This window comes from Pyrgilauda ruficollis, unplaced genomic scaffold, assembly GCF_017590135.1.
Source record: "Pyrgilauda ruficollis isolate IOZ18807 unplaced genomic scaffold, ASM1759013v1 scaffold40, whole genome shotgun sequence".
NCBI classification, from domain to species: domain Eukaryota; kingdom Metazoa; phylum Chordata; class Aves; order Passeriformes; family Passeridae; genus Pyrgilauda; species Pyrgilauda ruficollis.
In genome coordinates, this window is record NW_024525490.1 from 1,379,601 (window position 1) to 1,523,779 (window position 144,179).

The 144,179-nt window shown below is 37.8% G+C and overlaps 1 protein-coding gene across 2 annotated transcripts; it reads left to right on the plus strand.

Annotated features, from left to right (window-relative positions):
• Positions 1–22,514: 22,514 nt before the first annotated feature.
• MYOM2 (myomesin 2) lies at positions 22,515–97,996 on the plus strand. Of its 2 annotated transcripts, XM_041477471.1 has the most exons (39): positions 22,548–22,627; positions 25,161–25,302; positions 27,599–27,676; positions 29,947–30,079; positions 31,095–31,214; positions 32,852–32,990; positions 33,166–33,323; positions 34,120–34,212; positions 43,479–43,567; positions 43,652–43,702; positions 43,981–44,145; positions 49,103–49,264; positions 51,186–51,327; positions 52,932–53,131; positions 53,885–53,938; positions 56,545–56,672; positions 59,591–59,774; positions 62,980–63,154; positions 64,479–64,600; positions 66,718–66,905; positions 69,447–69,573; positions 72,628–72,806; positions 72,975–73,089; positions 73,645–73,801; positions 73,894–74,000; positions 75,702–75,746; positions 76,219–76,355; positions 81,073–81,217; positions 81,338–81,397; positions 82,803–82,870; positions 86,544–86,657; positions 87,984–88,071; positions 91,140–91,178; positions 91,889–91,994; positions 93,517–93,680; positions 94,009–94,045; positions 94,168–94,190; positions 95,017–95,072; positions 96,920–97,996. In XM_041477471.1, exons 4-39 carry the CDS (start codon positions 29,973–29,975, stop codon positions 97,244–97,246), a joined length of 4,371 nt encoding a protein of 1,456 aa, XP_041333405.1. In that variant the 5' UTR covers positions 22,548–22,627; positions 25,161–25,302; positions 27,599–27,676; positions 29,947–29,972; the 3' UTR covers positions 97,247–97,996. The 2 variants fall into 2 exon arrangements, with proteins under 2 accessions (XP_041333404.1, XP_041333405.1); XM_041477470.1 differs by lacking the exon at positions 25,161–25,302 and having other exon boundaries at positions 22,515–22,627.
• The last annotated feature ends 46,183 nt before the right edge of the window (positions 97,997–144,179 follow it).

Genomic DNA, 144,179 nt, shown 5'->3' on the forward strand with positions numbered 1-144,179 from the left:
GGAGGGGGGCTGGGAGCTGGGCTCTGCTCGTCCTGGTTCTGCTTCCTCATGGATTCATTCAGCTGCCTGGAGAGCTGCTCCCAGCTGTCCCCACCACAGCAGCAGCAGTGGCAGGGGAGGCTGAGGGGAGCAGGCAGGGAGAGGGAGGAGGTTGTAGAAGAGAGGCATTGCCTGTGTGGGCTTGTTCACCTGCACAGGAAAACAGAAACTCATGGTCCTTGTTACAGCTCTACATCGTGTTTACAGGATGGAGGACATCTCTGGTGCCAGGCATAATGGCTCCATGTTGTTTTCACTCTCTGGGCTATATTTGAAGCAGATCAGCTTTTATAATCATGCCTAGAGCACCCAGTTCTGCAGAAGGCTGCAGCTCTCTGTGGCATCGGGAACCCCTGACAGCCTCAATCCGTCCCCATCACCTCCATCTCTCCTACATTTCTTCATGGCAAATTCACAACCCTTATTTAAGCCCATACTGGACAGTGGTGTTCTTCCTAGGAGAACTCTGATGCTTCCTACCCCTTTAGCTGGGTAACTTGTCCAGACTCAGGATTTATGCAGAGGTAACATGGACATCTGTGAAGCAGAAGTCAGCTGATTGTGGAAAAGGTAACACTGTAATTAAGAAGACAATTTTTCTGCTGGGATAAGGTGCAGTTCACTTAGGGAGTCTTTATGGCAGAGCTAACTAGGAACGATGGTATGAGCAAAACTTTCAGAGTTTAAGTCACCAAAATGCTTGGATATGCCAGTACTGCAGATTATTTTTTAAAAATCCTGAAGGAGTCACTAATACCTAACTCCAATGTTTACTCTCCAAAATAGACTGTGGAGTTATTTCCCTTGTACAGGCCATCAGATGTTTTATTATTTCATGCCATATGCAGCAGTTTGCTCAGAAAAGACTGAGAAAGGCATTTAGAAACACTTCTAGACTGTTGGTTGCATGAACAGGGCAGAGAAAAGGGATGAAGCTGTTCATCCCTCATATACAATAAAGCACTGACAATTGCCTCTGATACACAGGATTAATCTCTCTCCCTGCATTTTGTGCAGTTCCTGACCCCAAAGGAGGTTCTGAGAGGTCTGTCTGAATTGTTAGTGTGATAGGCCTAGTTGGTGGACTGGGAAATAATGCAAATGTGGAGCTGTATGACAGTATTGTACATTTTCAGTTGTGCCCAAGGAGGCATTTATGTTCCCAGGGCATGTGGACTCATCCTCTGATGCAGTGGAGATGAGTAAGTTTTGTGTGCCTGGAAAAGATCTGATGTTGATGAATTAGTTTAATGGAATCATTAAGATTGGAAAAGAACCTTAAGATCATCACAGTGATAGATATATTTATGGGGGGCGGGCAGAGAGCACAAAACTGGGTTTGTCACAAATCTTGTCTCTCTTTGGAAAAGGAGTACTCCGGTTCACTGGGATTTACTGTGCACATTCATACCTTGTATTGGCTGCCTAAAAAGACTGTTTTCAATGTGACACTGCCTCTGTTCCTTTAAAATCTGTGGCACTTGTTCTGCCATACAGTTTCTTAAAAGTGTTGTCACTAACATATCTCCTAGTGCCTTTTGTACTTTAAGAAGTTTAAAACCCCATTGTCCTAGACCCTTTAAACTGAAGAGTGTCTCATCTTTTTATGACAGTAAGATGATGCTGAGAGATTTAGGGCATGAGAGACAGCATATAAAAGTGTGCTGGACACTGCTGTTTGCTGCAGACAGATTCAGAGTCTGGTCCCTCTCTCAGTAGTTTATGCAGCAGAGTTTTAATGCAAAAGGCTCAAGAGCCCCAGGATCTGGAATAAAACCCAACATGATTGATTCTTGCTCAGCTGCAGGCCACAGGCACTGCAGGCAATGGTGTCTCTTGTCATCCCTCTGATCTAGAGTTTGCATTCCTCTCAGCAGAGAAGCCTGGTTGCTGCAGTGCATGTCTTGCTTAACAAGTGAAGTCAAAATGCAGCAGAAACACAGTGTGGTATACAGGATTAAGCTTATATTGAGCTTTGCTACGCTAGCTTTCCTTCAGCTGTAATTCCTACCATCTTCTCCACTGACTGCTGTGAGTTCCTGTGGCATCCCACATTGGGTCACTGGCATGGCAAAATGAGGCCATCACTGGAAACTTGGTGCAATGATTAGAGTGGCAGCTGTATCTGTTATTTTCTTACACAGCTCTCAGAGCTCTCCTCTGCTGTGTCCTCTCACAGCAGCTTCTCTTGCTGCGTCAGGTTTGCGGTGAGCGACACTGCTAATCTGCCAGGCTGGGCCCCTGCACACAGGATGCTTCCTCCTTGTTGACAGCTTGCCTAGGAGGGATTTTGTGCTGCAGACCTTGGAAAAAAATTAGAAAAAAAAAAAAAAGAGATAAATGTTGCCCTTCCTCCTTTGTCCGTGTGTGAAAATGAGCATTTGGGATTCTGCCTCTGCTGCCACACAAAAGAGCCTTTCTCTCTGCCTATCCCCAGACTGAGTTTCCTCACTGGTCCCACTGTTCTCTCTGGATACCATTCAAGACACAAGTTGCAGTAACTAAATGTCCTCTGCTGTTCAGAGGCGTCACTGCATCTTACATAAAAATTGTCTTTAAAACCTTAAACAATTCATCAAAGTGATCATTCTGTGTGACACTGAGGTTTTTTCTGCATTTGAATAGCTTTACCAATGCTTAAAGAGTATTGTATACTACCATACACAAATTATCTTTCTTCATAAATACATATAAAATATCCTTGAACATTAAGTAGAATAGCTGCTGTGTCAGCAGATGCTTGTGCTTAGCTTAACAGTTTGTGCCAGCATAGTCTTACTGCTGAAATGCTGTACCCAGGTGAGACAATGGAGAACAGGTCTTTTTTTACTGTAATTTGATCAAATGTCACCTGTGGGATTGAGTGAGATTATTCCACGTGGAAACTAAGCATATGTCCGTGCCACAGTGGTGCCATATTTGCAGACAGGCACAGAAAGAGAAATACTGCAGGGAGAAAATCTCATTTAATGACTTGTAGATATATTAAAAATGTGTATTTTCTTGATAACTTTGCTCCAACAGGTTAGAACTGAATGAAATGCCTTAGCTTTATGGTTTTTCCCTCTTTCACAAGGAAAGAAGCTTTGAAAATATATAGGTAATTGCAGAACAGTGTTGGAGAAACTGACTGCAATGCTGTAAAAGGAAGGCAGCACAAAGATGGCAAATAGTAAATCATAGAACTGAAGGTGCAGCAACAAGAAGATGCGAAGTCTCTTAACTAGAAAGTGAAGTATATCCAGAACTGTAACAAAAGGTGTGAATATTTTGGTAGATGCAGATCTTGCTTTTCCTCACTCAGGCTATGACTGAGCTATGCAGTTTTCAGGGAGACTCACCTGAGACTGCTTTGTGTGGTACATGATGGTCCAGGTGGGCAGCAAGTAACTCATATGCCCCGTTTGGCTTTTCAGGTGCCCAGAGTGAGCTCAGGCTGTTGATCTGAACATCTTATTCCTCTGAAAGATCTTGTTCTGGTGGTTTCAGGGAAGAAAACTCAAAATTCAGTTATTAATCTCCTGGACTTAATGAAGGGCTGGTTTTCTTCTTATCCCATTCCCAGACTATTTAGGCAACGTGATGCTTGAAATAAGCTTGATGGGGTTTTGGTTTTGCTTTGTTCTGGGTTTGGGGTTTTTTAAAATTTATTTTTTAATGCCATATAGTCTATTTAATCTCTTCTTTCTGGACAAGGTCCTGGACACTAGTCCTGGTGTAGCCATTTGGTCTGTGTCATGTTGCTCCTGGCCCTGTAGTAACAAATGTATCAGTTTCCTCCTGCTTCCTCCACAGATCCTACAGTTTGTGTCACCCACATGGAGCCTGAGTGTGTCTTTCCTCCCATATGCCACGGCTGGCAATAAAAATGAGCTTCATGAGAACAAGGAGGAGCGCTCTCCAGAAGTGCTTTATCACACAAAGTGTCTCAGTATGCATCTTTTTGTGGGGATGAAGTCATGCAGATATTGCAAAAAGCAAGGGCTCTGCAGTACAGGAAGAAAGCTGTGGGCTATTCCTAAGTGGAGTGAAAAAGAAAGGCATTCCCTTCACATCCTGAGCAAAAGTAATGAATGACACAAAATGCTTCTCTTGTGGATGTGGAATTAAATGTGAAATAGAGGTAGGGTACAGCTGTCCAGGTGACAGAATTCCATCAAGTCCCTTAGGATAGTATGAGAAAACAAAGGATATTGGGTTACCATGTGAGTTTGTCACACACCAAGGAGAAATTTGCCATTTAGCTAAAAGTCTGAACAGGAGCATTATTTGTAAAATGAGGATTAATTGCATAGGTGAGATTGGCTGAAATATTGCACCTACTTTCAGGCACTGTCCTCAACTGGAAATGTAGATTCAGTGGACGGAGTTCAGAGGGAAGCAACGTGCGTTTTGGGAAATGAAGGAAGTTTCAGAGCACTGGCTGTGTTCGATTTAGGAAAGGAAACTCTGAGTAGAGAACATGTAAAGTCTTTCATTATGTAAAAGAGCACTATCAATAATTGCTCTTTGTTTGTTTAGGAAATGCAGAAAGAAATCAATTAACTTTTGCTTACTCTCCTACTAGAAATATTCAGGCTGGATAATATGAAAAATTTGTTAAGGTAGTAATAGTCCCATTAATCTACCTAAAGTTGCAACACCTCCTTATTTTTTATTTGTTTATTACTAAAAATCTCAATACCTGAAATGTATTACTCTGTATTTTGTAAGTTCTAGAAGTGTCTTTAGGTCATACAGTACTATTAAGTAATTTCAATTTTAATTGGACAATGACGCCATGTTTCTAACAATATATGCTTCTAATTATCTTGAGAGCACAGTCTGAGAGCTTATGGGCTCACCCACTCACATGTAATCTCATGCTGAACTTTGGAGAGAGCTCAGCAGACTGTAGTCTAATAAAGCACAGGAGAAAAATAACTTGGAGACTGAAAAGCCCTCAAAGAGGATAACAAACATGGAAAATGGTTGATTGATTGACTGATTGATTGATTGATTAAATGCTTCATGAAAAGGATGTGAGGAGAAAGAACAATTGATAATGTCATGTGAGAAAGTGACCTTGGCAAAACAAGGCACGCAGGTGATGAAGGAATATCTGACACAGAGCTGTACTAGAGCCATGTGAAAGGGGGAGAGTGGGCAGACTTAAAGCAGTGGCAGATGAAGCGGAGGAGGCAGCAAAGAAAAGCTGCCACATACATGAGGATGGAAGCTGCCACATACATGCCCCTTCCTTATATTACTGGATGGGAGGAGAGTCTGTTTTGAAAGCGCCGTAAAGCAGAGAGATGGCATTCTTCAGTGTGCACACTGCACAGCGTGCTACTCTGCACAGCTCCTGAAGAAGGCTTAGCTGTCATCAGGAATGAGTGGCTCTTCCAGGCTTGCCTGTTCAGAAGCACTTTCCTATTTTTGTCACCACAAATATTCAGTTTTATCTGGACTTCATGTTCCTTCTCCTGAGCCAGCCTATGTGTGAATATAGACAAGTCTTGTCTGTTTTAGTTTCTTTGCTCCAGTTAAACCCTGAGTTTATACTTTAATGATTCCATTCCTTCATTTGAAATTTGTCACTTCTCTTATTGTATGCTGTTCTCCTCTGCTACAATTACAGACTTTCAAGAGGGTTAGTGACCCTGCCATAGTATGCCCACGCTGCTTCACCTCTATACTGCTCCTGTGGTACTTGCCTCTTCCCTGCCCTCACTCCAATACTGCTTAGCAGTTTTCATTCTCAGCAACTGCTCCATTTTTAAGTCTACCAGATTCTGGTATTGTCAGACATATAGATAGATAGGTAGATGTAGATACATACATACATATATATGTGTATATACTATTAAAATGAACAGGGTTATGGCTGTCATGGTTGATCCCTAGAACTACTGGCATCCCTAGGACTACTTTATACTGTGCCATAAAGCTATCTTACCTCCTAGTAGTGCAGGAGGACTGCCACCAAACCACCATGGGCAATGATGCTTTGCTCAGGCTGAATCCTGCCTGTACTCAGGAATTATCTGGGAAAGCACTATGTCTTATAGTCCAAAAGAGAAGAATTTAAATACTGTTAAAGTGTTGATGGCTGAATTACCATGCCTGGGAACCTCCTGTTAGCTTCACAGAACCATAGAATTACAGAATCACTGGGTGGGAAGAGACCTTCAAGATCATCAAGTCCAGCCCATGACCAAACACCTCAACCAAACCATGGCAAAGAGTGTCATGTCCAGTCTTTTTTAAACACATCCAGAGATGGTGAGTCCACCACCTCCCCAGGCAGCCAATTCCACTACTTTATCACTCCTTCTGTAAATAACTTTTTCCTCATATCCAACCTCTATTTCCCTTGGTGCAGCTTAAGCAGTACCCTCAGGTCTCTTTCTGCCTGGGCACTGTCCAGCCACTCTTTCCCCAGCCTGTAACATTGCAGGGGGTTGTTGTGGCCAAAATGCATTCTGTCTTCCACGCACACTAAGAACTTCCTGGACTGCCTATTTTTTTCTGTATTAAGCTCTCAGCAGCTGTCTGGTAGGTTAAAGTCACGTAAAGGAACAAGGTGACCCTGAAACATTCTCCAGCTGCTTATAGAATAAGTTGTCCACCTGGTTGGTGGACAGTTGTGGTGGAAGTTGTCCTTCCTGGCTGAGTAGACAACAACAGACTCCCAGTAGGGTGTCAGCCTTGTTGATAATTCTCACCCATAGGCATTCAACTTTGTCATCATTAGTTTCAATATCAATGGCATCAAACGCCTCCCTAATATAAAGGGCCACCTTTCCACCTCTTCTCCCTATCCTGTCTCTCCTGAAGAGCTTGTAGCCATCCAGTGCAGCACTCCAGCCATGAGAGTCATCCCACCACGTTTCTGTGATGGCAACTACATCACAATTCTGCTGCTGCACCATGGCCTCCAGCTCTTCTTGTTTGTTACCCATGCTGTGTGCATTAGTGTACATGCACTTCAGCTGGGCAGGCTTACCACGCTTGGGCCTGCTTCCAGCCAGCCCAGCTGCATCTCCTTCCCCCTTCAAACCTAGTTTAAAGCCCTCTCAATGAGTTCTGCCAGATCATGAGCTAAAATCCTTTTGTCCTTAACAGAGAGATGGAGCCCATCCAGTTCCAGCAGGCCAGGAGCCAACAGTATTGCCCCATGATCAAAGAACCCAAAATTCTGCTGATGACACCAACCCTTGAGCCACTTGTTGATAATGTAGGCTCTCCTATTCCTTTCACTGTTTTCTCTGCCACCAAGAGGACTGAGCAGAGCACTGCCTGAGCTCCTGCCCTGTCAACCACTTGACCCAGTGCCCTAAAGTCCCTTTTAATTGCCCTGACACTTCTCTTTTCAATCTCATTGCTGCCAGCCTGGAGTATCAGCAGAGGGTAATAATCAGAGGGGTGAGTCAGCCCAGGAAGTCTCTCACTGATATCCCATACCTGGGCCCCAGGGAGGCAGCAGAGCTCTCTGTGGGGTGGGTCCAGTGTTCCCCTCAGAAGAGAGTCACATATGGGGCCCTCTGTTCCCCTCAGAAGGGAGTCACCCTCTATGACTATCCTTCTTTTCTTTTTAATGTTAGAGGTGATGATCCGTCTGACAGATGAAGCTTGATGAGTAGTCAGTGTGTTCTACCTTCAGAAGTTGCCTTTAGAGAAGGCTGCCCTCCAGGGTCTGATCCAGGCAAACATAAACAGGATAACAACTCAGGAAGCCTCAGCTTGGCTGTTATCCATTTTGGCATGAACAAGTCTAGGTTGTCTTCACAGGGCTGGGGGCTGGTGCCCATCACTGCACTTGCTGCTGTGCAGCAATGATATACAAAAATAAAAAATAAAATTACTTTGCAAATCTGAGGAATCGGAGAAAAAAGCTCATGTTCTTACTGCATGTGCTGTTAAACACAAGGCTAAGAAGAATGTCTCCTCTGAGAAGTAGATGCAGGAGCTGGTTTTGCACACCTCTAAGATCTCTGCCACTTTGGCACCTATGTCTGAACTACTTATCCTAGGAGGACAAATTTTACTTTGGAATGGGATGGATTGCATTTGTGGAGAGGCTTTCTCCACTGACAGTATAGACAGTCCATGGTAATGAGTTCAGGCACATCTGCAGGGGGGATAAGCTATATAATAGCAGTCTGCACTCACATTATAGGACAGTTGCATTCAAGGTGGTAAATCATCAGCTGAGAATCAGCTTTGAATGGATTAAATGAGAAACAGTTGTTCATGGAAGTGAATAAAAATCACAATATTGTCTTGGATCAGTGGTTATGTCTCTGGGTCTGAAGTGCAGAGACTTTTGTTTCGTGACCCCTTTTTTCACTAAATATGCAAAGATCAACATTTTCTGCAGATCTGTGAAGCAGAATCTGAGCAGGGAAGCTTATGCATTTTTGTGAGAGGCTGAGTTCCCAGCAGACCAAGATAGAGCTGAAATGTCTCTGAGGACTGTAGCTTGTTGGAAATATATTTTCGTAAGGGATGGTGGCATTGCTGTTGTCTGGACCAATAGGGAGGAAACACATGCTGCTACTTGTTACAGGTGATTTTGTGTTTGTCCTCCCCTGCGACTAGGTGTAGCCATAATTCTGTGTAGTCAGATCCAGTTATGTGAAAAATCTTCTGGATTTTATTGGTGAAATATAGGGACCTTCCCCCCCGCCTTTTAATAATGGTGGATTTAGGTAGAATTTGTGTGGTAGAGGGTCTGTGCTTTCCCTCTGGTATAAGTGCTAGTAGAATTTAAGTACCCTTCTGCCCTTATTATAATAATTCTCCTCTGGAAATGTTGCTTCTCAGAGTCTGGCGTTGTGAGCTGAGAACTTCTTGCCTTGGGGCCCCATCTAGTGGGTAGTGGCTTCTACTGAGCAGCAATAAGGACAACTTTATTTGTGCTGCTGAGAAATGAAAAGCAGGAAAATGAGCTGATACAAAAATTCCCTACAGAGTTTAATAATCACAAATGAAATTATTATTTGTTCATTCTGGCCCTGCTGTAATTTTTTTTTAAATTTCTCTCTACAAAGACAATGTTACTTTGCATTTTGTGCCAAGGGATTTTCATAACATAATGGAGACATACCCTAATCGTGGGGAATAAAAAAAAAAGAAAAGTAGAAAAGAAAAGATAAGAGGAGAGGACAGAAGAGAAATCATCAATTCCTTCTCTGTAGTCCTGCATTTCTTTTATTAATGGAATGGCTGTATTATTTCACTGAGTGTGCTGCAACCATTGGTAAGTGACATGAGGATTTGAGTATTACTCTGTGAAGTTATCCATAAGCTAAGAGGCTTCTTACGTAAACTTGAAGATAGAAAAAAATTCCAGCCACACAAAAAAGTCTGTCAGAGCCAAACATTTAAAATCTGTATTTTGTCTTGTCAGAAGTGCTCATATGCCAGATGCTACAAGGGTAACCATGTTCAGACAGGACCTGTTTGTTATATGTATTTATTAGGAAAAGCAAATGTCTTGATAAATGAAAAAAGGTTTTATGGCTATGTCCAAGTTACTTTTACAAATGACATTTTTCTAGTTCATCTGTCAAATGAATTTAGTGAGCCAAATTTGGGTTTCAATTGCAGTTAAGTTATTCAGAGTAGCCCAAGGGAGCAAGATGAGTAGCTAGACAAAATATGTGGCCACAGCTGTCTAATATTTTGCCTTTTAAAAATAAAAAGAAAAAGAAAGAAGGAAATAGCTAACCTATCTGGTAAGAGCAAAGCCATTTTCTCTGGCAAATGTATTTTACAGAACTAGCTGTTTTGAAGACAGTGTCTGTAATATAGCTAGTAGTCTTTCAATTTAAGATGAACCCAAATAAAAGCACTTTCTGAAGTGTTTTTGTGCTATCTGTATCTTCAGAGATCATCATAAGGGACAGAGATTGGGTACTCCTGCATTTGTGTAACAGAGTTATTTTGCAAAAAAGTTATTTTATAAAGGTTAGGCTGATTGTTTTTATTAAGCTGCTTAGTGGGGTTATTTTAAAACTATGAATGAAATTCCCAAGGTAGAAATATCAGAAGATAAATGAGAGTCTGGCTAAAATAAAAAGACCATGTTTGAGAAAGAAGCCTTTTCATAATTGCACTCTTGACCTTGAACATCCCTTTGTCTCAGTTATTCTTTCTTAGACTATTTTTTTTTCTTTTTAAATTCAGCATGTGTGTGGAAAAGACAAATGGAGTTGCTTTCCATGCCTTGAAAATCTGACTCTTTGGTTTGCTATTTATAAAGGATGGAGAATTTCCAAATACGATATGTGAGTGTGTTTTAGTACGAAATAGTGATTTTTATTGGTTTTCAGCCTCTTTCTTTTGTTCTTTAGCTTGTATTGGCAGCATCCTTTTAATAACACATTTACGTTTACCTATTTTGTTAGCCTAGGTTAGTTTTATGCTGTCTCAGGAGTCATGTGGATAGTGGGAAAGATCTTTGTGTAAATTTATCTCTGTGCAAATCCTGGAGAAGCTCCAAATTAATTTTTTTTCCTTCACTGTGTTTCTCAGCCTGTAAGGACTAAAATAGTTTCCAAAATAAATGATCCTGGAAAAAATTACTTTCAGAATAAATGATCTGAAGCACAGTGCTGGAGTTACAGCAGCTGGAATGGTCTCGTAAGTCCCATTACACTGAACAAAAATTGACCTAGCTCAGCTCCCCAGGAAAGGCATGAAGGTCTGACAGAGGTGAATGCTGATACGATTTTTAGGAAATAGATCTTATTTGTGAGAGAAACTTTGTATCACAAATATATATATTCCACTCTAGACTAGATAGCAAATGCCTTTTTAACTCTGATTTCTGAATTTCAGAAAAAGTCCTTGAACTGAAACAGTACTGATACTAATGATAAATGAATGTTCTTCTGTTGCCTGCATTGAGTGTCACATCCCAGGTTTATTCTGTATGGTCTCCTAGGTGAGCTATTTCCAGATGAAATATTCAAATTTTAAAGAGATTGGGCGCAGTGTCAAAAATAGCCATTCGGAGAGGGAAAATTCAGTCCCTTTTCATTCCATGTGGAAGTCAATACCAAAGAGGAGGAGTTGCAGCAGAGGAGCAGAGCCCCAGACCCCCCTAACCAGTAGAGGGAGGAGGGGATGGGCAGATGCAGGGCAGAGTGCTAAACCTGGAGCTGCACGGCCAGGGGCTGTGGCTGTCTCCAGCTCAGAGGGCAGGCTGTCTCTGAGGAGACCTTTGGAAAATGGTTTAAAAGTTTTTTCATTCTGACCTCGGTCTCAGGCTTGGTGAGCCACTGGCAATAGCAGCTACAAGGCTGGTGGGAGCAGCCTCACATCCAGACACTCCCCTGGCCTGTGGCTGCCCTCTCATCTGTTCTTCAAGCTCCATGGTATGGGTTGGGCCCTCCACCCATGGCTGATCTGCTGTCCCAATGCCAAAGGGAAGACAGAAGCGTATCTTAAGAATTCATAAACGATGTAAGTACACCTTCATTGTGGCCTGAAAGTTCTCCTTGGACCTGAGAAGCCTTTGCTAGCAATTCAATATCCACAGATGTACTTATCTGTTGAATGTAAGCTAATATTTCATATACTATAAATACGACATTCAATATGAAGTTTGATATTTATCATTACATTACAGCATAAAATTTAAATAATTTGCAATATTGAAATCACTGATGCCTATTTGAAACTGGAGTTTGTGAGTCATAATGTGTTGCAGAAGTTAAATGAAGCTTTAAAATAAAATCCAGCATCTGAATGGACCAGTTGGCTAAAGGCAAATACTATATCATGGAAACCTTGCTCTGTTATTTTGGGTTCCTTACTCACCAAATGCTACATTCTGTGGTATAAGGAAGGCAGTAGACATTTCCTGATGAAAGCAGTTTCACTGATGGCCAACACAATGTAATGTATTTGAAAAAAAGTCAGAGGTGTGGAGGAGACTTTCACCAACTTTCCCTCCCAAATGTAACTTGGAATTAATAAGAGCCTCCTCCTGCCCTGCCCTTGGCCACATCTCAGTTCCCCAAGGCCAATCTACAGTTTATCACATTCCTGAGCATCACTAGAAAGAACCTGCTTCTGTCTTCTTTACACACTCCCTTTAGGTATTCATACACATTCATAAAATCCCCTGACATTTCTGTTCTCCAGGATAAGCAGCCAAGATTCCTCATCCTCTCCCTGTATATCAGTTGCTCTAATCCCTTAATCATCGTCATGCTATGTCAGTGAAAACACTTACGTATGCAAATTTTAATAATGCACATAACAATTATTCCAAGTATGGTAAATGAAACACTAGTTGGTAGTCTTGTAAATGGTGGCCAGAATTATCAAATCATGAAACTCCCTTGAATGTTTTAAAGAAATCTGAGGAGATTCTGGATATTATTAATTTTAAAGAACTCTTACAGGCAGCTGTCTTTGTTTAGCTGCTATTCAAATTATTTCCTGGAGGAGGTTGTTGATCTTTGGTGTTGATCTTTAGCTATAACGTATCTGTCTAGAAAGATGTCATCGTACATCGTACAAGAGGAACCAATTCTTCAGATCTCTGTCATACACAATGATTTATCTTTCCTCCTTACTTGGCTGCTGTTTTCTATTATTTTCTTTCAACAGATTACATTCACCAAGCAAGTGTTCATTAGCTTCTGGAATATAGATCAATACTTTGGCCTTTTCCTCCTTAACATCCCTGGTGCATATTTCATAAGTTTTGTCTTAACATAAGAATGACTTTTTTATACCAGCCCTAGAGGTACATTTGGTGTCCTTGCCCTGTCTACAGCAAATATTAAGTCCCTAGGAAAGATTTAAAGAACAAAGCAAATGCATGTGTTGTGCTGTTCCCCAGAGCAATTTACATCCTCTTACCCAATTTTAGGTCAAGTCCTCTATGGGAAGAATATGGCACCTCTGCAGCTATGAATTCAGAAGGGCTGGATGTGGAGGGCTGCTTTCAGGACCAGAATTAACCTACCAGGTTCCAAGTGGCTGTGAGTTCTATCAGCAGGAGGTTTGACTGGCTGTAGAGAGACCCATCAGAAGACTAATGGATGTCATTATTAGTTATATGTGTAAGTTATGTGTTACTCTGCTTGTTGCACGTTTGAGTGGTGAGAGATAGTGGCATTGTCTTCCTGGTCACTGTCTCATCTTCTGGGCTGGCACTAATGATGGGACATGTGGAAATCTCCCTTTTCTTTCTTTTTGAGAATTATTAAGGGAGGTATGGGGAGGTGGGAGGAGGTGGAATAGCAAACAATAATAATGAATAAGGCACACAGCAAATCAGAAGTCAAACTGTTGAGATAGCTGCTCTATAGGTAATAACCTGAGAACTGAGCTTTAGTGGACTATTTCTATGTGGCTGTCATGAGGCACAATTGTTTCCCAGGGTATGTGGCACATCAGGAAATTCCTGTCATACATCCATTAGAAAGGGAGTAACACTGCACATACATTTCCTTCTGCTGTTAGGGAGATTATATGTGTAGTCATCTGTTCTTTTTTCAGTGCTGTATTTTTTTTTCCAGCTGAAAAATGAAGGCAGTATTTCTGTTCCTCATGTATCATATATGAGTTTAAAGTGTGTTATTGATCAACAGTGCACAGAAAACCAGCCATCATATTTTGTTGCCCATCTGAACTCACCAAGTCCAGAACAGAGCTCTTATCTTCCCTTACATAGGCCTCTGTTTACTCTCTTCTTTCATGACTCCTGCAAAGACATGATCTTCCAAGCTGTTGGGAAGTGTCTTCAGCAGCAGCTATCACAATCAGCTTTATCCTCTTTACATCTTTATATTAATTAAACCTGGGATTAAGCAGGAAAAAAAGCTCTACAAAGGATATTTATCTTTTTATAGACACAAAGCTGAAGCTCAAGTCAAAGCTTTTATATTACAGTTAAGTAAGGCAATGCAGGTTGCTTAATTATCATTTCCCAGAAAACTTCTGAAAATATCATAATCCTAAGGTGTCCTTTTGGTAAGGTTCCTTTTCCTACACACTTCTTTCTGGAATATTATTTTTTTGTAACAGAATCACAGAATCAGAGAATGGGTCATGTGGAAGGGACCACAGTAGATCCTGTGGTCCAACCTCCCTGCTCAAGTAAGGCCATCCTAGAACACACGGCACAGAATTGTGCCCAAATGGTTCTTGAATATCTCCAGGGAAGAAGACTCCACAACCTCTCTGGGCAATTTGTTCCAGTGCTCAGTCACCTGCACAGTTAAGGAGTTCATGCGGAGTTCATGTTCATGTGGAACTTCCTGTGCATCAGTTTCTGCCTCTTGTCGTATTGCGGGGCACCACTGACCAGAGCCTGGAAACACCCTCTGACACCCTCCCTTCAGATACCTATAGCTATCTCAGTCATCTCTTCTCAAGGCTGAACAGTCCCAGCTCCCTCACCCTTTCCTTGTACAAGATGTTCCAGACACTTAATCATTTTCATAGCCCTCTGCTGGACCTGCTCCAGGGGCTGCATGGTTCTCTTGTCCTGAGGAGCCCAGAACTGGACAGAGCACTCCAGACGTGGCCTCACCGGGGCTGAGCACAGCGACAGGATCACCCCTGTGACCGGCTGGCAATGCTCTTCCTAATACACCCAGTCTTCTTGGCCAGAAAGACACACTGCTGGAAAGTTCATACTGCTTCTTTGACATGAATTATTGCATGGAAGGTAAACATACGGTAAACATAAGAGTTGGAGAAAAGTGTGAGCAATAAGTAAGGATTAATTCCTGGGTACATCCAAATTAGGACCTACTTCCTTTTATAGTACAAGTACTTCAGCCAGCTGGTGCTTTAACCCTATGTTTTATCAATTGTGTGGTGTCCAGTCAAGAGTTCCCATGCACTAGAAATTCCAGGCAGCTGATTTGGGTTCCTTTGTCAAATAAAGAACAGCAATCTATCAGTCACTGAACTTACTGGGGTTCTAGGCAACCTCAATGGTTTCTGTGATGTTGTGATGTTGCTGTTGTTGCCCTGTCATAAATACCCAGACATCTTGACGACCACACTCAGCTCAAGATTTTTTCATCTCCTGTGCTGCTGCAGTATTTGTGTCACTTGGGAAACACTGCCAGTGGATGGGATTGGGTACAAGTGTAATCAGAAAGGCCACCGAGGCAGGGAAGGAGGACAGCTGTCCTAAGCATTCAGAGCTTTACATTCTGTGCCGTTCTGATGTGACGTAAGCCTCAAGATATTTATTAAGCTGGATGAAAGCCTGCTTTGGTCTTGCAGCTCTCTGAATCTGCCTAGCATTTATTTAGGATATGTTACAGTAGATACCAGATGCTGGTGGTACCTAATGCTGCCTAATTGCAGTAGAAAATCAGAGTAAAAGAGACAGGTGGTGCAAAAAAACTCTACTGCCATCTCAAGCTATCTGTGTATCTGGAACACATATCTATCTCAGATTAAAGTTAAGAATAAAAGAAAAATTGTTTGATTCAGATATCAGTAAGGTAGAAATCAAAATATAGGTACTTATATCTGCAATTTTTTCAATCAGTATTGTAAACATTACCTTGTGATTTAAAAACAGTTGCAGAGGAATACTCAGCAGGCCAGTATGTGAAATAAGACCTAGTCTGGATGAATGATGAAAAAAAGAGAACAAATTAAGAATAACTTTTCTAAGTTTTGTTTTAATGTGAACAGTGTTTGAGTGGGGAATTCTAAAGTTTTTATTTGGGTAAAAGCACCCTTTGAAATGAAATGAGTCTTTGACTCTATGTGAAATGAATCAAGGACAATAGTGGATGACTGATTTAGACAACTTAATGGCAAAGAGTGAGAAGCTTAAATACTCAGTGAAATGGCATGGACAAAGAGTTTAGCAAAACCTGCCCATTAGGAATACTCACTGCTGAGCAGGAGGAGCAGCAGCAGTAATGGAGAGAACTGGTGACCTCCAAAGGTGGCTTGGCCTGAAGCACCATTATATGAACCATGGACAGAAACAGTAGTTGCACATTGGGATGGAATAATCCAGTAGGTCTCTTCAGTATGAAGATGTAATGAAGTCCTGCTTCATTTTTTATCCACTATGGCATTGGTCTTGAAGACCTGGAGAAGCAGCTACTGAGCAGTTGGAGAAGAGTCAGTGTGGTTCATTAACACTCCTGCTAAACAGTGGTTTCTTTATTTGTTCTTACTAAAAACATGAAAATCTATCAAAGTTGTAAATTTGGGGCCTGCCTGAGACCATCAGTCTTAGCACACTTCTTGTTATATCTACCTATGGTAAGCTCATTCTTTTGCTTATAGCAACTACAGAATCAAAGATATCCAGCAATAGTGAGAAACAGGAATTAAGGGGTCCAGCTGACATAACTCCTTAAGAAAATTGTTCCTGATCTGCATTTGCAATAGTTCTTGCCCATTTACAGGGAAATGTTGTCAGATCTTCATTCTTTGGAGCTGTTGGGGATTTAAGTAATTTAGTTCTGAAATAAAAAAATTATCATTTTTGTAATGAGAGTTACCAAGGAATACAGTAAAAGTTTATTATTCTAAAGTACAGTAATGATCATATATGTCAGGCAGTATATTGTGTGGCATGGGACATCACAGCTATGCGCTTTCAGTGACATGAACTGGTGGAGATGCCATAAAAAGTTCAATTACCTTGAATAGAAGGATATGCCTGAACTTGATACCGTTTGAGGCTTTGATGTCAGCTTCATGTTGGACTCATAATGCAGGTGCTGCTGTGTGATCTGTATGTATTCCTTTCCTTCTCCTTTTCCTCTGTGAAACAGGAGCAGATAATTTCTCAAACATTATCTGTTTGAGAAATATGTGAGGATATGTGGAGTGTGAGAAGATTTTACCTGGAGATGTTGAGATGGGGTAAGAGGAGATCCTGAGTGCTGGACCAGAGGTGTGAGAGTTGGTAGACCTGCATAAAGTGATGAAGAAATGTTTAGGGGAAGAAATCAGAGGAGCAAACAGAGGATCACCCAGAAAAGGCTATCAAGGGGCTGATTGCATATAAAGTACACCTATCTGAATGAGCACTGTGCCTGATCACCACAGTCTGTTCTGTCTTATTTCAAACCTTGCTTAACTATCTCACTCTTCATCTATGTTTGCGAGTACTGCATGGACTGACTGCCAGTTACTGGGGGGACTGGCTGCCAGCTATTGGTGTCAGACTGGGGGTTTTCGGTACCCTTATACTCTACAAATAGCTATCTGGGGGCACCCATGGGTGTGGGGTGCCTGAAACATCAGCCATCATGAGAGTGTGCATCTGTTTGCAGCAAGCACTGACACAGACAGAGAGTAGGCAACCAGACAGCAAATGTGTGTGTGCTTGTGAACCTGGAGGGTGTCATGTCTGTGCCTTCACCAGTGACCATCAGCTTCTGCCAGCTCAAGAGAAGGGGAAAGAACTATAGTCAGTTCCAGTCAGAGATACAAACTCAAACACAGAGGTTATGAACATTAGAAAACTTTCCCCCCTGTCTCCACTCCCCACTGTGAGAGAACCCAAGAGCTGGCCCTGGTTGCCCAGAGAGGTTTTGTATTCTTGTCATGGTCTAATCCCAGCCAGCAGCCAAACCCCACACAGCTGCTTGCTCACTCCCACCAGCAGGATCAGGGAGAGAACTGGAAGGGTAAACATACTCCTGGGTTGAGATAAAGACAGTTTACCCGGAAAAGCAAAAGCTGCACACACAGGCACAGCAAACCAAGGAATTCACTGCTTCCCAAGGGCAGGCAGTTGTTAAGCCATCTCCAGGACAGCAGGGCCCCATCACACTCAGCAGTTACTTGGGAAGACAAATGTCAACACTCCAAATGTCCCCCCCTTCTCCCTTCTTCCTTCTTACCTCCATTTTATATACTGAGCATGATGTTTTATAGTCTGGAATATTCCTTTGGTCAGTTTAGGTCACCTGTCCTGGCTGTGACCTCCCATGCACCCCCAGCTCCCTCACTAGCATGACAGCATGAAAAGCAGAAAGGCCTTGGCTCAGTGTAAACCCTGCTCATCAATAACAAAAATGTCTATTATCAACCCTATGTTCAGAAAAAATCCAAATCACAGCTCTATATCAGCCACTGGGAAGAAAATTAATTTTACCACAGCCAAAACCACAAGTTTTCATCTATGGAAATATTAAAAATCTGGATGTGGTCCTGCACAAGCAGCTCCAAGTAGCCTTGTTGGAGAAATGGGCTGGATAAGATGACCTTCAGGGGTCCCTTCCAACCTCAAACATTCTCTGATTCTGTGCCTCAGTTGTCTGTGCTTTTCTGACGTGAATCCTGTATGTAAATGCTGTTATGAGAAGTAACCCCCACAGCTGACAACTACTGAAACCTGAGGACATTAAAACAGGCTTTGAATGGTGCTGCTTAATGGTAGATTTTGGAGGGCAGCTGCCTTGCCTTCATTTCCAAGTGTGGCAAAATCTCTGGGTCACACCACTGCAGTGTTAATCCCTGTCTCTGTCTTCTTACAGCCTGTGGTTCTCTCTAGATTTAATGTGCTGGTGGTCATCCCGGGGTTAGTTGATAAAGATAACTGTTGCAGCAGCAGGTATCTGCCAAGTGTGTTTTGTGACACTGGAATAAATATACCAGGATAAGACAGACATCTTTATGGTCCTTGTCTTTGTACAGGTGTCATTGTAAAGGTAAATGAAGAGATGCCATTGAGCTGATATTAAATCAAGAAGGGTATGAATCTGAGCTTTCCTGAGTCAGTAAAACCTTAGCACTGACTCTGATGGGCTTTATAGTGGCTTCTTGGACAGCAGGGGGACACATTACTGTTTAGGTATCTTAAAAAATAATTGATTTGCTGTAACTCAGTGAGTTGTAGCTCAGTGGTGTGTTTGTCTTAGATATAAATGAGGATACTCACTAAGAGATTCATTTTGCCTTATGTTGAAGGGAAAAAATCCCCGCATTTTGTATGCTCAGGTATTTTAGTGTTTGTTCAAAGACTTATGCTAAAATTGTTTGATGTTCTGGATTCAGTTCAGTCTAGTGCAGATGAATTGCTGATTGAAAATCCTTGTCTTGCTGTTTAAAACATATTACATCTAATGTTTTGTAATGGGGTTTTGTAGCTGTTGTTTTGTTTTCCTTCAGCTGCCATTGTCCTCTCTCCTGGGAGTTGTACACCCTTCCCTTAGTTGGAAGTGTATTTTCCTCCTCCTCCTCCAAATTACTTGACTGTTCTCTGGTCTCATCTCCACACAGCATAGTCTCATTTTGGTGAAGAGTAGTTTAAGCTTTTGACAGTTTTCAGCTGCATGAAACCAGCCTTAAAATATTTGCAAGTTGGGCATTGAAATAGAAAATCAGGAAGTTCTAGTAGAATAAGAGAAAATGCATCAGGAAAAAACTAGAAAATAAGCAGAAAAGAGGAGGTAGAGAGAGAAGTGCTTAGGCTTCTTAGAAGTCAGTATGGGTTTGTTCTCTCCCCACTTAAAGAAGAAGCAAGGTGTATTTCCTTTGGAGATTTGTGCTCCACTGCACATTTACAGTGCTGTTAGCAGTCAAGTGCATCTGTTACTGCTCTCTTGCTACCTCATCCTCATGAGCAGGTGCAATTCCTCCAAAATTGTTTTGAGTTCATTCTTTCAGGTGCTGGTACTCTCCTCTGACTTTTGGGTTCGTATGAGGAGCCCATAACTGATAATCCTGAATTTCTGACCAAAGTCACCAAAAGAGGAAAGAACATGATTTATTTGTTATGTGGTTGAATTTGCATACACTCTTTTGTCTTTCATTTGTAATACCAAGGGAGATGCTGGGACTTGGGTAACTGTGAAGAGAGACTGCTCTAAGATCACCAGTGCACAGTATCCATTGTTCCATGGCTTTAGAAACCTCACCACAGGGCTGAGTGAATAATTAGGACTGCTGCAGAGATGATGAACCTCATTGCTAGTTACCAATCTTTTAATCTATGTGAAGCTATAAATATGCAACAAGCATTTGAAGAAATCAGCACTTAACATATCAGCTGGGCTTCAGAAGCTGCCATACAAAGATGCATTAGGCTTTCTCAGAACTGGAGAGAGATAAAAGCACAAGGCCACTATTAAGGCACCCTTATAGGCTAAAAACATACCTCTTCTAACACTATTACATTTCATTTCATTACTGTTTTGATGTTTAATCCAATGGCTAAAATGCTAACTCTTCTTTTTTCCCGAGCTCCATTTCAGTTCTTTGTCTTTCCCTTTGCTGAAGTAGCTGAGACGTTACTTAGGCCTGTATCAGTTAAGCAGCCCACATCAAGGGGCTGGCAGAAAATAAAGAAGTAATTCTAAAATACCAAATTCACAGAAGGATTTTAGCACATGCTAAGTTTACAATGCTTGAGTAATCCTTTTGATACCCTGTTAAACCTCTGCTTTAGAAAAGTTCTTAGGGAAGATCTTAATTTGGGAAGTGGAAGGATCAGGAGAAGGCACCTTCTGTGTTAGGGGGGCAGTAGGAATATAATGTAAATTATTTCATAGTTAAAATGCTAGACCATTTTTTGTGCTTTGCTGACTAAATTTCACCAGCAGTGAATAACACAATATTGCAGTTTTCTCTTCTGTCTTATTTTGTAATGTCTGTGAAGAGAAGAAGAATGTATTTATTGTCTTTCCTGGAAGCAGCCTGGGACTGGCCCTCCTACCTTGCTTGTTCTTGCCTTTGGCATTTTTCCCACAGTCCTTAGGATGCACTTCCATATTTTTGTCATCCAGCCACACCCTGAACAAAACTTAAAATAGAAAACTGCTCAAGTGTAAAGGCAGACAGAGCAGGCTGTAAATGCCTCCATTTCTGTAGAGATAATAAATATAGAATGAGAAACGAAAAGCAGAGTGTAGTGAGAACTTTAAAGTCTTCCTAAAAAATGACCTTTTACCTCCCACAGGAAAATTCAATAGGAGAGAAGAGATGGTGCTGGGTAAGTAAAGTGGGTTTGCTCTGGATTATTACATACTAATTACTTTGACAGCTGCTTCTGAAGCAACATCTACATTCAGGGCATATGCAGTCATTCCACTCTGTCTGTCTCTGTAGATCTAATTCTGTCAGACTGAGTTATAATTCAAGATCAATGGGAGGAAGGGAGAAGTCTGTTTCAAGCAAATGGTAGCCCTAGATGATACAACAGTAAGAAAGATCCTTACCAGAGCTATTTAGGAAACTTGGATGAACACTGCAGATGGGATAAGAATCAGTGATTTAAAGGCTTTTCCACCTCTTGCTCTGCTTCCCTACCTGGATACATAAGAAGAATATATGACTTAAAAAGAATATTGTTCATGTATCAAAGTGTCACATACCAAGCAGTGGAATAGATTGTCATGTAGTGACTTTGACAATGACTGGATTTCTATATAAGTAAATTGAAAATAGATCTTGTTATTTCAAATAATTTTAAGATCAATTAATTCCCTACCATTTGTATGTTGCTGACTCACTGATTATTTGAGTCATTATGGGCTAAGTCATGAGGTGTGGTTATGTCTGCCACATAGCCAGGTTTTCTCAGGCATGTTGTCCTATTTCCAGACAGAATAAGGGGAAGGTGATTAATTATTCATGCTTGTCACAAAGCCTTGTGAGAGGTCCTACCCTTCCTTCCCTTCCCCCGCACGGATGCAATCCCTGTGGGGCTGTCTACCACCAGAGTGGGGCAGAGTGACTGATCCCAAGCCTACCAGCTCTGCAGGACCAGTGCTGCTACCCCCTGCCATCTGGACATGTCAGAGCCACCACAGTGGTTCCTTGTAGCTTCTGGACAGAAACCTAGGAGCCCTACGGGCAGCAAGCATCCGTTTTAGTTAGCAATAATCAGGAACCATCAGGGACCACCAAGGTCTCACAGAGCTGACTGCTTTGGCTGTATTTTTTCCCCTGCATGCTTGTGTCTCTATGCATATTAAATTCTTCCTACTTTACCTATAAGACATAGAAGTATCTTTCTCAGATTGACTAGTGATGTAATAGAGATGGAAATAATAGGGGTTTTATACAACTGGTATGCCTTCATATGTTGCAGACATTCTCACATCAGAGAGCTCTTAAGGAAGCAATAGGGAAGCTCATTTTACAGCCTGAAGCACCAAGGGGATCTCATGTCTTTACTAATAATATTCTGGAGTTCATGTCTCCTCACTGGGTCTTCTAAGTTACCGATTATTTTAAAACTTCAAACTTTTCTAAATAAAAAATTTAAGCTGTTTTCTGGCATTCAATTGCTTCCCATGTGCTTGGTGTTGCTGGGGAAAGAAATACCACTTTTAACATAAGCAACTGCTTTTTTAAGGAATAAGGTTTGTCTTTTATTAAAATTCAGTATTAAACTCCATATAGGCTAATGCTTTTCTTTTGCCTTTATATCACTCCCTTATTATGTATCAGGCTGACCCCAGTTTTGGGAGAATCACTTGGTTAGTTCTAAATATAGCACTGCATCTGCTCTTAAATAGGAGAGAAGGGGCAGTAGCCTTTAGAGAGGAGAATTATTTGTTTTCCTTGGGCAGTGTTTGCTAAGCTGGGAAAGGCTGGTCTTCCTCTCTGCTTTACAGTTTTTCTATACCCCTAGGTAAGTCAATTTTCTATCCATGTTTTTCTTGTACAGAACAAATGAGAGTGCTTGTAGGAGGAGGTTGGGTGCTTTCCTGTAAAAAAAAAAAAAACTCTCCTCAGGGAAAACAAGCAATAAGTAGGACACAAATTGATTCATGAAAAGCAAAACAAACAAACAAACTAACAAAAGTAAGATTGTTTTGTCCTGTCCATAGTCACCTTGATTTTATTGTATATTACATTCCCTCTGTTTCTTTCTGCATATAAAGAACTACATTGTGTGAACTACGTTCTTGTGTGCTTATGCTGTATGATTTTTTCTGAAGTCTGTGTGTAAATAATTAAGCATAAAATCCTATAGTAGCTGGCAAAACTATTTGGCCTGCTCAAGAATGGGATGTAGGTAGTAAAAAAAAATCTTATTTTATTTTATTTTGTGTCTGCCATGCTTTCAAGTACATGTTTCCAGAGGATGTTTCTGGTGTCTGTATTGCTCTAAGCTAAGTGGTATCTTCTGGGCCACATGAAAATTCCAGCTAAATAGCACTGATAGAGTCCTGGGAAACTGAGTTCATGCTCTTGAAATTATGCCTGTGTGTTGATAATGCCTATGAGCCAATAAAAGTACCATAATGAAGGATAATGAATGTTGGGATGGTGGAAAATGATTTTTACCATCTCACTGTCCAATGTTCTTAGTGTCCAGTTGAAGGTATAGAATACATTTGCCAAGTGAAGGGAAGTCTTCAAACTTTATCAGAACATATTTGAACATTTGGAATGTTAGGGTGGCAAGGATCCAAGTCAATGTGGACAAATTTAGCCTCATGTAATTCCCAGTCTTGTATGATGATGAATTTACATCCACATTAGTACCCTGTCTGGGATATATACTGCTCAGCTTCTATTAGAGATATGGAAAGAAATTCAGTTTGGAAGCTCCATTCCTCTCCTTCATGAGAGTCACAGAAAATGCAAAATTAAATTATCTTAGGACTCACTAAAATACAGGATCTGGTGCTTCCCTCCACAGCAATTAGCTTGCTGGAGGGAAGGGTACCCCTGCACTATGCCTGCTGCTCCCCTACACAGAGTCAAGGTCCCTATCGAGGGTTGTGGATATGACTCTGACCACCCATTATATATTTCAAATTACCTCCACACTAACTGTTCTGGCTAGAGAGTGAACCAAGCCATTCAGGGACTATTACAAACTCAAGGTGTTCAATCTAACTAATCATAGATATGCTACAGCCAAATTATTGCATTAAACTGCTGAATCTACCTGTATGTAATTGAAAACAGTATCATTTGATGTTGGGAAATGTTGAAAGTCTACTTATTCAGAACATATGAAATTAATAAAAATGATAGATAGATCTGTGATGGCTGGCACTGTCAGCTGCTTGAAAATGTTGCTTTGCTGGGTACTCAGATAAGTAGAAATAGAGGAGAGAACTCTTTTATCTTTTTTTTTTTCTTTTTTGTTATTATGTTTAATAACAAAAGTAATACATGAATTTTGGGGGAATATTTGAATCTGTTTAAACCAATTGGTGAAATGAGGAAAACACTATTTCCATTAAAAGGAGGTGAGATCAGTAAAACATAAGACCTAATATGATGTAGCTAAAGAAATCAAAAAGAAAAACACAAAAAGTGTTCAAGCTCGCTGAATGATGTCTGGAATTCAGCAGAGTACGCAAGTGGGAATTCCATATATATTTTTTTTCTTTTTTTTCTCTTTTTTTTTTTTTAATGATGAGCAGTTTTGTTCTATTGTCAAAAAAGCTAAAACTGAATTCTTATGTGGACTGAACAAGACCTTCAATGGAAGGCCTGAAACATCATAAAATGACAGTATATTTGAGTCGATTTTTTCATTCACACAACACAATTTTCTATTATGATCTAAATATACACATGTGTACAGAGAAAAAAGACTAGAGAGACATATTAGAAATTTTGTCAAATCTTTTTTTTAATCAAATTAGTTTCTTATCAAAATGGAAAAGAATTAACCAGATCTTCTACATACCATTCTGTTTAGACTGCAGTGTCTAGAGCTGCATAATGACTCATGATGGTTTTACAAGATTTCCACCAAAGTCAGTTTATGGGAGAAAATGATAATATGTTATTAAGTCCGCACTCTCTACAGCATGGATATAACCATCTGGAAAGGACTGCATATTTTTTGAATCAATATGGTAATTTTTTATACTGGTAATTAGGAGTAATTAATAGAAGGGTTTTTTTTTTTATCTTTCGTTATGGTATGTAGGTGATATGGATTTAAATATATTTTATCAGTTATATATCAAGGGCTTTTATGCACCATAAAAGTATAAGCTAGCAGCTTCCCGAAAACATTTAACTTCGAACAATGTGGAGAACAGCTAGCAGAACAAGAGGGACAGGTAGAGAAAAAAATGTCTAAGTTGTGGGAAAAAAAGGACAAGCCCACAAATCAGTGCAAATGGTCAAAGAAATTTCTGTCTATGTGAGGACAGGCAAGAACTTGTGAGTAATATTTGGCACTTCTGCAGATGGCCAGGAACAGAGATGAGCACAGAAGTGCATGTTGAATGGTATAGCACTGTCAGGTCAGGCTGAGAAAATACATGCTGTACAGCGCATTGCTCGTGACACGAGCCTTCTGAACCTGGGAGTGCAAGTTGCCTATCTATGGTGAGCGCAGCCATGTTCTTCTTCCCAAGGCATTTGTCAAGCCATCCATCAATTTAGTTAGTTGTATGCCTGCTCTCTGAGGCAATGTAAATGATCATGCTACAATTTACTGCTTGTCCTTTAAATCTTAAATTGACTCACTTATCAGACTAACAATGTTTATATCAGACCCTTGGCTTCTCTGCTCAAGAATGTGGCCCCTTGTCACGTGGTCCTAGATTATGGCTTTCTATTCAGATCAGTATTACTGTGTCACAAAACTATGCATATCCTGACCTGGCAGCTTGGCCTTTTACTCACGGTCAAGTAAAAATTGTTATATACATGCTACAAAGCATGAAGAAAGGTATGTTTCTGTAAACTGACTTGAGCAGACTAATTCACCTGTGGTTGATGTCATTAATCCTTAAGGACATTTTGGCTGAGGTAATATTTTGCTTTGTGTTTAATAATCTTCTGAGTGGTTTATACAGCACATAGATTAGTGCACTTTAGGTCATTTTGATGTCCCCAGCATTTACAGTCATAGAAACAAATAGGAATAATAATAATAATAATAATAATAATAATAATAATAATAAAGGAGTACAATGATGCTACATTGCACTAACAATATAAAGGTCACATGAGATACCAAATGTTTTAAGATCATCTTTTTCCTGTAATTCTAGTTTTTTTTCTTGAAATCCAGGGTCATTAATAGGATGTGCATGGATGTAATTCAAGGATTGTTTGTGACACACAGGCCATGTATTTCAGCAATGCCTCCAAAATTCTTGCAGTAGAACTTGGTAAATAAGACTTGAGATTTGCTTTTTAATTTGTTATAATCATTCAGATAATTAATTTGTCTTTCTCTAGACTTTTGCTTTGTTGTTGTTGTTGTTATTGGGCTCTCAATTTTCCACTGGGATTTCCCCCCCCAGTTTCTTTGCCAGACCACTTCCTTCATCTCACTTTTGAGTCAGTTTTACCAATTCACTTCCCAATATAATTAGGCCTCCAGACACTGTCATTAATAAAATTTTGGTTCATCTAAATCTATAAATTCACTGGGGTTAAGCTGTCATCAGCATATCATGTTCTCTAACTGTTTTAGTGGTAGATTGTCTAAATATTACAATATATTTCAAAAATCTCATATAAATGCGTATCAGTGGAAAACTGGTAAAACAGTCAACATATGGTTCCTAGGAATACAGTATAAACTTCTTTTATCAGGAGCTCAATACCCTATATGCTGTTTTGACAGTGGGACTTTGATTTTGCTCTTCTTGTACTTGTCTTTGCAGCACTATTAAGTATTAAATACATACTCTGCAAATGTAGTTGTAATTAACTGATGATTATTATTACATTTGGAATTGTTGCCAGGCAGCTCCCCTCTGTGTTAACAGAAGGCAAAGTGAGTCTGGCTGCTAAAAAGCTCTGTTAATTTCTTATATGAAGGCTGTGAGTGGACGGCTACCCTTGTTTCTATACTAAAGGTGTTTGGGTAAATGTGAAAAATATATGAACCAAAATTTGAGGACTCCTGGTGCTGACAAATATAAGAAAATACACTAATTAAAATTTAAGTTTTACATTTAGTTAAAAAGGCTGGACTGTAAATGACAATGGTGTTTTCTCCTCTCTCAAAAATGAAAATAACTTTTATGTATCCAGATAAATGGGCATTACTCTGCAGTCCTTATAAAGTGGATCTCAGTGTGAATTATATATGTAGCAACATTTACCTTGCATGTTGATAAATTCACAGAATTATTTAACTTGGCCACATGTGAACATGAGTAGCACTTAACAGTGGAGTGAGCTTAACCTGTGTTTGTCCTTTGCACCTTCATTTAGGCAAAAAGGCTAATCAAAAATAGAAAAAAGGGAAAATGATACCATTATTTGTTCAATTAACATATGAACTAATGTGGAATCCAATGTCATATACACAATAGTCACACAGTTAGACAGCAGGAAGAAAACCAGTGTTCAATGTCTGCAGGTGTAGAGTCACATGATGTACAGATATCAAAACAAGGAGAAGCCAAGACTGCTCCAGAGTTGGATCTGTGCAACTCTGCTCATGAAACCAAGACATTGTGTCATATGATGGGTTAATAGGTCTGTGAGGGCTCCATGTCAGCTCCAGCATTGTATGAGCTGTCTTACTGAGCCAGCATCTCTGTGAGGTGCTGAACTAACTTGGGTCATGCTAACATTCTTATTTCTCTGTAAATGTGGCAATACAGTTCTTTAATGCCCCACAGTAATGTTGTAAACCTGTTTAATTTTTGTTTTGCAGTGTCCTGTGCTTTTTCCTAAAGCTCTCATTACAGAACCTGTGACTTGTCATTCTCATATCTTGAAAAAGACTGAAAAGGTAACTCTAAGTTATGCAGAAGCTGCAGCTATGAGGTTATAAATTGTAAAAATCTCTTTAGATCTCTAACATTTTAAAATAAGATGTGACTTCTATTAAATATATACCTACTGTTTGCTCCTTACTTTTTCTTGGAAAAGCAAAAGTAGCTGATATGAGAATATCATAATTTTCTGACTCTGCCTTTGACTATCTGCAAGTAACAATCAGACACAGTTACAGATTTTTACTCTACTTAACCAATGACTACTAGCATTTCCTTTTTTTTGATAAATACTATATGCTGGAAATATGGTCTACATTAACTGTCATTTTTAACCTGTAAATGTTTTATCTAAATGAGTTTATAAGATTTATTTTCAAATCCCTTTGAGTTTTTATTTGATATACATCATAAAGCTGCTTATTTATGTGACTTTTTGTTACAAGTTTGGATTTTTGGTGCGGGTCTGAGTCAGGTTCTTCTTGCATGGTCTACATCCAGGCAGGGCCAGGCTGTGGGGAGCTGGAGACTGGTTCTGCTATGTCATTTTTGGGGCAGAAACTGATGGCCCTGGGGACTGACATAGGGTCCTGGGCTGTAGGCAGGGTAGGAGGAACTCTGGAGGAAGCTGGGCTGGGACAGTCAGGTCCATTGCTGTCCGCAGGACCCTGACACACTCCTAACGTGTTCCCTGGGTGAGCTGGTGTTGCTTCACTTGCCATGGGTGCCCTGAGGTGGATCCCAGGCTGTGCCTCAGCCTGTGCCCTGGGTGCTTGTCACCGTCATATTTTCTGGAAAAATCCCTTCACCAGGATTTCTCTCCTGGGAAGCTGAGAAGCCTCAGAGAAAAAGGAAAGCAATATTATCTCATTTGCTTCTCCTGTGTTTTGCTGCTTTGGAATGTGGTTGGAGATTGTTTATCCAACAGGTGATTGTTTCATTGGTTTCATGTGAATTGTTTGTGACTTATTGGCCAACTGGGGCCAAGCTGTGTCAGACTGGAGAGAATCTTCTGTCTGTATCCTTTCTGTATTCTTTAGTATAGTTTAGTATAGTTTAGAATAGTATTCTTTAATATAATATGGATCATAAAATAATAAATTAGCCTTCTAAGAACATGGAGTCAGATTCATAATTTCCTTCCTTCATCTGGGAACCCCACAAATACAAGAGGTGCTGGCATGGAGCTGGCAGCCTGCACCCTACAGGAAGCATAACAGAAGGAATGCTCCCCTCAGCTTTTAGTAGGGTATTAGATGTTACTGCAGTAATTTACCTGAATAAGTCTTCATCTGCTTTATAGACTTATACTGGAACTTGCTTCTGTTGTCACTGAAGTGTAGGTGCCTTGTGGGGGAGGTTTTGGCTGTTAGTTGGAATCCCTCACCACTGTTTGGGACAAATGGCCCAGGAGTAGAGAACCCCATACCCCACTGAGACTGCAGTCACACAAGCTGGCTCCTACTCACAATACGGCTCATGATATTCCCCACTTTTGCAAGAAGTTGTCGTCATACTTCTAATAAGCACAAAGGGATGTAGGCACCTCCATGTTCTTTTAATCATGTAACTGGTAGTCTGCTTAACTCTAACTCAGTGGGAAACGTGCTCTTGTCCCCCACACTGCTTCTAGGGGCACCCTGAATGTTTCTTAGAATCTTCTATCCAAATATTGATCAAAAACTATGCCATGCTTTGGAGAAAGTCCACAAGAAGGAAACCAGAATGACTGATAGTCCAGAAAAAATAACCCATGAGGGAAGATTTCATGAGCCAGCTTTGTTGAGTTTAAAGAAGAAAGCAGGAAAGAAAAGTAAAGAAAATCTTCAACAGGCTGCTACAAAAGTGAGCGAACACTGTCTATTTGTTGTCATGGTGAATTGAACAAAACATAGTGAGCATAAATTGCCAAAGTGGAAAAAGTGAAAGGTTTGAAGAGCAGAGAGCTAGAAATGTCTAATAACGGCCAAAAAACTGTCAAATTTCCATCCCTGGAAATTTCTCTGGAGGCGTTAAATGACATCTGCAAAGAAGGAGAAAAATGATCTGGTGAAATATCTTTTCGGCTATCATCCGTGATTCCGAAGCTCACACTGCACAGCTGATAAGATACAGCCTGAGGTACCCACGTGTGTGATTGATGGCTCTATTTGTCACAAATTGGTGCAATTTTATACATTTGGACATATTCACACACATGTCTACATATCAAAAAATATCAAACCAAAGAGTCTGAAATATATGGCTAAATATGTGCTAAATATATGGCTAACTTCACTCTCTGCAGGAATTACTGGCTGTCACAGAGGAAGGATGTCTTCAGTAGCAGTGCCATTTTACCAGAGGAGGCACAAGCACTTTGACCAGTCCTACCGCAACATTCAGACAAGATATATACTTGAGGAATATGCAGCAAGAAAGTAAGTGATGTGTATTTGAGCACAGGCAGGTCTCTGTTTTGGGTACTCAGTTCTTAGAATCAAGATACTTACCTTTCCCTTCCACCCCCAAAAAAATGTGATTTATACAGAATGGTAGTTTTCTACTTCCTTCCATTGGCATGCTCCTTGTCTGTAGTCTGTCCAGCAGCATAACTAAACTTCCTAGCAGAATTGCAAGATACCTAGACAGACCTTTTAGCTTAGGATCTGTCCTGTTTGGTACATCTAAACTGAAAATTCTTCCTTTTAGGCTAAAATTGAAACTGACTTAAGAAAAATTGACATGAAATTTATTGTAAGTCATAGAAACAACTTTTTACCCATTCTTCTGTACGACATAATGATATTCCTTCTCCTGAAGTTAGCTATAACTAATTATAATTTTTGTGATTAAATTCCTTTTTAAACTTAAATGAAAGCTTAATGCTTCTCATTTGAAATCTCAGAGTTTTAACCATAAAATACACATTCTTTTTATCTCAAAGCCTGAAACTTTGTATTGTGGTTGCTTCAGAGTCACCGTTCTCCCTACTTAGTAATTAACATGCCTACCTAGCTGTCTAGCTGGTCCAGTTTCCCTTAAGAAAGAGGAAAGTTGCAGAAAGATCTGTGAAATATAGAAAAGCAGGAATACTTTGAAACAGACAATGCTATGGGGAATCTTTATGATTTATGTATTAGACAGTCTGGTACCCTTGGGGTTCACCGAAATGCTATCATCACACCTGAATGATTGAAGACTGAAATAAATATAAATTTAATAAAATGAAATAAAAATGCCTAATGATCCCAGTGACAGATGATGGGCATTAAGCCCTGGAAGGACAAGTGACAATCACCACTTAGTGCTGTCAGTGAGAATGCAAAGGTTTCTCACTGAACAGTGCTCAGTCATGGTGTTCAGCTCATTGAGCTCAAAGTAATTTCTCTGACATTTGTGAGTTCATGTTTTACCTGAATTGCTGGGTTATAACAATCTCTTTTATATTTGAAGGGCTGCTTCCAGGCAGGCTGCTTATTATGAATCCTCTGGCTTGGGCAAAACCACATGTAGACTCTGTGCCAGGAGGGCACGCACCTTGGCGCATGAAGCAATGCAGGAATCCAGGAAAAGGTAAAGCTCTGTTGGTCCACTCTGACCTGTGTAGTGGCTCTGGTCCCAACTCTTTTGCCAGGGCTCTTTTCAGAGTTGACAAGACTGGAGGCTTCTCTGTCACTGTTCTTCACTAATCTATTTTGGCTGGAACACTAAATGACTGAGTGTCACTTTCAGTCTCATATTTCAACCCAGAGTTGTTCCCCTGGTCCCCACTCTCACCCTTGAAAACAGCTTTAAACCAAAAATAAATTAGAATCCACCTGGTACCCAGAACTCATTTTGAACAGAGCTACTCTACTATTCCCAAATTTCTAATTTGGATCAATTCAAATGTTTTAAATTCTTTCTTCAATATCAAAAGCGTTTACTGTCATGTCTCAGTTACTGCCTTGATAAGATGTCCCAGAGTAACCATGATGATGACAACATTACCCTTAGTGAATTTCACTGTTTCTGCTCTGCTTTGCTCTACAGTTACTCCACCAAAGACATACAGGATTTACATTACAAGGAATTCTGCCGTGTTTGTAGAAAATATGTTGTGCAAATCATACACATCCATATGGTTCTTGTACTTGGATTGGTTTGAAATATATAACTTCAGAACAGAAATCTCTAGGAAAATCAAATGATTTTGTATACTTTAATTTAAGTTTTAAAAACAGTTTTAAAATTCAGCAATATAAAAAAATGGCAAGACATGGCTGGTATTTAAAATACATTGAAATAGTAGGTACAAATAATTTTTTTTAAGTAGCAGACAAATAATATCTTCATTCACTGAATTTTGTGGAAGTTTTCTTATTTGGGTTATGTTTTCAGAGTCTGCCATATCTTGACTATATTGACAGACATGTTAGAAATACCTGATATTCAGTACCTTCTTTTGTCCTGCGAAAGAAAAGAGAATCAGCATGTTTACTGAATCAGCATGAATGAAGAAAACTGAGCCAGCTCCGCTTAAGAACATTTATGAGTTGGGGTACTTTTAGGAATTCTGAAAAATATGTGGAATTAGGTTTTCAGGGAACAACTCACAATTTTTTCCCAAACTTTATATTTTTCCTGGTAGTTTCTATAATACTTCCTGCTCCTCCTTGTCAAGGGACAGCTTTTTTTTTTGCATGCAACTGTCCATCAAATCCTTGTGAACTCCTTGGTCTGTATCTTTCAGGTGAGGTCAGATGATAGAGCCCATGGAGCTACAAGAGCTCCCAGGTTCTAAAGCTTCTAAAGCTAAGGGTATGTAAGCTAGGCACAACTTTAAAAGGTTGTGAACAGGCACAGAACTTGCCTTCACTCCTCTGCCTTCTTGTGTCCATGGGAAGGAAAATCAGGGGCCAGAAGGAGGCTAGGCAGGTTCTTGATCTTGATTACCAGAGAACTGTGGGGGACCATGTCAATGTGCCCATAGCAGAATTCAAGACTTAAGACGTGTGGCCTCACAAATACAGGGGGAAAGAATATCAAGAAATGATTTTGCATACTCAGGATATGCAGATAGATGCTAAGAATGCTTCCTAACCTAAATTTTACATCTTACTGATATGTTTTCACTGATATGTTTTCACAGCCCTTGGTGCCCTGATGTGTATGAGTGACAAACTTAAAGCTTCACAGTGGTTACCTGAATTTTTTTTCTTGTCCCACAGGAGTCATGAGCAAAAGTCTCATGTAAGTGATGAGAAAAGAATCCGTTTTGCCAGTGAGTTGTCTGCTTTGGAAAAAGAGATTCACACTGCCAGGCACCGTGCTCGAGAACATCTGGATAGACTTGCTGTGCAAAGAATGGTACCTGCTGAATCTTTTTGCTCCTATGCAAAAATAATTAAAGATGTACTGAAGTTTAGGCCTGTGCTTCAAATATAAGTAGTGATTAAACATCTGTTTGTGAATTTAAGGTTGGATCTCCTAGCCTATTTGAGTCTGGTGCCAGATGCTTCTTTTCTTTTCCCATGTTTAATAGGTAGAAGAAAATATGGCTTTGGAAAGACATATCATTGAAGAAAGAATAAGTCGAGCCCCTGAAATTCTAGTGCGCCTGAGGTCTCACACCATCTGGGAAAAGATGTCTGTGAGCCTTTGCTTTACTGTGCAAGGATTTCCAACGCCTGTTGTACAATGGTAAGAGACTGGCCTTTCCTAGCCCTCTAAAAATGTTGTTAAGCTTTTTTCATTTGAAAGTTATGCCATAACTGATAAGTGTCATGTATATAATGGCTTTGTTAAATCCCCTTTATAATCCTCCTAGATGTGCTGGATTGTAGCAGTTGATACTGCATGGAAGGAGTGGGAGGAAAACTTGCTGAGTGGCCCCATGCAATGTGAGATACAAACTCAAGCACTTCAGAAGGCAGACACTGGAAAGCATTCCAGTCTTTCTGGCCATTGAATTTCCTGAACACAAAGTAGCAAGTGGCAAAATACACAGAACTCACAGTATCTGTGGACACTGAGGAGGACATAAAGGTCCTTTCAGCTGCCCTTCTCTCTGAACAGGTGCTGTCCTGTATATATGAAAGCCTCAGGCTGGACTGTAAAGACCTAGCATGAGGCATAATTCTGCTGCTGCTCTCCTTTTCCTGTGCTGAGGTGTTTTACTGTGGTGCAAGATAAAGTTTGCTTCCCATCTTGTGTCAGGGTTAGTGGATTTGAAAGTTCAAAGCCCCATGCCATCTTCTCTTTACTTCTTTTCCTCGTCTTCTAGATTGAGTGCACATCTCTTTCCACTTCCTTGCTGCTGTGATAGTCCTGCTTTACCTTCATGGCCCAATGTGTATCTACCCATACATACTGGAAAATACTCTGTGCAAGTAGAGAGAGTTCAGATCATAGCAAATGATATCTTGATCCAAAGATCTACCAGATTAAGGAATAGTTGCTGCTATTTATGAATTTTATTTTTTTCCTTGATTGTCAGGTACAAAAATGAGGAATTGATTTCTCCTGCAAGTGATCCAACAAAGTACAGAATTGAAAGCAAATATGGAGTACATGTGTTACATATAAACAGGTAAATCTTTCTGGGGAATAAACCAGCTTTTTTATACTCTATACAAACTATTTTATATAAAATAAAATAAAAAATTCACACAAAGGTTGAAAGAGAATTGTTAAATTCAACATGCTTTTCTGTTGGCACTCACTTTTAGGCTGGAGAAGGTTCACTGAGTACCTGAATATTAGATTATGAAAATGAAATTATAAATTAGATATTTGTATTCATTAACTTCAGCAGTCTATGAGATAAAAAGAAGAGGCAAGTAGCTGAAAAGTGGTAGTTCCTTTTTTTATTAGAATTATAGCTTCTCAGCATTTGAAGTGGAAAATTATATGTTCTTGTCATGATGAAGCTCTTTTGGTAAACAAAATTATAGTTGGGCAGGGCAGGGATACACAGCTATATTTGTTTTACTATTTGCTAGGTCCTGCTTGCTTTTTCATCTCCTTTTTTTTTTTTTTTCTTCCAGAAAGTAAGGAAGTGTAAATCACTTTTTCTAAAGGTTCTAATTAAATTAATTTTATTTTTTCAAAATGTTATCTTTGTAATATAGAACATGCTTGGGTATAACAGCTTCCCATAAACTAATGCCATGCTTTTGGAAACAATTGAAATGTTACATGTGACTTGGTGTATGCTTTTTAAAAAATATAAAAACCCAAATAAAAATGAAGAAATGGCTGCAATATTTAAATAGAAAATTAATATCTAGAGCAGAGATAGAAACCTCTTCTTTTAATTTCTCCAGAACATGAGCATCAGCTGTGCTGAAACAGCTGGAATATTTGTGGCTAACACTTGGCTGGCCAAACATTTAATCTTCTACCCTGTCTCCATCTGTCAGCAGTGGAAGCAGCCCTGAGCACAGCCTTGTGGCATTGGTACAGAAAATAAGTGCATCATTCCTTCTGCCTTTGGGAAAGACTGCTTGCCTTTGTCATCCTGCAGCCAAGTCCAGCCCAGCTCTCAACTTTTTCATAGCTCAGGATGGGAGAAACACATCCCTGTACAGAACCTGGCAGCAAGAATCGCCAGGTTGTTGCTTCCTAAGTTGCTTCAAAGGCACTCAGTCTTCTACCCCCAGGCCGTGCTTGCTAACTGCTCTCTGTACCCATGGAATCTGTCCATACCACTGCTCCTTCCTACCAAGATTACTTTTGAAGATAATAACAGGAGGTTAAAATATAAAAACAGCTTTTCGCTTTGCACTCCTCTCCCTTTTAGCAGAGAAATGGAAAACTCTCTCCTTTATCTGGATATTTGTGAGTGCCAGTCAGGAGATGAAACTTTGGTCACTTCCTGATGGCGAGTGACTGTGTTTATTTCCCGTGGTTAGCACTCCTGAGGAACTGCTTGGTGACTCCAGATGCCGGTTGTGTAGTAGTAGGTCCCCTTGTGACATTTCGGGAGTAAATAGCTTTTAGAAGAAATGAGAATCAGTGCTGATGCTGCTTTCTGAGCACCTGTAACCATGAGGCTGAAGGTAATAATGGCTTCCATCCCCTTGGTGATTTTTATTTCTTTTCTCTGCTGGTTATCAGCCATGTAGGCACAACCAGCTTTGGGAGTGTTCAGACCCAGCTGTATTTCAGGCAAGTTCAGACATACCACAGAGTCATTTATTGGCACCCACTCAGGTTTCCCCACCTCCTGTCTGCTAGTCCCAGACCTGTATGTACTCATGCAGACTCCCTCACAGTCAGCCAAGCTGCCATCTTCAGAAACTCTTGCTCCATTTCTCTTTCATTCTGTCTGCCAGTGTGGTCTTTTTGCCACCTAAAGATTCCTGGCTGCTCTGCCACAAATATCCCTTCTACACTTAAAATAATACTGGGAGATGGTTATGATTTATAGAGCTTATTAAATTAAAATTTCTAATTAGATTTATTTTTTATTGCTAACCCATTTTATTTCAAAACTTGCTCATCAGCTGTATTTTCTGTCCTAAAAACACAGGAAATGGACATGCAGGAAGTGGAAGAACATTTTCTTAGCGCATAATTAAGTGTATTTTGTATTGAAAGAAATAGATGTATAGATAATGGTCAAAATATATAAGTTATTAATGCTTTTATAGAAACATATCAATTAATTCTGTATCTTCCATTAATATCTTTGTGCACTTACATTTTGTATTTTATGAATAATTTGTTTCTCTGGGAGGTGGGGCCATCAGGAGTTCCTTCCCATCCACTTCTGTGCTCTTCTCAGCTGTTCATACTAAAGTGCTGAGCTGAATGTAATCTTATCCATAGCCGCTCAGAACAGCCTTGGAATTTCTTGGCTACTTTTCTAGCACTTCAGCGAAGCCCAGGGAGTGAACTTTTTCCTTCTGATGCAAGTGTGATATTTATTCCTGTGAGTATTCCCTGATCCCAGTGGAAACATTCTTGAGGCACCGAAACCTTATCGTCACCTTGTTGTCTTAAAGTAGTAACTGGACACAATTTCATCCCCCACTGTATGCTATTCTCCAGAACCCATAAGCCTATACAGTAACCAGATAATTTTAATTTCTCTGTCTCATATTTTTTATGATGCAATGTTCTCAATTAGCACATTTTCTGTGCGCATTCAGTGCTATCGTGATCATATGGTGTCTCTTTCTTGCTCCTTTTAAACTTCTTCAAATGGCAGTTTGAGCTCAAGATCTCCCTCGAGCAGTAAAGAAAAAGAGTTTGGAGTTTAATTCTGTTCTTTGCAGATCTCATAATGATTGCAGAAGTGATATGCACTGGGGTAGTGGCTCATCCCATCTTTCAACAAACATCTCATAGGTTATTAGGAGGAGACTGTGAGGAATCCTTGGAGGAAAGCTCCCGGTAGTTCAAATAAATCATACTTGTCTGAGAATGCGCAGGTTTGTTTAAAATGTATTTTTTATCTCACATAACTTAACTATGGATAGGCACATAGTACAAGAAAAGATTTCTGTATCAGTGGTAGTCAACATGAGGGTGGCCATTGCTTTATGATATAGCTGAAAAATATTTTCTGTCTTAGTGAATATCTTAGTGATTAACAGTTGTAACATTTTTAACTTCTTGTTTGCTAATACTTGTTCAGCGACAGAGTTGGGCTTTTTTGTTTCTTTGTTTACTCTGAAGACTTATTAAATGGATTACCTGGTTTTACCCCGCTGTGGCTGACTGTGTTGTACTCCCAGCTACGCTGGCCGGCGTGCAGAGGAGACAGCAGGCTGTTCCCCGGGGGCGTTCCTGACTCCCACCCCTCAGAGAGCGGGAGGGCGAGCTGAGCAGGGCGGGAGGAGCAGGGAAGGACGTTCGCCATTCCAGGGCGCTGTCAGTGTGGTGTGGCCACACAGATTCATACATATACAGGCTCTGACAGCATTTTGTCTTTTCTTAGGCCCTTCTCCCTTTCCTGTTTAATGCAGGCTAAGCCGCGGCAGAGGAGCAGCTGGGCGGCTGCCCCGGCAGCGGCGTGCGGCAGGGCCAGCAGAGTGCAGTGTGACTCCTGCGGCAGAGGCAGGGCCTGCCCGCAGCGCCGCCTGCGCCGCCTCAAAAGGGAAAGCTTGAACCTTCTTTTCTAGCTCTCATTTAACAAATGACCCTCTGCGGTCAGTAGAGTGCTGTTTTAGTTTGATTAGGCACAAAAGGCTTGAGATGATTCAATCTGGAGAGCTAGAGAGCGAGGCGTGCCCTTTCTCCGGGGAGGGGGGAGCAGAGCCGAGCAGAGGTGCTGACACAAAGGCAATGCTCCTCCGGCGGAGCCCGCCGCGCCTTTGAGCTGCGCCGGCTGGGTGGGTGGGTGCTGGAGGGCAGCTCCCCGCGTTCTGCAGGTATGCAGTATCAGTACAGGCGGCAAAATGGTGTGCTGCTCTCCTTTCCTTGCTGAAAGGGAAACGACAGCCCCCAAATCCGTGATCTTCTGACTTGTCAGTCACTGTCCCCTGTAAGCTGCTGTAGCTGGGGGCTTGAGGAAATGGCCACCTTATAACAGAGGTCCCTCTTCCCTAAACGTGAAATCCAACCAAGCAAAAAGAATCAGTCAGACTCATTCTGACTGGAGAATCAGGGCAGGAGATGGCAATTCTGCAGAGTATTTCCACGATTTGATGTCACATAACACTGAAAATTGTGTCATTTGAATTCAAAGGAGTAATTTTTAACTCTCTAATTTGCTATGTACTGCCTCGTGTTCTTTACATGCACTGAATTGTGTTCTAATTCAGGCAAAGATGCTATTTCACTCTTAACTCCTGTGTTTAAATGTACATTAGGCAGTTGGATGAACATATGCATTTTAAATAGATGTATGAGCCTGGGGAATATTCCCCACACAAGTATTAGCACTTCAGAATCTCATGTGGATTGAGAGCAATTTAATATTTGCAAAAAAGTATTAGTACCTTGGGACAGATACAGTTCTGCAGTCACATTTTATGCTATCTAAATGTACTCTATGCATATTTTATCTGACCTTTGTAAAGGCTGAAAAACACATTTTCCATCATAAAACAAGAATAACTGTTAGACCACACCTTGCCTCCCGGGTACTTCTAATGTAGTTTCTAACTGGTCTTGACTCAGTGCACTGTACAGTGCAATTTAGGAAATCTAAGATTTTTTTAGCAAGGAAATACAAGGAAGTAGATAAATTCCAGGATAATCCTCCATCTGAGCATTATCTGGCACAAAAGAAAAGTCAGAACATTATGTAACTTGCCATCCTGTCCAACTTTCTTCATAGTGAAGATGAAACAAAAGTGCTGTCTAGCTCCTAGCCACTAAAACCCTACATTTCCAGTATAAGATTTAAAGGAGTCTCAGTGAGTACTAGGCTATCTAAGATGGTTTATTTCTCTTCTGGAGAGTCAGAGGAGTGATCATAGCAAAGACATAGAAATTGCTTTCAAAGCAGTAAGCTACAGAAAATGTGTAGAGTTGTTATGACCTCAAATAGCAGAAGTGCCTGGCCTGTGGAATTGTGTGTTTGTAATAACTGTAAGACCTCATTGCTCTTCGTAAGAAACAAAGGATGCTGTAAGAATGTGGTCAGCTGTTTGGTCAGTTATTTCTTATGTTCCTCCTGAGAAAATTAATTATAACTCTCTCACTAACTTTTGTGAAATATTTGCTTTTAGATTCTGAGCTTCATTTGGCTAAAGATATGACCCTTTTGTGAATCTCCTGTCTGTTCTAGAGAAATTTAAGATAATATTCTGTTTTCCCTACTTTGGACACCATCACAAACAGAAAGAGCTCATCAAAAGATGTACTTTGCTGTTCCTTAAGAGAGCAAAACTATGGGGAGGGGATTGAGATGAGCACAGATATATATCCATTTGAAAAGTTAATCAGTTATCTGCCATTCTACTTCATTTTTGGGAGACAACTTTGCAGTTCTTACACCTTTAAATTTCTGACACTTTGAGTGGTTTAGCACAGTTTGGGACCCCAAGTTAGTCCACAATACATGTTTCTTTATTTTCTGGATTACTTTTAGGCCACCTGTTTTTTAACCATAAATCTCTCTTTAGATCCTAAGTCCTGTATAATTCTTACAGCTATTGGTTCCTATTTAACAATTTTATCTGGTGTTCTACTGGAAAATGAAGTCAACACTGAGAGCAGATGATGACTGGTTTAAAGTGAGATTTAATCAGAGTTAATTCAGTCAAGCAATGCTGATTTTTTATCTTTGTTGTCAGCACTTTATAGGAACAACAAAATGTTAGAGAGCAGTTAAGTTGGATTTAAGAGAAGTGAAGCAGCCTGAAGTAATGCTTTGTTTATGTGAGGAAATGGCCTAGTACAGCAGTGCTGGTGTAATGTTCATCACTCATTTATGAGCTGGGTGCTGTGTGCTGTCTAAATCATGTCCAGGCCAGGGAGGGATCAGGCCTGATCAGCACACACAGGGTGGCTCCCAGCACTACCCCTGCCTGGGGTAAGTGTGCACCATCCTTTGGGAGGGTCTAGCACATCCAGGAGAAACCTGGGCTTGCAGGTGGTAGGAAGACACTGTGCACCTCTGTAGGTCTTTGGGAGGATGTGGGTTGGGTCATGGCTTGAAGGGCAGGAAGCCTTTACAGGGCAGGTATCTGGGGACAAGGGCTGCAGGGCATGCTGTGACATACACTGACACCAGTGCCTAGGAAATGCACTCCTGGGCTCTGCCTGGCACGGCAAATTAAAGACATGCTTTACCACAGTGACCTCCTGGTGTGAGACAGACTAATTTTCCCACCCTTCAGGACAGGGCTGCCAGACATCCAGACTGCTTTCTGGAAAAGGTCCCTGTCTCCTGAGCTGTGTGTGGGAATCCTTTTGGTGAGCTGGAGCACACCAAGGCTTGGCAAGGGGTGTTCTAAAGCATCAACATTAGGGCAATTGAGACCCAGTTTCTGGGGATGAATGCTGTTTAATTTGATAATATGCAATATATGTTATTAAATGTACTACATACTATATTTACACTATTTACTGTATATATTATATATATATATAGATTCTTAAATTAGGGATATAGCAGAGTGACAAAGATTCCTTGAAGCTTCAGAACAGTTAAATCTGCAATGCCCCTTGTAAGAAATTTTTGAGCTTCTTCGTTTGTTGTTAACTTGTTATAGTAAGATACTGTACTAGACTGTGATAAATGCATGAACTATGCACATTTCAGTATAGAGGCATAACATGCCTCAGGAAATTGTCCTGAACTGCAGTTTTATATTGCTTTTTGGCATTTTATTACACAGGTGTGTTAAATAGTGTGAAACTGGGATAGTGAAAAAAAAAGTTCTGCTTTTAAAAATTCATTGCAAAGTGCTGTGAAGTCTGACATCTCTCAAACAAGTCCAGAATCAGTTAAGCTTTATATAGCTCTGGGAACAGGTATTGTAATTTCCTTAAAATCCTTCATGAAAACAAACTGTTAAATAACATCCAGCCCAGAGAATGATGATGAATGAGATTACATCCAGCTAGTGGCCAGTCAGAACTGGTGATCCCCAGTTCTCAGTGCTGGAGCAAGAACTGTTTGATACTGTCTTCAGTGATGTGGATGAGGGGAACAGGTGCAGCCGCAGTAGGTCTGCAGATGTCACCAAATTGGGTGGGAGTGCTTATCTGTTGGAGGGTAGGAAGGGTCTGCAGAGGGATCTGGACAGGCTGGATCAATGGGCTGAGGCCAACTGTGTGAGGTTCAACAGGGCAAAATGAAGAATCCTGCCCTTGGATCAAAGTAAACCTCAGGCAGGGCTACAAGATGGGCACAGACTGTCTGGAAAGCTGCCCGGAAAAGGACCTGGAGGTGCTGCTTGACAGCAGCTGAACGTGAGCCAGTGTGTGCCCAGGTGGCCAAGAAGGCCAATGGCATCCTGGCCTGTATCAGCAATAGTGTGGCCAGCAGGAGCAGGGCAGGGATTGTCCCAGTGTAGTCGACACTGCTGAGGCCACACCTGGAGTCCTGTGTTCAGTTCTGGGCCCCTCACTGCAAGAAAGACACTGAGGGGCTGCAGAATGCCCAGAGAAGGGTGATGGAGCTGGTAAAGGGTCTGGAGCAGAAGTCCTGTGAGGAGCAGCTGAGGGAAGTGGAGGTGTTTAGCCTGCAGAAAAAGAGGCTCAGAAGGGACCTTATTGCTCCTACAACTGCCTCAAAGGAGGTTGTAGCCAGGGGGGCCAGGCTCTTCTCCCAAGTAACAAGACAAGAGAAAATAGCCTCAATTGCACCAGGGGAAGTTTAGTTTAGATATTAGGAAAGATTTCTTCACTGGAAGGGTTGTCAAGCATTGGACCAGGCTGCCCAGAGAAGTGGTTGATTCACCATTCCTGGAAGTTTTCAAAAGTCGTGTAGCTCTGGCCCATGAAGTCATGGTTTAATGGTTTAACGTGGTGGTAGTGCTGGGTTGACAGTGGGACTGGATGATTTTAGAGGTCTTTTCTAACCTTAGCAATTCTATGATTTCAATTCTTTTAAGTTGTTTTTCAGTCTCACTGTGCCTGTCCAGACTCTACTAGGGTTTCCTACCCAGCTGCAGGCTTTTTGGTTGACTGTAGTCTTGTCTCAGGACTCACCCTTACATCTTTGATAATTAATTGTATGATAGACTTTGTAATTGATTTCTTGATTTTCTGAAATATGTGGCTGTAGGGTTGCCTCCAGGAGGAGCTGTTAGACCTGTAAATTTAGACAGATAAATTGCAATTTAATGGGACTTTCATTGTGTTGTACTTTAGCCATCACAGTACTGATAGTATCACTTTTATGATATGACACTGTCCAGAACATATGCAAGAAGTGAAAAATAGATGTCTGATGAGTCTGTAACAGCTGCTACGTACTCCAAAATTGGCATACTGTTTTGCAATTTCCATAAAACACCATTACATATTCCTTCTTCCACATCTGGGATATATGACCTCTTAGAGGACAAGTGCAATCAGAGTTTCATCACTTTTCAGTTGCCAAGAAGGCACAAATTTGCTCTTCTGAAAGGAAACTAAATGGATACAATATTGTATCTCATAATTGAAAACTTTTGGGTAGCCTCCATTAAATTTAATATTAAATGAACTATTCCTGATATACTCCATTTTAAATAAGAAAAGAACTGGGGAATCAAGATTTGTACCTATACCTTAACAACTGGTGGTATGGAACTTCAAGGAAGGATGTATTAAGTGAGACAATCTATCAGTGCTTTGCACCAGGTAACTATTTTTTGTTTTAGATTTGTTTATGCTGTCCTTGCATAATGATTTTTTTTTTTCTCAGTGAAAAATAAAACAAACCAAGCCATGTATGCACATAAACAATTTTGAGCAGTGTTCCTGATTTTTTATCATTTTCCTGGATTGAGATATAACAGTGTCTGCCAGATGGGAATAGCCATAGAAGGCACAATTTTAGCAAGCATGACATGTACTTTTATTCTATGTCTCTCTTCTAAAACATGGCAGAGAGGCAAGATGGATTAAAGAAGGTTACATACAGAAAGGGAATAACCAGACTGGCATTGTCCAGCTATCTCCTTTTGATCATGCTCTAAAGGTCATTTCCAGTTTGCTAAAGTTAATGCAGCCTGCACACTAAGCTGAGATAAAACTGCAGTTAAAAACAGTAGCAGCTTTCTGATTGTCTTTCATGGATGTCTTGCACTGTGTAGACAGCAAAGAGCTTTCTACACTTTCCCTACCAGTACAGAGCTTTATATACTTTCCTTATGGTTGACATAGTTTGGCTTGCAATATCAATCATGAAGAGAATTTTTATTTGCATGAAGGGACATCTGTTTTTCTCCTTCCCCTTTCCAGAGCTGACTTTGATGATTCTGCAACCTATTCAGCAGTTGCAACAAACGTCCATGGTCAGGCATCAACTAATTGTGCTGTGATTGTGCGAAGTAAGTCCTACTTTATATTTAAAAGAATAAATAAATAAATAAAATTCTCATGTAATTGAATGTTTCTTGTATGTTTATTCATAGGGTTCAGAGAGGAGGAAGAGCCTCACCCAGCTGCGATAATGCCCTTCCACTGTAAGCCATTTTCTTCTATTTGCTTAGATAGTTTATGTCCTCTTGTCAGGGCAATGTTTTACAGATGACAAAACTGGATACAACTTGATTCTTCTGACTTTGCTTTCTAAGCACTGAGTTACAGTAGGAGCTGTCCAGATGCTCTTGCTTTCCCAGTTGAATTTCTAGATCAGCATACAATATAACAGAAAACTCCATCTCCTGCTCAGATCAGACACTAATCTGTGCCAAGTACAATTTACTTGCACTCAAGAATGCTTTCATTTTCTCACACATAGTGCCCCTGTCATATGACGTTTGCTTCACCCACATTGATGTCCAGTTTCTGGAGAAGTTTGGAGTCACTTTTGCAACTGAAGGTGAAACACTGACCTTGAAGTGTTCTATGTTGATCACCCCAGAGTTGAAAAGACTACGACCTCGTGCTGAGTGGTATAGAGATGGTAAGTTATTACATTGAATAGAATCTACCTGGAAAATGCTGGTGAGACATTGAGGATACAGGTCAGGATTAGAGCATCATATTCTCAGAATTGAATTTGGAATAGAGAAAAAGAAATATCTCTAGAATTTATAGTCCTGCACTCTCAATTAAGTGACTTGGTCAACATTTTCTTGAGCACACATTAATAGCAGCAGAAGGTAACCTCCTATTGTGATAGTACAATAGTTAGAACATTTACTTGGAAGAGATCCAAAGTCAGTTCTTAGATTTCACGACTCGTATTTGAATACTGTGATCACTCAGCTGAAGGGTACTCACAGGGCAGTAAATTAAAGTTTGAAGTACTGAGGTATGGCTCTCCACTTTAGTCTTGCTCCAGCATTTATTGTGAATTTTATATTAAAATCACATCAATGTATAGTTAGGCAATACTTATAGAAGCCAGGCCTGATACACATATGTTTGCTCTGCTGTTTATGAGCCATATTAGTAGGTTTCTTATCTTGCCTCTTTTGTCTGTGAAAACGTATGTTATGCCAGGTGAAGCAGTCTTACCATGAAGCACTCAAAATAACATCACTAAACTTATCATATACTGGGGTGACTGGTGGTACATAAACCCTGAATGAGTGCTGTTTGTTCACTGCAGCAGAGAAGGGTTTGAAACATAAAACTATCTGGTTAGAGCTTAGGATAGCAGTCTGTTGTAGATATTTATTCCACCACTTTTCACCAACCACGATCTGTGTAGGACTCTAAACGTAATTATTCTACCTGAGGATTTAAGGAAAGCCTAGGTTATTTTTGAATGGTTAGACCTTTCCCCAAAGGGATCACATTTGAGAATGGTGGACTTCCACGACTGGTGTTTGGACTGGTCCCAAAAAAACTGGCAAAAATTTCCATGGTGGACAAAATGTGATGAATAAACTAAGAAATGACAGTAAGATTAATAAGGCAGTCAAGAAAATTCGAGATTACAAAAATCAGAAAAACAATTGTTTTGTTACTGCTTTTTATGCCTTTTGTTTCATGTGCATCATAGTTTTACATAGATTCACATCTGATTCTTCAGGGAACAAACTACTACTTAATTTTTCATTCCTATTTTTCTATCATTTTGGATATTTCCTTGTGATGAACTATTAGATGTCACTAAAGTAAAAAATATGAGATAATAAAAATGGCTTTTTCTGTTTGGTGAATAACCTAAAATCTAAGGCTGATCCTTTAATTCAGATTCTGTTCCCACTGAAGCATACAGGATTTTTGCTATATGCTTCAGTGGATTTTTAATAACTGTAAATAAACTCTCACTTCATTCTCAGATGAACCATCATTTTCAAGGGTACCCTTTACTTTGTCTCTTACTGGGCGCAGTTTCTCAAGGTGCCAAATCTCTCAAATTCTAAATTCGAAACTGCAGCTAAGAACTTCTAATTTTCAAGGAATGCAGAGTATTGTTCCACTTTTCATTGGACATCAAATTTTCTTGCACTATGAACCAAAGCTCATGACCCTTTCTCTTTGTTCTTTCATAATGATGAGATAATTCCTTCTTGATACATAACAATACTATGCTCTTTGTTTCTCCCCTTATTTAACTTGTGAAAACCTGAGATGAAAACTTGGTTTGTTTTAAGCCAATAGACTTTTTCTAGGGAGTCAGCTAGGTGTTCATCGCATCATTCTACTTCTGTTACGTGAAATAGGATGTTACAAACAAGCTTAGATTTTTCCTTCATTACAAGTGCGTGAATCACAATATTTCCAAGAGGTGTACAGGTGCAGAACTTTTTCCCAGACACAGCAGGAATTCATGCACTGCAAACCTTCATTATGTGCTACAGTTCCCTGTGTTGAGTCCCTTGAGAGCTGGAGGCAATGCATAAATATAAGCAATGAGAAATTAATAACTTGTCCAACATCATGTGCTTTAGACATTCTGGTTCTTTAGAGAGGTAATATTTAATTCTACTCTTGCATTAAGACTGTACTCTGTGGAATTATGAGTGGGTCTTGGGTCTTTGAGGAGACAGGGGCAGTTGTTGGTTGTTGTGAAGTTGTTTATTACATGAATACATCAGCCTCAAAGGTGATGAGTTGAGAGTATTAAAGTCCATGCTAAAAACTTTCTGGCATAGAGTCCCGATGTTCCCAGCAGAAGCAGCAGAAGCAGCAGCAGCTAGCAGAAGTTACTACCACCTCTTCTGCATCCCAGTACAGGGGGATTTTATTCATAAATCATCCAATCAGCTAAAAACACAATTTTAAAGCATTCTTCCTACACCTATCTGAGCTTAATTCTAATGTGCAAAGGTGGTGTTAGTTCTTACACAAAATCTACTCATATAGTTCTGTCTGTTCATGCAAATCTGTCCTATCTAGAAATGCAAGAAATATTCTGCTGTGTTTTCATTATGTCTGGAGCTTAGTTACTTTTGTGAAAGGTAACACTACTGAACTTTAAACTAGGCTTTAGGGCTTTTTACTAGCTAACAATCTCTTAAGGAACTTAAGATCTATTTCTACTTACTTAAAACTGAAACTTACACTCCTACTTCATGTTTGTGTGGCTTAATATATTCTAGTTTCTCTAAAGGTTCCAATTCAATCACTGCATTCCTTTCTCTCTATGAGTGGCTTCTATTTCCTTAATTCCAACAGTACTCTTTGTAAAATCTTTCAGTTTGTGTTAATCAAATAATAGCAACTAAAGCCCTGAGATGGGTATATATGATTTACTTATAATTATACACAGGAGAAGTATGTGTTTATCTAGCATAAATAAGCTTCACACTAGTGAGCCTTACTGAGGGTATCTAGTAGACTCCTAGGGGCGTATAAGTCAGCTGAATGAAATCCTCTGAATTGATTTAGGATTTCACAAACATGAATATGATGTCTCTTATTCATGGCCCACTTAGAACAACTTAGTATAGCGAAAGAACCACTCAAGATGCTGAAAGAACAAAATCAAAATAATGCTTCAGGAGTGTATATCTAATCTGGACATTACTTCAGCTGATAATAGGAATTTTCCGTTATTGATCTCTAAAGTAATAGAAACACTATAAAGCTTTATGGATCAGCATTCTGCAGCCATTTACACTGTAACCTAAATTGACTTCAGAAGGAAAAATCATGGAGTGAAGAATCCAGCTAAAATTTCAGCAGAACAAAAAATACATTATGAAAATAAATTTCAGTATATAGTAGTTCCCCACTCAGTATGATTTTTAATCAGAGCTATGTATTAAGAAAATTATCTAACATATTATAAACAGCATGTGAGGTTTGAGACACACTGCTTGTGAGGATTAGTCTTCTGCAAGTAATTTCTGGGAAAAATAACATAGCACAACAGGTGAATAGGCTGTGAAGGGTGAGAACTTGTGATATTATTGTGGTGGCAGGTTTATGAATACTTTTTCTATTAGAACTTTTAAATATGTTTTAAATATTTAAAGTCCAAACTTTTTTAATTGTCTTGCCTACAAAGTAATTCATCCGGACTGCATTAAAAAAGAGCAGGCTTCTGTTAATTTCTGGTGGATCTTTGTCCTTGTGTGGGGAAGAGAAGTTTTTCTGCTCTTGCAAACACAACTGCCTCCTCAATTTCTGCTATCAGGTACACATAAAGAATGAAAATAGGGGATTCTGGCCTTAGGAGCATTACAGACTTGCCTACAATTTCTGTGTATTCAAACTGTGGTGGCTACCAATCCACTGAAATTTTGAGTCTAAGTAAGTGACCAGCTTTTCAGAGATGCCAGTTAATCAATATTTTTATGCTTAGGATTTTCCACAGGGCTCATGCATTGGTTGAAGTTTCTAGGTGAAGATATTTTCTGATTTAATTTAAAGTACATCATGTCTCTACACAAAGTCTGAGTACCATTGTGGCAGGCATGACAGAAAGGGGACACTCAGGTTTTCTAGGTAAGGATCTCATGACTAAGGATCTCATGGGAAGGAATGAGATTGAATTTAATTTGTGTGCTTCTCATAAAACTACTACATGCTTAGCTGATTATGCAATTTACTGCTGTAAGATTTAGTAGTGTGTGTCTTCCACATGCTTTATTATCGGAAAGTGTGTCATGTTTTATACCTACTTATGAAACTCAGCTGGTAGGTGAGAACACTGATTCCTTTGCAAATGCTTGAGTGTTGGCTCCAAAATCTATTAAGCTGTAGAATAATGAACATTCATAGATATTCAGATCTTTTAAATACAGTTCTGCTGCATTGATTACAATAAATTTGTATGTGATTGGCCTTAGGGAGTTAAAAATCAAAAATAATCCAATCAGTTATTTAAAAGGATGATATGAGAAAGCCCCTTGCATAAAACATCTTGTTCACTCTTTTGCTCTGGTTTCACTAGGCAATCAGAATAATGTGCATTAATCATGGGTCACCACCTCTCACCTTTGAGAGGTTTAAATTTAATTTAATTCAATGCTCAACAGGCATGCCTTGAAAATTTAAGTTTGGTGTATATTTATAGCAGTTTTCAGATTAAACTGAAATTTATTTTTTTAAATTTGGAAGAAAAACTTGAGTAAACTGACATTTGACCTGAACAGGAAGCAAAACTTATTAAAAATGAAAAGAGGTCCCACCCTGCATTCATTACAGGGTATGGTAGGTTTTCTTGTCAATATTTCTAAATGTGAGTAACAGTTTTGTATTAAAAAGAATAGTGATAGGAATTTTGTTGGCACTGCATAGTGTATTACTAGACCTCATGTTCTCTAAATGTCAGTGCTCGAATAATTTTAGAGAGATGCAACTTACTCTCTGTAGAGTTTTCATGGCATCCAAAGCCATATCATTCTGAATAAAACTGGCATAATATTAGTCTGTGTCCCTGGTTTGGCAGGGAACTGCACTAGGATGCAGGTTGTTCTGGTAGCACAGTAACATGTCTGATGGGTCTTCTTTTCCAGATGTGCTGCTAAAGGACTCCAAGTGGACAAAGCTGTATTTTGGAGAAGGCCAGGCAGCTCTTTCCTTTACTCATCTGAACAAAGATGACGAAGGTTTATACACCCTGCGCATGGTTTCAAGAGGTGGAATCAGTGAATGCAGTGCATACCTGTTTGTAAGAGGTAAACTTTTAATCTAGTTCTTGAGGAGAAATTAAAAAACATTATACAGTTTAGTTTTATGAAAAAAATCCCATGTAATAACTGAAGTATGAAAGAAATTTATCCCTGTGGAATTTCATGGCAATTTATTTGTATATAGTGGCCTGTACTAAAAACCAGTCACCTTACATGAATGGGGAGCTTCAAGAGGACCATACTCCTGAGGACATTTTGTTTCCTGGAGAACCAGAGAAACCATGCTTGTGAAGAAACAACTTGTTTCTTTCTTTTTCATCTCCTTTCCTGATAGGAGATAAACATCTTTGCATACAATCAGTTCTCACTGCAATGGTTTTGGCTTTAGAGATTGGACACTGGGACTGAGCCTTGTTGGGCTTTCTTGTATCTTGTACCTGTCTCAGGGATACGTGCAGGAGAAAGCAAAAGAAATATTCCCACCACTATACCAGTCATAGTCATGTCATTAACCAGAGAAAAGAAACAAAGTAAGAAACTAGCTGACTGAAGAAATACAGTTTTCACAAGAGACATAGATAAAAGAAGGTAAATTTATTAAAATAGAATAAAGGTCAGAACTTTTCATCACATTTCCATGCACAGCTATCAGTGAAGTAAAAATGAACTTCTATATGTACCTGTGAGCAGAACTTAGTACTTAGTTTTATGTTTTTTTTCATTGAAAGATAAAAATATTTCTGGTTGAGCAGTTCTTTCACTCTCTTAAATACATTGGACAACATTCTTGATGTGGGGAAACTGGAACAGCCCCACTGAGGCCACTGTAGCTGTATTAATTTTAAACCTTGTTCTTCTTGGAAGCATATTGGAACATATGTGCCTTGTGGGAGTGTCATCCAGAGAGTTTGTGTGGGGTAGAGGGAGTGAATGTCTTTTTCAGAGGTTCGAAATCCAACTTCCTCACAGGACTAGTGCAAGGGCTTCATCAGCTTTGCAGTATGTCTTGAACAAGCCACTCTGGCATCCTAATCTCATTAGAAACAATTTACTAAAGCTATTTCTGTCCAGGTTACATTCCAAGAAAGACATTATTCAGGTGAAAAACACTCACCAATATACAAAAACTTTCTTAGAAGTTTTTGTTGCAGTGATGGGTAAATTTTAGGTATCTCTCTTGTCCATTTTGTACTCTCTTTAATCCCTGTGCATGTCCAGGACCCTGGCCTTGTGCTATGTCCTCTGGAGTCTCTAGTGTTTTCTGCTGGCCATTCTCTTGCCTTTGTTCATGTAGGCTGTGATCTGATACTGAGCCCAAACTACTTTACAACTGATTGGGATTAGACTCTTTAAATTTAGATTCTCTACAGGGTGTTTTTTTTTTTTTTTTTTTTTTGTTATAGAAATCTTCTTTTGGAGGAGAGAACTTTACCTGTTAAGATATTCTATTAGGAGTTGTGGGTCCAGGTTAGTCAATATCTCTCAAAATAAAGCCACAAAAGGGTATCTTAAAGGTGATATTTAAGACTATAAATAAAACATAGCATTATAAATGTTCCAGGAGTTTGCAAATTTTTCATTCTTTAGGATATTTTTTTCCTGATCTACATGTTTTTTACTGAGTACCTTGGTCTGATTGGTAACACATTGAGTCGCAGCTTTCAGTGTGACAGAGCATCAAAAACACATGGGTAGGTTAAGCTTTTAATTCTCATGAAAAATAAGATGTGTTTTGTTCTTAAAAAGCTTTTCTGTTCTCAAAAATATCCTTGAACATTTTATCTTTATAAAAATACAGACATTATGGTCCTGAATCATTATTGCAGTGAATTAGTACATCATGAAATGTTTGGGCTTCCATTCATATAAACAAGTAGCACAATGAACTGAAAGTCTTCCCTTTGACTTTTTGATGTATGTCAGAGGAGTTGGGGTCAAAACCAATTTATTTTAATTTGTGGTCCAGATGCTGATGCATTGATCGCAGGAGCACCAGGGGCACCAATGGATGTTAAATGCCATGATGCTAACAGAGACTATGTTATTGTTACCTGGAAACCACCGAATACAACCAGTGAGAGCCCTGTTATTGGATATTTTGTTGACAAGTATGTAACCATTAGCATTTATTTAATTTTGTTAATTGCCAGAAATATGTATATACTGAAGAGAAAAAAATACCATTATATCCTTTCAATGTGTGTGTTCTTTGGAGGTATTTTTTCAGATACTTGGCACTGGAACTCAGTTACACACTGTGTTAAATCACAAGATTTTTCCCTGGCAAACTTTTGGCCCAGATGATTTAGTACTTTCACAGGCAATTCTAGGCACAGTCTGGGAATTAGCAGGGGCTGGAGGCCATTCCAAGTAATATTTGCAGGCAGACACATTTTATCATACACTTAAAATGTTCAATAGTATGGATGTGGGCACATCAGAGAATGAGCCCTGACAGTATTTAATTTATAAAAGCTAGAATCCACAGGCATCTTGAATTAGATTTAGTCTCTTTAATCTCTATACTGCAAAAGCTGAAAGCTGGGAGTTATTACATTATCTTTTTATTTATTTCTTAAATGTAGTACATCAGGAGCTCAAGGCCTGGACTCCTGGGAGCTGGCAATTTAAATCAGACTGGCAGGCCTCTGTCCTTTTGTGAGCTTTGCACTTTGCTGGGGTTTCAGCTCAGTGCAGGCAGCTGGTGAGCAGGGGATCACTGTTTTTTATGTTTTGCTCTTCCACTGAAGTGAATACTTGCTCCTTGTAGCCAGAGCAGATAATCTGATCCTTAATGTCTGAAACTGTCAGTCAGCAAAGCCTTACTGAAATGATTTCATAATGTGTACTGCTCTGCACTTAAAAGCAATGTTTGCAGCTCATTGCTATTTGCTACCGTGTCATTTGGTGTAATTCAAAGATAACTGTCTGGGAATAGCTGGAAAAATGGAGGTTTATGAATGGTAGTCAGTATGAGGAAATTAACTTGAGACCTGGGGACTCTACCATCTATATCCAATTTATGCAGTACATAGATCATAGGAGTATTTCACCTATATTGTGTATAATCTAGTCAGATGTGCCATTTGACATGTTGCTTGCATCACTGCAGGGCCAAGGAGCCCTTGGTCATGACATGACTTTTTCTTGGTGCGGTCAGAGCAAAAGATAATCTTCTACACAAAAGTTTATATTAGTAGGACACAAACTATATATGTACACACAAAGCAGTCAGTATGAGAACCTCACTCTTCTTTTTGATGACTCTTATAGTCTGTGGCCCAGTCATTTTGGGAGGGAAGGGCACAAAGGAGTTTACTTGAAAATATGACAAAGAAGAAATGAAAATGATTAGGTGAATCTTGCAACTGCATCATGTTCTGTGGAGATGAATATTAAAATGAAACTGAATAATTTATTCTTTACATGGCAAGGAAGAGAACCAAACAGAAGGGAAGCAGATAGATTTGAAAAGGCCGAAAACCAGGGAAGAAAAATGATCTTTGCATTATGAAAAAAATATGAACAGAGTAGCAATTGGATCTCTGACCAGAGAAGAGTGTATAAAGTGTGTGACTTTCATTAATGAGATGTATGGTTTAGCTCCTCAGCCTAGTGAAGGTGACTTCTGTGGTTCTGACCTGGTGTGGGTAGCGTGGGGCATATTTATTGCGTAATGATACTGACAAATGCTGTCTTCTGCTATTCCAAGATGTGAAGTAGGTCTGGAAAACTGGATCCAGTGCAATGATGCTCCTGTAAAAGTCTGCAAGTACCCCGTGACTGGTCTTCAAGAGGGACGGTCTTACGTATTCCGTGTGAGAGCAGTGAACAGCGCTGGCATTAGCCGGCCCTCTCGAGCCTCGGAACCAGTTGCAGCGCTTGACCCCCTTGACCTGGAGAGAACACAAAGTAGGTTATTCAAGGCTTCTTTAAAAAAATAAAAAAAAAAAATAAGATCTGTTTACCCAGTTAACCTAAGGAGAAGAGTTTATTTCTTCCTTTGATTGAATATCTCACTACAGACTGCAAAGTAGCGTTATGAGAGCTTCTCCATGAATAGAGTATGCTGGCTTGCCCTGGGGAGTAGTTTTATTGATTTAGCCTTGTCCTAAACCCCTGTGCAGATTCTGTATATCATGTACTTGCACACCTTCTGTTTCATGTCTTCCTTTTGGTCAGAGGGGAATTAAAGTAATTATGAATACCTTAAAGCACTGCCCCAGTGTTGCCTGTGAAATCTGAGCTGGATATGCAGTTTCCTATGCAGCTGAAATATGCAGTTTCCTTTACATGTGTTTTATGTATGTGTGTATGCTTTATGATTAATTCCTATTAAAAAAATACAGTTCATGATACAATTGATTACTAATCTGCCTCAAAAGCAAATCCATCTACTGTAAAAATGACTCTTGCTTTTTAGCACATCTTTGAATAGTACTGTCTTATCATGCCCTGTTTTCTCATGAAAGTGAATAAACCAGTGTATGAATTCAAGTTGACTCTATATGGGGAAAGATTTAATAACAACATTACAGAAACAGAGGTATACAGGCTTTTGAACACGTGACAATTTGCAAGATTTGTAAATATACAAATCTTTCATAAATATACAAATCTCTCTCTAAACTAATTGAGAAACTAATTGAATATTTTGATTAACAGTTGTTCATGTGGATGAAGGGCGAAAGATTGTGATCAGTAAGGACGACCTTGAAGGTATGTAGCATTTCTGCAATTTCAGTCCATCTGCTTATACTCCAGGAATTTTGCATCATAATTAGAAACATAATTTGAAAAGAAATCCATCTAGTGATAAAATATCTATATTAAGAAATAAAGCCACATTATGACTTGCAAGGTTGAAAGAACACAAGTGAATAGTGAGGTCTAAAATGATGGAGAACACACTCTCAACATCAAAACTTTTATATGTCGAAAGCATTTTCTCACCTTTTTGCTTTTACTAGTGCTAAGCTGAGTTAAATGGCTGAACATTTTATTGCCTATTTGACTGGGCATTTGATTGCCTATATTTCCTCTATTTCTAGTTTTCTGGGAGCTAAGTATAGTTTTTTTTGACTGATTTTGACTATCTGAGCAAGTTATTTCAATTCTAATAAAAACTTACACAATCCATCTCAATTCTTTAATTAATACATCTACCTGAATACTGAGGTTATTATGTTTAAGATTTTAGACTAAGTAATGTTTTCCCTCAAGAGAATTGGAGAGATCCCTGGTGACTTTTGGAATAAAGTTTGAATTTTTTCTGGTTTTGATTGTTTCTCTGTGGAATGATTTGGGTTTTATACTTGAATAATGACCTTCTTTACACTTAAACTGTTAAAATTATTAACTGTAATGGGTCAAAATGAAAAAAAAAAAGTCTGTCTGCTCTTTTCCATGAAGCTTATTAGGTTGTAACTCCAAAAATAACTAGTAAAAGAGATATCACCTCAGAAAAAAATGTGGTTTGAAGGAGAATCAGGCATTAAATGGCTTTTCCAGTGCATGGACAGGACAGATGAAGTTTCTCTATTTTTATAATAGTAGCCTAAATAAATTGATATGAATATTTCAGGATCAGAGGCACATCACAATATCCGATTGTAATTGTCTTGTTTGGCTTCATAGATCATTTTTCTGCTCTCAGGATTGCCTTAGAATGATCAGGTCCAGTAAATGGCCACTTTGGAATAGTCATAAATAATGATATTTGGATTTCTGTCACATGAATGTGCATATTTAATAGAGTATGAATATTCAAATATCACTCTTTATGTAGATCACTACTTTAATCTCCAAGATTGAAGACTATTTCTGAAAGAAAAATCTCACAGATCACAAATTGTTTTCCTTTTTAGTGCAGGCTGATGTCCCATTCTGGCAACCATTCTGTACCACTATGTTATATCATTCCAAAGTATGGGAGCTTTTGTTTTTTCAAGAATGAAAGAAAATATGTTGAGATTTTGTTAGCTGAAATCACTTGGAAGCCTTTTATCTTAATGCTGTGAAGGATTATTGTAATTTTCTTAACTATATGTCACCAGTTTCGTATTAAACTCAGCTGATTCATGTGCCTTTCTGAAAGAAAAAATATGTTTGTAGGAAATCAAATATATAAAGTACTATGAAAAATAAATTTTCATTGGATATGTCAGTTTGCTTTAAAAAAGGTTTGGTTTTGATTTGGTAAATATATATGATTATAATATGTGTAAATTTTGAGTCTGGTTCATTCTGCAGATATGTATAATCATTTAAAATATCACTGCCATGATTTAGAGATTATTACTGAAATATTTTTCTCTTTCCTAAAGGCATACATTTAGGGGGTATATGCTCTTTTCTTAGCCTGAGCAGTGAAAAAAATTTACTTTCAAAGAACAAAGATTTTTTCTTTTTATATCACAAGCCATAAAGATAAATTTTTTAGGTGTCTGCTGAGTCACAATTTCTGACCTACTACCAAGCTGAAGCCTCTTCAGGGCTGTGTAGCTGTTCCTGTGTAGAGATCCATCACAGGTCCATCACAGGTCACTCTCCCATCTGGTGCTGTTTTACCCTATTGTAATTCCTTGGATAGCAGAACCAGCTTTTTCTCATGTTGCAGTCAGTGAGCAGGACCTTGAAAGGCTGAGCTGAATTATTCCCACCTGGCCCAGGGTAGGCAGGTTGGCTCTAACACTGCTGGTAACTCTGCAGAGTGAGTGGGGAGAGGGATTTGATCAGGCCACACTATGTGGTGGAGCCATCAGAGGGCTGGTGACATATTTTTCTGTCTCTGATTGATAGATTTTAGAAGTGCTTTAGACTATACAGCTGATAATACCATTATTTTATAGGCTATATTGCTAATAGGTTCTGCTCCTTTTCCTGCTTTCCTCTGTTTTAAAGCTTCTTTTCTGATTATACTTCCATTCCAGCTATTTTTTAAAATTCTAATTTCTCATAATAACTCTTTAGACCTCCATCTTTGATCAAAGAAATGTTTGCATATAGTGAGTAGGCTTTTTACTAGGAGATTGAAGTAATCCAAATGTGATCAAAGAAAACAGTGTGATAAATGCACAGAGTTTCAGGGAGCACATTTGACCTTTACTGAAAGAGTAAGTAAGTAGCTATTAATATTGAAGTTTTATTTATGAACATTTAATTGAAGTGATCAGGTGAACTGCACAGACGATATCACAGCCCCTAATAGCTGAGCATTGCAGTGCAGGGTGGGAAAGTTGAATCAGAAAGATGAGCTGTACCCTGAATGCTGACCCAGGAGTTAATCTGCTGTTTAACACTTGCTACATTTATTAATCTTACAGGGGATGTTCAGATTCCAGGCCCTCCCACCAATGTACATGCTTCAGAAATCAGCAAAACATATGTTGTACTCAGCTGGGATCCACCTGTTCCCCGTGGCAGGGAGCCACTGACGTATTTCATTGAGAAGGTACTGCGCTGTATAGTGGTGTTCTGTTGAAAGGTGCTTCATTGCTGTGTGCAGTTACACTCAAACCATTTTCAGAACTGCAGAATGAGCAATAAAACTGTGGTCTTCCAGGATTTGGAAGTGGGATATTAGAGAAGCATGGATAATCAAATGTCTTACTGCAAGTTTTAATGAGCATTGAAATTCAAGACCCAGAGAAAAGGATTCCCCTATGCTATTTGCTTACTGCTGTCTAAATGAGAAATATGTAAAGTAGCAGTTAAAAAAAAAAAAAAAGTGAAAAGGAACATCTATAGTTTTCACAATCCTACAGGCACGATTCTAAGTTTTCAGTCTCCCTGTAAAAAAGGGAACTTTCTGTTAGTTCTGTGGTAGAACCAGGAATAAACTGTAACTCATAATTTGATCCTCACTTTATGCAGGCTAATGGCAGCATCTACTATACACTGACATTTCCAATTTATCCCCTCTAAGGTCATCAAAGAGGCAGATGCCTGTCTCAGGTTCACTGGTCCCTGGTATTCTTCATGGCTGCCTTCCTCCTCTCTTTGAATTGAAAGGGGCCTTCAGTGTTCACAGTAGGAGAAGTTAGTTCTTCATCCACATAAGTGAATAAAATTTAGATAAATCTATCCCTGAACCATGTTTCTAAATTATATTAGATTTGAGCAACTTGTTACAAAGTTTTCCTAGTAGGTAAAATGGGCCTCATACCTGACCTCTAAAACATAGGTCGAGCTATACTTAGTTTTTATAAATTATGCCTCTAGCACATGCACCCTCTTACCAATCCACAAACACTAAACCTCTTCTTAAAACTGCCACACGTTCAATTTGCACCATGAATATTGTAACGGCCTTTTCTCAGGCCCTTACTATGCAAGTCTTTTTCTTTGCACATCTAAAATTCTGCACATTCCTCCACAGTTTATTCCCCAGCTGTCCTGTTCCTGTCACTCTATTTTGCAGCCCCCTGGCTTGTCTTTTCCCTCTCAGACACACAAAAAACCCCTCCACTTCAAAAGAACTCCATAGGCCATTTCTACACTCTTAATAATCTGCTGGATGTTGAACAAATTGATGCAAAGTGAACACCACTCACTGGTTAATTTTTCCAGCAAGCACGACCATTTCTCCCACTCTGCCTTATGGATTCAAAAAAAGTAATGAAAATTTTCATAGAAAAAAGTATCTAGTTTTTCTTTATATGCAATAAGATATAATGCCTTTCTTGCATTTATTCCCACTTACATGTGTCTTTGCTTATCTATAAATTTTAAGAATACCAATGTAAGGATTTTGTACCAGCTCTTGTCATGGAAACACCTTATTAGTTCCAGAATATGCAGAAATAGTCCAGATAAAAAGCTTAGAGGTAGATTTCCATTGAGTGGACACTTACACTTGGTTAGCTGAATTTCATTCTAAGAATGAATTGGAAAAGATGCATAATCTTCTTGTCTTGTACAAAATATATATATAGCTCCAGAAACGGTACACAGCAGTGACAATGATAGAAAAAAGTAGTCTCAATTAAAGACCAGACTTACTGAAGGAAAGTGAGAATGAGAACTAAAAGGCTATTATTAGAAAAAAGAGGTTCATTGTACTAATTAATACCTGAATCTAAAATATTTTTGCATAAATAACTGATATATATGAACAGCTTAGTCAGTTCATAGGTGAATGTTTGTTTTTCGCTTTCCACTGTCATCTGTTAATTTACAACAGCTTCTAATTATTTTATTTCAAATAAAGAAGATTCAGTCCCGAAGAATAAAAATGTATTTGTAAAACCTTCAAGAGATACAAAATGGAAATGGGTTTTCTATGTTCTCTTAAAATACTTTTTTAACAGATAAATCAAATCAAACTGCAGAACAAAATGTCATGCTGATTCTTTAAGAAGAAATTAATGTTTTTTATGGCAAGAAGTAAAATATATGGCAAAATAATATTTATTTCAGATTTTACAGCTTTTACTACAAAGAAAATTGATGGTATATTTATTTTTTCTGTTGAGAACGCTAGGTTCAGTACCTATGAGAAAGATTTTGATGTATGGAATCCAGCTGTTTACATTATTATTATTTGTCTGTTGTCAGTGTCATTATATACAGGGTAGTTTCCAAGCGCCCATGAAACACTGCTCCTTCTCTAAGAAATTCACAGTCTATCAGATTTTTCTCCCAGACTTTCTGTTCCAAAATTTTATAAACATATATTTGCATGCACCTGTGCCAAGGAAATTTTTAATCTGTTTATTAGGCACTTGGGCTTTACTGAAATTTCTGAAAGATTCCATGACTAATTTTTGGTTAAATAGTTAATGTGGGAAATCGAATGGACAGCAGACTTCTCTCAGGGTACTGATTTTCTGGCTCTCCTCCATGTGCAGTTGTGGTGATGATAAGCTCAGCTGCTGTATTGAGAATACACAAAAGTAATTACTTCATTTGATGAATGCTTTTAGGGGACATGACCTTACTCAACAGAATAAATAAAGCTGGGAGTAAAGTAACATTTCCCTCCCTACCTTTCTGCAGAATTTGGATTAGGGCTTGTTTGCTTGACTCCAAACGTTTAGGTGTTCATGTGAGTTTTGCAGGACATGAAAGTAATTCTTTGGGGCCAATCACAGTTGACAGTCACAGCCCTCAAAGAAGGCTGGCTGTATGTACAAGTGTGCATGTATTGAAGTTGAGACAGGCAAGGAGACAGTGAGCTATTCAGACGTTTTTTGTAGAGTAATGGAAAGCACCAGCAATGAGAATTTGCATATGTTTAAGTCAGGCATTTGAGAGTGCTCCTTCTCTCATAGCTCTTAAATAAATTCATGACAGGATGCAATACAGCAATATATTCAATTTTTGACAGTTCACAGAAATGATTCATGGCTTTTTTGTTGTTTTTTGTAGTCCATGGTTGGCAGTGGAAGTTGGCAAAGAGTCAATGCACAGGTTGCAGTAAAATCTCCTCGCTATGCAGTGTTTGACCTTGCAGAAGGAAAACCGTATGTTTTCCGAGTGTTGTCAGCAAACAAAAATGGCATCAGTGATCCATCTGAAATCACAGAACCTATTCAACCACAAGATACTATTGGTAAGGTATTAATTGCAAGACATTTATATAAAAAACAATAGATATTTTGCAAACTGGAAATAGACAACTCTCATTAGAGTATAACTATAATAATAGTGGTTGTGTTCAATTCTGTAAATGATTTAAAAAAGACCAAGATGCTAAATTTTAGAGACTTTCCTGAATTTTCCTAGTGATCACAAGCCTTGCTACTGGAAACAATAATCAGTATAATTATTTTTAGTTATTCACTCTTCAGTGTTCTAGTAATGTGACATCAAATAATAGTTTAATCAGTAACTTTGATAATTATATTTTCTGGCTCAGGTAATTATATACTACCTAATTCCCTACAGTTTCAGCTAGATAAGGTAACCTTTGATTTCTTTTTTAGTATTCTGAGTTGCAAATTACTGCTACTGCACTATTCCTCTGTCATACAGATGAGTAGACTTCAGGGATAGACAAAACTACATATTCAGTGAAAGAGACAACTACATATTTCCATACAAAAATTAAGTGTTTATCTTGGGGTCACATTCAAAAACACAAATGAAAATTTAGAGAGTGGTTATTCGTCTTGTTTTCGAAATATTTGTTTTGTTTTTGCAGTTTTGCAGAAGCCACACATAGCATTTTGATGTATTGATAACTGTCACCTTAAGTGCACATATCTTACTAGTACACTTTCTAGTAATATACAAAATGTTTACAGTATCTGATATACCAAATTAAAAAATATAATCCATAGTTCCAGCTTGAGCTGTAACTACATGACAGAAAAAAAAAAATCTTTTGCTTTCATATATTCTTGATTTGATGTCTCATTAATGCGTATAAAGTATTTAAACCATTCAACATTCCCAAGGTAGGGAAGAAAAATACTGTATTTATTGCACTTAGTACAGAAAATAAGCTATCCCTTAGGGGTTAGTGCAACACCTTCTGCATAACTCACAGCTTCAAATTAAGCACAATGCAGAGGAATCTATTTTAAAGAGAAACTTTAGGACTATGTTCAGAGACAGAGTTTGCCACCTGAGCTACAATATATCAGAAACTTGGCTCATTTTAGTTGCCTGCACTTAGTGTCATTTGATATTCTTAAGGGCAACTGGGATACCTTCATGGGGACGGAAATCATTACACAGTGAGTGTTGGTACCTTATGAGCAGAAACTAAAGAACGGTTGGGGTATCCTAAACCATTCTAAATGATGCTTAAAATGATGGAATTTAATTGAGTGGTAAAGGAGTATTCAGTTTGAGGTTAAAATGTGAATTTAGGTGTTTCCATATAGGTATCTACAGATGCAGTAGATGCATCTGCTCTAAGTGTGTCCATTGGAGCCTGGAATATAAGCTGGCTGACATTGTCATAAGTTGCCCCATGTCACCCAGCTGTAGAGTGTCTGTTTTGGGGTGAGATGAATAAATTTTAGGACCCTACTGAGCACTGATGGAAGACTCAGTTTAACTGGCCAAAGTGACATCCTTTTCAAATGCTTTCAGTTTGCCATTTCAGAGGACTGTAGGTATTATCTCCCCAGTCATATGTGACAAGTCCATGAAGAAGTGACAGATGGTCCAAAATGACCCTAAATTAATTTGTGTAACTGAGTTAAGCCCTACCTCTTTGACTATAGTGCAAGCTCAAGAATATGTGCTTGTAGACACACATAAAAGCCTAAATGTAGGTACATTTATTGGACTGAATCCATTTGATCTTACAAATTTGTGCATAAAGTATAGCAGTATGTAAGTATTAATTTTTATTTTTATATTGAAAGACTAAGTGGAAAACATGCTGCCTTTCTTTTGTTTCGTGCTGCTTGCAGTTCTCTTCAGTATCAATCTGAGGAAACTAAAATATCTTCAAAAAGCGAGTACTGGGTGTTTCTCTTAACCTGTCGTGTTAGGCTGAGACATTGCTTTAGTTTCTTGCATTGTGAAAGCTCAGATAGATATTTTATAGTGTACAGACTGTGTGCTGGTTCTTACTAAGGTTTTTTTTTCCATTTGGATCTCAGTATTTCTGGTTCTACTTATGCACATTCATCTGTTTAGATGGGTATAAACTGACAATGAAATTTCTTTGCATGTAAAGTAAACTGCATAGTAGGCTATGGTACATTGAGAGAACTGTAGTCAAGTAATTGGAGAAATCTTTATCCTATTTTTCTTGATGGTGTTGAGGTTGGTTCTGGAGTGCTGTTTCCCAGTTCTGGCTTCCTTAGTCTAGAGGGATGGTTGTAAAGTGGAGAGGTCCTCTGTATGGCAACCAAGATGACCAGGGCATTAGAGATTGTGACCTCTGAAGAGAGGTGTTTACTTAGTTTGAAGACTAACAAAGATGATGGTGTCAAACTTCTCAGCATTGTCAAATGACAAATAGAGGCATGAGCCAAAAATTGAAGCTTAGTAAGTTCATTCTGGACATACTCTTTTAATGAGAAAGGTGCAAGGTGCAAGAGTGCAATGCTGGAAAATGTTGGGCAGGTAAGCTGTGAAATCTCCATTGTCAGAAGTTTTCAAGACTCGTACAAATCCATGACTGACACACTGGTTTAGTGTTGGTGATGATCCCACTCTCAGTGATAGGGTAGAGGGACTAGATGATCCCCAGAGATCCCTTCCAACAAGTGTTCTTATGCTTCTATGACTTTCATCTAGCTACTTTTAGATAAACTTTTGGCATTCAAATATATGCTTAAAGTTATCCTGAAAAGCTCATGTTTTTGGAATTGGGGCTGTCATTGGTTAACTGTAAGACAGTATTTCTTAATCCTCATGATATAATATCTCTATAGTTTATGTGCATTTCTTACTCACACAGGGACATAAGCTATACATCAACCTCTTATTTGAGAGAGAAATTAGCGAGTGAAGATTTTCATATCTGTATACTTTTATCCACACTCATAATTGAAAATATGTGCTTCTATAATTGACTGTCATAAAACCTGTATAAAATCATATAGGTAAGGAGCCTGACAGAGCATTTTGAAAAAAAAAATAGAAAAAAAAAATTTGTATGCACACATATATATATACATACGTATCCAGACTTAAAGAAATATATTAAAATATATATCATATAACAATATCAATGTGGTTATAGCTGTAGTGATTACATATGATCAAATTATACAGTGTTTCATCTAGTTCAAATTACTTTTATTTTTATGCATTTTCTAATTTGTATATGTTTTATCTCTTTTTCTTAGTTCTACCATCTGCACCTGGTCAGGTGGTGGCCACAAGGAATACAAAAACATCAGTTGTAGTTCAATGGGATAAACCAAAACATGAAGAGGATTTATATGGCTACTACATTGAGTATTCCGTGGTGGGATCAAATCGCTGGGAACCCAGTAACCATAAACCTATTAAATATAACAGGTATTGATTACATTCCTGTATTTTTGGAAAGTTTGAAAACTGCAGGATATTTTTAAGACAATTTATGTGTTAAGCCATAGGATTATGATTGAAGGAGAATGTTGAATGAATGTGAATAAAAACAGTCTGCAGACTCTCAGAGCCAAGATTTCCAAATTAGGGCAATTCTCCTCCCTTTTTTTTTTTTCATATATTTTTCTATTCCGTGACTTTGAGTTTTAAAAGCAAATTCTAGAGACTTTATTTGGAGTGTCAGGGACATGAGCAAGTGCAGAATATGCCCTTTTAAAGTATGAGTTATGTTGTGGAGTAAACAGACCCAATGAGGAAGTGTATGAGAAAGGAGAGGGAATTCTAAAGCTTTATCATAGTCCATGAATAACAGAGCAAAAGGTCAGGCCATTTCTGCTATAAATATGGTGCCAAAAGTGCTTTGGCAGCTGACATTATTGTGCAGGAAAGCCAAGTGTCCCATTCCAGAAACATCAGAGCTCTCTGATCTGTTACATCTCTGGATAAAGAACAGTAGACCTTGTTTCTAATTCCCTTGTCATGACACTAGCACTAGAATTTCTGATGATTTCTTACTCTCTCCTGAAGATATCAGACTTTATTATGAGGTTCTTCAAGCAATTTCCTCTGTGAAAAATCATATTTATTTTTATTGGAATCAATAATCAAATGCAAAGATTAGATTTTTAGTTTGTATTTTCTATAACAAGCACATCATTTTGTTTAGTGTATTATGTCAGTCATTAACTGAGTGACTTTGTATTCTGATGAGTCCTTTTTTCAAGTAGTCAAGAAATTTGATCAAAAAAAGTAGAGACTAGTTCTTGGTCAAAGGGGGTTGAGAAAGCACAAAAATAAGAAAAAAACATTTCGTTTCTTCATACGTGAACATATATTGCAATAGGATATTTAGTACAGTTTAGTACAGTTATTACCTAAGAAACTCAGATCAAAACTGAAAACTATTTTTGACAATGAATATATAATTACCGTGAAAGACACAGTTCCTTCCCAGAAAAGATTAGAATTTAGCAAGGCAAAGTTCAGAGGGAATATAATATATTTTATCTGACTTCACCTGCTAGATCAGTACTAGCAATCTAATGAGTACTGTGGTTTTTGCTGCAGCGCCCCTCCCAGTTATATCGTACTACATCATGCCTTTTATTGCAGTTTCCCTATTGGAAATATTTTCCTTTGTGAAGCACTCATGAAGCTGAGCTTTTTAATTGATACAACAATTTCATGTTACAGCACAGAATGATTCCTGTAAAATATACACTAATATGTGATGCTATCTTTTTTAACCCAGGTTTGTTGTTCATGGTTTGGAAACTGGAGAGCAATATGTCTTCCGTGTGAAAGCTGCGAATGCTGTAGGATTGAGTGAAAACTCGCAGGAGTCGGAGGCTGTAACAGTGCAGGCAGCCCTTAGTAAGTGTGATTCTGTGCAACTCAGCTTCTTCTTTCCCAAATGAGGTTCATATCTTCAGCAATCACCTTCTTTGGTCTGATTCACTATAATAGTATACCTTACAGCCGTCATGCACATCTGTTTAATGATGTCTATTCTCTGGCATGTGTCTATTCCAGAGAAAAGACAATGTTTTATAAAAAATATTATTTACAATGACTATTAGAAATATTGGGTAAGATGCACTTTAATGACCAGGTTGCCTTTTGCTCCTAGGCTGTATCAAAGAAATTTAAAAAGTGAGTAAGTTAGACAATTAGTTTCTAAGTGACTTGGAGTGGTGCAAAACATTTTAGCAGGATATCTGCTTCAGTTATAAGAGTTTCAGTAGACTTTGTTTGCTCCAGGTTGGAGCACAGTCTACCTCCTCTGGTGTCCCACAAACAAAATTTCTGTGTAAGATCAGCTGTGTAGTCTTCAGTGGGAATGGTACATGTTGAGTGAAGGGTTGAATAAGTATTTACAACAAAGAATGCACAGGTCTGGGCTATCATAGTTCAATTTGAATTAAGGGACAGTGTCAGCTCCATACTGAAAAAAATTAAATAGGACACATTTTCCCCAGCAGAGTGCTCTCAACCTCTAGGAGAAAACCAGTAGACATATTTGTGAGAAATAATTCTCTAAAAGATTTATAATTCAGTGTAGTCAATATAAAGTAAATTTGTATATTACTGACAAAGTTACTCTATTTGACTTTTTTAGGAGGAAGTGTGTCTCATATGGGTAGGTGGTGCATGGACACTTGTACATCTATCACCACAATGTCGTAAATGCACTTGCACCTGTTTGTCACTGTGTGCTTTGGAGATGAGGGTTGCATGGGGTATATCATCAAACACAGAGCACGTGGATCTTACACACACTTATGGGATGTGGATAGCTTTTATCCATTTTTGTAGCCTTTACAGAATTTAGCAGGACTATTTATAGATGATCTAGCATTACCAGGGCCAGAATCTTTCTGTAGTATTACTTTAAGATTATTTACAGGAATTTGCTACAGTCATTCTTGTTTACCAAGAAGTGGCAGTAAACACGGAGGCTTTTGTGACCTCTGAGTATAGCACCATTTCTGAAAGAAAAAGTATGAAAGGACAGCTCTGCTGATTACTATTGGTTTTCATGGTGATCACTAGTACAGCTACAAGATCAGGGACTGTGCTAAGGTCTTTGCTGACGTATTCCCTTCTGAATGAGGTAAGTTACATTCTCTCAAGTTATACTGGTAATTCAATTGAAAGTATCAGATCAGCTTTAGGGACAGGTGTTTAGCTGTACTGATTGAAGCACTCCAGTGTCAAGACAGGGGTGTCTTTGGGCAGACTTTAAAGTATGGATGACAAATGCAAAACTGCTTGCTACAAGTGGTGCTTGCCAGTAGGAGGGGATTAAAAAGTCCAGAAAAAGGGTTTTCTTCATCTGTAGGAAGGTGCCTTGGTGACATTTCTGCTTCTGCTACAAAAGGGAGTAAACCCATGCAAGGAACCTCATGAAGGACATTACTTTTCTGCCTCAACATAGGTTTAGTTACTGAAAGTCTAAATATCTTCTATTCTTTCTGGGTCAAAAAGCAGTCACAATCTGAATAAAGCATATAATATCAGGACAGTACAGGAAAACTGCTGGCCATAGATCAGTCAGTCACATGACTTAATTTCATTCAAATTAATATTTTCTTTTTTTTACTGGATGAGTCTTACTGTATTCCATAAGTATTTGAGCAGCTTATTTTTTTTTCTTCCTAGGAAGAGGTCTTCTGACCCATTTAAATCCTTTAGCATAATTTTTGGTTTGGAGATGCTGGCATTACTATTTCCCTGCAAAGATCATCTATTCTTCCTTGCTACCTTCTGAGAAGGCAAAATGTTTGGCAGATGTTTTAAAACCTCCCATGTTTATATCTGATGATAAAATGAACGTTGGTTAGCAACTTTACAACTACTTTGCTCTCATTGTGTGGCTGAGAGCAGTAAGCTGCAGAAAACAGAAGCAATATCAAAAATGCTAAGCAACTTCTACACTGCAGTGTTTTTAGACTCTGTCCTAACTCTCAAGTTGCTTATTTCCTTGCTAGCTTGTCCTTCATATCCTCATGGTATCACTCTTCTGAACTGTGATGGGCATTCAATGACCCTTGGCTGGAAAGCACCAACATACAGTGGAGGCTCACCAATCCTTGGTTATTATATGGATAAACGGGAAGCTAACCATCAAAACTGGCATGAAGTCAATTCTTCCCTTATTACCCGGACAATTTACACGGTTAGTATTTTTTGCTCATTATATCTTTGCAGTTGATTTGAAATTTTTCTTTGGATTTTTTTTTTAACAGAGAGATTCTTTAAATACTTACTTCAACAAAACTAGGCACTTCCATTCAGAGTGCAGCAATGTTACACCTGGGCTAGAAGATCATTGCCATCTCCTACTGTGAAATTCTGATACAAATAAGACCACTGAGATATGGAAATTTTGGAGGGAAAAGTTTGAAGCACATTTTTCACAAGGAATAAGAGGAATGAGCTATAAAATGCTCCCCAAGCTATTTTTGTTAATGATCACTATATGCACCATCACTGTAACAACATACAGAGAAAGGATGGAAGCATTTTGCAGGCCAAACAACTGCTCTCTGTAGTACTGAGGACTTGCAAACAAAATGGAGATGAGCTGAGAAAAAATATAGCTGTCTCTGTTCTTACTCTCAAAATCTGCCTTCAGCTGAAAAGGCATGTTTATTAATGAACTCAGCATTATGTCTCGTCACCTCCTTCACAGAATACAGTTTTGAAATAAATTACTTCTGGTTGCACTTGCAATTTATGAAATGTTTCTTAAAATAGGAAAATTTTGATGTAAACTTCCATGAAGAAAAGTTAGGGAGATAGGATATAGCAAGTAATCAATCAATGTGATGCTTTTTAAATTAAGTTAAACAATCAGATTTTACTCACATCTAAAATTTTATTTCTGCAAGTCAGCAAATTTCCTGTAAACCTTAGGACAGAAGAAAGTCTTGCAGGTAATTTGACACTGAAGTAGAAGATAATAATGCAGATGAGCTGAGGAAGAATGTTTCATGCAGAGAAGGCAGGCAGCAATACTCAGGTGCGTGTACTTGTGACTGATTCCACGAGTAGCATCTCTGACATAGCAGATGGACCATGGATGCTGAGAAATAAAAAAGGGCAGGTAGGATTGGCATGAAAGGGCAATACTAAGTAATGCTTTCCACATATTTTTTATTTTTAATGCATTTGTAAACAAATGAGTAATGTAAATTAGGGCTTACCATTGAGAATTTAACTAGGTATTTAAGTGTCAGTCCTGCCAGTAACTGTATTTGTGCCTAAAGTGCACATCTTCATGCCTAAAGGTGCATCTTCATATATTAGTTTGAATGTCTTCATATCATATATTTGAATATCTTCATATATTTGAATATCTTCATATATTAGTTTGAATGTCTAGAATCTGAAATACTGATGGTAAACAAAACCAAGACAGCTTTTAGTAGCACAAAATATTTTATGACATTCTGCAAACTGAGAATGCCTGAGATATTCAGTACAGCACTGGGAAATCACTAAAGGTTTAATCTTGTCTGTTCAAATGATTCTATAGGAGCCCCACGAATTCTTTCCCTTAATAACCTTGGATTTCAAAATAATTTTTACAGACTGATCTATTTTTCCTATCTTTTGGGCCACACTATATAACTCCTTGTCTTCAGGAAAGTATGTCTGAATTATTTTAGTGCCTGACTTTTCTGTGTTAACTTGTTTGCTTTGGTCTTGTATTTGATGCTACCCCATATGTTTGTTACCATGACATTTTTTTTTATCATTTAAAAAAATCCACCAAAATCCTTGTTATATCTCACATTTTCAAAGAAAATTATTTATTCATGAAAATCTAAAACTGATTGGTATCTCCACTAGGAGTACCACTCTTAGCTGTGTCTCTTGAGACATATGATTAAATATAACTGTGAGAAAATTATTCAGAGGAATCAGGTGTAGAAGACCTGTTTTTTTGTATTTAGGTGTCCTGGAAGAAGGATGGAAGAGGGCTGCTGCCATGAGGTGTTTTGGCTGTCAAGACATTCATGCCTTTTAGTCCTCTACTTTGATCTCAAAATCTGAGATGCTGGTGTGGGGATGGGCTCATTAGATAAATCAGAGTTCATTTACCAGGGATGTTTGCAGAGAATTATTATGGAATTCTGCTCATCCCATTACCAGTGCTTACTTTCTCATTTTGCAATGGTAGGTAACATCAAAAGAAGGATTCATACAAGCCACAAAATACTACTAAGAGGCTCTTTCCTGGAGTTACATCAGAACATTGTGGAATTAATTGTTTTTTTCTTTTATTTTCCTATAATTTCCTTTTCTTCCTAGGTCAGTCCTTTGTGACCTTTTTAAGCAGAACACAGTTTTAACTCTCACTTAAGTGAGATGCTTTGCAATGCAAGAAGGTATTTAATTTTAGAACACTTACCCGTAAGTATCTGCTGGTGGTCATTCATAGATTGAGCTCCTCAAATCTTTGCTCTAAACTGTTACAACTTTTCATGCCAAAATATGAGTGCTGTTATTCCTAGGATTATGTGGCTGAAATGTGGACATATATTATAGAATTCTCCAGTGTGTTTGGTTTGAGGAAAGTCTTCAAATTCAACCCTTCAGCATGGCAATAAGGCCTGATAATCAATTAACTAATGTTTATATCCAAGTATGTATTAAATGAATATAAATAATGGCTTTTGATATATTGAATTGTTTTCTCAAATGAAAAAAGGTAGAGGATTTGACTGAAGATGCCTTCTATGAATTCAAAGTTGCTGCTGCAAATCTGGTTGGAATAGGTCAACCTTCAGATCCCAGTGAGCATTTTAAGTGTAAAGCCTGGACTATGCCAGAACCTGGTAAGTATATTCGTTCTTCATGAATCTTAAAGTCCTTAAAACACATGGACAGCCAAACTCTGCAGGATATATTTTGCTTAATTTCTTCCATAGTTCCTGTTAAGATTGCCCTTGCTTCTGAGATCTGTTAAAAGTTACCACCACACCTCCAACGATGACATCTATTTCCTGGGAAACAGATGACCTTTACGTAGCTTGTTGAGTGTCCCTTTCTTTCAGTGCTCTCACCAGCTCAGATGAGTGTTGAGCCTTTAGTCTACATTTGTATCTCTATCACCTCTTTAAGACCTACAAGCTCCACCTCACACTCACCACCTGTACCATAAATGCAGTCTGTTAGGAATAATCCTGGAGTTTCAGACTCCAAAACTACATTAGCTTTCAGTCATAAATAACACATGAGAGGAGTCTGTTTCTTGACGTAGAGACAAGTGGCACAGCTAGTCTTCTGTTCTCCAGCAGAGTGCCCATGTAGGTGTGTTTCCCCTGGATTGTACCTGGGTGTTATCTGAGAGATTATTATTAGCCAGGTGTTAGAACAAATGTGCTAGCAAACCTACAGTAGTAGTGGCAGCGCAAAAACTGGAGACACTACTCCAAATAAGTATTTTTCATTGCTGAGTAGAGCACCTGTAACTACCTTCTGCAAGTCATTTCCCTGCTTACAAATCCCCCTCTTTTTGCCTTCTACAACAAAAATTATACTATTAAGTTCTAAGATATCTCCTTTAAATGCCCATATTCTTTGCTGAAAAGCTGTTTGTCTTTATGTTTTGTAGCTAAATTGTTCAGAGTTCAAAAATCTTACCATATGGATTTAATGACATGACCAAACTGTCAATAACAAAACAGTTAATCTCCTGACCTTAACTTGCTTTAATTGCATTTTCTTATAGTCTTGTGATATTTAGTGTAAATGTATCATCATTTGAACAATTATTTTCCACAGTTATCTACAATTTGTGCTCTCTACAGTTTTTTCAAAACAATATTGAAATTAGGTAGTGTGTAAAGAAGGGGACATTATCCTTCATTTTAAATGACAGATAAAGAAATAAAAGAAAATGTATTTTCAGGAAATGGAGAGAGGGAAATTTCCATAATGAGCAATCTGACCTTTTTAGTGTTTGGGTTATTACATTGTTCTCATTATGATATGACTTGAATAGACAGTATTGCTTTCCTCCTGCTTAACAAAACCCACTACAGGCAAAGAACATTGCCCACCCTGCAAAAAAACTCAAATCTCCAAACCTGTTAAATATTTCACAAGCCTTTTTAAAAATACATTTTTAAACAATGGTTTAGCAATAATGAAAAGAAATAATTGAGATTTAAGACTGGGAGAAAGAGCCTGACCCTCTTCCCAGACTTACTGAAGGTACTGAGGACTAGTGCGATGTGACTGCAATGTACTCCCAGTGTCAACAAAATATTCTTCCGTATATAGAATAGTTGATATAGAAGGAAGGTTTCCTTAGAAAGGCCAAAATATTTTATAGGATTTCCAGCATAAGTGATGGATTCTTTGCCCAGAGTCCATAATTGTTTCATCCTTCCACAGAACTTTAGTCTTAGGTGTCTTTGTGAGTTTCTGTGTGCTAGCAAAGATAGTTAATAGATTATCTTACATTACTTTAAATAAAAAGAAATGTCTGGAGTCTCAGACTCCTCAGAATAGAACATGCTTCATTACATTTTTCCTTCTACTGTCTAAATTTCTATTGGGTCCATTTGACAGTGTATTTTTAATTATCTGTGTATATATGGACATTCAGATTGGGATTTTTAAAAAGCCATGAGGGAAGGCTTTAGGTTCCTTAAAACTGGCATTCTTTCCAGGAGAAATCTAATATTTATCTTTATACCTATTAATATCTTTAACAGGTATTTAATATGTTTATTTTCTGAAATGTGTTTATCCACTTTGGAGAAAAACTTTTCTAATTTTTTTCTTTCCCCCAGTGCATTTGCTGAATATCATCCTTTACAAATTTTATGTTCATTCATCATTGGTTAACATTGTGTGGGCTGGAGTGGCAATTATATTTATTTGTAAGGCTTTCCACTCCTTTTTTATTATTATTTTAAATGGAAAAATGTGTTGTAGTGAAAATTAATATCTTGAAAACTGAGGAAATCCTAAAGTCTCAAGTTAATCCTTAAGCCTTCAGCTTTCTACATCTCAAGCACAAGAAGCAAGCAGTATAATTTGACTGAATATGAGAATTCTGTCATGAGTGTTTGACCATGGTAGGAAACATATATAATTATGCCTTTACATTTATATTTATTTACTAGTGTAAATAAATATCAAGAGTATAGTAAAAACAATTGCTATAAGTTACACTGAATGGCTCTTCAACAGTTAGGTGAAGGAGAAGGAAAGTATAGTAGGAAGAACGTAACCTGGTGTTTGCAAACATAAACTCTCACTTATTTGTAGAGCATCAGGATATTTTTGGTTTAAATATTTCTCCTAACAGATATCATTCATCCTGAAAAGTTCCTCTCGTCTGCAGCTATCCAGTTCACAATAAAAATTCTTTTGTCAGGGAACAAGAAGCCTGATCCAAAGTCCCTTGGTGCCACTGGATTTTGGATTACTTTGAAAGATCATGGCTCATGTATGCTAATGGAAAGATAAAAAACCTGATGTTAAATTATGAACCTGAATCAGGCTCAGTGAAGCAACTTTGATGTGAGGCTGGTGAGTTAAATAATAGACAAGAAGCCTCTCTTTCTTGTTGGAAAATCTTAAACTGCATGGATTTTCCACATGATTAGCTTAACCTTAAAATAGAGTTACTGAGATCTAGCTAAGCTAGTATGCTTCAGAATACTAATGTCACTCGGTGTATGAGGCAGGTATTGCTGTGTACAGCCATGAGGGGGAAATGGCCTAAATACCACATATACCAGGTGTATTCTAAAAGATGAGATTTTTGAAAGCAAATACAATCAAAATTTTAGTGATACATTTCAGCCTCTACAGGAACTGCTTGCAAAATTTTATTATATTGAAGTGAATTTCCAATATTTGAAATATTTTAGGTCCTGCCTATGATCTCATGATATGTGAAATCAGAAATACATCACTAGTTCTTCTGTGGAAAGCTCCTGTGTATGAGGGCAAAAGCCCTATTACTGGATATTTAGTGGACTATAAAGAAGTAGATGCAGAAGACTGGATCACTGCTAATGAAAAACCTACTTCAAAGCGCTATTTTAAGGTAACATTTTCTTTGATTAATATTAATATAAAACTGAGTACTAGAAGTTCTGATTGAGTATAAAAATGATGTGCATTTGAACTTCAGCTTCTGCTAATATCTTCATATGAGTAAGCAAAATAGTTTAGATTGTTTTTTAAATTGGCTTTGCCCTTTATCTTGTTTAAGGTCACTGATTTACATGAGGGTCATACCTATGTTTTCAAAGTTCGTGCAGTGAATGATGCTGGGGTAGGCAAGTCATCTGAAATATCTGAACCAGTGCTTGTTGAGGAACGGCCAGGTAAAATGAACTGTTTAATCTCCCCTGTTTCTAAAGTACTTGGAATTGCATTTAATCAACCTAATTTGATATTATACCACTATAAGTATTTAAAGAATTAAGAATCTCTTAACCTTAAAACTTAAAGAAATAATCATGTGGATGTGGAGACAGCGATTAGAATTTTTTCCTTTACTTACTTCAGGAGTTATTTCATAATCAGTTGTTCTGGTTTTTATTCTAACAAAGGTGCTACTTGTTGTGAAACACATTTATTAAAGCTTCAGGAATGACAATAAAATTGGTTTGTTTAATTCATATCTTCTCACATTCAGTTATATCTTATTCATTTGTTTCTCAATAAGCATTTATTAGTATTATCATTCATTTCTTGCATGTAGAGTAAGAAACAATGGCATGTGATGCTGAGTCAGCATATGACATAAACCTGCTTTAAGATCTGCTAATAAAATCAGTATCTTTTAGGACAAAATAGATATGGGCTTTAGTAATTTATGAATTTCAACTTGACAGAAAAATGCAGGCTTGACATTTGAGTTGATTCCTATTTTGCAGGAACAAAAGAAATCTATTCAGGTGTGGATGATGAGGGTAATATTTACCTGGCTTTTGAGTGCAAAGAAGCAACAGATGCATCTCATTTTGCATGGGGTAAATCTTATGAGGAGATTGATGATTCTCATAAGTTTAAGATTGAAACAGAAGGAAATCAGTAAGTAATGCCAATCTACCAAAGGAAATCAGTAAGTCATGTTAAAAATGTGATACACAGCTAATTATATTCTTTTCAATTGGTGTTTTTAGTTCTAAGCTGTACTTCAAAAATCCTGATAAATCTGACTTGGGAACTTACTCTATCTCAGTTAGTGACACAGATGGGATTTCGTCCAGCTTCGTTATGGATGATCAAGGTAAGATCCTTACAATTTCAAATCTTTCTTCACTGGATCACCTCAACTGCACTAAAAATTGCCCAAGGAAAAAAAAAGAACAGAACGCTACAACTCTCACATTATTTCCTACGCGTTAAAGAAAAACAAAAAAGAGCCCACAACAGGCTTTGTGTGATGACTTATTTTTCTGATTATCATAATAATGAAAGCTGGGATAACTTCAGGCAACATTTTCTAGATAAAGATAAAATGTATGATAAATTAGAATTGTTTTCATTATGCTGGGATTATAATGATGTTTGTAAATATCCCTTAAACTTCCAGTTGTGCTTGAGGCTTTAGATGCAGTTTCTCATAACCAAGATGCAGGAAATTAATGAGAAAAATGATGATGCTTAAACAAGGTCTAAATACATTGGGTCAAATTATCATTTGACTTACATATATGTTAGTTTTGCTTTATTTATTGTAGCTATTTTTTTTTCATTGGATTCACAGTTAATTTGCTTCAGTCTCACTTTGTTCTATCATTGAGAAATGCTGACATAAAAAACAAATAGTAGTGTTTGCTATTTTGCGTAAAATAAAAATTTGGTGCTTTTCCAGTTCTCGGCTGTAATTGCTCTGCCCAGTTCCTCAAGTATTAAAATCCCTCTACTTCTCAACCCACTAAGCCATTTAAGGAATCACAGTGAGAAACATGTCAAGCCACCCTTTCCAAGTAGGTGTTGAGAAGAAATCCATGTTCAGGGGGGGAAAAAAATGTTCTCCAGACATGGAAGATTTATGAGCCGTTATCATGAGAACTGCCCTTTACCTAAGTTTTGAAGCATCACTCTGAAATCTTTCTGTAGATCTTGTCATCATCTGCTCTAGTTTTGAAATTTTTTTTTGTATAAAGTACTGAAGGTGTTTCCCTTCCCATTCTTCCCCTACGTCTTTCCTGATCATATATCACTGAAAATTGCAATTTTATTTATACTGGATCCCTGCACAAGTATCACAATTTTCATCTTAACACTGAAAACCATCATTTCACTGCCCATTTACTCTCTCCAAAGCTATAAGTTCTCCTGTAATTTTGCTAAATCCTCTATCATGTCATAAATACATGCTAATTTTCTCTGGTCTTTACATTATCTCTAAATTTGGAATTGGCAGTAATGTTCATTTTCCAAATCTTTATTGGTAATGACTATAATAAATAGGATTAGTATGAAAACCTAAAAAAAAAAATTGAGACTCTCACACAGCCTTCATGAGGATCTGGTGCATTAATTAGAACTTTCTGTACTGTTTTCAGACTAATCTGCATGCAATCTTATTTCCTACCGCAGTAAAACAAAATTTTCAGGAACAGTCGGAGAAAGGAAGTCAGGGGACAAAGGAACCTTATACACTGATTAGAAGCTATTGTTTCCCATCTTTCTTTTATATTGCTATTTTTAAAATATAAAATAGTTTTTGGCCTTTGTTTAGATACCCTTGCATAAGAGAGTGTGCACTAAAATGCATGCAATAGGAATATTTGCTAAATCCATGTATTAGAATTCAAGTTTCATAAATCTTATTTTTCAGTCATTTTTTAAGAGTTGGGTATTCATATACAAGCTTTGAGGAGATAACTTTGTTGATGCTGATGTTTATTTTTGTCAACACCCATTTGCTGTCTGTATTTTTCAGAATAAATTAAAATGTGATAATTTTTCTTATTTTCAGAGTTGGAACGTTTGATGGCATTAAGTTATGAAATAAAGAATCCAAGTAAGTTGAAGATCTGAATCTATTAGACACTTCTAGAAGGAATATAATTACATACTAATGACTGGAGTTCCAAAAAGATTCTTTCTGAGACCATAGCAACTTCATTTCTCATGGCGGCTTCATTTAGCATGGAACACCTTGCTTCCTTATCTTTTACTTTGTTTGGAAGAATATTAGTTGACATCAAATAAAATCACCATTCCTAAATGTCTCAAGCTTAACTTTGACAGTACATTATAGATTGTTACTAGCAAAATCCTTACACAATGTACAAACAGTAAACTGTAAATTCTCTCCTCCCTTTGAGAAATTAATTTAAAAATCAGCCAAAGACTTCATTAGAGGACTTCTACCTGTGTATAATTTATTTGATCCCAAAATCCATACATAATAGGGAATTGCTAGATTTTTACTGTGATATTCCTATTTCTCACAAGGTTTCATAACTATTGATTTTTGATTATTTTTGTAGCAATACCACTGAAATCAGAATTAGCTTATGAGGTTCTTGATAAAGGAGAAGTTCGTTTCTGGATCCAGGCTGAAAGCTTATCTCCAGATTCTACTTTCAGATTTGTCATTAATGATAAAGAAGTCGAAAACAGTGACGTAAGTATATAATGAGTAGTATACATAAGTGATTTTGTTTAAGAAACCTGCAGGTTTCTATTGTTATCACAGAATCATAGTCATTTAAGCTGGAAAATACCTTTAAGATCATGGAATGCGGCAGTTAACGTGGCACTGCCCAGTCCACCACTAAACCACGTCCCTAAGTGCCACATCTATCTACTTGTCTTTTAAATACCTCCAATGAGGGTGACTCAACCACTTCCCTGGCAGCCTTCTTCTTTCAGTGAAGAAATTTTTCCTAATATCCAATCTAAACTCCCTTGATGCAACTTGGGGTGTTTTCTTCTTGTCCTATTGTTTGTTACTTGGGAGAAGGGACTGTTCCCAACCTGGGTACAACCTCCTTCAGGCAGTTGTAGAGAGCACTAATGGTCCCCCCTGAGCCTCTGTTTCTCCAGGCTAAACAACCTCACCTCCCCCAAATGTTCTCACAGGACTTGTGCTCCCAACACCTCACCAGCTCCGTTGTCCTCTGGACACACTCCAGCACCTCAATGTCTATCTTGCAGTAATGAGCCCAGAACTGAACACAGTATTTGAGATGTGGCCTCACCAGTGCTGAGTACAATTACTGCTCTGCTCCTGCTGGCCACACTGTTGCTGATGCACGCCAGGATGCCATTGGCCTTCTTGACCTCCTGGGCACATGCTGATGGCTCATGCTCAACCAGCTGTTGACCAGCACCTCCAGGTCCTCTTCCACTGGGCCACTTTCCAGCAACTCCTCCCCAAGTCTTGTTTTTGACCCAAGGGCAGGACCTGGTACTTGGCTTTGTTGAACCTCATGCAATTGGTCTCGAGCCATCTATTCAAGTTGTCGAGATATCTCTGCAGAGTTTTCCTACCCTACAGCAGATCAACACTCCCACCCAACTTGATCCTTTCCTCTAGATCATTGATAACAATGTTAAACAGGACCAGCCCTACTGCTGAGCCCTGAAGAACATAATTTGTGATATCTACCAACTGGATTTAACTCCATTCACCACCACTTTGACCCTGGCCATCCAGCCAGGAGCCAGTACTTGTATCCAAGCTATGAGCAGCTTGTTTCTCCAGGAGAAAGCTGTGGGATCCAGTGTCAAAAGCTTGACTTAATTTCTGGTAGGCAACATCCACAGCCCTTCCTTCATCCACTAAGTGGGTCATCTTGTCACTGAAGGTTATCAGGTCAGTAAAGCAAGCCTTGCCTTTCACAAGCCCATGCTGGCTGGGCCTTATCCCCTAGTTGTCCTCTGCATGTTGCTTAGTGTATCTCAAGTTGTATCCACTTCTTAATATTCCCTGGCACTGAGGTGAGACTGACAGGCCTGTAGTTCCCTGCTTCCTATAGATTCTTAATACCATGTTATTAAGGTGTGATAATAACTGAAAAGAAGACCAATCTATAACTCAAATATTTTTTGCAGTATAGAATTCTGTTGCAGAGTGAGCCTCTTCATACTGGAAAAAGAGTTGGACTTCTGTCTATTCAGAAGGAGAATTTACACACAGACCAGTGTTAACCACAAATATTTTAGAAAAATACCTCAAGAAAATGGCTGCTTCAGTTTTGGATTCCAAACCAAGACGACATGCTGTTCCCAAAGCCACTCTGAGGCTGATAGTAATAGTTTTATGTATAATATGGGAGGCACTTAACAATACAGCAGTGTCCATAGACTTTAAATTTTTATATGGTATCAATTTTGTTGTTTTAGTTTTGGATTAGAAACTGTGCATTGAACAGCTACATAGAGAGGAAAGGGTAGGCCACCAGCTCCCCACATTTTTATAGCTCTAGGAAGATCTTTCATATAAAGGGGCATAAAAAAGATTGGGCTGAGAAGAAAGCAAGGTCATGCCTTTGCAGGGCAAGAGTATGGTTCATCTACAGGCCATAAGCGCAGCACTGGAAATCCTTTCCTGTGAAGAATTCATCTCCAGTGCAGCTGTTTGAAAGATTAGATTTATTCCTGAGAATGCAAATCCTGGTTTGGATCAGAAAAGCTTTATCAGCATTTTCATACCATAAAAAAGCAAAGAGCATTTACTTTAATTAATATTGACAAGTGGAAGAAGAAGTATTTCTGAGTAAAATAATTCTCTGTTTTTCTTTCTTTAAGAGGTAATAAACCATAGCACTGAAAACCAGAATATTTGTGCCTAGGATGTGTTGAAATGACAGTACTTTGTCTTGGCAATGTTCATGAAACGGAATGAGCTATTTTTAGTTTGCATATGTTTTGGAAGTGTTGACATCAGAAAGAGTCTTGAAATGAAGCTGCATTATTTCACCTCTTTAATTAGTAACCCACAGGTGACATTTATGTTTGGAGACAGATGATATTTTTGTGGAAAGTCACATAAAAGCCTAATATTTATGATGCCCATAAAATCATTGAACTTCATCTTGCTGCATAATGGCAATAGTTAGAAGCCTAATTGCACTCTAAAACCTGTCTGGAGACTGGGCTACAGTCACTGAACATGTTCAATAGACCATTATGCTGGGGAATTGCGGCCTGATTCATGACACTGGCTGAAGTGATAAATTTTTCCTGCTAGGTCCTAACAGGGAGTGGTTTTGGTAAGATTTCAAAATAATTTTCCATTTTAAAATGGAATAAACTGAGCCCCATTTAGTCGTATTTAATTTTAATATTTTAATATTTTGTTTAATAAAACTAGAAAATAAAAAAAAAGTGTCATAAAGAATCAGATTAAAACATATCTTGCTTTTTTTTTTATTTTTTAAACTTTTCTACTTCTCCAAAATTTAACTTAATGTTCTCCCTGGGAAGTCTTGAAGTAAATGCCAGTGTAGTCCTTGGCTTCTGAGGGGAAGAGGCTGTAAGCAAGAATTTGAATTTTGCACATTGAAATTTGCACTTTTTGATAGTTTAGGTAAGTTTATTAGTGCTCTTTTTAACCTTCCTCACCAATCACCTTAATTCTTACAGAAGAACTCTAACACAAGTAGATTTTCTGCTTAATTTCCCAACTAATTTTTCTTGGGAATTGTTCTTTGACATTGTATCTTTGTTTGTAGTATGTATGGAAAATTGTGTATCCAAATTAAAGAGTATCCCTTGAAAAATTATTATTCTGATCAATCTGTGAGCTGACTGCTTTGTCAATTCCACATATTTTCTTTTTCTTCATTCTTCCATTGTCCCATTAAGATTTAAAAGATTTATACATTTGAAAATGCCAGTACTGAATGTTAAATATCTGGACTGTGTGGCATTGCTCTTCCAGACTTGTTTTCCATACAACAGTGAGTCTGTTTTTGAGGCTGGCCAAGATGAATTCCTCAAAGCTAAAGCAGATATATTTGTGGGGTCATTTCTGTTACTTTTGGATCTTAGGGGACTTAGAGGTTCTTCCATTTCAATAAGATTCTAGAGAGCTTAATAAGTGGCATTTTTACTAGCTTTTTTATGTTTCTTCTTTCTTGTTCATCCTTCAACTTTATCTATCTATTACTTTAGTACCATTTTTTACTTTTGGAGACCAATAAAAAGGTTTATCAGAGCATTCTGTTTATAAGACATCACGTCTCCTTGTAACAGTAAATTTAAAAGTAACAGGGTCTATAGTAATTCACTGCATATAACTCCTAGATGGTGTCATTTATTGTTTTGTGCAGTTGTGACGGGAAGTTAGTGTGTAATATCCTTGGCCACATCGTTTACCCAAAAGTATTCACCAAGAAACTTCTATGGGTTATTTTCACTTAGCTTTAGGAATTTGTTAGTTGAGATTGAAAAAACATCACTGTTAGTGGGGGACATTGTTCTCATAGTTGTAACTCACTGAATAAAAGAGGATATTAGTAAAACTTGGTTGTGTCTAAAGCAGTACCTGAAAATTCTAAACACATATTCGGCAAAGATCGTCCAATACTAGCTTGTAATTTTCTGTTTCCATGATGATGCTTGCCAGTAATTTATATTTCTGGAATATTTAATAAAAAGCAAACATATAAAGGACACAAACAGTGAAAAGCATATTTAACTTTGAATTCAAGTCAATATTTGGTGTTTTGTGTATTCTGCAAACACTTAAGTGGGTAACTATACATCCTGAATTACAGAATTATACCTCTCTTTTGTTGGACTTGGTCAATCCCTTTTGGGTCCCAGAAACTCTCTGGGATTTGCACAAGTTACTTTTCTCATGGTTATTTCTTTAAAGTGTTCTTTGAAAATTACAGCTAGCATTAAATGAGAAAATAGGATCCACTATTGACTACTATGTATGTCTCAGATATTTAGTAGGGATGACCTTTTGGATTTGGTGTGAGGGATTTATTTGAAGATCCATATTTAATATTTCCAGTTGTTTCTGCAAGGAATAGTCCTTCTGCCTAGCAAACCGCCTTGTTGAACTGGAAGCTGTAATTCAGCTAAAGACTGGCTGGTAGGCTCTTCAAATATGCACAGTGCCATAAACAATTGTTTTCAAATACAAACCAGCTATCTGATGATGATGACTTGAGGATTCGAAATGCAGCTGCACACAGAGGTTTCTGTCACCACTGGGATCTTATTGTACAACAGTAAATAAAACTAGTGTTTTCTTCCCTTAGTTTACAATTAAAAGGACATGAAAAAATTTGAATGTGGGGGAAGGAATATAACTCATAATTTATTCAATAGGAATCATAAGCAATTTACACTATACTAAAGTACTTATTTGTTTATTTCAGAGGCATAAAATAAATTGTGACCGTTCAAATGGCATTATAGAAATGGTGATGGAAAAATTTACAATTGACAATGAAGGTACCTACACAGTACAGATTCAGGATGGAAAGGCCAAAAACCAGTCCTCATTAGTTCTCATTGGAGATGGTATGTTCACTGAAACATTGAAATGCTGAAACTTTGACTCTGATGAACAAGTGAACTTCAATTATTCTTCGAGTAGTTTTGTGACTAACTCATTTTTCATTCATCTCTTCCAAAATTTAGCATTCAAGGGAGTATTGGCTGAGTCTGAGCACCAACGAAAGGAATATCTCAGAAAACAAGGTGAGACAGAGCAGACTGGTGAATTCAGGCCCAGTTTGCAGCTAATGATTCATCCCTAGGGACTGCTAAACACTTACAGCTTCCGTTCTTTATTAGAAGATATTGTTCAGTCTTAGGAGACACTTGAAACCTTGGTGGTTCTTATTTTCCAACACTGTCAATTTGTGGCAGAACCTTCAGAGAAAAAAGAAGCTCTTACAAGAGGTTGTCTTTGCCCAATATTCATAAGAAATGTGCCTGCTGTAGGCTGTGGTCCAACAAAGCATTTAATTGCATTTAGTTTTAAGCATACAAGTTGTCTGCTCAATATAATTGACAGAAGAGTAGACAGACAGACAAGTAGTGCCAGATAAGGAAGATTAAAAGCTTGACCCTATGGTTTCTATTGAGGCAAAATTCCAGGAACTAAATGTATATTTGTTGCATAGTTGCTGTACACTTGTAGAGTTTGTTCTATACTTGTTACCAATATTGCTTGCAGCTGAATGAGAAAATTCCAATTGGATACCTAATTCAGAATTCTGTCCCTGTGAAATCCTTAAAAAATTGAACTTGAGCTCTAGTTTATAATTTTCACTTGTAAGCAGATGGCATTCCAAATGAAAGTAACAACAATAATCAAAAGCTTTTTTTCCTAAATAGCTTAGGTGAGATTCTGTACAGAAGCAATGTAATTCTATTTTTTGAAGGCTGTTTGAAATTGATTTAGGAAAGAAATTATACCATTTACAGCATAAACTGACAAAATCTTTCAATACTGAATTATTTAAGTCAAAGTCTTGGACTTTGCAACTTCCTAGGTTTGGGTATCAGAATTAAGGCCTCTGATCCTGCCAACACAAAGACATGTACATGTACAAGTAAACACAATAATTTAAAAACGGTATTTATGCTAGCAAATTTTCATCAGGATGTATTTCTTTGCAGGATTGGGACCTTCATGGTGAAAAGGAATATTTTCTGTTCTGCCTGTAATATTTAACATTTAAAGGTTTTAAACCTTTAGATTATTTGGGAAAACAATGTTTGTCATGTTGTTTTTACATTAAATACATTATTTCTATGCTTGTTTGTATCCACTTTGTTTTTTTCCTCTGCTTAGTTGGCAATTTGGCACAAAGGTATTCAATAAAATAATTTTTCTCACTCACCATTTTATATTTTGGAATATTACTTGATTAATACAGGTTCAGAGATGAGATTCAGGTTTCTAAGCTGTAATGTAGACACTGGGTAAGTATGATAAAAACTTGCAGGATTTTCCTTCCAGTGCATGGGTAGTTCAGGAGCTCCCTCTTGTTCTTGTGTAAGGATGTTGAAATTGTCATCCTTTTTCTTTCTTTCACTGTTTTTTTCTGATACTCTTCATGCTACAACGTTGCTTTAAGACTGTTTTGTTTCTTAGGTCCTCACTTCTCAGAGTTTTTGTATTGGAAGGTTACAGAGGAATGTGAAGTTTTAATTTCTTGTAAGGTAAGGAAATATATTTGAAATTATTTTTTAGAATATGTTGATGAAGAATTGAGGTAGAAAAATGTAAAAAATTACTTAGATACCTTTAAAAACAAAAGTTTCACATGAAAACTATTTCTAATTATTTGGAAAATATGAATATGAAAATTTCTCACTTACTATTCTTCAGCAGTAGTGTTAATGAAAACAAAAAAATATAGGAAATTTCTAAATGTATTATTAGGTGGTCCAATTCTTTATAAAAATTGTGAACCATAAAAATAATTTACACAAATATTCATCCCTTAAGATGTATCCCTTTACTTCTTCCTGAAAAATAGCTAAAAAAGGGCAAAGTTCAAAATCTTTCTTTACTGTTTTCTTACTTCTCTAACAAAGAGTCTGTTGCTACAAAGACTTCTAGAATTAAGGTTATAAAAGATGATTTTAAAATTATTTTTGGCTAATGACTTTTGAATCTTAAATAATGATAATGTGTATGGATTTCAGTGTACCTTCTGCTATTAACATCTTTAAATGCCTTTCTGAACACATAAATTTTCATTTGTTTTGCTCTTCTAGGGTGACTAATTAGAGGTCTGAAAAACTAAGTAAATTGAATTCAGACATCAAACTCTTCTTCATTCTCTTTTTCTTCTAATATGGATTATTTTGTATCAATTTTCTCCTCTTCTTTTGGAAAACTTTTGGCTTATAATTAGACTAACTTGAATCATTATGAGCAATTTGCATGCACATTTGTTGGATTTTTTTTTTCCTACTCATTAACTAGGACACCCTTAACCTCAAGTTATTCCCAGCAGAACTGACCTGGTGCTGAAGCTGCCATTCCATGTGCTCACATTTTAGGGCTCACCACTCATTAGTTAACAAAGTACCTTTGCTGGAGTACTTTATAATCTCCACATGGATGTGCCGCAGGCATGAACCCTGGTTATCCTTTCATTCACATGGGGAATTAAATGTTGCTGAACCAGTTATGCTAGTGTTAATTCTCTACAAATTAATCTGAAATTATCTTTCTTTCCCTGACTGTCAAGCCTGTTTATAGCACTGAAGCTGTGAAAGGCTGAGCATCTGATTATTTGCTTTTCACCAGTGTGCTTTTTGTTCACAAGGTCAGAACATTTTATGTAAATGAAATCTAGGATGTGGGCTGCTTGCACACTCATCATTTTAACTGTGCTATTGACCTTATAATGTTTGTTACTGTTAGTATGTGACTGGTGGTTAGGTTCACATGGAACTTTGTTTATGGCTGTTTAACTTGTATTTATACATAGGAAGAGTTTGAAAAACAAAGCCTGGGTTTGTCCTACAAACTCTAGATACCTAACAAACAAGTTTGAAGTGTGGCCACTCCATGCTATTTCTGTGGTAATAAAAACAATCAAGGAATAATCTCTCTCATCTCAGGCCATATCATAATACTTGACCCAGGTCTCTACCAGGCTCTGTTTACTGCACTTCTGCAAAAAAATTTGTCAAGGAAGTTTTTGCCTCTTCTAAGAGCCGAAGGAATATCTGTAAGAGAGGGCATTTTACCTTGACTATTTTAAAAGCCATTTCATGGTGCAGGGAAGTTAGGAAATCACATCAACGGGAAGCTTGTGTAGGGCAACAAGCTGATGTATGATCCTGGCCTATAACAGAAATGATGTAGAAATACAGATTGTGTTATAAAAGAGTATATCAAATATTATCTCACATATCCCTTATTTTCTGTATTATTTGGCCTGGCTGAGTTTTGACTGACTTAGTATTTAATTCTGAAATAGCTGGGATTGATGACCATGTTCTTGGTATTGTAGCCCCTCAATGTCAGTGGAACACAGTTGTCCATTTGAAAGATAATTTAAGGGTGTTTGCTTTTTGTTTTCTGTTTATTTTTCTTCATATGCTAGCAACTACTGTCATTTTGCTTCTAGTAATTCTAAATTTCAGAACATTCAGAAGCTAGTTGCTCTTGCACAACTTTGGCTCTTATTTGTACTGTGTCTGTTAAAAGCAAGATTTTTGGTGTGTGGCTAAATAGTGAAAAATGTAACATTTCATAGTAAATGCCAACATGAAATAACTTCAGCACTGAAAATTGCATGTGTCTGAAACTCAGTCTATTTATTGTCAGATTGAGTGCTAACAGTCTTTGATGAAAAATTGTTGAAAAGCATTAAAGACTTGTTCCTTCGGGCTTTGTTCAAACAAAATTGTCACTCATGTCATAGGACTACAGGAACAGCCACTTTGTAGTTACTGGTAAATGTAAAATGTTGCTCACTTTTCTTCAGCGAGTCATTGCTTTGGGCCAGGTGGTGATCTCAAATACTGTCAGAGATCCATAGCAACCATGCTGGATATTTAGCAGGAACAGATGTGATTAATTTGAGCATGTTTCATAGAGATGTCTAGGAATCAGTACAGAAGACCCTCTTATTTGTCACCTCTACAGAGAGCTTTCATAGAGCTGTTCGTCTATGGAATGACTTCTCTAATGTAAAAGGGTTAGAAATTGGTGCATGTTTTTTCCTCCAAGCAAGCCACTTGAAAACTATTGCAGATCTGTATTAAGTTCCTGGCTGCCCTCTAGCAGTTTGTTCCATTTTTTGCCTTTTCTTTAAGGAGACTTTTTAAAGCAACTGCCTGGGGACTGAAAAATATCTTGCCAACTCTGTCTTTCTACCAAAGCCACAATGACTGGGAATTCAGGCTACACATAAAAATACCATTGCGCTTTTATGACTTTTAGAAGGGTATGGGGATAGTGATGTCAAATAAGCCATAGTGTTTTTGAAAGTGAGGGTATAAAAATATGGGGTTTCTAAAAAGACCTGCAGTTTTAGCTTCTTTGAATTCACAGTTTGAGGTAATTTATCCAGCGATACTTGAAGTATGTCCAATATACAGTTTTTATATCAAAATTAGAACAGTACTTCAGGTACAGCTGTAGTCTATTTAAGCGTTGTTTCAATGAATTGCTGCTGCTACAGCAAAATTCTTGCTGTCAAACAGCTGCTCTGCATAAGCACTATGTTGTTAAGCCCCATTTTGTTGGGAAAGACTGCAATTTGTAGGATTCCTCAGGTCTTTGTATGCCCCCTAGGACTCAATGAAGAAGGTAAAATAAAAAAGGTTTTTTGATGCAGCTCAGAATTTTGAAGTCTTGGATGCATTCAGAATAGTGATTTCAGTTGCTTCCTGAAGCTTATCCATGGGAGACATTGCTCAGGTAGCTGGGATAAATCTCCAAATTGGCCAGACTAAGATTGGGCCTATGTTCTGTGTTACAACTCTCTGGAGTCACAGGGCAAACACAAAAAGATAAAGGAGAGTTCAGAAGCTCTACTCTGAAAGATACTTCTTCCACAGCTATCTCTAGACAAACTAAAAGCACAGAGCAAGGGTACAAAACCATTTAAGGGAAGAGATTGCTAGGATTTTCTTTAAGGATTTTACAGGGCTCTGAAGTTGTAACCTGTATACTGTGCTGCAAAGAAACACTGTAAGACTAAGACTTGCTTAGTAAGACTTGGTTGAAATAGTTTTTTACTTAGCTTTATTTGACATGTGTTATAAAAAAATGGTTTCATATGTTGAAAGTATTTGTGTGACTTCCCACAGTGCAATACATTTCCTCAGGACATAGCCAGGCTTATGGGCCTTTTCTGTTGTACAGGTTGCAAACACAAAGAAGGAAACTGATTTTAAGTGGTATAAGGATGGTTCTGGGGTTGATGTTGAGGAGCTGCCTGATCTGCAGAAGGGAGAATGTCACCTCAGTATTCCCAAGGTACTGTATCGCCTGCCGGTTACAAATGACAGCTTCTGCTTGACATACTACAGATTAGCCAGACAAAGCAGCAAGCCAGCTATCATGACTCTTATGAGCAGTTGTCAGAAAAAACATATTTTCTACCCTTTGATTAGCTGGTGAATAACTATTGCTAGCAACAAGTATGTGTTTCTTTAATCAGCTCAAGAGTTCATGCTTAAGTTGCTTCAGAGTCCTTGGATGACCTGTACCTCATTCTTTATTATTACTACTTAATTTTTCAACTTGTTCAAGCACCTAATTTTTAACAGTGTTTCAGTTTTATTGCCTAAAATGAATGAGTTTGAAGTTTATGGCTTCTTAAGATTTATCTTTATGCAAACATGATAACTCAACTTCTATCTGAAACCTTAACTTGCATAGTTGCTGCCTTTGTGAAGTGACAAAACCTCCCAGAATGAGATTTTCTGCTTTCAGTAATGTGCATTACATCTAAATTGTTTATTTATTGGCTTCATATTCTTCTAATTTCCTTCCTTCATTTCACTTGAAAGAGGATACTGACTTCATTTTTCTTGAGGAGACTTTTTTTGGGTAGGGTGGTTTCTGTGTGTCTTGGATTGCTCTTGTTACTTGTCGTTAAATCTTATGATATTTCTGTTATGGTTTATGTGCTTCTGGATTTGTATAAGTCTAAACATTAAGTCATCTCCAATCTATATATAAATGTTTGTATATTTTCCTTCAGGTTTTAAAAGAAATTAAAACAAACCCACAAACCCCAAATATCCCTACTGCCTTTAATGCAGAATCACTGTGATAGATTTCAGAATATAAACACTCCAAGGTTAATGAATTAATTATTTACTTAGAATACAGTTGCTGCTTGAATACAAGCAGCATGAAGGGGCTGATGTTACAGGATATAGATTTGTTGTTATGATTTACATAATTAAAAAAAAAATAATTTTTGTTGAAGAAAAATTTGATTTCTAAAGTTTGTGTAGGTTGCAGTTATGCCTTGTTACATCATACTACAGTGCTTGTAATTTCTATTGACCAAGATCAATCCTGTCTTTTTGTAACAAGAAAAAAAAAGCTCATGATTTCTAGAGGAAATTGAGCTGAAATCAGAATAGGTTTTAGACTTAAGAACTAAATGCATCTCCATAAAAAAAGCATGAACCAGCCATTCACAGCTTCCATCTCCTCTCTGGTAAGATTATTTATCCAGAAGACCATACAATGTATGTTTTAGTTAGAAAATTGTGCAGGTGTTGAGCAAATCTAATACTATGTAGTACTATCAAGTTTGTCAGTAAACATCTTGTGTTTTCCTTGCAGCTGTCTCGCAAAGATGAAGGAGTTTATAAGGCGACACTATCAGATGATAGAGGTCATGATGTATCTTCTCTTGAATTAGCAGGAAAAGGTAACATTCAGTCTACTGTAATGGAATAATGATCTCCACACGTTCTCCAGAAGTGTCAAAGATATATCCTTGCAAATGGCAAATTTGCATATATTTTTAGCATTCTTTAAATTTCATTTCTCTTATGTTATAGGGACCTGAAGTGCAGATCAGCACTTTAGGAGTGGTGACACTAGGCACTGTTGTGATTAATCTCTAGCGTTTTGACAGGCAGGAGATGAAGTATGTTTCTAAACAGACAGACACTTCATTTTATGGCAGATCACTCTCTTCAGGTTTGTTAAGCTTTAATATCTACAAAAAACCCTAAAGCAACCAAGTGCTATGTTCCTGTGGGGCTCTCAGTGGGGACTGAGAGTGCTTCTGATTCTAAATCATAAAACTGTTCTGTGGGTTAGCATCACCTGGCATCTCAGCCCCACACAGCCACTTGCTCACTCTCTTTCAGTAAGATGGAGGAGAGAATTAGAAGAAGAAAAATGAAAAAAATCCTGGCTTGAGGTAGTTTAATAAGTAGAGCACAAGCTGTGTATACAAGCAAAGCAAAAGAATTTATTCACTGTTTCCCATGGGCAGGTAGGTGTTCAGCCATCTCTAGTAAAGCTGAGTTCCATCACGTGTAACAGTGACCTGGGAAGACAAACACCATCACTTCAAATACTCCTTACTTCCTCCTTCTCCCCTGAGCTTTATATACTGGGTATGATATCATATGGCATGAAATGTCTTTTGGGTATGAAGGTTTTTTGGGGTGAACTGTCTTGGCTGTGTTGCCTCCTGACTTCTTGTGCACCCCCAGCCTCCTCTTGGTGAGGCAGTCTGAGGAGAAGAAATAAAAGATTTTCACGTTGTTCAAGCACTGCTCAGGAACAGCTAAAACCTCCCTGTGTTACCAGCACTGGTTTAGTCACAAATCCAAACCACAGCACCGTAAAGCTGCTATGAAGAAAATTAACTCTATTCCAGCCAAAACCAGCAAAATTTCTGTCCCTTATTCCATACCATTTATGTCAGGCTCAGGTCCCACTTAGCAATATTTAACTCTCATTAATCACTTCCTCCCTTCCTGTCCTTTGATATATACACAGATATCATTCCCTTAGTCTGTGGATTTCTGTATGTATATCCTGACCACTGGAATAAGCAAAAGATTCAGTAGGTCTCCCTCGTATGGTCAGGGCTTCCAGTGACTATACTTCAGGCATGGCAAACTGTGTTGTACTTGAAATGTACAGTGAAATGCCTGTTTAGAAAATTCACAGTATCTAATTCTGTGGATCCAGGAGGCTTTGAAAATGTCAAGCCATGAAAAACCCATGAAAACTGCACTATTAAACCAAACAATGGCTCTCCTAAATGGTAGAGTTAGCCTTGAAACATAAAGGATAAAAAGAGAAGTCAGCCAGGAGCAGGGAAGATTGCTTATTCTATGAGGCAGGTTACTTCAAGCTCAGTATCCACTGACATTCAAATGAAGTTAAATGCAAATAAGAGACTATAATCTAAAATAGATGCATGATAGACATTTAGCAAAGGTTTTGCATGATATCAGATATCACAGTGAGATACAGCAATTCTGTTTACATTTAATATTTTTCACGTAAAAATGTCTGTTTACTTTGACCCTGAGATGAGCTCAGTTGGTTAAAGCATAGTGGTAATAATGCCAAGGTGGTGGGTTTGATCCCTGTATGGGCTATTCACTTAAGACTTGGGCTTCAAGATTCTTGTAGGTCCCTTCCAACTCACAATATTCTGTGATTCTGAGTGCATCAAAAACCGATCTGTTGCCAACATGAGTGACTTTTACTTAACTTTGGTGAAGAGTGCTTCCCTGGATTTGCTTAGGTCACACCGAACAGGCCAAAGTGAATCTAGATTAATCCCAAACACATGTAGACATTTGTTCTAAATAATGAATAATTTTTGCCTGGCTCCTAATAGGAGGAGAATGACATGTTAAAAAATTAACTCAGTTTAACAGAAATCTTAACAGTCCTTTTCAGCAGATGGAGGAAGTATCTGTAACAAGTGGAAAAAGATGAGTGTCAGGCTGAAGTCTTACGCTGTGGTTTATTGCAGAAGGCTGTATTATCAATTGATAGTCTCTCAGGCGTTTTTCTTTTGCATAAATTCTGCCCATTATTCTCTCAGAAAAAAAAGAACCCAGCCTCATTTAGACAGTATGGTTAACATAACCCTACCTTCTCAGACATCTGTAATGTAAGATACATATAATAAGCAATCCATGTCTTTATGTCAAGGTGTCAGTAGAAGCATACTGGAGGTTGCAAAGAATTATGGAACTGTATCATGATTTTTTTAGCTGAGACAAAAATGTGCACATATAGACCAATACAGAACAAATATAAAAGTAGTATTTTTTGAACTTCACACATTTATTTGTCATCCGCTATTACAAAAATTCATCAGTGTTGAATAAGCATCCTTCAGAATTGACTATGCATTCTTTAGACTGCGGTGGTTCTTTCTCTTTCTTTTCATCTTACACGGTGTCACTGAATATGATTCTTCTGCTATGAAAGGGTCCCTCACTCTTAGAGTGCCCCTGTCTCCGGGGTTCTCTCCTGCTACAAACCCACCAGCTCTGTGATATTTCAAAAGCTTGATATGATACCTGCTTTATTTCCCTTGCTGTTAAAGGACTTCACTTCTGTCAAATGCCACCCTTCAGTGAGAAGGTGAAACTGTTTTCACCAAGAATGAGATAATTTCTTTTTCACCTGCACTCTCCTTTGAATGTGAGCTATTCAGTTTTAATGACCTTTTTTTCTTTTTGCTGGCCTAAGGGAGAGAGACAAAGATTTGGCGCCAGACAGCTGACTCCACAAAAGGCTGAGATACTGAGTGATATAGCACAGAATTCATATGCTGTACACAGACAGTTTCCCATTTGTTTTGTACACTTGTTGCAATTTTAATGGTTTTCTTTGCTTAAGGATATGAAGATTTCCCATATTGCTTTAATTAAACTGAACATAAAAGCTATATTCTGATTGAAACTTGATGGTACATTTTCTTTCTTTTTTTTTTCTTTCTCTCTGCAGTTTATGATGATATAATTCTAGCATTGAGTGGAATGAGTGGTAAGTAAAGCCTGTCTTGAATTTTCATGTAGTTTTTTTTATTTTGAAATCACATGAGGCTGAGACAGAAAACTTTTATTTTAAGTGAGAAATCTCTGAGTGTCCCAATGGTATATTATTATGGACATTATTAATTTTCTGAACAGGCAGTTGACCTTGCTAATTGTCACTATTAAAAGGGAACAAAGTATTATTCCACCTGGCTTGTTTGGTTTAGATACTGTGAAATTACAGCAATAATTTTCTTCCTACTTTCCATTAGTAAGTGAACCTTGATATAAAGAAAAGGAGGTTCTGAATCTCTTCCCAGTGAGAAGCTGTTCTTTCCACTTAAAGAACAGGGTTTGCACAAGAATAAAATTTTTATGCAAATAGAATCATTATACTACTCTTTCATGGCAATTATATGATTAGATTATTATTTCACAATGGATCTTGCCAGTCATGATGCTTGTATATGACAGTAAAGTCATAAACTTATACTGAACTTTTGCCTGATATAAATCAGCAGTTGTTCCCTGAGAGGTATGACAATTGTCTCTTTAATTGTGATACTTTTCAAGTATCACAATTGTAATTGTGATACTTGAAAATCATGACCCAGGTCTTGAATTTTCTTTTGTCCAGACAGCACAAATAATCCACCCCTCCATTTCCTGTTCATTCCACTATCTCCCCTATTTGATCCACATATGCTCTATTTAATCTAGGTAAGTCAGCCTCTCCACTGAAGATTCTTTGCACTGAGGAAGGAATAAGGCTCCAATGTTTCTTGAAATACTACAATGAAGAAATGAAAGTCAGCTGGTGCCACAGGTAGATGAGAATATTTTTTCAATTTTACTTGAGAAAAAATGCTGTCTTTACAATTTAATATTTACTATTCCGTGGCATTCATTTATAAATGGGAACATATTAATGCATTTCTCTTTCCAGAACAATATATTCTTTTTTAACATAGAAAGTACATAAGGTAAAATAAATATTAAAAGGCTCATCCAACACCCTCAGGAGGGCTGTAACAGACAGAAAAAAGGGATCTACTGCTTTGTGTTCTCTTATTCAACACAAGGCTGTTTGTCTTCTATTGTATTATATGGCTGGTTAAAAGATAGCAAAATATTTGGAGTTTCTGATTCAAAGTTTCTGATTCAGGGCTGCCCTTTTTCTAAAGTGTATGAAACTCTCTCATCCAGTTCTAGGTGAATACCAAGGATCTGCTCTCACAGTTTAATAAAAGCCTGTATTAGGATTATTTTTTTTCAAACTGATACAGTCTTAAGTAACCCAAAATATTTTAATTTTGATACTCCTCTTTGAAAAGATATTCAATGGGGCACAGAATACCTTGAGAATAACCCTCAGAGCTGAGAATATGGCTGAAAATGAGCTTTAAAGTTGCTAATAGCTTTACACTTTCTTGTTACATTAATCTTTGACTTTGGAGGCAGTCAAATAATCTGCGTATTTACAGTTAAATATGTGTTCAAATGTTTTGTTATGTCAAGTCCTCTCTTGTTTGAAACTGCAGTTAATATTTGAAAGGATTTAAAAACTCTTCAGAAAGTTTCAACTTCCACATTTCTTGATGAACTGGTCTGACTCAGCCAGGAATAGTCTGGCTTATCAATGTGTTGTCCTAGATTTGCAATGCTTTCTATGAAGACAGGAACACAATCAGAGCATCAATTATCACATTCAGGGAGCTCAAGAACACTTCTGCAAGGCTGTGCACCTGTATTTATATCTCAGACTATGTATTTACAAAGTATCCTGTGATACTAGGAAAGGAAAAAAAAATTGCCTCTGCCTTTTACTGTATCTGCTTGAGTTTTAAAAGTGACATTCTATTCTACCACCTAAGAGTAATTTTACGCAAACATTTTGTTAATTGATTTTTGAAGTTAATGAAATACAAAAGATATCTTTCCTTGATTTGCCCATAATTTGCAACCCTTATGTATTATATTTTACTGTGTATGAAGTGTACAGAACCCTAAGCATTTTCACACAGAGTCACGTATGTGCATAAAGATATAAGCATAGCTAATATCCTCACATATCTGTGTGAGGAGGGCAGGAGAAGGAGAAAAGGGAACAAATGAACAAATGAATCTTAGAAATGAAAGTTCAAGATAATATTTTCAAAGTGTTTCATATTCCCTCCTGGAAGCAAAGTGTATTATGGAAAAATGAGCCCTTTAGTTGCAATCTATCTATGTCTTAGGAATACTGTGTTATCATTTGTATCATCTTTTTATAGATGGTTACCTATGGACAACATACAGGAAAAGAATATTCAAACTTATCTCTATGAATCCTTTTTTTCCCCCCTCAGGGAATCTAAGATTTCTTCTGGTGAAAAGATGAAGATTGGAGGTGGAGAAGATGTTGCCTGGTTGCAGATAAGTGAACCCACTGAAAAGGATAAGGGGAATTACACCTTTGAAATCTTTGGTAGCAAGGAATCCTACAAACGCACACTTGATCTGTCTGGGCAAGGTATATTGATAAGATCAGATTTGTATTGTGCCTTTTCATAGATTATGCAGATTTTATTGGAAATAGAGGACTTACAGTAAAAACAGAAAGTCTTTGATCAAAACCAGTCATAGGTAAGTTTTATAACCATTGTTATATCTTTTTAGTCTTGTATTTGTTTTTAGCACCAGCTGCATTAGTTTTCAGGGGTCTGGTTTCTCATTGTGCTACTGTGTGACACTGTACAGGTTTTAAAAGAGTTTTAACATGGGTATGTGTTTAACTGTTCATTGAGCCCCAGTGCATGTTATGTTCATGGCAAATCACCCTCTCAATTGTTTTGTTACAGCTTTTGATGAGGCATATGAAGAGTTCCAGCGACTTAAGTAAGTGCTGCATCTTTTGTATTTTAATGCTGTAACAACAGTGACAGGAGTGTCAAAATATATTTTATTATTAATTTCATCAATAACATTATATGTTTCTCTTTCTTTCTCAACAACTTTAGGGCAGCTGCTTTTGCTGAGAAGAGTAAGTTTATTTTACATTTTATCATAGGTGTTTTACAATATGATCTAGTGTTCTTTTTAAAACAGTCATCATGATATGCTGCCATACCTTACTGAGTTCTGTGGCTACAGAAATCCTCTGTTAGCACAAAATATTGCAATAACAATAGTAATTTGTGGATTTAGTTGTCTTTAATTGCAATGGAAACACACTAAACACTTCACATATTTTTAAGCCTCCGTTGTATCTTCTTGGGTCTGCAGAGATTTGGGGAAGTGTGAATTGTGTGTCATACAAGGAAGTGTTCAGTCTGAAAGCTGCTGAGAATACCAAATATTGAGATCTATCTATCAGCAGCCTGCTGCTGCCTGTTCTGCACTGCTTACTGAGACCCAGACTGTGGGGAAGCTCACTGCAGTTAGGGACTGTAGGAGTACTGGAAATTATACCAATTCCCTGGTGATGACATGGTGCTTTTGCCCACAAAGTCCATGGCATAACAAGTTTTTTGTTAGATTTGGGATACCACCAAGATGCTAAAAGCACCCTCCTTACTTTGCTCTGGGCCCAAAGCATAAACTGTCAAGCTCAGCAGTACCTTCAAGGTTGTTATGTGTATCAGTTTAGAATGCTGTGGCACAGTCTTGGCTGAAAAAAATTTAAAGGGACTATACAACACATTAAACCCCTCCCAAAGTATCACAAAAATTGTATTTTTTTTAAGATTAAAAAAAAAGGCAAAAAAAAAAGTTGTGAGTCATGACTTCAAAATCATTAAATCATTAAGAAATTAGTGATTTTGAGGTCTAAACATCATATGGTCACCATATTTTTCTTTAACTTCTAGATCGTGGTAAAGTCATTGGTGGTTTGCCTGATGTTGTTACTATAATGGATGGGAAGGTAAGGACAGCTTTTGTCATGCTGACCAATGAGAGGTTTGCTTTGATGTCAAAAGGTGAAGGAATGCAAATGATTTCATAAAAACTGAAAGCAGAAGGAGAATAATTATATTTTTAGTCCAAATCTATAATTTCATAAGTAGAAAAGACCCAAATTATCTAAAATGACTGCAGAATAGATCTGGTAAGTTTTTAATACTAATGCATTAAAGCTTGATTAATTATTATGATTTAATTATTAATTTCTCTTAAATGACATCACTTTTGAAAGCAATAGTAATTAAATGTTACCCATGTAACAAAAAGAACTGAAAGAATAAAATTCACACTATTAGACAAAAGGTTATTTTCCCAAAATTTTATTTTTGTGTTTGCCTCATCATTGCTTTAAATATTTTATAGTAAGTCTAGTTCCTGTATGCTATTTATGAACTTTGCTTCCTACACAATATCACCTCAAGAATACCCACTGACGTAGCTTGCCACTAGATTGTACCCATAGTATGTAAATCTTCGTTCAGCATTCTGACTTTGGATGCATGAATTGTGCAAGACCACTTCTATTTGTGAACATATGCTGCTTTTGGTCACCAAAAATTTCTTCCTGTTTTATTTTTACTCTGAGTTATATCACACCTATTCAGTCATCGTCAGTCAAGAAAAACATTCCTCAAAAATCTTCATTCCCTGAAGGGGAATGTGGAGGGAATATAAGGAAGAATTCTGGTAGAAATTGTCAGTTTGGGGTTGTTAACAGTAGGGTTTTTCTTTGTTTTATTATTTCCTGTTTATTTTTTCCTTTTCTTTCCTAAGACAATGCTGCATATGTTAAATTCTTAAGGTGACTTTATGTAGGGCCAAATTTTGTGCAGTAAGTTTTCAGCAAAGGTAAACAAAGTATGGACTAAGCAATGCAGCTTCTCAGATATTTCTTTCATTTTTTCTGTGATTGCTGTGCCTAAATACATGAAATTTGCACACATACACTTAGAGGATGGTCAAAATGGAGTTCAGCAGTACATCTATAAAAATTTAGAAGAATGCTCATGAAAATTTTACAAGCTCCTTAAATCTCAGTTCAGCCATTGAGAAATGCTAAGCTGACAGGATGGTTCATTAGATAATGTCAGCTATTTTCTGAATGTGCTTCATATGCATGTAACACATGGCCAGGTTAGACAGGACTGTGAGCAACCCTGTCTAGTGGAAGGTGTCCCTGCCTGTGGAAGATATCCCTCCCCATGGCAGGGGGATGGCAAGCAGATGATCTTTAAGGTCCCTTCTAACCCAAACCATTCTATGATTTTGAGAGCACTTTACCACTATTTATGTATTATTTATTCTTCATAAAATATTTCCACTTTTCCAGTCAGCCACACCTGGAATCGATGTCCAGTGATTCATGTTATGTATTCTATTTTAAAGTGATTTTATTTTTAATCATCTCAAGCAATAACCTCAGGAGGCCTTGGTCAGAAAAGATTTGCTCAGTTCTCCTCCCTGCTGTGTACAGGGAAGCTTCAAGGATGTTTTTAAAACTATCATTGCCTGAACCTCATGTCAGACTAATGGGTTGTCAGGAGTCTCCTGCAGGCAGGACTGCAATGCCAGTCCAACTTACCATCTTCAGACACTGCAACCCTGAGGCTATTACTGTATCACAGTTACTGGTGAAATGGTGGAAAGTCTGAATCAAGGGAAAAATAAATATTAGGGACTCTACTTTTCAGTCTTCAAGAATATGATACCATATCTTTGTTTAATTAGCTAAGAATAAAAAATGCCCAAAAACAATACAGAGGTTAAACAAATACTGATCTCAAAATTACTTCTGTTTATCTCCCTCAGACACTGAATCTGACCTGTACTGTGTTTGGAAATCCTGACCCTGAAGTGGTTTGGTTCAAGAATGACAAGGCCTTTGAAATTGATGAGCACTATGCGTTTTCACTGGAACAAGGGAAATACGCCAGTTTAACCATCAAGGGGGTGACTTCAGAAGATTCAGGCAAATACAGCATCCATGTCAAGAACAAGTATGGTGGGGAAACAGTGGATGTCACTGTAAGTGTGTACAGACATGGTGAAAAAATGCCTGAAATTAAGCCTGGTCAACTTGCTAAACCCAGGCCAATACCACCATCAGAAGAAGTCCTCAAACCTGAGGGCAAATGAAGACTCTGTAACAAGTGAAGCTTCACCCTGTGTTTGACATAATAGAATACATGAGCTGTATTTCAGCTATTGCCACACAAAATTAATTGGTAATGTCCAAAGGAAAACTGAATTTTTAAATTTGCTTAGGGAGGTAGCTGTGCTGTGGTGCTGTACACATCTGCAACAATCTCATTGTATATGCATATAATAGAGTAGGACTTGCAAACAGTTAAAAGACAAATTCCTGCCAGGCGTTCCCATATGAAATGGCAAGTTTCAAAACCTACAAACCTACAGTAAACTTTCATTTTCACACGTGTCAGTCCTCTGGAAAAAAACTCCAAAGTCCAAGCAATCCAACAAGCCTCTGAGAACAAATGTCGCATCAGTAAAGGTAGTGAACTGCTGTTAGATAGATATTCAGAGATGGTCCTTTTGGCTTTGAAGTCCTTGGTCCTGTAAGTTCAGTGAATAGTCTTGCTTCAGTAGTGATACTCTTGTTCTATCAATAGTGTGACTTTAGTAGACTTCTACAAATGTTCACTCTTTACTCACTGAACCATAGGTCACATGGTTGTACTTTGTTTTTCCTGCTTTGTGCTAATAAAACTTTAAAAGTCACCTTCGCTACTCACTACTCCAAATCACGCCTAACTAGTTCTATTTACTCTTCTTCATCGTTGAATTATTGCTTATTGCACAATTTCACAGCTGGTAGCATGCAAACTATCGACTTTCAATAAAGAATGCAAATTATGGTTAATCACAGTCACTGGGTGGCACTTGCAACATTAATTTTACTTTCTACAATACAGGTCAAGCTTAAACTGGCACCAGAAGATATGTATACAATTCAGTCACTTAAGATAATTATGTCTTTGATTCTCCTCTCAGTGAAAAGAACAAGAGAACTCCTCCATGGGTGAAGTGATGTTCTTCTAGGCAAAATTTTCAATACATTCTTATTGTGAAACATTCAAATAGGATGGGCGTCAGTTGCTGACATATCCCTCATACAATACATAATTGAGTGTTTGCGGGGATGGCTTTTTGGGATCAGGTTCCCTGTTCAATAAAAAACCACCTTTGTACCCAGAAGAAGTTTTGCTCCTTGCTATGCAGCTTCCAGCAATGAGTTTTAATGGTAAGTAACACTTGTGACAGACATTGAAGGCAGCCCTCCTCTCTTGTGACTTCTTGCAGTCCCTAGGATAAATGAGACGAAAAGGGAGCATTGTGGGAGATGGGAGCTTGGATGAGGGGTCGCATGAAGAAATGGCACTGCAAAATCTTCACTGAAGAAACTGGATTAAAGTGTTTGGCTCAAGTATACAGACTAGAAATTTGTGCTTGGGGTCACTGCTGAAAGCTGATGCTGAGTCTCTCACTCTGAGTTTCAGCTTCTGAGCTTAAGTGTGGGAAATATAGAAACAATTGTTCTGACTTCTCTCCCCCCCGCCCCACCCCCTGTAGCAGACAAACTGAAAAAAAACCCAAGAAAATGGGCAGTTTTGGAAGAAATGTAATTTCAGGGTTTCCTTTATTTCTCTTTTTTTTTCAAATTTCATTTCAGTGACATAGACCTTTCATTGCTTTGTCTGGAACCCAATTCACTTGAACCACAATATTTTTTGTTTTGGAGAAAGATGAAAAGCAGATGAAATGAGAAAGCAACTTACAATCTGTCAGCTGCAGTAGGTTGGAGCAGAAGAAACAGCTGGGAGACAGAAGAGCAGCAATCCCCTTCCTCCTCCTTCCCATCCATGGATATTTGAACCACTTTTCTGACTGTCAAGGGTAGTGCACTAATGCTGAGTTTTGTTTGTACTTGGAAGTGCTGCTTCTATTTATGAATTTATTATTTTTTTTTTTTGACTTTACCTGTCTGGGTAAACAGACTGAAAACGAGACTGGACCTAGGCATCCGGCCTCTCACATGAGCTTCTTAAATGCTAGATTTGAGAGGTTCTCTCCCTTTCTTGAAGTTTATCCTAATTTTCAGTAGTCGAGGAGGGATTGAGGGCACGGTAGTGTAAACTAGTTAGGAACTCAATGGTTTGAACCAAGTATTGATGAGGATGGATTCACTGCAGTTTCAAATTCTCCAAAGACTGCAAACCTCCTTTGCAACTCATTGATATCTGTAACTAGTTATGATACAAAACAATAGGCCAGCTCTGGAAAGGAAATAGCCTTTGATCACACTTTATTAAAAGATTATTTGATTTTAAATAAAAATATTTTTGAAATATTTTTGTACCCAGAGCAAATGAGCTGTGAGCTTATATTTAAGTACAGTATAAATATCCAGGATTTATACTGAATGGTGATAAAAAATGCTTTTTTTGGGGTGAAAACTTGTGGTTAGGTACCCATGTTCTGCACCTGGTCATTGAATGAAAGTGTCCAAGATGTTTAATGACTGAAGAACAGGGTACTAACAGGAAGCAGTTAAGTTAGGAGATTTTAGGACACAAAGAAAATAAGGCTTTACGATCTGAGTATCTGTCAGAATAAGAAAATATTTTTTTATAGGAATCTGTCATCACAAGAACTTCAGCAAGACTCAACAAAATAAACCATATTTTCTTCTATTCTAATTTCATATTAAAGGTATTTAAGATTTTCAAAATCTTATTATGGCAGGCTCACAAAACATCAGAGCCAGTCTCTGTAGCATACAAAGTGAGTATCAGCAGGAATTTAATATTATTCTTATCTCCTTCTACAATACACAGGTTAATTTTAGCTGACACTATCAAATTGCTGCATGTTATGGCAGCTTTTCAGAGGTATCCTTGGGCACAGGAGACAAGGTTAGTCTCACCGCTGCTGTACCTTTTGCTGGCCTTCTTAGTTAAGGAAGTTTCACTTATTTCCTTCCAGGCAAACAGAAATAATTTATTATGACAGCTAATCCTCTGCTGAAGTACAGAAATTATCATTCACAGGAACATTGTATTCTAAAGGCTAAGGACTTCCTAGAAACTCTTTCACATATTTCAGTGTTCAGTGTACATTTGGTTCCTTTGTACACATTTAAGAATCTTGTTATCAGTTCCAGGAAATTAATTGGTTCAACTCTGTCTAAAAGGGACTACTATCTTTTCAGAGTCAATGTGCACCTGGTTGCCAGGACGAGCAATACAATCAGATGGATATCAGAGGGACAAAAATGATGCTCTGGTAATCTATTCAGATGGAATACATGGTGAGGCATATTAGCATTTGCACCTGCCCTCCACAGACCTGGTGTTAGCATTAGTTTAATTAATAAACATTTGAAGGGACAAAACAAGAAGGTGAGATTTGCTCGAGAAGGTCTGATGTCAAATTAACATATTCACACTGAGGTCAAGGGAGATGGACTCATTTATACTGCATGTGAATCTATTATTTTTACAAAGCCAGGAGCCCATTATGGTGAACAGGCTGTTTCTGTTACCTTTAAGAAGAAACATTTCTATTAGAATGATTTTCTGTTTCACTGGTGAGTTTTGTGTTGTCTGACTTCCATGTTGTGCTTTTCTGGGCAATGCTAGTTTGAAATGGAGCATCACTGCCTTGTCACAGGAGACAGATAAGATGTCAGCCAGTTGTGCTGATGAGCCAGAGTCGTAGCTGTGCCTGTCATGTTGGCATTCTGCTGCAAGGTTGGCAAGGCTGCCTTTTCTCCAAGCACCTGCTTACTTTGAGGCTGCTTTCATATGTTACTCTTTATTTGCTGGAAAACAGGTTTTATGAAAATTCCTCCGAAGGCCAATTTACAGGTGCTTTTTATGAGGAAAATAATTTTTTTTATGTGTTTGTCTCTCATATAAATCTTACTTCAGCCCATAAGGTTCACTTGAATCCCACAGCTCAAAAACTTGTTCACACTTCATTAATGTGCTCTTGTATGGAGACAGAGGCTCAGTGATAATAGCACCTTAAGTGATGTTAAGGTACAGACAATTTTTAAAGGCAACTTTGCAATATAATAAAGCACTTTATTCTCTTTTTTTTGGTAAATCTAAGAATAAAACCTCTAGATGGCAGCAGAAGAACAAGGTAGAAATAAGTAGATCTTAAAAAGTTTTGCCAGTTATAGCATATCCATCATTTTGATGCAAACACATCACTTAGGCAATGGGAGATTATTAAAAGCATTATACTTATGCCAGTGACAAGGACAGGTCCAGCAAACGACTGTTTCCTGGAAATAGCAGGTGATTTTGCAAGCAATAACACTGCCTCTTAATCTTTTCATGACACACATTAGGAGGTTAAGCATGCCTTGTAAAATATTGCAAGACTCATTTTAGATCAAGTTTTCTCCTTAGGATATGAAAACTCCAGAGTATCAGCTGTATTTATGAAGGAAGATTTGAGTTCCACCTCTGAATACAAGCCTCTCAGACTTAGCATCTTCCACAGGTTTCCAAAACACTGTTTCCAATACTGTAAGATCCATGCCCTACAATTTTTATTCCGTTTTTATGGAGGGATTATTCCATTTAAAATTAACATGAGATGTGTGAGCAAGGAGCACAGGTCTGGCTCTCAGCACTGCCTCTGCAAGATTCAGTGATGTCAAGACCTGTAAGAAACTACCACTAGCCTTCTAGATTAATATTTAATTCCTCATTGGAATGTGTCTGTAACTCAGTACTAGCTTTGTCCTCAGGTGGCTCAAGGCTTATCAGACTGCTGTATTTTAAAAGAAGTGCATGTCTTCACATAATTTTGTTTGTGAACATTTCAACTTCCTGTGGGTGCAGTAAAGGATTGTTAACCTGTAATAAACATGTGCCATTTTTTAGGTTAATGTAACTTCATTTTATGTTCTTGTTTCTCCTCTGTTACATTCATATTGTACAGCTGACATCTGATAGGACAAAGAGACTTAGATGCTCTACTGCAGTTAGAAGTGATATGGTTAAGAGCTGCAGCTAAAGCCTTTCCCATGGTATTCTAAATTATCCAGCAAGGTTACCCAATGCAGATTTCACAGGCACCATCACATCCCAAGAGTGAATCTGCCCTCCACCCTGCTGAGGGCCTCTGTGGGAAGCCATTATCCATCCAATGACATTGGTGCACGCAGCATGGAGAAGAGAGGCAGATGGAAAGAGCTACAGCTTCTGTTAAAGACTGAGCCTGTGCTCAGCAGCTCTTTACCATTTTAAATCACAGTACAAATGGTGATCAAAATTTTAGTCTGCTGGCTTGGTGACCTCCACTGGACCATTTTGAATAAAGAAGTGCGCTAAAAGCCAATCCAACAATTGTAAATCAACCCAAAGCCAGCCCTCCTGATTGCGAGGTAGTATGTGAAAAAGAACCCCATATAGTCATGTGCCACTTTAGCTGCCTGGGAAAAAAACTCCTTCCACATATGAAAATGGCAATCAACCTCCTGCATGGTGCTTAATGGGAGGTAAAACACAAGACAACTCCCTGGCTGGGAGTTATGAGGCCACATGCAGATGTCTCCATCTGAGCTAATCACTGAAACTCCTGTCTTGGAAATGGAGAGAAACAAGTACCAGTAGGGCACAAGTCATGTCATTCTAAAGCGGGTCTCTCAAATAAGTGAGATGAATCATATATTCTTCCCAGTGTCTGTAAAGGGAGTTTTGTATAAACTACTTGGATGGGACACATTGCATTGGCTGATGTTTGAAGTCAGGTGTGATAAATTCTGCACCATCTTTCTCTAATTTAGGTCTTTAGTTGAAGAATCTATTTAAAGATTTCTTTTTTTAATACCAGAGGGTTTTTTTCTCTTTTTACAGGCTGTCTTCCTCTACTGAATTCTTGTAATTTGTTGCCTTTTTTGTGATATTCATCTTATTTCCGGCTCTGTGGAAGCATTTGTTTTCTATCAGTTACTTGGTCCCATCTTATAGCTGATTCTTATCACTTGGCCTTTCTGAAGACATTTCATAATGTCTTCAAGACTTTTAAATATTTAGGTCTTCATCCCACTGCTTGGTTGTCTGTGATGCTGCTGTTAGTGCAGGAATTGTTTCTGCCTTTGCTCCTCTCAGTGCCATCTCTCTGTGGTGACTTCTCAACCAATGGGCACCCCAAGCCTTTCATGGTCTGTGTGTGTCCTTTTGCTAAGCCCATAAGATGTGACTTGCGCAGTCTCTCTGTTGTGCTGGCAAAGCACACCCTCTGGCTGGAGAAGCACCATTCTGTGGTTCCGATAAGTCCAAATTCCTCTGCCCAAGGCAGCTCACTAACTGGCAAAGGCTCTGAATACTCCTGCTTCTGGGCTAGAATCTGTCTGCTTTATTCTTCTGTTTGGCTAGTTCCGGTTGTCTTTCTCTTCAGCTCTGTTACTCTCTAGGTTTTGTGATTTCTTGGTATGATCTGTCTTCCTCTGTCATTTAATCCTGCTTTAATGGCAGAAACTGTCCCAAGAAATAAAAGAGCACAAGGCTTACTTTTCTATTCCCTAGACCAATACACTGTACATATCATATTTACCTCTTCTAGTGCCCACCACAAACTTTAGTGTCATCTGAAGTTCCCACTGGAGACAGTACTTATCCACCCTAACTTCAGATCAAGAGCTGTTTAAGAGTGTGTGGGCAGACCTGCACCAAAACTTTGCTAAGGTCAGTCCAAACTAAAATATTAACTAATTAAGTTCAGTGCTGATGCCTTAGTGCTGGTTAATTTTCTCAGAGGTTGTAACTGAGGTGTCCAAGCATCAGTAGCCATGTGAAATGTGTATGTGATAGCATCAAGACTTAGTGACTTATTAGTAAGTAAATAATTGGGGCTGCATGGCCTACTGTTCTAATAACCACTTTTCAGTGAGCAAGCCTGTCCTGATGAAAATAAAATGTTTGATTCAGCAGCTTGTGAATCTTGTACTGTTGGTAGAGAAACCCAGCATTTCTGGATGTTGACCCTTTCCTGTTTGTGATGCCTTTTTATTATCATTCACCAATGATTATCTTTCCACTAATTTTTGGGTAACTTAGGGGAAAATGTGTTATGATTAATTGGTGTATTTGTACTTGAACTCATCTGCAAGATAACAGAACTTTGCAGGCTTAAACCTTATACTTCCTGATTTTCTTGGCTTTTGGATAGACCTCCAGGTCACGTACAGTAAACACCTGTGGCAGCTTTGGCTGTTAAAGGTTATGTTCTGACCTTTCAGGAACAGTTTGGGCTCTTGTGTGATCTTTTTTGCTTATCTTGGTGCATATCCCCTGCTGCTGCAGTCTGGCATTTGGATTCCAATTTTTCTCAGATGCCTCTTTTCCTCTAAGCATGACATGCTAACCTGTTTCACTTTGTTGTGAGGTTTTAAATCTGCTTTTGTGTTCTCTTTGGACATGATCATGTTTTACATGCACAACTCTCCTATTAGAAAGGCAGTTAAATTCTTATGAATCTTATTTCTTTAGGCTTACTCATATGAAGTAAGTCTGTGTCCCATCATTTTGTGACTGTCTGAAGTGTCCTGCTGCAAATCAGAGAATATCTTTTACAGACCACTCTGTCTTCTACATCATTAAGTGTCATGGTTGAGCATAACTGGCAACTAAGCATCATGGAGCTGATTGCTCACTTCCCCCAGCTCTTCATCCTGGTGGGGAGGAGAAAGGGAAAGAAAAGGCAAACATTGGGAGTTGAGATCATAACAGTTTAATAATTAAAAATAATAAATACCACTATTACTAATAATAATTGTATTGAAAAGGGGTGAGATAAAGAGAGGGGAATAAAATTCAAGAGAAACAAGTGGTGCCCAATACAATTACGGCAGGCTGACCAATGTCCAGACCGTTCCTGGGCAACAATCAGCAACCCTCAGCCAACTGCCTCCAGTTTATAGGCTGAGCACGACATTGCCTGGTGTGGAATATCCCTTTGTCCAGTTCAGGTTAGCTTTCCTTGCTACACTCCCTGCCAGCTTCTTGTACACCTGCTCACTGGCAGGGCACGAGACACTGAAAGGTCCTTTATTTAGAATAAGTACTAGGAGCAACTAAAACATCAGTGTATTATCAAGATTATTCTCATACTAAATCCAAAACACAGAACTTCAGAAGCTATTAGGAAGAAAATTAACTTTATCCCAGCTGGAATCAGGACATCAAATCACTTGTATTGTAACCCATTTAATTAGCTATGATTTCCCTTCTCAGAAACTTATCCTTACCTGATAGTAGTAATATTGAGAAACATCACTTTCTGCACAATACATTCTGATGGGCTCTAATCAGGCCTCATGTCCATCTGATGCCAAAATATATGACTATTTCATTCCAAAGAACATAGCTAGTAATTCCCCTTCTGTCAGAGCACATCTCATTGGGCCTGATAGGCTTTAATTGAAAATGCCATGGGCTAATGACTTTACAGTAACTGTGCTCCCAAGTCTCCTCCTGAGGCCTCAGACTGTAATTAAAGATGCTCCACAGGCATTTCAGGATTGGCAGCTTGCTTATATCTGTCTTTATTCTTTCAGATATCTTGTATTTTGATGTTAAAGAGACAGGGATATTGGGAGTGGCCAAAGGGACCTTTGTCTTTAGTCTGAACAATTAAACAAGTTGAGCCTCTAAGGGTAATCCATCCAGAAAAATGCAGCCAAGACTCGTAGTGTTTTTCTCTTTCAGGAATGAAACTGGGAATAATACCAGCACACATTCCCTAGAGATTGGGCTAATCTTTGGAGGATTGCTTATCCATCTTGCAGGAGTAATCATTTGCAGCATAAACTGAATCTGGTTCACATGGTAACAAGCTTGACCCACAGTGTGGAGACCCTTACATAACACTGACAGCCTAAATGAGCATTCTTTGATAATTAGCCCTGATTAGCAGCATGGCTACATGATGGTGATCTCCCCTGGAGTTGGGAAACGTCTCAAGGTTTCTACTTGTGACAGAGAGAGCTTTTACCAGTGACTGCTTTTTGGTAGCAACCAATATTGTGCATAAACTTGCAGTATGGTTACTTTGATTTGACTCAGATTTTTGTCTTGATAAGATTTGAATCAGAGTTCAAATGATTGTACTCTACAGTAAAAAAGTGAACCTTGTCATGGAACTTTGTTACACCACAGCTTTACAGCATCATATTAAAACTGCTTTTGCCAATACCTTTGACAGCAGTTCTTTTAAGTGATCTAAATTCATGACAGATTGAATGGAGGAGGAGCAGGAAAGAGATTTAAGTGAAGTGAAGTTTTAAATTCATGACAGATTGAATGGAGGAGGAGCAGGAAAGGGGATCTGAGGAAGAAAGTTCTCTCTTTCTGTTATCTTCAAAACCTATGTAAATGTGGCCAAGTTGGTAAATTTTAGTTTGTACATGAGTCGAGACTTCCTAGTGGTAAAAGTGTCTGATGGTTCTGTCACACAGATCAAGCTCTAGCCAGCCCTAGCTGTTCCCGTCTCAGGATCTCTGAGCAGCACTGGACCTGATAAACTTAATACATAGGGTGACCTGAACATGCTATTCATGGTGAAAAGTGGGACTCTCTCTTCTTTCTATCTGAGGAGGTGCTGGCTGGGAATTCTTCAGTTTGAAGATTTTCTTCTCCATACCAGCTGCTCAGATACCAATAGTAGAGGTGCCACAAAATAAAGATTGTATTTGGGCTACATAACCTGATTAAATGTTCATTTCTGGTTGACTGGCAGTGGGATGGATATCATATAAGGCAGAGCAGGAGCTGCACAGCTATCAGTATTCTCTCTGCAATGATTTCATCTGTCAAGCTGCATACAGCTTTTTGCTTTGGTTTTATAGAGCCAAAATCTTTAACAGAAAAAAACAATAAGGGATCTCATGACCTGCCAGTTTCACTGATGTGTCCCTGGTTCTCTGTACACAGATTCAGTGACTCATTGTGGCCATAACCTCAGTGTTTACATCTCTCTTGCTCTTATGGCTCTTATGGTACAAAACAAACCTCAAGGATCTAGCATATGTTTTTCTCACCTCTAGAAGTACTTTGCTTTCAAAGTTCTCTTTTATTTTCATTACCTTGTCATTGGGGCCATAAGTTATTTTGTGAGGAGTTGTAGCTCCACCTTTGAAACAATAAAAATTAAAAAAAAATGTTTAAAAAGAGGGAAAAAAGCATATTTTCACGGTAATTTTCTGATTTTTAAGCTCTGCTTTGTTTTATTTACTTTTCTGAATTATAATAAAAGATTCGGTGATGAACCCACACCTAATTTGAAAGACAAGGAGAAGCTATTTCACATAGCTCTTATTTTCCTTTTTATAGATTCTATTTTATTTTGATGGCTAATTTCAGATGGGATATGATTATTCCATCCTTTTTTTTACCAGTATTTGATTGAGTACATAAACTCTTGCGAAGTATGAATCATATTGGAGAAGCTTGGTAACAACAGCTGCAGTGTTCCGATTCAACCCAGAATGGCGAAACCTTAGCTATCATTTATTAGAAGTGCATTTTAGAGTAAAAAATGTTAATAGATCAGTGCTCAAATTCTTCACAGAAAAGCAAAATTATGAGGATAGGATAGCAGGGAAAAAGTATTGCACTTCAGGTATAAGAAATGTCATGAAAGAAATGTCCTGGACAACTGAGGCTCTTAAAAATTTGAGGTTGTGACCTGGAATAAAATTAGCATGTTGGAATGTAGGAAACTGACAACACAGCATGGAAAAAATAGATGTATTGTAATTTGTCCCATCTATTGCTCTTTACAACTACCTGAAAAGAAGTTGTAGCAAGGTGGGGATTATCCTTTTCTTCCAGAGAATATGGCTTCAAGCAGAACCAAGGGAGGCTTAGGTTAGACGACAGGAAGAATTTCTTCATGGTAAGAGTTATAAAGCATTGTAATGGGCTGTCCAGGGAAATGGTGGAGTCACCATCCCTGGAAGCTTTCAAGAAATAGCTGGATATGACACTCAGTCCATGGTCTAGTTTAAAGAGCAGTGGTTGTTCAAAGATTGGACTCGATGAACTTGAAGATCCCCTCCAACCTAACTTCTTTCAAAATTTAAAGAAATCAAAATGAAAAAAATTAAGAGAACTTGAGTACTTCTACACAGTGACTAATCCACCACAAAAATCTTAATTTTTGTCAGGGGTATCCTTCCCTAGAGGGATCCGTTTTTCAGAGGGGCTACAGCACATATACCTCTACAGACAGATGATTCTGTGTTACATGATGTACTAGGCATGAAAGCATGTGAAAAAACCAATGTGTGAAAATATGCACAGTGCTATAGTCCAGCCATCCTTCTGTTGCTTGATAAATGTCTAATGGATAAGCATTCAACACCAGGTATTATGAGGAAGCAACCCTCCTTGATGGCAACAGAATTCAAATTGGAAGGAACTTGCTAATTTTCAACAGTGAGATTCAATTAACATGTGGGACATAGCTTCAATAGCAGCTGAGAGAGAGAGGGTCTTTCTGAATAGATTGAGATTTGTTAAATTACAAGTTATTTAATACTTGCTAGTCAATTGATTTTTGTTTGTTTGTTTTGTTTTTATCTAAGAGGGTTTTTGTTTTTGTCTAGGTGGCTGGCAGTTCTTTTGTGCAGGCTGGTCACTGATTTTTCTCCCTGCTGTAAAAATCTACAAGGCTATTGCAGTAGCCCCATGTAGTCTGGCCACATTAAGTGAAACCTAATTCTTTCTCCAGATCATGGATTTAGGGACAAGGTCTTGAATCAAAGAATGAGACCCTGTCATTTTGAAGGGTGTACAACTCTACAGCAATGAGGCATCTCTTCCCTTACTGAGGAGGAAAAATGAAGCTTTTGTCGCTGTAAAAGGTATGTGACAGGTACAGTTGTATTTGCATTCAGAAATGGGGATCATTAAAGACCTTGAGCTGGATGCAGCCCTTTGTATAGCATCAGGCTGAAATGTTGAGTCTCAGGCTTGTCATATTATTAAAACAAATGGGGTCATACGAAGTGATGTTGTTGGGCACTGGCAAGATTTGGTCCCCAAGGACTTTCGCCTCTGCTAAAATCTGCTTATCAGCCAACTGGGCATTCATATTTAATCTTGGTGCCGAAACTTTCTTGCAGGTGAATCTTAATTTGTGAGCTCTTTGCATTCTCTTGTGAGTCAAGAAGTTAAACTAATTTGATATTGCACTCCCTTGATAATGAAAAAGGCTGATGAGAACAAGACAGAGTTTACAGTACTGTGTCTCATTAAATCATTTTGCATTTCAGTAGCAGGATGATTTATCTTTCAAGTGGTGTTTGTGATAAAGGATGGATAAAACCTGTTCAAAAATAGTAAAAATACAAATGTTAATTATTTTTTATTACAATAAAATTCAAATTTCTGCTAAATGTCATGGCTGAATGGTGCCAGAAGATGTACAAAAAGCCTCATATCCATCGAGGAGATGTAACATTGCCAATGGCTGGAATTTCCAGTGCATCATCTCATAAAGTTGAAGCATGGAGCATGGACCTCTAGGACTTGGAAGTCCTAGACTGATGCTAGTATCTCAGTTTTCATTTAAAACATACGAATTCAATTCTAATCTGGTGGTTGTTGTGCAGAAAAACTAAAGAACCTGAACTAGAAAAGGCAGCAAATAGAAAAGTTTGCCTTTCAGGACCAGGGGGAAGTCAAGTGCATTTAACATTTCTCAAGAGAACTGGACTTCCACTATCCAACTGTCCACTTTAACCACATCATTCACAAGTGTGGTCTCCCCAGATGCACCCAAAGAAGAATATCTTCTGGTTGCTGCCACTGGAGCAACTTGGCAAACTATCTGAGCCACTTGGCAAACTATCTTTCTTTGGAGGTGTCAGGGAGTCAGGAAAGACTGGCTACATGAACTGTCCTTGTTAGAACTGCAATCTGCCCCTCACCACCATTTTCCCTGGTGATCATTCCCTCATGACATGACAGAAGCAAATCAATTTATTAGATTTAACCCCTACTCTTGATTGCTGCTGAACTGGTTGAAGAGAAAGGGATGCTGAAAGCAGCTGTACACTGAATTTTTCTTTCTGATGGGCTGCAAAAAGTCCCACTGGGTGTGAGGTGAGCGTCCTTGGGTTGTAATTTTATCATAAACCTGAAGACTGATTGTTAATAATGTATGAACATAATAAGATTACTTTTATGTCATGTGGAATTAAAATGGTGCAAGGATCAAGGTTTTTTAGAAAAGGAACTGCTTAAAACTAACTCCAAAACAATTAGTTGTATGGGAGCTTGATTTCCAGGTACAGCAATGTCATTATCTGTGCCTTCTTGGTCATGTTCACATAATAGTCTACTTACTGCAATACACAATAATGCAATGTAAGATTCACATAACAAAACTCTTATCTTTATCTATAAATTCATAAATAATTTCTTTATACAAACAAATGTGCTGTTCTTTTCATAATAGCAGCTTGCTACTCTAAAGAAAATTTTTATATGCTTATTAACATAATTGTCACATAATACTGCTGCTCTTGACAAGAGCAATAGAAGCCATTCTTTTTCATAGCTTTTGAATAAAAAACCAATATTCTTGAAGTACTTTTATAAAAATGAAGATTATCCAGAATTCAATTCACATTGATCTTTAGTATTTACTGTTTAGAGGGGAAATCTAGGGTCTAGGCAGTACCTAGTTCTGCATGTCCTCATTAGAAAGATGCATAAATCAAGCAGTTTAACTCATGCACAGGTAGAAACCCAAACTCATCAACATCTAAAATGATCATTTATACTTCATGAAACAAATGTTTTAGGTTATGGGTGAAGACAAAAGGGAGAAAAAGGAGCTGATTTCTTATCAGAATAAGAGTAGAAACACGCTCATGATGCCAAGAGATGTGCTAAACGTTACCCATAATGACAAAATGCAGGTCATATACACAGGTTCCTAAATCCAGGCTAATGAATATTTGGCCATGTGTATCCTCTGTGCAGTGCTGCAGTGCTCATGAATCAAATGATGGCTGCATCTTTGGAAAATGCTGAATCCTAGAAATGCTAATGAGGCAATATGCCTCAGAAGTCATAACTGTTGCCACTGTCAAGTGGCCATGAAAATTATTATCTGTTAAGATATTGGAGGCAGAGCTACTATCCTCTCAGTTCTCATGGAACTTATCTGATTTACTAGCTAGTCATTGCATCAAGATTTTTAGTTTGTCATGGCAACCTGAGAAGAGAGAGTAGTAGGATGCCATCAGGCAGCAGTCGTAACGCAAGCATAAGTTAAATGCCTCTAAAGTTAATGATGCAAACTCTTCATTGCAGCTGCGGGGCACACAGTGTGACCTGGGGGAGGTGCACAGATGCTGTAAATTACTTTGGATGCCAGTAGCATGACCCTGGGCCAGCTGTGTATCAGACCAGACTGGTGGCATAGGTTACAATAATACAACTGCTGCTGTGAGTAAGCCTGAGTGGCTGTTGTGGCAGATGTAATGCCAGTGTCACACATAAGTCCCTTTTTTTTTTCCTTTTCCTTCCTTACTCTGGCTGTAGGGTTGAGGGCAACCTTGGACCTGCTGCATTTTTTCTGCCCCACTAGGGAATTATCCCACCCTGAATAATCTTTCCATTGCTGCTGGACCTTATTATTCAGCAAAATGCTGTAAGTCATCCTGAGCACAAGACAAGCCAAGACAATATACTTTCTCTTGCTTTGCATATTTTTGTGTTTTACATTATATTTTATTGTAATAGCATGGACACTCATTTTGCTTTAATTACAAATCTTGGATCCAAGAAAATGCTTTTAACAATATCAAATAACTATTCACCTGGGTAAAAATGGTAACTGAAGAGCAATGTTATTGACAAAATTATCTGTCAGGGCAACAGCATCCCCTCTGCAGCTTTCACAGTGTGATGTTATTAGTGCATGTGAAAGCTGCCTGCCTGCTCTGCTGCCTGCTTTTTAGTGATAAGTTTTATCTATTATGTTGCAGGAACTTTTGGTCAAAGCCTTGTATATTTTGCAGTTTTCTGAATATATCTCAAGATCTTCAGGCTTTATCATCTGCAGATAATTGCTGCAAACAAACAGATATTATTCAAGTGGAAGAAGAGGAAGAAACATCTGCAGCAACACCGGCAAACAGAAGTTTGGAGGTAGCAAATGAATCATGTGAAACTAGGACAGACCTAGCAAGGAACAGACACTGTTCATCTGTGCAGTAAAACCCACTTTAAGCCACAGCTGTAAAATTAATGAAGCTTTGTTAAGCTGCCACTCCCTGGGGATAATAGTAAGTTTATGTGTTATATGAAGGTAAGATTTCTTACATTCTCCTTTCCTTTTCCTGGTAACCTAGTTTGCTGAAGTCCTTTCTACGCAGCCATCTTCTCCTTATTTTCTTTTTCTTTTTTTTTTTTTTTTCCATGAAATATGCCAAGACCTCTCATAAAGCAGTCACTATATTAGGAGACAGAAACTCACAAAGCCTGGGTAAATGTCAGCACCGTGGAACAACTTTCACCCCTGAAAGGTTAGACTGCAGTTCCAGCACATTGTGGTCCAGTCGGCAAGAAACCAGCCAAGCACATCAGTTCAGCATAATACCACATTATTACATTTATCTGGCCAGCATTAAATGTGCTGCAGCCTCACGCTTTGTTTTCTTTGACTCTGAATGAATGAAGCAGCTTTTGTAGGCCATCCTAAAGCTGTTCATTCAAAGACTAGGAAAAGGCCATGTTGTCTGATGGGGGATTTAGACTGAATGGAAACACCTAACACCAAACCCATGATCCTCAATCCTTCATCCAGCTTCTCTCTAATCTTCACCATTTGCATTTGCTAAATAACAAGAATATAACATCACAGTTACCTGGTAGCACTGTAGCTGTAGTGGGAACAGGGAGCTCCTGGGCCAAACTTGCATCTGTCAGACTCTGTCTTTTTCTCTTGTGTCCTCAGAAAGCTTTTGCAGAGAGCTGATGCTTATCTTAGACAATTCCACCTACAAAAAGCTGTAACTTGAGAGAACTCGTTTGATTGGTTTGAGGGTAGAGGGAAATGGGTCTAAGAACTCTCCAGGTTGCAAATCCCAAATGGAAGACTGTGCTGTCTGGTACTAGTGGGCACCTACTAAGTGTAAACCCTTTCTTCAGGACTCTTCCCCTGAGACTGCTCTGTGCTTGGTATAGTGTTTCTTGTGGGTCTAGTTGTCCTGCATTGGGATGCCTAAAGGCTAGGTAAAACACTGCTTAACAGTTTGATTCCTAAATTCTTGTGGGGTTGGTTGCCGTGCATACAGGAAATACTTTGGAAGTCTTAATTTTCTTATCTGTTTATCAAATTTGTCAATTTGTCAATTGAATTTGAAAACACATGCCAGGGACAGGTGTTTACTTTGCTACAATTTGCATATATGTGCACATACTTTTTTTTTTTTTTTTTAACCAGACAGCAGCACTAAAAAGACAACAGGGTTGTATGTTACTAGACCCTCCACATGCTTATTGATTACACATTACATTACAGTAGAGATTATATATTGATTCCATAGCATTTTTAATGACATTTTCATGACCATCATGACTGATTTTTTAGAAGACTAGATAAATCACTCATCTGGTGATTGCTCAGTGCTAATGACTTCTTTTCCTTGGGTGATTATTCTGTAGGAGATAATTGTACAACCTATGAAAGTTTCTAAAGCTGTGTTTTGTGTGGGTGAGCCAACACTTCATTGAAGGGGTCTGCATGTTACAACTTTGCTGTTTCCTAGGGCAGGCTGCCGATCTCTGCCTTCATTTTTCTGAACATTATCAGAACATCTAATTTCTATTCTGCTTTAGGGTCATGCTCAGTTACCAATTTTAAACAGTTTCTGTGATGTTGACAGTTTTAATTTGTTCCACTTGGTATGTTAGCAGGCCTATTGTTTGTTCAAAGTAGATTTTTGTGTTTCTAAAAGAGACAGTTTCTGTATTTCCTCAATGCAATGCAATTTGTACCCATATTGCGGCACCAGACATCTCCTTAAGGGCAAGTCTAATTGAAGTTGCTTGATTTCTGCTACCAATCAGAGTTTTTTCAAACTGGGTTTCTTTTCAACTGTAATGCTTTAAGCTTCTCCTGTATTAGCAGGCTCACTCAGGTGTAACATTTTCTCTGAATCTCTCCGCTTGACCACAGCCCTCTGGTTCACTTTAGTCAGTCTCCCAACTAAAATTTAAAAAGCACTTGATGAGCTCTGAGACTGATTAATACTTATGAGAATTTACTTGTTCTTTCTTAAAATGATTGCATCTAAATTAAGCCATAAATCTAGCTCTGACTCACCTTTCAGCCAGCTGCGCCTTAACTGGACTCCCAGCAGAGCAGGACAGGATTCTGGGTGGATGCAAGGACCAGAGTCTAGAACTCTGTCATTCAGTAGTCATTTAAGGGTCCTTTAACTAGTCATTTAAGATAATGTTTCAACAGTTACTAAGCAAGTCACTTTATTCTTCTTATGTCCCTTTTTTCTTGGGGGAAGAGGAATTTGCTGTTAGTTTCAACTGTGCAGTGTGTTTTGCAGGGGGAAATGTGAGTCTGTATGCCCTTGCATTGGAATGAATAGTTTGTAAAAGAGAGGAGGAAGGTGGAAAATTTCATGGTATGTGCTATTTGAGGCTTTTATTTGCCTCTTTGATTTCAGCAAAATGGCAAGTGCTTCATGTTTGTGTATCTCTTCTATAGCCAAGCATAAACAAAACTTTGATAAATTTGATTATCTCATCATTGAGACTGTAATAATCTGTGGATTTTTGGACCTTCATGTAATGCACATTTTAAATACCTTTTGTTTGTGATGAATTTATGTTAGCCTTTTATTGTAGGAATATATCAAAATGACTTTTTCTTTTCTTTCCAAGTAAATCACTAATCGTGACAAGCTTTCTTTTTCTCAGTAATCAATAAGCTGTTTTTTCCATTTGGTTTTCCAAGCACACATGAGACTTATACTGCCTCCATTTCCTCTTTCAACATTTTGATGTTTTGCATTTTAGTTGAATTTGGATGTGTCTTTACTGAACAGCTGTCAGGAAGAGATACATGAAAGCAGAGAGGCAAGAGAGACTGATGGTTGGACCAGGAAATATACACCAGTGTGTTCAGCTTCCCTACCATGAGCAGTCTTTGCTGCTGGGGTAACCTCTGCCCCTGGCTTCCCTTTTTTTCCCCCAAAGCCATTTTTTTCCCATTAGGAAAGGCACTTAATGAAGAATGCAGGCAAGGAAATTGGGTCACACAGAAGAAGGGGGAGGATGGAACCGACGACAGAGATGGTCAGGGTGGTTGTCAGGAGAGTTGTTGCTTGCAATCTCAGTGTGGGGGTATGTTCTAACTGCAAAATCTATCAGAGCAAACCAATATTTAATTTTTAGTACAGACTTTTAGTCCAATAAGTGGAGGATTTATGGGTCCTCTCTGTCATGCAGTTTCTGCATGCTGAACATTGTCTTGGCTACTGAATGTGTAAGGTAGTAGTAAATAGAAAGTTTTCTGCAAATCGTACAAGATCTGTTACCATCTTTGATTTGGGAAATCTAACAGAAAAAATTATTTCTTTTGGGAACCAACATGAATGATGTATAACATTAGAAGAATTAAAGCAAACCCACTGCCCAGTTTTATCTTCAGCTCATTTCTACTTTCTTGTGTCACTACATACAGAGACTCAAAAATTAGTTTCTTTTGTGAAAAAAAACTTAGTATACTAATTCAGACCTTTACTAGGTGAATATAGATGTTGTGAAGGCAAAGCCTTCACAAATATTTCAGGAAGGCTAAGCAGCAGCTAGATAATTGATCATGAATTATCTGATACTTAGACATTGTGGAAACAGCCTAGACCCAGGCCCAGAGCTAACACAGACCCACAGAATTCCATTGAAACCACACTCCTTGATAAAGTTCAGCATATTTCCCTAAGTAGTAATATACACTAGTTAGAGTATTTCACAAATTACAGTATAGATATTATGAAAAAATGCACTTCATAAATCAAAATTTTTCATTCTTAATAAAAAATAATATGCATAAGGATCCAATTGTACACCATAAAAAATGTTCTATTTTGAAAGTATTTTTAGAGTGCAATATTTTCATCCCATATGTAACATTATAAAATTTTCCAATTAAATAAAATTACGTGTATACAAACATAATTTTTGCACGAGACTTAAATTGAAAATAGTAAAAAAGACAGAGACTGAGAAATGCTACTATTATTGCTCCCTGTAAATATAAAGTCATGTAAGGAAAACTTTGTCCCACGGGGTTGATGAACTTTGAGCGTATTATTATGGGAAGGAGAATTCCTCAATAGAAAATGAGTATTCAAGATAAGTTCCTGAGGATGCATTTGGTGTATTATTATGGGAAGGAGAATTCCTCCTTTCCTCAATAGAAAATGAGTATTCAAGATAAGTTCCTGAGGATGCATTTGGATTCTGGTAAATTTTTGCTGATAAAATTCTATCATGTCTTTATGCCTTGGTTCAATTCTAAGTTGTTTACTAAATCTGTGTATGCTAGAAATGCATGGGACTGCTGCAGTTTACTAAATCATGCTATGAAAGATTAGAATTGTTCTGCGTAAGCCTCAGGAGACCTGGGGTAGTTCATGAAGCTTTCATTAAGCATTTTCTCTTGAATTTATCATCCATTAACTGATGAAATAGATGTACCAACAGACTACTAGCTGTGTTAGAACCTCTCAAATCCACTATCATGTGAGGGAAAATTGTTGTACATTTATTTTCTTGACAGAAAAATTTTCAGGAGGTCAAGCTTTCTCATTTACATTAACTTCTAGCAAAGAATACTTTCATAATAAGAATTTTATATTTCAATACATTGTAGCTTTACTAGTACTGCCAATGTCACGAACGGTGAGAATAAAGAGTAACATTCCTCAAATGACACTGAAAAGTACAGATATTTTTTCTTCCATTCAGCAGATCTGAGTAAATTTTTACTAGAAAGGCTCTTTGCCATTAACATACGGTTTACATATAATACAGCTCTTTTAAGCCAATGAAAGTATTTATGACACATTTATTCATTCTGTGATAATGAGTAAGGCTTTATTGGGTCAGCACACCAAATTGCTATGTATATTACTTTGTTTACTTTTAAGAGAGGTTGGAATTGAGATATTATAGTCAGAGATACTAATGATAATATAATTTATTAGAGTTTACATCAGATGTTGACATTTTAAATCCATAGTCCAAATTAATTAATTATGACCAGCAGCAGAGCATTATATTCAGCTTACTGCCGACTCCTAGAATTTATTGAAAAATGGTCTTGTTTCACCTTATATATCAGAATCAGTTTGCAGAAAGCTTTTTTGCTGCAGAGGTATCTCTCTTAAATTTGTACCACAGATTAAAAAAGAGGAAATGTTTAAAATGTCATTAAAATTGAGTAATACATTTTTCAGTTTAAAAAAGAGAGGAGGAGGAGAACTAATTTCTCATTTCTCATCAAAGGTAGGTAACTAATTAGTCTCACTGCAATTAATACTTGGGTTATATAAAAGATGATTGATTCTGTCTAGGTTTTTTATTCTTTGAACATATGGCAACAAGGAACACAGAAAGTTTTAATCTGTCATATTTGTGCTTGTACCTTAAAGTGTGAATATATGGGTTATGCACAGGCAGTGGTCTGGTATTTTGGCTGCAGAGATAAGTGCATGCTATTCAATCATTTTTATTTCCACTGTTTACAGCTGATAAAGAACAGATCTTGGCCATGCAGAAAGCATGTTGATCACCTATATTGTGTACAGATGGCTTTTGAAAGTGTATCCAGACTGGTGATTCCAGAACAGAGCTGAGAATGTAACAAAAATGGTGACATGTAATATTTAGTCTCACAGTAAGATGCAGAATCTGGACACAAAATGGCCTTCCAAAAAAACCCATCTAGATTGTCTCAATTTCCTACAGCTAGTCCCATGCTTCTGCCCACTCACTGCACCCCTCCCTCCTCCCTTTCCCAGATCCTGCTTTCTCACCCTTTTTTAAATCTGCTGTTTGAATTTCCACTCCCATGCACAAGCAGACCCTGGCACAAGTTCAGCCAGGGAAGGCTTGTACTCCAACCTTTCTCCTATAGGAACAGGTTCCAAGTGCTCTGCCCAAGAAATTGCTTGCCCAATACAAGCTTGCCTGGAGTTATATGAAAGCAGACCCGAGGGAAATGGGTGGAACAAAAGCCCTTGATCAAGATGGCATATAGGATGATGCAGAAGAAGGGTAATGGTCAAGCTCAGCAGCCCAGGAACATTTCACAATGTCTTGGACTGCTCTTTCCTAAAGCTCAGCCTGCCACTGGTACGAGCAGTGCCAGAGAAAGTTATGCAGTAAAGTTGTTACTTGTGCTGTTTCTAACAGACGAGTCGCCCCATTTTGGGGAAAATTTTACTCCTCTTGTCATCCTCTCAGCCCCTCATTTCAGAGGTGGTGATTTAGAAAAGGAGTTTGCTAACCTGGGTGTAAATTTACCTTAAAAAAAGTAAAAATAAAAAAAAATTAAATATGGACAGCTTGAACAGGTGGATGTTTTAAGCTCTGTCATGTTCATTATGGGTGAAGATAAGTTCTGCTTGCAGAGCTTTTGCAGGAATAGAGGGAAGATCTCTGCCAAGAAAGATGCACAACTAAGTTCTCTAATTAAATGAATGCCGACCTTAGCATACTGTCCTCTGTCACTTTCAGTTGCTTTTATGAGCTCTCTGCCTTGGTCTCTCTCTGCATCCTTTATACATTTACTTTTTTTCCTTATTTTCTTTTTTTTTTTCTTTTTTTTTTTTTTTTTTCCCTAAAAAAAAAAAAAAAAAAAAAAAAAAGAAGAAGCATAAATGATGAGAGTATTTGCCAAGTAACTGATTAGATCAAGTGCAAATTCTTATATAAGGAAGGGCTAGAATGTGAGGAGATGCAGACAAATGCAAGTTTCTCAGTGGCACGGAACACTGGTCCACTGCAGACTGCTACAAGCACTGCGTCAACCACCTCGGTGGTTCTCTGCATTTCTGCTGTTCAGAAAAATTTGCTGGCACAGGTCACAGCAGCACATTCTGCAGCTCTTCCCTAACTGCTTCTGTACTGGCCTGCTGCAAAGGGAAAATATTGCTGAGATGTCGATTACCTCAGCTAGACTTCTCTCTTCTGCTTCTTTTTCTCTTCCACATGTATGTGCCATGCAGAGGTAGTATAAAGTTAGGCTGTTATTAAAAAAGCTGCTCCTTGAGCCAGCAAAACTGCTGTTAGGCACTATTACTAATTAGTGACCTCCTGCTCAATGCCATCTCTCCAAAATCTAACCTGTGTCAAAATATCCTTTCTAGCATGATGATGTTAAGAATGCACAGAAAATGAGGCAAAAGTAATTAACTCATCCTGAACAAATAATACACTGACAATTTGAGCAGTATATAATTGATCAATGTTACTTCTGTAAGCATTTTGTGGACCTACCTTGTAAATTAAATCAATTCCTTATAAAGAAGTAAAAATCCAATACCGTTACTTCACTTTTCATATAATTTACTAGAGAATTATTTTTTCCTGTAACAAAGCATATTTTCTGCACTGTTAAACAACATCCATCTTAATGAGGTCTGCCTCCTTCAGGTTTGTATGTTTTCTTGACTGGGTGGCTTGCCTGCTTGAGAAAGGGAGTTTTTGAATTATGAAAATGAGAAAATCTCATGTCCACAAACTGCTCTCTATGATATTCATGGTATGATATACATGCTAACAGAAGAATTATTAATTTTCAAACATAATTATTCAGGGTTTTGCTTTCTCAGAGGCTTATAAACTAACAGTAAATACTATATTGTTCTGCTCATTCCACTGAATCTGGGAACAGAGTATTTCAGTGAACTGGATATGAAACCACCATCCTTTCATTTTTCCAGCATTTCCAAAGTACTTCTGCTTTTGCAAACTGCACCTTGAATGGCACCAACTGTGAGCAGTTTGTTGCTCTGTGATGAGGCACTTTGCTTTCTTGGACTGAAAGGGAGCTTCAGGAGCCAGATCCTCAGCTGGTGTGAATTTATGAATATATGAATAGTGTAGAAGTAAATACATTGCCATTTAGGCTGCCTGCTGATGTTCCCTTTCATTTCCTTAGAGTGATGTGTGTCATCCCACTCACATAAACCTAACCATGGCTGATGTTATTCAAGATGTTATTTGCAAAGCAGAAGGGCTTTGCTCTCTGTAAGGGAAAAGGAGCAGTGGTCCTCCATCCACTTCATTCTCTCCTCCACTGAAAAGCTGTTCACAGGCTATTGGCTCAAGAAAATCACCACAGTATTTACTTTTAAGGCAGAAAGCAATAATCTTCCACTCAAGGGCACATAAGGAAATTGCAAAAAAAATGGAATTATGTTAGTTTACTCTGTTTTTTAAGGGTATATTTTTAACACTTGACCAATATTTGATTTTCCTCACACTGGTTTCTATTGAAAATATCTTGTGTTCCTGGTGCCCACCAATTAAGTTCAGGCTTCATTATGTAAAGCTTCTTCCAACCTCACATATTCTGTGTTTGTAAACAATGTGTTCAATGACAGGGACAAATGTGTGACACTATTTTACAGAACAATACACCACCACCTTTGTGTCTTCTTGTTGCTAGGGTAGAAGTGTTCCATGGAGTAAAGTGCCAGCAATCAAGACATGTATTTATACCACAGGTGTAGAAACAAGTGTCTGCAATGAATTATATTTTCCTGTCTGAAGGACAAATTAAAAGAATATCCAACAGTAAAAAAAAGTCTTGGGTTACAAGTAGTGATTTTACATAAATGTGGTAAAAATAAAACCAGCTTTTTTACTTCTTTTTTTTTCCTTTTGAGCCTTTTGTTTGCATAGCTAATAACACATTGAAAAGGTATTAGAAGTTTAATGGAGTTTACTATCAGTTAGATTCAGACTTTTTATTCCTAAAGGATAGTTAAAATTATTTGAATTCTTCTCTTCACTGAACATGTCTAAAATGAAATTAAAGAAAGCATATGAACATTCTTTCGAGGCTCCATTCAGATATAATATTTGTTCGATGAACAGAACCCTTGCTTTAAAAAAAAAACCAAAACAACCTAATTCCTCTGTTCTTTATTGGATTATGCATTTTTTGGATTATGCAATATTTCTATTGGTATAGTTAGGGGAATAATAATTTTAATTTTTAAATTGATTGGTAGATACTCTGCATCTATGTCAATTGCTTGATGGAGAATACCCCCTGGAGCTAAATAAAAGAGACAAAATAAACCAACAAGAAGCCTAGTTTAATCTCAATTGTTTTAAAAGGGTTTGGACTCTAGTAAAAAAATACAGTAAAATTTACCACATAAACCTGCTACATAAATCGACCACAGAAAAAGCAGGTGTTCGTAAAACAGAACTTGTAACAGTATCAAATGTAAATTTGGAGATTTGTAGAGGTATGGAAAATACAGTCCTATTTTAACAAAACCCCCATAACAATGTCTACCTTCTGTGAATCTCTTGAAAGAAGAAAATCTTTGCAATATGCCATGTTATACAGAAAAACTGGCTTTCTGCTGTAATACATTCTTACTGCAATACAGAGGAATCAAATGCATGAAATGGACACTATATTCTGTACAAAGAGGGCACAGAACAGAAGACCTTAAAGTGCAGAATTGAAAATTTGGAGTCAACAGAGAGACAGAAAAAGCTGAGAGTGTAGAAGATTGTGAGAGAATCCCAGCTAACCCTGAACATCAATAGGTGTCATATGCTCTAGGTTCTTGTAGCCGTTGTGGCAAAGAAAACCTTTAAAGAATATTTGAAGGAAGATAATACAGATATGAGGATGACTTTTGAGCCATTTTCTATTCTGATTTCAATGAGTCATGGCAAGCTCAACTCTCAGCCCAGTGTTTTCCTCTCTTCTAGGACTGTGAACCAATATCACAGCTAAATGCTGTTTCATGCTCCTCAGTATTTCATGCCGTTGTACCAAAATCATGTGATTGCCAGGTACTCCCACACATCACAGATTTTCCTGAGGGTTTAATTTCAGAAATATATTTCTTCCTGTGTATTTGTGTATCTGTATACAAAAATGTATGCTAGACATTCTTGTCCCTGCAGCTTACCCTTTAAACAACCAGGCAGATTTTTTAAAAGTTGCAAGCCCCAAATTTCCAGCATGTTCAAATCTGCTGTGATTCTCTCTGTGGGGGACTGTTACAATTCCTGTGGTACCAGTGGGTTCCACAAGTTTACCTTTCTTTGGTCTCACTGTCATGCACTGTAGGCTCCAAATCTGGTCCTCTCAGCACTCTAGTTTGTGATCCTGCTAGCCCTCTTGCCTGGTGCTGGTGCCCACCTTGGCTGCTCTGTGGGTGTCTGTCATCAAACAAACCTTTTCATGGTCAATTTGTAGTACAGCAACAAAACAGAAGGACTGCCAAAAGGTTTATAGGACAACTGCTCTTTAATTTGATTGTATAAATGGTGTGTAGGTCTGTACAAAAGAAGTAAACCACGCATATGTATTGCTAGTTATACTCAACTCTTAGAAAGAATCTCTGTAATCTCTATTCCATATTTCTGGAGTGCCTTTTCTTAAATGTGCCCTCTTTTTCTATTATAAACTCATAGAGTGCCTCCTTGCCCTGATTTTTTTCCCTATTTGTCCCCTTGTGTTTGTTCATTCCCAGCTAAATTAATAATAGAGATAAATTCTCTCTGCCACAAGAGCAGGCTCTTAAAGTTCCTTTCCTAGTTCAGTGGTTTCAAAGTCTGCACTCATGTGTAATTTTTATGGGATGTCTAAATTGTGAGATTAAGTAGAGATAAAACAAACTGCTTGGAAGTGGTTTGGCAGCACAACACATCACTAAATGAGGGCTAATTTACTCAAATGAGAAGGAGAGTATGTTAGTACACAGATGCAATATGTGTTGTGGATTATCTGTGAGCTTAATTTTACCACAGCTCATCTCCTTTTTAATCTTTTAATCAAATTTAGGCAAGAACAGTGGTATTGGCATTACTTATTTTGTATATACTGGTTTTACACAGATAGGCATATTGAAAAATGTGCAAGTCCTCACAATCTTCTTAGCCTGAACAGAACAAACACGTGCATGCTGTTTGGCACTTGCAGGCAGAGTCTGTTGAAACAAATGATTTATTTAGATTCATTTATCCCACAGCATCAAATTAAAGAGGCAAACCAAGTCGCTATACCTCCTAGCTGCAATACAGAACTACACAGTATTTCCACAATGCTTTTAAATATATGATGACCTATCATGGTTTATTGTGTCTGCTGTAAGCAACATCTGAGATTTAGTGTTATTTTTGTGGTAGAATGTATGAATGTATTTTTTTAATAGGAGTCTTTTGGATAAACATATGCCTGTCTTTTTAGCTTTACTAAGACAGTTGGACAGGTCTGGTTATAAATTATTTATTCTCTTTTTGTTTATAGTCATTATTTCAGTTATATATTACCGTCTTCATGCACTTAACTTCTTTTGTGTTTTTACCTTGTGACAAGGCCCTGTGAAATACTTTTGTTGACATTAATTAGAGAAAAAGCTGAGTAAGTTTGGATGTTTATGATAAAATATTCAGAAGACAATGGGAACTTGGCCTTAAGTGCTGTAGTTTTTTAACCATGCACATCTTAGGATGACCAGATGTTCTCATTCCTAATGGAGTGTTCATTATTTGTTACTGCCACTTTTTTGAGCTGACTAGCTGTTTTATTGAATGTATTTCAGAATCAGCGACTGTCAATAACCCTTAAAAGAATTATTTCTGTGGAAGGAATCTTAACATTTTTGAAGACAGTAGGTCTTGGGACTTTTGAGACCTCATTGTTTTTCAGCAATATTTCTATCTCTTAGGAATACTGTGTAAACTTGAGGACCAGAGTATTGTACTTCTTCTGAAAGCCAATGAAATACAAGTGACAAACAATAACAGCAGTGACTTCCCTGAAAATGAACTGCAAAACAAAGAAGGCTAACTTTTCCATTCACAGTACTTCAATAAAAAAAGTTCTTGAGCTTTACCAAGGCTGCAATGCACACTAATTTTTGCACTCAAACAAAAGGTCAGCTTTAAGCCCAGACCCACAGGCAATCTCCAAGAGCTTCTGAGCTTAACCCATGCGTGCAGTTCAGGGAGATGATGCAAAGGCCATGGTTGAGAGCAAGGCTTTGCCTCCAAGCCATCCAGCCCCACTCCTTAAATTCTAAGCACTACAATGCTAAGTGACAAACAGCAGATCTCTTGCTCCTGGTTTGTGCCCTTTATGGACCATGATTATTTGATTGGTTGAAAGTAGAATGCTGATCCTTAGAATGGTATTGTGGGAAGAAAAGGGGCCAATATTTATAGAAAAGATATATACATAAATTAAGGTGTAATTAGAGAAGCTTCTTTGAACTTCTCTCTACTGCTTCTGTTCATCAGGATTAGCTAGATATCTACCATGCCAGATCTCTCCAGTTGGTTGTGTGTGCTAACATACACTACACTGTCAAAAGGCAGCACCAGCTGGAGTTTTTATACACTCTTTAGAACAGATTTCCTATACTGAGACAGAAACTAAAAATAGCTCTGCATAAAATAGAAGCATCTCCTAACAGTGTTACTGATACTTTTCCCGACAAAATGTAGTGAACACACAGTCAAGTCACTGACCAAGTGCCTTTGTAGCACACTTGGGAGATCTGAGGTTTCAAGGATCTCAGGAGGTTCTGGTCTGTGGCAGACTGGCCTCCACTGACAGCCAAGGCCCTGTCCAGCCACTCCCCTCCGCTCCCCCGCAATGGGGCAGAGGAGCAAATGGGTAAAGGAAGAGTGAGAAAATCCATGGGCTGAGATAGTGACAGGGACATAATTTACACCGGCAAACTCTTGTGGGAAAAAACCCAACCAGCCTCGACTTGGGAAAATTAATTTCATTTGTTGCCAATTGATATGAATACTTAATTATTAATTTGGGTATTGAAAATTAGCAACAAGACAAAAAAGCAAACATTAAAACAGTGAGATAAAACACACAACTCCTCCTTCCCCAGGTTCAAAAGACAGCTTCTCTTCTTCCCCTTCTTGTTGCAGCAGGTACCCTCTGTTCCTCCCATGACAGAATAGGGCTTGCAGGATGGTCTGTAGTCTGGATATTTTAGGGCTTTTTTTGCCACTTCATACTTCTCAACCATTTTTTTGTGGTTTTTTTTTTTTTTTTTTTTTTTTTTTTTTTTTTTTTTTTTTTTTTTCTGCTGACAAAGCCTTTTGAAATACTTTTTCTGGCAATAATTACAGAAAGAGCTAAGGAAGTTTGGGTGTTTATGATAAATCTGTTCTGCCCTGGAGGTCTTCCGTGGCTGCAGTCCCATTGGGAATACCTGCTCCTTCTCTCTTTTTCCTCCTGTCCCCATCCCACAGAGCTGTTTCTCTGACTTTTCCCCTTCAATCCTCACTACCTCTGTATCATTTTTGCCCTTTCTTACATACACTTTGCCAGAAGCACTCCCACCCCATCCATGGGGCTTAGCTGTGTCCTGTAGTGGGTTGGTTGGAGCTAGCTGGAATGGGCTGGAATCTCTGGCTCAAGGCAGTCCTGGCCTTCCCTCACAGAGCTCCCCTGCACCCTCTGCTGCTGCTGCAGCCTGGGCATGCAATATACACACACATATACATACACACAACGTTATCTTAAAAGTTAGTGGGGGAGTCTCCTGTTTGCAGTTCAGTTGAGGACACTGAGATGCTGAGTATTGTATGAACGAACTTCTAGTCCTTCTTAAAAATAGAAATGCATAGAAGTTGAATGCTTTAGTGTTTACCACTCATCTTGAAATCACTCTACTACAGCTGCAGGTGAAGGTGTCTTGATGCACTGAGATCAGAGCTGAACTTCAGAGTGAATGTTATCAAATGGCATTGCAACGTTCCAAGCTTGAAGCCAGTGCTTTGAAAGGGTATTGACTCTGGTATAAGGTAAGTTATAGACATGGAGAAATTCAGATATGCTGAGCAACTTGATTCCTACTTATTGGGTTGTTTCTTGACAGAGTCTTTCCTCTAGTCTTTCCAAACTAGCTTTTATCAGTGGCTTTTTTTTTTTTTTAATACCAAGAAGTTTGTGGATTTTTAAGAAAATATTCTTTCCATCACCTCAGAACTATGGATGTTAACCCCTGCTGCTGGCAGTATTCAGTCAGTCAATCTGTCATCTTCCCTGAAAATAGATTAAATAAGCTATATATAATTGTTCTTATTGGCTAAAAAGAGAAAGAGTCAAGGAAATATTAGAGACTGATAGACTAAAGACTACTAAAATGGTATGGCATATTTATGGAAGCACAGAAGCACAGAACAATTGAGGTTGGAAAGGTCTGCTGAAGATAATGCACTCCAAGCTCAAGCAGGGTCAGAGCAGGTTATCCAGGACCATATCCAGTTGGGTTTAAGAATCGAGACTCTGCAACTTCCTTGGCCAATCTGTTCAGCTGTTTGACCATCCCTGCAGTAAAACAGAGTTTTGCTGTGCCCAGGTGTATTCTCAGGTGTTTCAGTTTCTGCCCATTGCCTTTCTTTCTGCCAGTGGAAATTATTAAGAAGAGTTTTTCCTCCTTCTCATCAGGTATTTATGAACAATGATAAGATCTGTCCTGAGTTCCCAGATTCCTCTAGGATCCCTCTCAACATTCCAGATCTCTAAGCCTCTCCCTATATGTCAGATGCTTCAATCATTCAATCATCTTCATGACTCTGAGGTGTATTTAGCCTATCATGTCCATACCTTTCTTGTTTCCCACCCCTGCTCAATCAGACAACATCTCAATATTTCATGCACACCGGCTGTCTTAGAAGTTAGTAGACTTTGTAGACTTAGAACTTAGTAAAGAAATTTAATGCTTAAAAATATTGTTATAACCCTATAGTAAGAACTGCTTTTGGATGCATTACACTTATTTATATTGTGTGGTATAATGTGGTAACCAATGTAAAAATAATTATAATTTTTTATAACAATTAATAAATTAATTTAATTAATAAATTTGTTAAATTTAATAGTTAATATTTAAAAATAACAGGAGTCCTATCAGATTAATTAAAGCCTTGTCTACTGTAAATCTTTTAATTTACTTTTTATTTTTTGTAAATAACAGAAGTCTACCCTTGGTCTATCATTTTAGTATTTATTTATGTAACATTTTCTTTATGATCATGAAGCAATTTACCAGGCAAGTCCAGCCATGACATAACTATTGATGGAAAAATAAGCAATGAGGACTGCATATTCTCATGCAGAAATAGAAATACCAGGGTAAGAGTTCAGATGCCCCAAAAAAGGCACTTAAATGCTGAAAGATAAGTTAGTCTAGGTAAGAAATGAAGACAGTCTGCTGGGGAAGAATGTAAATCTTGGAAAATAAGGCTTCAAGATACCCAGAATATCCAGCTCCTCCTGTCTTCCACAGTGTAATGCTGGGGGCAAGAAGAAGTAATGTGATCCTTGTGTAGGTAAAGAGTAGCTATAGGGTCATGAGCTTGCCTTTAGCTGCACTGCTGTACGGGCTGAAATGATAATCCATTGCATCTGCCTCTGTAATTCAAGGAGGGTGTTTTGAGACAGCTTGAAGGAAGGCACTCAAAGTGATCTATGAATTGCAAAACAATGTGAGACTTATAGCGCTCAACCCTTCGAGCTTGTTGAAAAGCAGCCTGAAAGATCATTTCACACATAAGTGAATCTGATGGGTGGAAACTTTATAACATTCTTAGAAAAAGTCAGAACAGGATTCAGTGACTGGTGGTTAATGTTAGAAAAAATTAGCCTTAAGGTAAGAAGACTTTTACTTGCTGTGCAGATAATTAAACATTGGGGAGGTGCTGGACTCACCATAGTTCAGAGAAATATAAATTAGCTTGGCGAATAAAAAAAGGGAGAAAAAAAAGAAAGAAAAAAGCTTTACTTCACCTAAGAAGGGTACTGCCCAAAGAAGGGTAACTCAGCATTAGGACACATGATGTTAGAGAATGTCACTTCAAATATTTTTCCAGGAGTCACAGGAAAATTTTCCTCTAGGCAAAATCAAGAAAGTTTTTTGCTTGTTTGTGTGTTTTAGGTTTTTTTGGGTTTTTTTTTTTGGTTTTTTTTGTGTATTTTTTATATATGTTGAGATTGGGGGATTTTTGTGTTTGCTTTTGTGTGGTATTTTAGTTGTTTAGGAAGGATGTTTTTTGCTGTTTTTGTTTTTTTTTAAACTTTATTTTTGTTTTGTTTTGCTCACTCTTACCTCAGAGGTGACCAAGACAGTGTAAGGCAGTGCCCTGAGGCCAACCATGTCACTTGGCTGGGGAATAAAACAATAATTTGTGTCAAGAAAAATACAGATTGAGCAACTGTCAGGACTAGAAGTGGAAAGAAGTATTTTTGCCATTCATATTCACAGGGCTGCAGAGTTCCTTCTTTTTTTCCTCCTTGGCAACCCAAAGTAGAGAGTATCCTGCAGGATTATTGAAGTGTATATCCTCTGTTTTGTTCTCTGCTACTCTGGGGCCCTGAAGTGATACTGAGCTTCCCTTCATTGCAGTGCTATGCAACAGTCTCAGCCTCTATGAAGTGAAATGCTTTAACATAAAACATTTGGGATTTTTATTTTTTTTTTTTTTTTGTACTAACATCTCGGTTGCTGGGTGAAAATAAATGGTCTGTGTTACCCAGGAAATCAGTCTGGATGAAGATCCCCAAAGCCTCAAACTCCATGGAGCTATGGAAGGTTAATCAAAGTACTACATAAAAGCACAATAAGACCCATTCCTTTAAAATGGTTATGACTCATGGGATCCAGATATAAATTCTGAGTAGCTCTTGTTCCTCCTCTCCCATTAGAGGGCAATGTTTATGTAGGCAAAATTTCCATTAAAGTCATCATCATCCATTTACATATATATTCAGGGGATTAAAAACTAGTGCCAAGTTTTATCTGTTTAAACCATCAATCCATGTCTGTTTAATGTTTCCTCAAATGATATTGGAATAAAGGAGCTTGTGTAAGAACAGGCATCAGTGATATTAATAATGACTTCTCCCACACCAGTAGATACAATTGTAGAGAAAGTTCTGTTGTTTGGGTGTTTGTCAATGAGCTGGGAGTTCACTGTAAGTCAAAAATGTCAATAAGTTTTGGAACGGATGTTTCTAATTAAATGTTTACTTTGTTTGCCTTGGGTTTTGAAAAGAGATAAGAAGCTGCTTCATGCTGATAAACAAATATGCATACAACACAAGGGGACAATGAGATCACTAACTGCTTTGCAATATGTGGAATTATTACTTTTTCACTTCATTTAAATAAGAATTATAATACTTAATAGAATGTCTGTTTATGCAGGTCTAGGGCATGCTCAAGTTTACGCTGATGAAAATGGAAATCAAAGTTGATAAGATGGTCTGTTTGTTGCTTGGCAAGTTGTGACAGATAATCACTACCATATTTTCAGATGTGTGACCTGTAAATTATTTTTAAATCCCTCAGTTTCATGAGTGCTACAGGTGATGTATGTGTACAGGTTTTGTAAAGACCTCAGCTGAGAAGACCCTTCTTTTAAAAGCTTGCTCTGTTCTTATTAGCACTACCTTTTCATGTGAATTTCCTCATTTTAGTTCTTACTTATTGAAGTCTCGTATGGGTTGTCTTGAGGACTTATTTACAAGGGTAAAGACTTTAAGACTATATGCTGAAGTTTGTATTTCCTTTACAGCAAAATTAAAAATTGGAAACATTCCAGTGCTACTTGGTGCTGGATCTTTCTCTTTGTGTTTTTGACTGTATTTGGCATTGATTTTGGAGAACTAAAACTTACAGTCTCCAAGTGAAATTATGTAAGACTTGCAAACACCCAGGGTCTTTTTTTGTTGAGAAGTATGGTTCAGCAATGGAAAAGAAAACAAGAACAAAAGTCAAACACTGAATAAAAACCATAACTTTGTTCTTTTATTTATGTTGCTTTAGGCAATCACTAATGTTTTTTTCAGCTCAGTTTGATCCAAGAAACTATTTCTCTTGAATAATTTGCACATTATAAAGCTACACAGAAAATAGAATATGTAAGTGGAGCATATTATTTTGTTTCCTATCTTTCTCCATGCCTACAGATGACCTGTTTGGGGAGGGAAGTTTTAAAGCATGTGAATTTATCTATAAGGCTGGTAATTGAGCATCAGAAAAAAGAATCTATTCTCTTCATTTGTTTCCTTCTCTTCTGTAGTGAAAGGTTATGGTATCAAAGTGTGATGAAAGCATACATCAGGAAAAAGATAAAACAAGTGGAATTTGATGCTACCCTCCTACTCTGCTCTCATGACACACCACTTGAAGTGCTGTGTCCAGCTCTGGAGCCCCCAACACAAGAACAGCATGGACCTGGTAAAGCGGGTCCAGAGGAAGCCACAAATGTGATCAGAGGGCTGGAGCATCTCTCCTGTGAGGACAGGCTGAGAGACCTGGGGCTGCTTAACCTGGGGAAGAGAAGGTTCTGGGGGGACCTTAGAGCAGCCTTTAGCGCTTAGTCAGTCCCTAAAGGGACTTACAAGAGAGCTGGAGAGGGACTTTTTACAAACACATGTAGTGACAGGACAAGGGGAAATGGCTCTAAACTGAAAGAGGGTAGGTTTAGATTGGCTGTTTGGAAGAAATTCTTTCCTGTGGGAGTGATGAGGCAACTGCACAGGTTTCCCAAAGAAGCTGTGCAAGGCTAATCCCTGGAAGTGTTCACAGTCAGCTTGGAGGGGTTATGAACAACATGTTCTAGTGGAAAGTGACCCTGCCTGTGGTAGGGTGGTTGGATCTGGATCATTTTTTAGGCCCTTTCCAACACAAACATGGGTTAGGCTGAATTTTCAGAGTGTATCTCAACTCACACCAATAGTACCTTGCTCCTCACACAATACACCTTCAGTTACCCGTTCCTTTTGAAGTTTTTCCAAATCAATATAATCGTCTTCTCAGCTTCTGTGTTCCTGCCCATGGTCTACTTGACATTATTTGAACCATGAGAAAATGGCCTTTTCTAGGTAGAAAAGCATTGCTGTCTTTCCACTGAATTGCACTTTCTGCAATGCTGTGCAAATGTGGTAACAACATTTGCCAGAAAATAAGACCATACAACAATAAGCATGACTTTGTAAGGAAGAAAATTCCTGTTAGATGGAAGATGTGTCTCCTTTTCTGTGCTCACAGCATTGTTCCTGGATTTTATACTAACCCTATGTAGCATCAAATACAGATTCAGAAATGAGATGCAGAGCAGGAAACTTGGACTAGTCTGAGGTTCAGGCCAACATTACTGACACTGTTGTCAAACCTAGCTCTTTTTGGTAACACACTTAAGCAAACTCTTTTCTGCCATATATCTCACTGCATATTGACCATGTGTCCTTACAGTCAGATACCTCCTGAGATGCTTAATCCTTCTCTGAGATCATTAGAAAATAACAGCTAACTAAACAAACATGAATCCTGCTGAAAGGTATAAAAGTTGTACAGTTTAACCACATCTTTTTGCTACTCTGCTAGTAAACATGATAATGTCAAGGAATATTTCTGCATGCTGGAACTTCATCTTATGAGTTGTCAGAGCAGTTCATGACATACTTTTTGATCTCATACTTTCTCAGAAGATTTTTTGGCATGGCTCAGGATTAACATGGGCTATGGACCACTCTCACTAGACAACTTGCACTCAGATATCTTATGTATTGGAGGATAACTTAATGGGAATTATAAAAGTGCTTTGCCTAGCCAGGTCATTCTGAAGATTCTTGCTTGGCATATCTTGTGTACTAGTAAAGTCATGGTCTTAAATGTTCTCTGGGTCCCTCCCTGCTGTCTGCAAAGACTACTCACAGCCAGGGACTCTAATATTCTTCACTTTTTCCAAGAGAAATTCTTATTCAGTGAAAAAGAAGCCAAAGAGACAATCACCAGATATTTGGAAGCTCCAAACACAAAACCAGACTCCCCTAAGCCAGGTAAATCTGACTGCTACTCTTTATACTGCCTTCCTCCAGAAGAGAAGCAAAGCCCTTCATTACCTCTCTGTTGGTCTTTTGGTTGTTCAGATTAGATGAATGAAATAAATTCCTGTTTTATCCTATAAACATAATCACTGAAAACTTTTCAACAGCTTCCTCCTTATTTCAGTTCCTTTGTTATAGGTGCACATCTGGTACCAAGAAAACTTGGGAATATCTGGATTTAAAAATCATTTTGCTTAGTTTACACAGAGATGTGGGCTTTCCTTTATTTTTCCAAGACTTTTCTTGTCAAATATCAAGGGTTTATTGCAAACCAGAGTTATTAAATTTATTCTAAAATGTTTAAATAATGGTGACAAAGTATTTGTTTTGCTCACTGTACTTAAAAGTTGTAGAAGTGTTTTCACCCATGACACACAAAAATGCCTTGGGCACAAAGCAGAGTCAGAAAAATTACTTTATGAAAGTTTGATATTTGGTAAATTTGAGTGCAAATATAAACAAATAATCTTCTAATATAAACCCATGTAGCCTTAGGTAATGAGGCTGCTGCATAATGCAGTTTCTCTAATACGTGAAATTATCAAAGAGATTATATCTTGCTAACTTTTGAGCTAATTTTAGCCCCGATGGATCCTAAGCAATAGAGGCTCATATCTGTTTTAAAACACTGCAAACAGAAGAAGGTGCTTTCATTGCTAGTTTGCTAGTAGAATGACCAGTAGCCATCAGCAGGGTCTAATTATGAAAAAAAAATAGATATTATCATGGACATTGTCATGGTGATGCTTTTTTCCAGGAAAGGTAAAAAAGTATGAATAATGTCAAAGGCGCTCTTAAAATGAATTCAGTAAAGATGATTCTAGAATTCTGAGATGGTAAAAAAAAAGATGAAAAACATATTTTATGAAAGGAAGGTAATAAAGAAAAATTACTCATGTTTCATCGATATTGAAACTTGAAAGTGTTGTTTAACACTGCTGATTTTTCCCTCCAGCCCACATAGAGAAGAAGGCAGTGATTTAGCTCAGTCAGTATCCTCTGGGTTCATCATCTGTGAATAAGGATTAAAAGACTCATAAGTAGAATATTCCCAAACAACTCTTCTTACACAAGCTGCTTACTAAGTGCAGGCTTTCTAACATGAGGAAGAATATTGGTGTTGCACTGAATGCCAAAATAGAACTCCCAACATACAAACAATGTTTACCTATATATAAAAAAAGAAACTGATAACTACACAACAAAGACATGAATTTGATGGAATAAATCCAGAGGAGAGCTACTAAATTGATCAGAGGGCTGGAGCACCTCTCCTATGAAGACAGGCTGAAGGGAGAGAGCTGTTCAGCCTGGAGAAGGAGAGGTTTGTGCAGACCTTAGAGCACCTGCCAGTACCTAAAAGGGGTCTGCAAGAGAGCTGGAGAGGAATTTTTCACAAGGATGTGTAGTGACAGGACAATGGGGAATAGCCTTAAACTGAAGGAGGGTAGAAGGAGGGTTTAGATTAGAAGGAATGTTTAGATTAGATACTAGGAAGAAATTCTTTACTATGAAGGTTGTGAAGAACTGGAAAAGATTTCCCACACAGGTGGGAACTCCCATCCCTGGATATGTTAAGACTAGGCTGGATAAGGCTGGCTCTGAGGAGCCTGGTCTCATGGAAGGTTCCCATCTGTGGTGATTAGAACTAGATGGTCTTTAAGGTACCTTCCAGCCCAACTATTCTATGATTCTGTAATCTACAGGAAACTGGAAAATTACCAATATTCAGAGCTGAGGCATGCCGGTAGTAATTTTTTCCCCTCAGAGTAAGAGATGATTCTGGCTTGTGCCCCTCTAAATGCTCTTAAGCCAAAACCACTTCCCTCAGAACTTACAGTCTCTCTCCATATAACCAACATTACTTGTCAAGGCTGGGGAAGGTCTAAAAAAGAGAGTCTGATTTGGATTTGTGGACTCTGAATGCACAGTGTGGAAAACGAAAAGGCAGAGCACATGGCAACTCCTCTGTGGTGTGAACAGGAATGTGCACAGGGGGTGTCAGATCTCATGTGTGGTGTGAGTCAAATTGGACTCTAGGATCTATATGGTACTGTCTATCTGCACACATTTTTTTTTCTACCTGTGGTATCAAAGAGTTGCAATGCTAGAAAATTTCTTTTGTTCAGAAAACTAAAGGCAGGCATTTAATCTGCAGCATCAAGCAGGGTTTCTGGGTGCTTGGCTGGGGTGTCAAGCTGCCTGGAGCCCTTTCCACTCCTGACAATGAGGGTGAGACTTTCTTCAGTGATGTTATTGAGAATCCTCTGAAGTTTAAGGAGCTTTTAGCATTTTTCTCAGCTGTGTGCCTTTCTTTTTGACAAGACTTCAGGTGCTTGTGGTTGCAACTTGATGTTCCAGGTAAATGAGAGGGCTAGTCATCTTATTCGAAGGCAAGCAAATGCTGGTGTGTGATCTACAGACACAGAATATGTTCGGGATTTAATGACTGTGGTCCTTTTCCTGCTAGAGAATGTGCTGAGAGGCCAGGTTAAAGCTGAGCATTGCTGAGTTTGGCTCTTCTGCAGCATAAACACTATTGTGCTGATCTGAGAACAGGCAAGAACCATGGCAGTCAGGAATTAAGGTCCTGAAGCACAGCCAAAACTGTTCTTATGAGTCCAAGTGCACCCTATAAGGCTGATAAACTCTTTTGCAGAGCTGCAGAGTTTGCCAGAAAGACTTTACATCTTCTCACTGCATCACAGCCTTTTCTCAGCTCCGGTCAAATCTCAGAATCTAAAGCATCAAGTTTTTTTTCTTTTAAACCTGCTGTTTTCATTCCTCCAACAAAATGAATTAAAAATGTATCTAAAACTGATTATAAGGAAAAGAAAGAATTTAATCTGGTCTGCAAGAAAAACTGTTTCATGTTTTTTCAGGGTCTTGTAAAATTTTATTAACTGTATGGGAATTTTGTCCTTATGTTTGTGTTTCAAAGAAAAGAAATGGAAGCCTGTAATTTTTTTCCAAAATAAAAGTTTAATTTGCTGCTTTTCTCGAAATTATATGTACTTGTTAAAAGTTATGTTCCCTAATTTTGGTATACAGTTATAGCTGTTAGCAACCAATTTCTGACTTTTATTTTAACCTTTATATGGATAACATCTTTTGTAAAGAAAATCTCTGCAGGCACCAAGAATGTAAACCATTTGCTTTTGTATGAGAATGTCTTCCTTCTGAAATCCTTCTCCTCACTTCATCTTTTCATTTAATACAGGAGACTGTTCAGTTCCAGTCCCAAACTGTAAGAACTGTTTTGTATTTCAGTGCAGTAAAAACTAGCTGTGCAATTTCTATATTCTGTTTACAGCTAGGTACACACATTTAGAATCAGAAATAGCAGTAATAGCTCAAGGTACAACTGAAAATTAACTGCAGATCCATATTTATTTTAATTATGTTTACTGAAATTACTGTAATGACAGGAAATTAACATGTGTGTTTACATAATACAGGAATTAAAATTGATCACAAGGTGCTAAATGTTGACATTTGTCATTCTCTGAAAATAGCTTGGAGTTTTTTGTTTTTTTTTTCTTTGTGCAAAAAGCATAAATTACAGAATGACCTGGAATGCTCTATATGATGGACTATCATATGACCATTTCATCAATAAAATCTGTATCACTTGTTCAATAAGGGGAGAAGAGAAAAAAAAAATGAATCATCTGCAGGTTTGATAAATTGGAATGTTACTAATTCGATGGCATTTCAGTTCTAAACTCCCTGTCAGAGCTGTCTGAGAGAAGTGGAAATTTCCTCCAAGCCAGTGCATAGATTGCAGCCCATGGCCCCATTGGCAGGATTCTGCTGGAGATTATTCTGAAGCTACTGCAGTAGTCTAGTAACTAACTAAAGCTCATTAAATTAGATTTGTGAATCAGCTAGATTTCTCTTTTTTTTACTTGTTTTCTTTTTTTTTAAATATATTTTGGAAAAAATCTAATGTCCCCCTATTACTATAACTAAAGAAAAATCAAAACCAAACTCTGAACAATGCAAGCAAGAGTACTAAAAATGTTTAAACCAAAAATTACTTGCTATGTAATTCAGTTAATGTTGTGGCACTTTATTGTGCACTTGGTAGAGATTTTTATTAGTGCATGTGACAGGAGACAATGGTGACTACTGATCAATCATCATGTAATTAGAACACAAAAGTTGAATGTCGATTAGGTTTCCCTTCTTTTAAAATCCTTAATGAACCTATTTTCAAATTTTAATATTCTTTTGTAACCAGATCATTCCCTTATGCCCTGACAATCTCTATTAATGTCATAGAAAATAGATCAATCTATGTGAGAAAATATAATATTATTTTTCATAATTGCATCCATTTCCCCTCAAAAGTTTCCTTTTAGACCATTTTAAAGTAAAAATTACTTTGCATATTAAAACAGCCATGAGATATTTTAACTGTCAGATTATTGTATAATATGTGAGCATTATGTCTTTTTCCCAGAATTTGAGGAAGTTTAGAAGGAAAAGAAATGGTTTTTATGTTGTGGCTGTTGGTCTAATATTTATTGATAAATATTATTTCTCCTGTTTTTTTTCCCTCAGGCGTCACTCAAGATGTTTATAGATAACAGAATCTTGGAATATTGTGACTGTTGGTCTAATATTTTTTGATTTATTTCTCCTGTTTTTTTTCCTCAGGCGTCACTCAAGATGTTTATAGATAACAGAATCTTGGAATAGGTCAGGGCAGAAAGGAGCTTATGAATCATCTCCTTTAATACGTGGGCTATGAGGTAACAAAAAGATGGTTTTCAACCAATTTCTTCATCCTGCAGTACTTGTGGTTCCTTATAGATTGCTTTCTCTTGCCTAAGGCCGAGAACGTAGAAAAGTATATAACAGCTTGCCTCTCTCAAAAGAAAAACATAATTTTATTGTATGTTCTTTTATTTGGGTTTATTAATTGCCCACATTGAGCCACACCATCAAAACCAGCATCCCTAGACATGTGAGGATGAAGGTTTAGAGCAGCAGACCACCTCCACCCACTGGGAGGTTGACTAGCAAGGCAAGAGATGAGACACAGAGCACATCCTGCCCACCACTGAGAAGCAGGGATCTATGGATCACTAAATCAGAGAACTGTTTGGGTTTGAAGTCCAAAATATTGGACACAACTTACTTGTCTTAGATTAATGTCAAAACATATGGTAGTAAGATGACATCTAATTATGCTAGAGCAAAAAATCCCCTCAGTGTCAGCAATATTTATTTTATTTGAAATAAAATGAAGAGAGATGCAAAAATGCTTTCTATTTTACCATTCATATTTATAAAAAAATTCTTCTGTAGCAGATAAGTGGCATGCTGTTATTCAAAGTCTGATACTTAAGATACTGGAAATTATATTCTTGTTCAATATTTAAATTTAAGCACTTGGATTTTCTTTTAGCTCCAGCTATTCAACTGAAAGAACATGTTTATATAGTTACTATTGAATTATAGTATCAATTTATAGTTGTTGGGAGCTTTCTTTCTAGATCAGATATCTCTTCATCTGAATAATTTTTTGATAAAGGTTAGATTTCTTTAAGTTCAATTCCACTTTGGTCATTGTAGTAGAGAATCACATCTCACTGCATGACGTTTATGTCTTTCCAAAGACTTCTTTCATATTAACATAAAAGCTCTATTTTTTTTTACAAGCATTTTAGGACTTTTATGTTTAAATGAATTAATTGTAAAGGTTATTTAAATGTGCCTTTAAAAGTTTTTCTCCTTTGGGATACTACATAGGTTATAAAACAATATAAGGGTTTCTGGCTGGTCTTATAACAGGTAGAAAATATTAATAATAATAATAATAATAATAACAACAACAACAACAACTTCACAAATAAAAAATGTCTATCTTAAAAAATCTGACAATGCAGAATTCAATCTAATACCATGTGTCAGACACTGTTGCATCTTTTTCAAGATTTTTTTTTTTTTAATTGGTCCTACTTCTTAACCAGCTTAACTCTTGAGATCTCAGTAGACAATTATTTTAACTGAGTCAGGATTTTTGCTGCTAAATGATAAAAAAGAGGAGTGAGAAGAACTGCACTGACATGGTGTGTTTAACTAGTATTGCTATTCAGATAAAATTATATGCCCTTATCTGCAAGATTTTATAATACAATCTTAGAGCTTGCTGCTACATTAAAATGCTCCACAAAGCATAATATGGGTAGATTTGCTTTTATTGGGGATGTGCAAATGTACTGGTCAGTGACCTGATTTAAAAGCCATTGGACTAAAATGAAAAATAGATCAAAATCAAATAGCATACCCAAGTTTTGAGTAACAGTATAGTCTCATTAAACTGAAATTAATAGTCCAAGCTGTTTTATAATTTACAAGAATTATATCTTATTTCCCCCATAATTATAGTCAAAGTATTTAAGACTAAATGCAAGCAAAGTTAAAAACATAACATGGAGCAGTGTACTGTTTGCAAAGAATGCAGCTGGGTGGTGTTTAAAGTTTTGCACTGACACTAGATATTGGTATTCCTCTGTTTCTTAAACTTTTACATCAGAACATTCCTGCACACTCAGAGGTCCTGAGGCAGCTAACATGTATTGACTGAGAAGATAAGTATTTATATGTCTTTGATCCTAGCATTGATTTGAGGAATGCTGTATGCAAGCATGTTGTATGATCAGAGGACAGATACAATCAAATGGCTGGTGCTGAGAACATGACTCCACACTGCTCTTTTGAGAGTTTCCTTCTAGAACAGCTCAAGAGTGCTCCTGTGGACTGCAAGCACATTAGCAACTCAAAAAATGTTATGTGTGCTCAGGAAATTTAGTTCCATCCAGAAGTAATTGAGTTTGTATGCTCCAGGACTTCTCAGACCATGAAAAAAGTATATCAAGTGGAGGAAATGGAGAAATTGGGTTTGAAAGCTTGTTCAGTTTCTTAGATATAAAATCTATTCCATCCTAGAGATGATGATTATTAATATAATGGTGATAGTCTCTTAGAGATATAATGAGGTGAGTCTTTCAGGGATCAAAAGGCTTGTTCTCTCTCAATCAACTTTATTTTCCTTTACTCTTTATTTTACATGTAGCTGACTGGAAAGTGAAAAATCATTATTCAGAAAAAAATACTTATGAAATGTCTTCCTGTTAACCACACTTTTACTGAAAATATGAAACAAATTGTCACAACTGGAAAAAACCACCAATATCTAGCTGCTGTTTTCCTCATTTGGTTCTGGATTCTTACTGCTGTGAGGTATCATTACAAAATAATTGTGAATTATGAAAATCAGCATTTTCAGTTCTAAAAGGTTTGATTGTCATCTTCTGCATCCTGTGGGCTCAAACCTATTTATCATTCAATCTCTTGCAGTGGTCAGTGCACATACAGCAGGATAGTCTGCATAGCTCTGGTGATGGTTTTTGTCTCAACATTTATTTAGCAGCAAATCATTCTAGTTTTTCCTTCTTTAACTGGGAGAATATGAGCCACTACACTAACATCAATAGACACCTCTAGCTCTGCCTTAGTAGATGTTCTTAACTTCAGGTCTGACTGTTTGCAGACTTTCAGGCTACAGGTGTTGAGTAAAATGCCAGAGGTGGGGCCACCTGCCTTCTGCACTGTGCCCAGTTGCTGTCAGAGGCACAGGGGAAATGCACCTTCCCCAGACCATATGCCAATATCCAGTTACTGAAGTCCTTAGAAATGCCTCTGCCTGAATGAGGGTGCAAATGACACTGACATACCACTGACAATAAGTATGGGTTTTGTTTGATAGCAAATATGAGAGAGAGATAGAAATAAAGGAATAGAAAATGGGTGGGGGGTACAGAAAGAGAGTGACAGAATAAGGAATATATCACCACTCCGTGGATCCCAGCGATGCTCTGTTGATTCTCTCCAGCTCATCTTCTTGGTGGTGAACGTCCACCACCAAAAAGCACAGAATTCCATGGGTTAATATATGCTAAATCTATGTAGGAAAAGCCAGGCACCTCCCTGTGGGGGGGAGTTTGCCATTGTCTCATACAACAGACTCTGGGTTTGTTGCATCGTGTGCAGTCCTGTGATGCAAGGCTTCAGGAATGACTCTGGGAGGTACTTCAGAGGGTCTTTGCTGGATTACGACCCCTCTCAGCTGCCTCTCACGTGAGTGTCCCATGGATGTGACCTGTGGGGTTGGGGGTTCCACAGCTTGGCCAGTTTGTGTAAGGGATATTGGGTGTTCACTGCCTCTGACCAGAGGTTACACCTGAAACCTCCTCCCCTTCCTGATCTCTGTGGACTGTGGTCTCCCTCACCCCAAATTCAGCCAGGGAAAAATCTCTGCTGCATTTGGCTTTCACAACAAACCACTTGTGGATGCACTTCTCTGCCTCAGCCTTGTTTGTTTTTCCCTAGGCTGGAACGATTGGACAGTAGCATCTTATCTAGGTGGTTTAACTCACAGTCCAAAGTTCCAGTCAGGTATTTTCAGGGAGGCTTCTTTGGTTGCAGCTTCTTTATACAGTTTTTGTTACAATGGGAAAAAACTCTTTTATGTCATTGTTTGAGGCATGAACTATTTGAGTCTCTGACACCATGGAGATGATGGGTCTTCCTTGGCTCTAGCCTGAGCAGTCAATGGACCTGGGGCTGAGAAGGAAATTCAGGGAGGCTGGATAGGAGATAACTACACACAAGTTTGTGGAGGGCTTTTGATTTTTTTGTTTGTTTCTACAAAAGTGTTCTTACCATAAATACTAGCTTGATCTCACTGTGCTGCATATGAGTTCCCAGTGATAGGAAAAATTTTAAACTAAATTAAAATTTTAGTTAATTAAAATAAACTAAATTTAGTTTAATCACTATGAAAATTAAAGGTCTGGGATAAACAAGTAGATGAAGTATTTTCTTTCTTCATCGAATTTCTTGAAAGCAGAAGAAGTTCAGCCACTTAGATGGGCTTGTTTACCAGCTATTTTAGATAGTGTTTCTGGTGTTTGTTTGTTTGTGTGTTTGTTTGTTTTACTGTGAACAACATTTTTATTTTCTTTAGAGATTATATTATTCACTTGGGAAATGGGGCGTATTTTGGGTTTACTCAGGTTTTTTTGCAATATTTCTATTTTTGTTTCTGTTTCTATGATTTCTATTCATCTTTGTGTTTAATTTGGTTTCTAATTTATTTGGGTTTCCCTACAATGCCTAAAGTTTTCTTCACCATTTTTTGAACACCTGAATAGATCTTGGCAAAATTTCTTCTCTTCTAAATACCAGTTTACCATATGAGTAAATTTACTGAGTCAAAATTAAATTATGCATTTGATAGCCTGTTTAAAAATTAATTTTAAGTCTTCCCATAAGTAACAACTGTATTTCAAAAAGGGAATATCTGGGTTTTTTAAATGTTCCCTCTGTTCTATTCTTTGAGATTTTCACTCTTTTTGATTCAACCTGAATCTTTGATATATTACATATATTAAAATAATCTATGAGTTAGCCAAGTTTCCACTGGAATGCACAGACTGACAACATAATTTTACTGAAGGATATAAATCTCCAGTATCAGACAATATGCTGAAAGTATTTTATGAGTTGATGTCAACCATTTTGTACCTTTATGTCAAATTTCTGTCTTTCACTAGAAGAATACCACGGAAGTACTTTTTCTTGGCAAAAAAGTTGAATCAGTGAAGCTATCTCCCCATCATAAAAGTGGAAGTGCAGCCAAATTTTGTTTCTTATCTGTCCCTGCTTCATATTTGGTTATGTGTTCTATTTATTTTTTTCTTTAAATTCATTCCACAGAATAACATATTTCCCCCTGTCATTCCTGAAATAAACAGAAATATCTCCATAAATATTGATGAACAGGTGATCATGATTTTGGAATGCTACGTTTTGTGCTTTCTTATTACTCATGCACAAGGCTATTGAAACCTGCTTAATCCTCTTTCCTTAATTTAAAATAATGCACAAAGTCTGCATGATAGCTAAAGTTTGCATGATATAGATCTCAAAACAAATGTCTAATTCAGAACCAAGAATGTTTGGCCTGACCCTAGAGGGGAGGAGATATGCAAGATTGTTTCTATTTATTCTGTAGAGGTGTCATTAAGAATATTTTTGATTCAGATAATTTCTCTGATCATCTGTAAACAAAAGCCAAAGGGAGAAAGAAGAATGGGCATACACAGACCTTCTGTCATGGCCAAGTCAGGTCACACAGAGCCCCAGACCAGGAAAATGAAAAGGTAGGAGTGGGAACTTGAATAAAAAAAAAAAAAAGTCATAGGTGGTATAAGGATGCTTGTAAGGAGAAATGGTGCTTATGAAAGAAAGAAAAATATCAAACTCCAGAATAAGATGCATCCAGGGACAAGAAAGTAAATAGAAAGGAGTGAAGACTTGCAAACTCGATTACTAATGTAACAGGCCAGAGACCATCCTTTGCTTCTGAGACCAAATGATATGGCCTGGCTTCCATTCATGTGCCCCAAATCTCTTCCTCCAGATGAATTAATTTCAGACTGTCTCCCAAGAATGGAATCTTGGAAATTTATCAGCCCAAATGTAGGAGTGTGCCCTCTAATGACAGAGTGGCAAAACTAACCTTTGTCCCCCAAAAAAGGAAAGAAGCCCAGAAGTTTCTCTCAACGATTAGGTGAAAAGCCACCTCATAGGACCTCAGGGACTTCACCAAACACTAGAGAACATCTAATTGGATAGAAGCCAAAAAGTCTCGCCTGGCCCATCAGGTAGAAAAGAAGTGAACAAAAGAACTAAAGTGCTTTTGTGAGGTGTTTTTACCAGGAGCAGACCGCTGCACCTGGCTAGAGTTTTTATGTTTGTTATTTTGCCTTTTATTAAACCTTTTTTGTTTTAACACTGCAGCAGAAGTCATCCTGCTTATTTTATGCCCCCAAAGTAATAGCTGAGCTATCCTTGGGTGTATTAAGTTTCTTTTTGAGGGGTTATGAGACCTGGCCCAAGAAAAATAAACTTAATACCCAAACACTTTACAAACTCACTAAACTCCACCATAAAACTGCTATTTACTTTCTATGTCTAAAGAAAAGTTGTTCCAGAACATTTCAATTTAATCTTATAGCTTGGAAAAAGAATCCATCAAGTTTCAGCATTCATTCATTCATGGCTATATGAGACTAACTTCCTTTAATCTTCAAAGTTATAATTTATTTGCTTCCTTCATTTGTTGCTCCCCCATTCATATTGCAACACAGTAGCCATATTCCAGTCTTCACTTGCTGAATTAAACCATTCTAATTTCTTAGAAAAAAAATGCGTTAAAGTGTGATTTCTTAAAAGAACCTAAAAGAATCCTCTTTCTTTTCATATTTAAGCAATGTAAAACTCCAGTGAAATCCTGCTGCATGTCTGCAATCTCATGCTATATTGAGTACAAATAAGTAATGGCTGCAACAAAGATATTTTTTGTGCTTATTACATGTTTTAACTTTTTGTCTTTTTTATTCTGAGTGGTGTTATGAAAACAATGAACCAAATGCATTGTATTGTGTGAGGGATGTTGAAAATTCCTCTGAAAAGACATGCAAAGCCACAGATCTATCCAAAGACCCAGGGTCTTGAATCACAGACAAATGAAGGTATCTAACTACTTTTTATTATTGTCAAGGAGATATGCACCAGCTTTGAAAGAAACACATCAAACTATGAGAGATGGAAAAAGAGCATATAAATGTGTTAAAATAGATTGGAAAAAGGAATAAAGTACATGTGCTCAAGTCACATGTGAAAAGATTACTATGAATTCTCCTTTTCCCTTTGGAAAGCAAGTGGCTTAAATTCTTGGTGCTGAGTTGTTGCTAACTGGCTGATGTTAAATTCTTTCTTA

Coding starts and splice junctions, on each gene's coding strand:
- MYOM2 (XM_041477470.1), top strand. CDS start 29,973: ATGTCTTCAGTAGCAGTGCCATTTTACCAGAGGAGGCACAAGCACTTT. Junction 33,324..34,119: donor CCAACGCCTGTTGTACAATG/GTAAGAGACTGG, acceptor CTTGATTGTCAG/GTACAAAAATGAGGAATTGA. Junction 75,747..76,218: donor TTATGAAATAAAGAATCCAA/GTAAGTTGAAGA, acceptor TTATTTTTGTAG/CAATACCACTGAAATCAGAA.